This window comes from Liolophura sinensis, chromosome 9 (genome assembly GCF_032854445.1).
Source record: "Liolophura sinensis isolate JHLJ2023 chromosome 9, CUHK_Ljap_v2, whole genome shotgun sequence".
NCBI classification, from domain to species: domain Eukaryota; kingdom Metazoa; phylum Mollusca; class Polyplacophora; order Chitonida; family Chitonidae; genus Liolophura; species Liolophura sinensis.
Window position 1 is genome coordinate 16686206 of NC_088303.1, and position 116126 is coordinate 16802331.

The window sequence follows — 116126 nt, forward strand, 5'->3', positions numbered from 1 at the left end:
ATTGTGGCTATCTATACATATCCGTCTATATATCTTAATCCCAGTTCTATCTGATTCTTTATGTGGGATCTTAAAAAAACACACAGGAAATATTCTTATTTGTTAATTAACAATACACCTGAAAGTATAAAGTAAGTTTCCATCAATGTACATGTATTAATTAGTGCAATGTAACACTCACATTTTCCGACAGAATAACAGGTAAGTCAGTCCATTCTTATAGTGTTTGAAAGCATCTCTTAATTGGCCATTCCTATCATTCTTCAAACCTGCAGATAACTCATCAATGCCTTTCTGTAAACAAATAAAATCTGGGAGATAATTTACACATGCACACTACTGTTTTTCTGGGTCATCATCACCAGCTAAATATATGATCCCACAAGTTTCCCAGGAAGAGGACAGTACATTTTAAGATACAAATGATTTTTGTCTCCATAAAAAAAAAAAAATATTAATTAAACAGGGATAAAAATATAGCCTATCAATTAATGAGCAGAGGTAACGCATCGATTATACCTCCATGATTTTACCGGTACTATAGCAGTGTAGGCCTACTTCATCGGCAGAGCTTTTTCATTTAAACCTGGGACTATTATACAGTTACAGTTTGATTTATTTACTTATTTGATTGGTGTTTTATACCGTACTCAATAATATTTCACTTATACGACGGTGCCCAGCATTATTGTGGGAGGAGACCGGGGCAGAGCCGGGGGGAATCTTACGACCATCAGCAGGTTGCTGGAAGGCCTTCCCACATATAGACAGAGAGGAAGCCAGCATGAGCTGGACTTGAACTCCCAGTGACCGCATTGGTGAAAGGCTCCTGGGTCATTACACTGTGCTAGCAAGCTAACCACATGAGCCACGGAGGCCCCTTAGTTACAGTTTGATTTATTCATTTATTTGATTGGTGTTTTATGCCGTACTCAAGAATATTTCACTTATACGACGACGGCCAGCATTATGGTGGATGGAAACTGGGCACAGCCCAGCGGCAACTCACGACCATCCCCAGGTTGCTGACAGACCTTCCCAAGTATGACCGAAAAGGAAATGGAGCAATATGGACTGTAGTCTTAGCTCTAAATAAGTAACCCTGCACTGTTACAGTAAGTCGTAAAACAAAGACAATAAAGATTTCTTTAGGCGTACATTCAGTGCTTCCGATATTTTGGCGTCAATCTTTGGTTGACTGGTGCCTTGTGCTATTGGCTGGGGTCCATTTTCCGAGTAACCAGAATCCTCGTTATCTTTGTTAACAAACGTGCAGTTGTTCAGCTCAGTACATAACGCGGTTAGCTCCTCTGGATCTGGAAGATGAGAATCTGCCTCAGAAGTCAACTTATCGTTTGTAATCGCAGCTTCATCTGCCGATAAACCATCCATTTTTTTTTTCGTTGTGGTTGCTGTTGTTGCGGTTGACGTTCGAATACCTCAACACTTCTGGTACCTGCTAATTTAACACTTTTGGGAGCACAGAGCTCTCCGAGAAGACGTTGTTTTCTGTTTTTCAGATCATGCCAGTATGTCAGATCCCTTTGTACAGTCATCCGATCTACGAGCCTTTACACTGACTGCACAAACTAGTACAAAATAAGATGAATTGACCAAACCTCGCGTGCTCTTTGACAAGCACGTGGAATGTTATGCTCGTTCTAAAAATAGCAGTCATAGATGTAGGTCACATGACCACGTGCTGACTTCTACTGTTTGGTTTGTTTCTATCTGCTTTCCATGACACCAAAGCAAATGAAACGAATCAACGTTTACCCGTGTTGGATAATTTCATAAATATTAGACAAATTTAAATGCAAGTCGACAAAAATTTCAAAATAAAGACATTTAGAATTTTGATCCAAGACTAGCCTATATATATATATATATATATATATATATATATATATATATATATATATATATATATATATATATATATATATATATAAGCCTTTTAATGTGTAGCCCAAAGCCAATCTGGTCGTTCCTACCGTAACGCCCAGCTTCGATCATATAGAATTCCACGCAGAGAATTTCAAAAAAAAAAACGGCTCGCACCCTACATTATTATTAGATTTCGCCCCAAATGTAATATGTCCAAGCCAGCATTGGTAAACCATCTTTCAACGTTAATCCAGTCCTCTAAACTTTCGAAACGGACAACTCAACATTCTCTGTAAGTACATGCCTGTAAACAGAATGTTGGGTGGGATACAATTTTTGCGGCCCATCACCCTGAAGGGAAAAATTCTTGAGTATATAGATTAAACAACAAGTAAATGTATAATATTACTTTATCATATGTTCATTTGGTTTTGTGCATATGTGGAGACTTTTTGTGCATAAGTGCATATGATATATTTATTTATGGATGCTCTTGTTTTCTTTCCCTGCCAATTGATAAGGAAAGAAAGGAAGAACGTCCATAAATAAAATGTCTCATCACGATTTACCTCCCTTCGACTGCAATAACCGATTCCAAGGTACATCCGGGTACTTCGTATGATTTTCGCGCTGAGATCCACACGTGAGTACAACAACAGCAGTAGAGATGCGCGGTTGACAGAAGATGCAGTGTAGGCTTCGTGACTTCAATCTTCATTTTACTCTCCGGTAATGTTTCATCAGCAGCAAATATTATATTTGATAAAAAAGCTGGATTGCAACAGCTGACTTGGCAGGCTGGCACAGATTTGCAAGAGTTTAAGAACTGAAGAAGTGTGGGACGTGAGCATTATGGTTTCCAGTACATGTCATATACCCCATTACATGTATCTTCTATCATATGCAGTTGTTGTAGCATGGCGATGTCGTTCCTTCAGTTTCAAACAGACCAATTTCTTTTTTTTGTGAAAATTTCTTTTTGTCCTTTAGTAACATGGAAACTGGAATCCAAACAGACATTAATTCACAAAATTCACTAACTGACGTCCAGGGGCCAGTTTCATGAAGCATACTTAGTGTCAAGTTGCCCTGAGCTAAGTGCATTTTATATCTCAACAACACATGTCATCATGGTAGTTAAGGGCAAACTTATCTAAATTAGCCTTATAAAACCAGCCCAAGACCTCCAACTTAAAAGATATATTCACGATTCACCTGCAAATTTTGAAGTAGTGGAGTATGACATGTATAACCCTAGTGAGTACCACAGCATCCTATATTTCCTGAGGCCTGGTCATGTTTGATAAGGTGTACTTCCTATATATAAGTTAAAAGCCCCACCAATTTCAAAAATAAAGCATTTCTTCATTGGTTTTACACTGATCTGTACTTGGTGGTGTCCTGCGAGTTTCACCGGTACAATTGTTTGTCAGATATATTAACAGTTTGGACTTACAAGTATTTCTATCACATGGACAGCTCATAGACTGGTTGATCCACTGGACACAGTGCCAGTATTCTGTTTTGGCTATTCTATCCCATATAACACGGCCTATGTCATGTTATGGGATAGAATAGGACACCACAAAGTAAAGAGCAGAGTACAGTGAACAGAGAAATGGTTTAATTATTTCTAAAATTTGTGGCACTTTATCTGACATTGTCCTTCACATGTGTGACCATCATAGTTAGGTCATATATACAGTCTGTGTTTACATGTATATACTTTCAGGATAGTTTAAGAACATGAAAATTCGTGTGAGTCTAGAGGAATGATGAAGGAACAGTCTAAGCCAAATTCTAAGACAAACAGTTAACTTTTTGGCACCAACTTTCAAATGCCTGTATTCCCGAAATTTAATTTCATTCAAAGTGAAAAGTTGAAATGGATTTGTTGCGGCTGAACTCCTTCATATATTATATATATGTACATGTATATCAGAGATTGACTACAAGGACACGGGGGCCACCGATGTATAAGTGAATTATTCTTGAATACGGAATAAAATGCTGATCAGATAAGGGAAAGAATCAAGACGAATCAAGTCCCATGCAAACCTTACGTATGTACAGTTTATTGGCAGGTGAGGGTGCTTACAAACATCCATTCCTGTATCAGTATATTGTGAAGGAGGGTAACAATATTTGTTCTAGGAGGACATGATTCATTTTATATCTATTTTAGAGGTCTGCTAACACGGAAGAAGTAGAACTGAAATGTGTTAATTTCAGGGAATTTGAATCTCTCTTTTACCATCAAAGTTCTGGGTATTTCGATAGTGCAGGAATGATGAACAAACTTTTGAATATAGATCCGTATTTAAATGGACTGAGTTGGGCACGGTGTAGAGACCAGGGCCCACTTTTGAAAAACTTTGTAAATCAATTTTTCTTACCTTTTCTCTTAACTTTTATCACCTTATGGTACAATAATTCAGACAACATCTTTAATGAAAAAAAATTAGCAGAAATATGAGTTATGAAGTTGTTTGTACCGTATTTTACCTTTATTACAGACCATCGGTGTAGGTACTGATGAGCAGCTCCTGGTGTACTATGGATGTGGGAGAACTCTGGATGTAGATCTATATCTTCAGTTTTTGTACGTCCGGCAGTGTTTTTCATAGCTTCATCACTCAAGAAGAAGGTAGGCTTGACCTGGGTTTTGTTTTATGTTTATTTGTCCATATATATATATATGTCACAGATGTAAAACTTTGTATGCATATGGTTAAACAGTTGCTTACCTACTGACAGGTGAAATTGAAAATGAGTTCCTTTTGGACTGCCTTAAATTTCAGCACTGTTCACAGAGGAGGGATTGATGCTGTTCGGAGGATACCCTCTTTCTGACCACTTGCATATAAAATGTTCAGCAAACATGTTGCCTGGCAGCTATTCAGTTGTAAATTTTCTGTCAGTTTGGGTGGTAGGGTATTGTTATCATGTCCACTAGCATTTATAGAGGTCCAGATGTTACAAATCAAAATTAATTTCACAACTTCACTAGATAACAGTTGGCTAATCGTAATAAGATTAAATGTACATGTTCAGTGATTGTAACTCTAATTTTGAGAAGAAAAAAACATTGCTACTTATTGCAATGAAAATATAAAGAATATAAATATGTGTTACATTTGCCACAGGTTTGTGTCCTTTCATAAAGCTTTGTGAAGTAGTTCATCTAATTGAGAGTAAGACAGACATTGAAAACTAAATGTAGCTTACATGTACTTAGTGTCCACCTTATTTCCCTCTCCTCCACAAAGGAAGGAAGTGGGAAGGCCTGGCAGCAAGCGGCGGATGGTCGTGGGTTTCCCCCAGGCTCTGCCTGGATTCCTCCCCCCATAATGCTGCCCGCTGTTCTATAAGTACAATATATTTTTGAGTTACACTAATCAAATAAATAAAACAAAGGAAGGAGGAAATCTCCCACGTTTATTGTCCTATGTTCATGTCACCCTTTTCACCTTGACAACACATAATCTTGTAAACTGCATTGAAACCGTATATGTGGAATCTTCCAGTGTGTTCCTAATTTGCATATTGTACATAAACATGCTTAGTATGCCCATTTTTATAATGCGATTTATCAGTGGCCATTACTAAGTAGGATACCAATTAAGGTTTCTTACATAACAATAATGTCTGTGGTGTTCATGGTGGAGTCTCAACAGCAACCTCAGTTGTAAACCTTTGATGATTTAATGGCTGTAATGATACACAGGCTGCCCAGGTCACCACTGTGGCACTACAAGCACTACAAATCAGAAATCATTTCCAACTACAGATTAACATATCCTGGAAATACCTGTCGATTACCTGTAGGACAGTCATTACCTCTGCTTTAAGAGTAGGTACACTAATGGCCTAGCAGCACTCTAAAAACCAATTTAGATCTATGTGTAAATGTGCAAAGATGCTTGTGACAGGTATGATTGGTGTGGCAGATGCTGATTACTACACTCTGGATTTACCAGTATCTGTCATGTCCATCAGTTGTAGATGTATAAGTGAGACACCATTGTATGGAGTGAGGTGTATTTCCTTACCATTATCACTTAGGTCCGGTAGAAATTTAATGTACATTTTCATTTCAGCTTCACCATTTAAAGTTTCACCATTTAAACCCAACATGAAAGCAAACATCAAAAGTCAGGAACATCAAAACTCTGCTGCTGACTGAGATGCTTTTTAATTGATGACTCAGTGGAATTTCATATTTGTAGAATTGATTGACTGATGGATTGGTATTCAGAGTAACATCTGTTTGTAAAACAACGGTCAGTGCGTGGAGTAACCACCAGCCTTTAGCAACTGACAAACTTTCCTATGTGTATATATGTGTTAGTGACAGACAATCTGTCTTGCCAGGTCAGACGTATTTCATACATGCACATGTAGAAAAATCTTGTTTTGAGCCTGTAACATACAAGGTTCCAGGTATGACTTAATTGACCGATGTACATGCAGTTGATGCAGTGTGATGCTAAGAGTAAATTATAACTGACTTTTTATGACAAAGTGTGAATAAAACTTTAATTGCATCTTTAGTTGAGTGAACAGTATCCTCAGATATTACTGTCCGCTCCGGAAGCGGTAGATCCAGGGTCAATCCTGGATTGAGTCACACCTAAGACCTTAAAAGAGGAAGTTGTAACTTCGTCGCTCGGCGGTCAGCATGAAGCAGATAGTGCAACAACTGGTTGACCTGTATCAGTATAATGGCTTGGGTGGGGCGGTTAACTTGCCTTTGGTAAGGCGTCTCAGTGAAGCAGCACTAGATAAAACAACGGTGGAAATCCGTCCTGCATCAAGGAGGCACATTACATGCACTCTAAGCATTCCTTCGTCATCATATGACTGAAAAATTGTTAAGCATGAGGCTCAGATATTACTGTAGTTCATTATTTTGTTAGGAGTTGTTTAATTCCTCACAAAGGTATTGATCATCAGAAAGTTTATCTTCACGTATATTCATGTTTTAAAGGAGCTATACCTGAGATTTTGGACAAAAAATCAATATTAGGTAATCAAAGCAAATTTTTGCAAATTATTGCCTTTTAAAAAAAATTTAAAAGTTGTTCTATTGATAGTGTTATATAATAATTCTAAACTTTCAAAAAGCGGCCACTCAAGTGATGAATTTTAAGAACTTCAATATAGGAACACATGCACAGACAACGCTGGTATTTTATTCAAGGTTATTATTTGGGCTTTTCTAAAACAGTAGCAAAACGTCGATTGGATTTGCGCTGATCCATTTTTTGACTGAAATCTCCGATATTGCCTCTTTGAATTTTTGAAACCTAATGCCCTATGAAAGTTATAACAATTAAACTTGAAGATCATGTACATGCATCTCATCCAAAGTGTGATCTTTTAAGCTATTTGTTGACCACAACTATTAACGAATATGTAATTTCCCTACTGTTTTCATCTTTCATGACCCAAGAGTATGGACAAGATGTCCTTACCCTTACTGTTGAGGTGTTTTCCCCTTTAGCTGGGTGCTCATGTAGTGATTGTGAGACTAGACTTACCATGATGTAGGTATTCACTCAGAGGGACTCTTGTGGACTAGGGCTGTATAAATATGACTGTATTCTCACAACATGTCAGGAGAACTAGAAACAATCTTGTCTACATGTGGACCAGCAGCTAGTCTGTATAATGTTGTTCATCCCACTGTTTGTCTGCCTGTATTATATTGTGGAGCTGACCCATTCTACTGTCAGATTTAATGTTGTCAAATGGTGATATAAATCAATGTTAATGCAAGTTACAGTTTTAAGCAAGTTATAGTGTATAACTGTAATTACTGTCATTCACTTTGGTGTACACAGAAATTAAGATAGAGCATCCATTTGCAGCTGGATAAATCTATACTCTACTGGGCCACTATTAAAAATACGTTTATTTGGGGGTAACTCAACCTACTCTCTAGAAATGGGCTCTACTCTAAAGCTTATTTTTTTATATAAATAGGTTACCCTACTGACTGACCCCAATTTTTTTTTTTTTTTTTGATAAGATTGGGTTACCCCCTACAAAGAATTTTTTAATGATGACCCAGCTCCTGTTAAATTACATGCCGTCATGAGCTCTGGCACAGAAGACTAAAATATGCGGAAATTTTCATTGACATCAACTTAGATAAGACATCCACTTAGATCAGATATTGATGAATCCATTTGATTCTGATTTATACATTGTCTTATGTACCTCCATGGCCAAGTGGCTAGCGTGCTAGTTCAAAACATGATCAAGAATCTTTGATCAGTGTGGTCGCCACAAGTTCACGTTTAGGTGGCATCTACATGGGTCGAGAGGTTTTTTTCGGGTTTCCCCAGTTTTCTTTTATTATAATGCTGCTCACCGTTGTATAAGTGAAATAATTTTGACTACAGCGTAAAACACAAATGAAATAAAAGTGTACAAGCTCTTTAGTATCGAGCAGTTTTCTCAGCAATAGTAATTATGTAGTGGACTGGCTGGATCAGATAGATAATTAGCTGTATTTATCAGACGATTAAGTCATGATGGAGCCTGTACATACCTGACGAAGTGCAGCAGTTTGCGCTGGCCGCTCCAGTTGCAGAACCTAATGTTGTCATGGAAGTTAAAACTTTTAGAATAAGCCTTTAAACATCAATCACAACAAAAAATATAAACATATAATAGTGTAAATAATTATATTGTTACAAATGCTGCAGAGTGAAGTAACATGTGCATTAGTGTACAGGTTTATGATGAAATGTCAACCAATATGTGATCTGTTTGTGTCTTGTAGTTTTCTTAGTTATTCAGAGTGCATAAATTGTGTAAATATTGTCAGAAAAGACAGAGGTAAACCATTTATCTGTGATACAGTTTTATTATTGATTTTTATTTATATTTACACTCACATGAGAGCCGCCAGCAATATGATAGGAGGAAACTGGGCCGAGGCTGGGCCGGGAGAGTAGTGCTTTTTAACATGCAGGTAGTCATAATCATGTAATAATTTTGTTACATAATGATTAATTGTGTAACAAAATCCAGAAGTATACAGCATAGTTTTAATAACTGAAAGATGCATGTAGTTATGTATATACATGTAGTAATACTGTAGTTATAGGTCTTTGATGGAATCAGTAGCTGTACTGTTTTCTTTCAAAACCTTCCATGGGAAAGAAGGCTGTTGAATTAATCAAGCTCGTGGAACCGCTAATGCTGATGCACCAAACAGTCAGATAGATATTAGCAGCAATTTCCCCTACTGCTACTCTTTCCACTCGTCAGTTGTCAAGTGCCACTTTACCTTACAGAGAGGTGTTGAGAAGCCATGTTTATCCACTGGCCCAATGCCATTTGTCAGCCTGACAGCCAGAGAGTGAACCGCTGATACAGGGCTGCTGATAGGTCCACCCAGTTGTCACAAGACATACATTACCATTGGTCAGAAAATCAGCATTTTTTTGTTTTTGTTTTTTTTGTTTTTTGGACCAGCTCCCTTTCATTGTATCAATTCACAGCAAATACCCGAAAAAAACCATGAACTTCATCAATAACTTGCCTAGTTTTCTTATTTCTGAGAGTTCTTTTACATTTAGAAAGGTGTTTTTTGAGGTTGGCTTTGATGATATTCTGCTGCAAAATTGTAAGTTTCATCACCAAAAATAATATTTTGCAACATTTAATTGCCTCTAAAAATGAACTATTGTGGGCAAAATTTTAGGTCTTTTAGGGTAGTTTTGGTGAAACTTAGATGGTATTTGTAAAGCAATAGTCACATTAAACCTCAGATAAAAAAAAACGTGTAAAACTCATATCTCTATGTCCCTGACTGTATTATTATAAATCCAAGAAGAAGACAAATAAAACTTTGCTGTGGAAAAGAGAGTAGCTTGATTTTGTAAAGAAGGAGAAAGCTGTGATGCATGTATCTATTTTCCCATACACTGGCATCAGTGCGTTCTTTTAAGTCTTCTAGTATCGATGTTAAGAGTATGATCCAAATTTATTTCCCATTGTTTGCGCGAGTCACATGCATCCGATCACAAGGCTTTCTCGGATCTTCTAGTGATTTTTGATATTAGTGGACATATTATTTGTAACAGTAGTAAAAACTGTTTTAGTCCCTGCACCTAATTGTGGGTGTATATCTATGCACTTTCAGGCTTGGAGACAGATTGTTATATTGGCATAGAGAAGGAACTAAATAAAAATCAGTTGATTGACACCTACTGATATTTTAATGGTGGCACCACAGTTCTTTATTTTCGGCTTGCCAGGGTGTTTTTGCTGCAATAATGATGAGAGCAGAGAAAAAACACCTGTGATTTGGTTCATTAAATGGAATTCACAAGATGAGACATTTGGCAATCCTCTTTTGTTTTCTCAGACTGGTGATTAAGGAGCAGTGCAATGTCAAGCTCTGTCAACAGACATGGTTATACAGATGTATTGGCGATGTCTGAAAAACTGTTGATATATGTCTGAAAATTTGCTTTCTTAAACCTAGTTTTACTATTGTATTCTTATAATTCTAGTCAAATAATGATTTTTCAAGATTATGCATCGGCTCCACTCGAAGCATTGATGCTTGTTTCAATTGGTCTTGCGTGGAGGTTGAAGCTACAAGAGACCAATCAGTCAACCTCTAAATCTTTTAATCTTACAATGAAATCGGGCGTCATGGAAAGTCGCAATGGACCTGTTTATGCAGCTGTATCAGAATATAGTTGGATTCTTCAGTGGTCTGGAATTAATTTATTTATTTGATTGGTGTTTTATGATGGCGGCCAGTATTATGGGAGAGCCCAGGGGAAGCCTACGAAATCTGCAGTTGCTGGCAGACCTTCCCACATACGGCCGGAGAGGAAGACAGCATAAGCTGGACTTGAACTCACCGGGAATGCATGTGTGAGAAGTTCTTGGGTCATTACGGCGCACTGGCACGCTAAGCATGGAGGCCACGAAGGCCCTAGCTCTGGAATAAATGAAAGATTTATTATTGGCAATATTGTGCTGTTGGTAGCAAATATTTTAGTGTTAAGAAGAGATCAAGCCTGTTAGGGAGAAAGATCAAGCCTGTGTTAAGGAGAGATCAGGCCTGTGTTCAGGAGAGAGATCAAGCCTGTGTTAAGGAGAGATCAAGCTGGTGTTAAGGAGAGATCCAGCCTGTGTTCGGGAGAAAGATCAAGCCTGTGTTAAGGAGAGATCAAGCCTGTGTTCAGGAAAGAGATCAGGCCTGTGTTAAGGAGAGATCAAGCCTGTGTTCAGGAAAGAAATCAGGCCTGTGTTAAGGAGAGATCAAGCCTGTGTTAAGGAGAGATCAGGCCTGTGTTCAGGAGAGAGATCAAGCCTGTGTTAAGGAGAGATCAAGCCTGTGTTCAGGAGAGAGATCAAACCTGTGTTAACGAGAGATCAAGCCTTTGTTCAGGAGAGATCAAGCCAGTATTAAGGAGAGATCAAGCCTGTGTTCAGGAGAGATCAAGCCTGTGTTAAGGAGAGAGATCAAGCCTGTGTTAAGGAGAGATCAAGCCTGTGTTAAGGAGAGATCAAGCCTGTGTTAAGGAGAGATCAAACCTGTGTTAAGGAGAGAGATCAAGCCTGTGTTAAGGAGAGATCAACCTGTGCTAAGGAGAGAGATCAAGCCTGTGTTAAGGAGAGATCAAACCTGTGCTTAAGATTTGCCAACCTCCTGTAATATGGCATTGAAAATCTCAAGATTTCTAAAATCAGCAAACCAAGTTTTTAGTTATTCAGTATTCAGAAGTCTCTATTGATTCCCAGTACTTGCATTTGCTAAATGATCACCAACTTCAATTGTACTGTGTTTTGCACCTCGTCAGGATATGCAGATACAATATTTGTAAGGGATACATAAGACATAATTGAGGTCTGGTGGCGTGTTAGGGCACCACATTGACCCAGGAGCGTCTCACCAATGCCGTCTAAGGATGATCGAGGATTTCCACTGAGCTCTGCCCGGTTTTCTCCCACCATAAGTGTAATTGAAATATTCTTGAATACAGCATAAAACACCAGTCAATCTCCAGATGTTTTCACAGGGGCGTAATAAGCACACACCTGTTAAAAAAAGTATTGGCATCAGTGTTGTAACATTTTATAAATTAAGCAGTTTTGTACACTACATGTACAAACCTGCCATGGTAATTGAAAATTTTATAATTTTTAACTGTAAACAAGTCAGATAGTATCTATTTAATATCTGTATGTTTACAAAACCTGAAGTAATCGGGCATATCATACGAAAAGAGCATTTATAACATCTCCTTATGTTTACACTGGAAGTTCTGTTCTAGACAGATAAAAGCAATGAGAGGATACTACTGATTGGATGTGTTAACCAATGACCTGTATGAGATGCCTGGAGCACCTAATAAGGCAGCAGTAGTGGGTGATGGGCCTGTGGGAGTAGTGAAGGAGGATCTTTATGGGAGGGGGTGGGGTCGGAGAGGAAGTGGTGGCAGAGATAAAGCAGGGATGGGACCATGTGTCCACACACACACACTATCCTTGACCATATCAGACAGAGACTATCATGGGGGCAGTATCCCAGGGGATCAGGGGAAATCACCCAGGGGATTAGTGCAGGTGTAATTACTGCTCCTAGATAGGTTAAGTCACCCAAGCCTTCTTATCTTTGGCAGGATGAGTGGGCCAAGGCTAGGTGGAGGAAAGGAGTGTTCAGGCGCTAACATAGCATGACACATCTTTCTGTACATGTAGACTATTTTATAGACCTGTGGATTGGTGTAGGAAAACAACAAAAGTATACATATGTGTGCGAGTGTTATTGCTAATTTTGAACAAGTAATTATGCTTAGAAATTTGGGAGAGATCCTCTGACAGTCCCGAAGAAGATAGAAATTCCTCTGCTGGAAAGGACTTGACTTTGAATGGACACTGAAGTTGTCTTTTAAATTTTTTTCCTTAATCCATTATCCATATAAACCCAGCTTTAGAAATCCGTCAACTAAATGAGCGAAGACAGCTTAGAGATCTAAAATTTTTAAACAGGGAAGTCTTGCATGCCAGATTCTCTGTCGAAATGCATTCTGTTTCTGATTGTCAAACACTACATAACTATACCGTGACTAAGCTAAGGGGAATAATATAACTGGTATATTCCATGAGTTTATGTTTGATGAAGTGAGAAATTAGGAGAATAATACACAATTATTTTCCAATTACTCTGTATTCATGTGTGTGTCAAAAATACATGTAATTGTTCTAGCAATTGGAAACATCACATAACATGTAATTAAGATAGCACAGGCATGTCTACACTACAGTGGATTGGTTTTCCCCATGGTTCACTTGGATGCTGTGTGGGTGTATATGCTGGGATTTAAATTACTGCTATTCCCTCTGTATTGTGTACCAGATTTGTCACTTCTTGGAATAACATTATGTGTGGTTTGGCGGGAGGGGGGGGGGGGAGTCGGCTGAAATGAAAGGATTGGACATACTTTACATGGGCTGATCTTTAGTGATCTTTAGACAGAGTGTGGGACATTTTGGCAAACAAATCAAAACTAAAAATTCTTTGTTTGAAGCTGTTCGATTGGAGTTCATTTCTGAAGGAGATGAAGATGTTACAAAATTCTGGGAAGTGTGTAAATGGATGATTGTAGTGTAAAAGTGATCTATCTAAACATTTTTAAGCATCTGTAAGTTTTAACCTCATACAGGGGTTTACAGTAGTCTTACCATAAACCCCAAAGTAAGTGGGAAGGTCTGCCAGCAACCTGCGGATGGTTGTGGGTTTCCACCGGGCTCTGCCAGGTTTCCTCCCACCATAATGCTGGCCGCCGTCGTATAAGTGAAATATTCTTGAGTATGGCATAAAACACCAATCAAATGAATAAATAAATAAATCAAATAAATAAATAAACGCCAAATATTTAGTAGTTTACAGTCCTTGAGTGTATCCAGCCATGTTACCTTCCCTGAGTATTTTTAATAATATCATGGGATACCCCTCAAATTACTGTGACCTGTGTAATATATTATATAAGGTGATTTATCTTACTAATCATTTATTGAAATTAACTCAAGAATTATTGAAAATGTTGTATCCCATGACTAAATTTTTAGCAATCTTTTTATCATGATGGTAAGAAATAATAAACCTTATATTTGTGTTTATTCTCATGCAGCATGCAAAGGATTGGTCTTTTTTTAAATGTTAGACCACACAAATTGAACCTTTTGGTTTACAAGCAGAACAGACCTCAATGTCATAAGATGATATAAATATAAAACTGAAAAATTATTGTGGAAAAGGTAGACTATGCCAGCAGTTGTTTCCCCTTGAGGACATATTTATGTAATAGGAAAGTCCTTAAAAACAGGAGTCAGCAGCCTGCAGATGGTCTTGGGTTTCCCCCGGGTTCTGTTGGTTTCCTCCCACTACAATGCTGGCCATCGTCGTGTAAGTGAAATATTCTTGAGTACGGCATAAAATACCAATGAAATAAATAAATAAATATATCGAAAATAGGAAAATCATAAAAAGCTTAAAGAGAAGATACAGTAAAAAGATGGATTTTCAGTTATATTTTTATTCCATTCTTGGATTGTTTAGTGTGAACTTGCCTGTAGAAAGCAATAAAATTGGTATCGATAAATATGGTAAAGCATGTGCTTTCTCTGGTCAGTGAGCCCAATTATCTTCATTGTAATCTTTAATTGTTAGTAGTCGCTTTCCAGAAAACACTTGTAATACCTATTTATGAGATGTTATGTCAAAGTGTCTTGCTCATTTGGGATCCCAAACTCTTTTCTCAGAAAGCTGTTTGAAGTTTTCCAAATTTGGTGTAGATCAGCCCAAATAATCAATATCTGGTTTGATGATGATGACATGTACTTAGCTCTCTGCCATACTTTCAGATAGATGGATGCTTGCAGATTCACCAGGGGCCAGTTTCATAAAGCGGCGGCACACAACATTTTTTATTGTACATTTGTCATATGATATTTTGTGCATTATTATTACCATACTATTGCCCTATACAGTATGCGCGATTATCGTTCATGTGTGACATCTTTATGAAACTGGGCCCAGAGGCTTTAGCCTGGATTCAAGCATGCCAATGTTAATGGTCAAGCGCCCAGTAGTGTGAATTTAGTGTGCTCCTTATAGCACTTGGCCATGTCACAATACATGTTATGTGCACATGTAGACAATATTTGAGAGACAATGGGTGTTTAGAATCGTGTCACATTGGTTATGAATGTTTGGACGAGGTCCGTGAGAAAAGGGTCACTCATGACAATACTGTTGATGTAACATTTATCATGATGTGTTCATCTCTGCAAAATCCTGGGTCAATAAACACTTCTCCAGAGCAGATGGCTCATGACATGACGATTTGGAAATATAATTAAAAACGAAAAGGTGCTTTGGTACAAGAAATGCACTATTCAAACCAACATCTCAGTAATATCTATGGTTATCGATATATAAGGTTCTTTTCCCTATCATTTCATCTGTTGGGTGTCACATTTGAATGATAAGTTTCAATTGTCTTTTCAGATAGTGATTTGTCTTCTTGATTTACATATCTGCATGATATTTCAACAGCTTTTTGAGCTTTTAAACATATTAAGCTTGATGATTATTCTGTACAATCAGGTAGTTTTTGTATAGATTGAGACCTGGAAACTTGCTTATCAAGTTCAATGATGTTCCATTGATACACAAACTGATTTTTCTTACATTTTCTTGTGTATATTTATGATGTGAACTCAGTTCCTTAAATGGAAATCGCAAATTTAAATATTTATTGAGAATCTGTTGAGAAGTTTATGGGAGTTCAACTAGTCATTATGTTGCATGATATGATGAAAACTTCCTGTCTGGGTGTGAATATATGTCAAGTATTGTTAATTCTTAACTTTGTATTTTGTAATGAAACTTATTAGGAACCTGGCCCTGGGATTACGAAGCAGTCTTAGATCTAAGTCAAAATTTTAATCATTAAATTTAGTATCTTTCTTTCCGTTATTTTATTGGAAATTTGTTGTACAATAATTTACCCCGAATTTACAATGTCAAGCAATATTTTGACGTTGTTACATCAGAAATAACAATTTTAAAGTGATTTGAAATTTTAAGTAGTATTGTTACAGACCTCTAGCAGTCAGTTTGTATCGATTAGAAGTAGAGAAGTCTAATTAATTGCCATTGGAAAATTTACCATTGTGTGTGGCATTAATTGTTCATTCATTCTTGTATCTATATTACAACCAAAATGTCATCTGAAAACAATTGTTGAATTCATAACTATGTTGTTTATACAATCCTTTCAGATTTTCAGACTCATTTACTTTAAGTTTCAGGTGCAAATCATTGATGTTATTGTAACAGTTGAATAGTGTTTATGTTGTTGCATGGTAACCCCCCTATGGAGCCTATGAGGTTAATGAGAGAAGCAGACCATCTGACGATAATTGATAGACTCTTTTAGTCCGCTACCACTGGGTTTTTTTTTTTCTCACGCAGATATTATCAGTCTATTTGGCCAATTTTTATTTGTTGCTGCACATTTTCCAGTTGGTTGTAGCTGTGCAGACATATTTTTACAGTTGTCAAAACAATTGCTAATGGTGAATGTGAGCTTGCAGCAAACTGAAATGGGCACTGTGTGCAGATGCTACCTGGGGTTATTCTGAGGATGTAACCAGATAGCATCCTCATAGTCTCTCAGAGAAGAATCACATTTATTAAATTGCGTAAATTTAGCCGATAAAAAGTCAAATTCATAATATCTTCTTTTTGCTGGCTGAAATTTTTGTTGATTTGTCATGTCACACTTAAACCTGATGGAAGTAATTTCACCAAACGTTCTTCATGCCCAGATTCCATGATTACTTCTGTAAATTGAGATCTGAATTCATTTATGGATACAGTCTTGTTTAAATTATTGGGACCACCAATATCTTCATGCCATTTGAGTTCACAAAAAATTCGACTCAAAAATTAACAAATCCGTGTTTTTTATTCAATTTCAATGCAAAATTATATAATGTTTACATCAACTTAAATTATTATTAATTTATGCATGCAAGGCAACTTATTGTTGAAGTTAATGAAATCTAGGATGAATGGATTTTGTAAATAAAGTTAAATTTTAAGTCCTCTTTCATCAAGATGTTAGCATGTTAGCGTGCATTTTGTATGTAAAGTATTGTTAAGGTTTTATATCATAGTTTTCATAAGGGTGTCAATGAGAATTGAAACATATCACAGTCATTTGCTGTGTTCATCTCTTCTCTAATTTCAGAATGATGGAATTTTGGTGGAGTGAATTAGGAATATGTTTAAAAAAAAAGGGCTGGTGCCATCATGTATGAGTGAGTAGAATACATACATACATGTACCCTTCTCAAACTAAACGAGACTGATATTAGTTTACTTTTCATGAGTTAGCCCTGGCTATCAGTTACGCGCACATATCTGCTATCATCCTTTCTCTTTGACAGTATGATATATGGCTGGTGGTAATGCTTGTTGCTTTAGTGGATATTCTTGCTAGGGTTTTATCAGTTATGAATATATACCTAGTGCTAAGTCACCAGCCTTTTGACAGTCAGCCTAGTAAGACGAGGGATATATACATCATGATGTATTAGTGATGGATATGTGTGGAGGTAGCTATCTCTCCAACCCTATGTGTCTGTGGCACCTCTCCCTGTTCACGCTCTGTGGGGGGTAAGCTCTAGATAGGCTAACTCACCAGGCTCGCATGTACTAAATTTTGTAGCTTCCTGATCTTTAAATGATACATACACTTATACATGTACACATATGTATTAAAAGTATTAGCTTTCCATCTGTGAGTTCAAGTCCAGCTCATGCTGGTTTCCTCCCTCCATAATGTTGGCAACTGTTGTATAAGTGAAATATACTTGAGTACAGCATAAAACACCTGTCAGAAAAATAAAAAAAATTGTAGCTTTCTAGATTTTACCATGTTTTAGGCATAGAAGCCTTTGAACATTACATCTACTAGAACATCTATAAAACTGGTACTTTCCTTGATTTTCAACCAGTCATTTTTACACAAAAATTTGTCACAGATACAAAAGCCCAAAAGTCTTCCATGTACACAATTTTCTGACTGTCTACTATGTACATATGTTCTGTATTTTCCAACTTACCACTTAGGTCCATCGTACTTTTTATCTCCAGTATCTTATCTCGGATATGTTATAACCTTCAGCATAATTTGTGGCAGGGGAACTTCTATAAACGTATGATTATTTATGATCAGCTGAGATCAACCTCACGGATATTTTGCTAGATGGCCATTAATGATCCATACTGATTATTACTGGCCTTGTATTAAATTTATGATGTATTAGTGACCACGTGCATTCTGCCATTATGCTGCCCTATGCCACTAGTCAAAGAGGTTCAATTAATGGGCTGTTGAGGTGTACCAAGTGTGTGCATGTGTAACTAATGTCCACCTCTATTAGGTATGTTTGTTGAGCTGAGAGCACATGTAGCTAACATGGTAGTGCAGACAGCCGGCACTTGAGCTTCATTCATGGGCCAGCAGACCTGAGCTGTGCTGAGCGGCTGTCAGTCTCCCTGGCAATTGCAAGGTGAAATGTTTCCAGGATCCCACAGTTTGGCCTAGAATCGTTGGGGAGAGACCATAACACTGGAGCTCCTGGTCGCAGGAAAGTCTCTGAGCAGTGTCCTTGTTCCCATATGTTGAGACATTCAGAGAGGATCTACCAGGAGAGTGACAAGAGGATAAGAGTTTAGCAGCCACCGCCTCTGGAACGGTAGTGAGTCTGTATATTAGTGCAGACCGTCACCTATCTTTGTACAGTTGTTTCAAGGCACAGAGATAAGAGGTTGTGCTGTCTGCTTCCCCTCCAGTTGAGATCAATAGATCTGTGTCCATGGATAGGCCGGTCAGCTCCCCCGAACCATCACACGCCGCCGCCGCAGTATTGACAAATAATGGCATGTAAAGATACGTATGATCACAGTCCGTGGGGCCAGCTGAATTCAAATGAGCAGCTAAAAAGCGTTTGATTTTTGTCGCAGTGTGTTTGGCATTGAATAATGCAAATGGTGGACGGTGTGTTGTATCATGGACAGACAGGAGTGTAATCTCAGTGGTAGACAGGAGATTTGGTACTATATCTAGCAGCCTTGCTGCTTGGAGTGTTTAGTGTGGTGAGAGAGTCTGGGTGCCCATGGTAGCAGAACTGTGAACACAGGAGCTACTGTCTGCAAAGCCACAACATCCTCATCCAGTACTGCTGATGTATCCACTACACCCTCTATAGTCTGCGAATTCCTCCCTGCTTCCTGGTAAGTGTCTGTGGCCTGAGGCATAGTTTGGTGAGAACACTGTTGTTTTGCCCCTGTCTTCATTGTGTATACTCTATGGAAGTGGGAGCCATATACACTGATGTTGGGTAAGACGTAAACCCTATCACCCCTCAGCACAGCTACTCACTGTAACCCAGGCACTAATGAAACTGCTACTCTCGGTCTATAATGTACCTAGTACATGCCTTTTCTCTGTTTACGCTGCTGTGTGCTGAATTTTTAATATCGTATTTTCGGTGCATGTAGTCTATGCTGCACCTACTCCATGGAGGCTTGACGAGGTTGAGAATCACATACAAACTGTACACAGGTGAGCTTGTCACGAAAATACCAAAATTTCTGTATGTGAGGCTTATATATAAGGCTTATAGTTAAGATTTCCAGTTCGTCCAAGATTTAGTGGTCAGGTTTCATGTGTACCTGTCTTGCCAGCATCTTAAGGGTGCTGTCTCTAGACATTGATGCCAGCATTACATCAGTCTGGGATAGGGATAATTTCTGCTCGCAACATGGACAATCCAGATATATTGGTGATTGTTCAGAATTAAGCCATGCTCTGATGTCGGTAGGCAGGAGAGCCCGTTAATGATTTATTACATAAACCTTATGTGTCTGGGCTAGACATTTATTTAAATCACTGTGTTTGGGTAAATTTTGGTCGTAAATTTATTTTCAGCCACAGGGTAGGGAAGAAAAATTTGAAATGGATTGACATACATATAGCTATTGCAAGCCTTTGCGCTTCTTTTATCTTAAGTCTGTTCTGGTAATTGGTGAACTAAGTTGCACAATTGTAAAATTGTTTAAACTCTCCCATTTTTTCTTTCGTTCTTTTCATTAGGAGGACTGTATACTGTATTAATTATTCATCTACTAAAAAGGTAAAAAGGAAAAGCAACTTTAGCTAGTGTTCTGTAATGATCATGCACAGTATATGTATATACACACACTGTTCTGCAGATTGCGAATCTGGTACAAATCCAAATATTATACACATCATGTATGGTGTACATGGAGAAAATATTTTTCGTCTGTCGATTGTTTAGTGGGTGTTCATCTGGACATGTAAACGATTCCTTTTGCAAGGTACATGTTTAAATCATATTTAAAAATCGGTCATGGCATATATATGTATGTATGTACTTGTTTTTACTCTTTGGCAACTTCAGGAACCAAACCTGTGGTACAAATCCAAATATTAGGTACATCATGTAACATGTAGGCAATGCTTTTTATGTGTTTTTATTTTATGTGTGTTCATCTTGGCATATACAGTGTAGATGCATGTCAGTAGTACTTATATAACTGGGTGGCTGGATGGTGTAGCATGGGTGGCTGGATGGTGTAACGTGGTGGCTGGATGGTATAGGCAGGTGGCTGGCTGATGTAACATGGGTGACTGGATGGTATAACTGGGTGGATGGCTGTGGTAACATCGGTGGTTGAATGGTGTAGCATGGGTGGCTAGATGGTATGAGTGGATGGCTGGATTTGATAACTGGGTGGCTGGATGGTATAAGTTAGATGACTGCATGGTATAACTTGGTGGCTGGATGGTATAAGCAGGTGGCTGGTTGATGTAACATGGGTGACTGGATGGTGTAACTCGATGGCTGGATGATATAATTTGGTGTATGGATGGTATAACTCTGTGGCTGGGTGGTGTAACATGGTGGATGGGTGGTATAGGATGGGTGTTGGTACATTGTAATATACAAGGAGACAACACTTACACTATCTGGATGTGACGTCATTGAAATTGAAGTGATTCTTTACAAATGGTCCTAAAAGAACAGCAAACATTATGCCTTTGGGGCAAAGATTTTCTGTTACAGAAAGTAACCTCAGCATAACTGGAAGTGAAAATGAATTGTATGCAGATTAGCGTAAGAAACTGTAAGATACATTATCCAACAGTTCAGTAATCACCGAAACCCCGGCAGCACTACTTGTAGTATTTCAATTTAGGATTCTTTCTTTACATTTTACAGTTGTGTATTTAACATTATTACAGTATTAAACACGAATGAAATTAAAATAAATTTAAGATAACTAGTAAATATTTAACAGGACACAAATTGGCGTTTGTATATAGGCTCATTTGATTTAGATTTCAATTGGTTAAGTCTCCTCCCACCACAACCCTGGCTGATGGCGTTTAAGTGAAATATTCTTGAGTACAGCGTAAAACATCAATCAAATTAATAAATCGATCAGTTGGTAACAATATAAGTAATACCGCTAAGTTTTATCTGTGTGGTAAGTGCATGAATTCCTCATTGAATCAATCAATCGAGCAATCAATCAGTCAATAATAATTGGAGAAAACTGATTTGTGAGAGGTAGAGTGGTCGTTTGGCCTTGCACTGGCCGCCACTTGTTATTAACCTCTGATGGAAATCTGCTGCAGTCCATTTAACTAAGTGCCGGAACATTATAGAGACAATCAATTAATCAATACATCAATTTCTATTCTGAGGGAAACATCAAAGTTTTAATGTTGTACTAGCTTTGATGTGGAGATGTGAGGAGTGAATCAACGTAATTCCGGTTCTCCAGAAATGTTTATGATCTCACCTATTTGTAAAACAGCTACATTTCTTCCTGCTTCAACCTTAGTGGAAGGTTGAACTCCAAATAACTTATAAATACATGAAGTTAACAACATCCATGCAGTATTTGGGTACATGTATAATGTTCATCCTGACGCAATCTTACAAAATGGCCAATGTTTTTGGATGGCAGTTTCAAATTCAACAGAATCTCATGTATACATGTATTTGTATTATTTAGGAAAAACTTTAAATTCATGGCAGTTGACACATATAGGGGAAACTTTCTTTAAATAGCAGTTGACACATATAGGGGGAACTTTCTTTAAATAGCAGTTGACACATATAGGGGGAACTTTCTTTAAACAGCAGTTGACACATATAGGGGGAACTTTCTTTAAACAACCATGACATTGCCTCAGTTTGTCCCAGATGTGATTCTTCATATGATTGAATGATTCCCTGCATGTATATCATCTTTTCTTGTTAAATAAAACTTCAGATCATACAGTATTGGTCAAAAAGCACCAACTTTGTGTGTTTTAGGACTACTTCAGATGTTTCTGTTATGAATTAGCATGCCTTTATTTTATGATCATTGTCACATTTTCTCTTTTTTTCCCATCCTAGTTTTTTGAAGTTTGTTTTTCAGTTGCTACACTGGTAAACATTTGCTCAAAGTACATTGACACGTTTTAATAAACTTTTTAGTCAATATGAGCAATTTTGCAGATTTATTTTTAAGTGCAGCATGTTTTGAAAGCATGTCTGACTTTCCATTGGTAAAATGTAACTTAACTACAAACACTGAAGTTATGCGAAAGAAGAGATAGGTATTTTCATGTATCTTTATGATAATTTGAGGGTGCTAAAATTTGTATCCAAAAATGTAAGACTGCAGGTGATAACATTTATGATAAAATGCAATGCTCTCTTTCTACATCAGTCTTAACCTAACATATTCTATGTGAATTCTACATCCCCTCAGGCCAGAGATGTTGCAACTTTCTTCACAGATATTACAACACTTACGATAACGTATATCTTGTTATATCTCTGAATATTCCATTGCTTATGTTTTTGTGGCTCAACTGTGACCACAAGTGTGTTTATGGTCATGTTTGACCTTCTATCTTTAACTTGTGCCATTTACTTATCAAGGGGCTTGAGTGCAAGTCGACATTGACTTCTAGCTGGATGTGGCAGCTATTGTGAATTTCCGCTTGTTTTCTACCAGCTTTTGTGGAAAACATTATTATGTTGCCATGGTGATGCCTTGCAAATTTTGTGTACGCAGTGGTAAGTACATTGGTGAGAAAAGTGGTAATTATTTCTATTAGAAGAGAGGTGAACAAAGGCTTATGGATGAATTGTTGGCAGTTGTAACCGTTACTCTGTCATTACTTCAAGAAGGTTTCAATTTATTCATCAAGCTGCATTCTACCTGAAAAGCGTTTTGTCTATATTGGACTTGGCTGACAGCCATTACGAAAGCAGCATTTGTACCTTCAGGACAGAAGAGCTCCTCCGTCCGTAGCCATTACATCACTCAGATTACTCTTTTGTTCCCGAGCACAAAGCCAATATTGGTATCAGCCCGAGTTAATAGATTTCAACGGTGCACTGACTCGAGTGTTAAACTGTGGCCTACCTAGATGAGGAGCCAGGGCTTTTGTGTCACAGTTCATTTGTATCGACGTTTTCCTCTACTTTTATTCTAAAGGCCCTTTTGCCTCAGCAAGTCGTTAACTCCATTCAAGAGATTCGCTCGATATAAAACAAGCACACTGGTTGAACTTTCTGTTTCCAATATTTTAACTCGACTCGACGTCTGCGTCTAAATACTAATTGGCTTGTTCTCATGTACAGCTGAGGAGTTAGGAGGATGCAACCTGTTCTCTGAAATATTGACAATCAGACGATGGCTTGATAATCTGAATACTTGATTCTGAAGTCTGGCTAAAGATCTGCTGACCTTAGCTACCTTAACAACATGTCTACAAAGGGCTCTTACTGGCCATGATAGCACTGTAGTTAGTCCGCTTCGGAGGCGGTAGATCCAGGGTCAGTAGACTCTGTTGGTATGAGGTTTTGCCACTGGAGTGCCCAGCTTGCATAGAAAACTATTTCTTGTTTGTACATTGAAACTCCCTTTGACTTCCTGACTGAATAATGCATGTAGCTTGCATTTTATGCCCTAATGATTTTATGGAAGAGTTTGTGGATGACACATTTCTGTTTTGACAATAGATTTTTGACATTTCATCCCCTGATCCCCTGGTCCTGACAGGTTGTGTAAGTGTGAAGGGTCGAGTGTAGGGCAAGCACAGGCCAGCCCTATTCTGCTACAGAATCAACAGATTTCTCAGTGTCACTCAACCCTAATGATGCATGATTGACATATGTTTGTTTTGCAGATTTCCTGAGGTGGACAGCCTTTTAAAAAAAAGGAGAAAGTTTTCACTGAATTTCCATACTGAGTCTGACATCACACAGTGACAGATGCTGTATAAAGATTTAATGTTCTTTATTTGCATATTGCTAGAGATTGGGTGCATTGATGTATCACTGAACAAACAGCCAATGACAGCTTTCTGTAAGCCTCAGATCAATTTTATTGGCTTAAGGTTTATGAATATGTATGCAGTGATATGAATATCGGTTTAAGGTTTTTAGAAATTGCCATAGTTATACTGTTTCTGAGCATTGGATAAAACTACCAGTTTGATATGCAAATTGGTAATACTAAAGTTCATTGTCTCATTCAGAATGTCTGTTAAAAATTATGGTGCAAACTTTTCCCAGGTTGTGTGTACACATAGAGAGCAGAATTTGGAATCATGGTATCAGTTTATTTCACGCACTCTGGTTCCTCCAGCCATAAACCAGCCACCATCCTACTTTCACACAAAGTAAAGACTTGGGCATGGCATTCATAAGGACCAATCAAATTAATATTTTAATCTTTTGAACTGAAGCTAATTAGGCAAAACTTAACATTTTTCTATGTGACAATGTACCTACCTGTGTGCATTGTACATGTTTGAATAATTTGAAAATGTAAAGAAAAAAATAAAATGAAAAACAACCACAAAATACACATTGGGTACTGCACTGTACAGCCCAGAGATAACTTGGCATCCAGCGCACATAAAATCAAGCAAAGTTACAGCCGTTTTTGTCCTTATCGAAAATGATAGCAATCAACGCTGAATGCACAGTAAAAATTGTTCACAGGTTCAGGACTGACCCTGCACAGAGCTCATCCATTCTCTAGCAATTTTTGGAAAATGGCGTCATGTGATCAAGCATGTGGTCTGATTGGTAGATAAATAAAGTTGCATTGCGCAACGATAAGATATTATTGATGTGATGATACATGCACCTTTACAGCATGTGCGTCTCATTGTATCACGTCAAAGAGCAGCTCGACAATGTTTGAACTGCAACTGAAATACGCTTTATTTTTTTCTTTATTGCATCGCATATATGCTGAAAAAAGTGATGTGCATTTGGCTTGCACTTTACTTGCATATTTTGTAAGGTTATTTCTGGGCTGTGCTACATATGTACACTGTACATCGCATGGACAGCACATAACAAATGACATTTTTACAACACAAACAAGACAAAGTATGTGTATGTCTGAAGGCTGCAGTCAGTTACCTACATGTATACATATACAGTGTACAGGTATTAGAGTGAATAGAGAAGTTGTTTTGTGGAAGCTGCACTGAGCATATATGGCTGAAATGAAAACGAAATTTGTTCTGATGGAGCAGAAATTTCGGGGAATTTAGAGGGGAGGGGGTTGATGCAAAAATAGACTATTTTCAAGTGGCACTCGATGACATTTGTTATCAGCTAAACTCATTACAAGTGATTCCGTCTGTCAGAGCTGAAGTTGAAAATTACTGACACATGTAGGCAGACAAATATTGTAATTATATAGACTTTAGTGCTTTTTGTGCTCATACTATATGATTATTAGGTACTCAGGTGCTTAGTCATATCCGGGTATTTTAAATCACGGGGACAAAGTTATCTTTTTTCTTCCTTCTTCCAGTTGCCATTACATACATGTACATGGTCCTAAATGAACAAATTTGGTAGAAATTGAATGAGGATGGGTGTGGTAAGTATCAGTAAGTGTTTGCCATATGTACGTTTCTTGTTTGGTGATTTCCTTGATTCCCAAACACAGTCTTCATTCAGCACCCACCAAATACATGCATGGAAAATATCTTCTGAGAACAATAGTGTGATTCATTGAAAATTTCAGGAAGCATGATGACTACATTTCCAAGACTCTTTCAGTACTGTGGGTGAGATCAACACTATATTTGTCGGCTTTACAGTTTGGTCATAATTGATATTGTGTACTTGTTCATGTGGGATAAATTATTGCACGTCAGCTTTCTAGTTCCATGATGCCTTTAGTATAACTGATCTGATGTCTGTCTCTGCAGACACCCCAGGGTTAGTTCATATCAGGTGATGTAGATGTTAAAAATGAGGGTATCAATTTGACTTCACACTTCTTGGCATCTCAGACATGGCTTCCAGGCCTTCCCTGTTTGTTCTGTGGAAACCAAATAACTAACATGATTCAAACCCCAAACAGGATGGCTGACAAATGGATGACTTTTGCCCCTCCAGAATCAAGAGAGGTTCGTTTTGTAAATCATTCTCTAAGGAGGTGTTGAGAGGCTGCTGATAGATAAGACTAGATAGGCTATAAGTTCTGGTCAGTGGTCAGCTGGGTCAGTGGTCAGCTGGGTCAGTGACTTGGCTTCAGTTTGCCTGCTTCATCTGGCTAGGACTGATCACCTTTCATGTTTAGTGGCACAGATCAAATTGATTTACCAGGGAAGATTGTAGCTTAACTTTTAGATGGGATGCTAAAAGGAAAGAAGGAAAGGGGTCTGGGGTCCTGAAGGGGAGGCCTTTAATTAAAACAAGGTTGACATCAAGCATAAGTTTGTAAGGCAAAGATTTAGATGAGATACACCTGGAAATAGTTATTGGGTTATCCAGGTGACTTTGTATTAACTCCTTGTATCATTTCCTATTGGGACACCATAAATTTTGTTCATTTAAAACCAGGTAGAAAAAATAGTGTATTTTGTACATAAATGCAAGGACGGTAAATCAGTAGCCAAATTTGGTACATGCTAGTACATACAAATTGTAGTAAACCAAAATATGTGTCCTGGTTGCTCTTTGATTGCAACTGCTCGTATACCCAAATGACAATCTTAACACAAAATAAAAATTAGACACAATATGAAACTGAGCACCAGAGACACTTTGTGTTACCTACACATGTAAAAACATGTACATGTTTCACATGTATGAAAACATTAGGGTAAAGACTTGACGTTATTCCAGCATATCTGTATATTGGTTTCCCGATGCATTTTGTGCTGGGTGGAAGTGGGTTTGCTGACTTAAACAAACTGTAAAATATACCATGTAATTGATCTGATCCTATGGTTTCTGTCATGAGAAAATTCAATTCTTTACTAAGAAGAATCCTTTAAAGGATTCTAAAAATTGGCGTTTAGCCTTAGTCAGTGTAGCATAACACAACCGAGGTTTGAATAGCTGTAAGAGTTTGTTACATGCATGAAGACGTTCATGATGGCTGCTTGAAGGCAGGAATTTTGCCTTGTTGTTTCAGTTATACAGGAAAGTAAACCTGGTGTGGTGAAAGTTGACTAACAAGATGCTCATTTAGGCCAGTGTGGGTACTGTGGGAGTAATGGAACCCTATAAAAAAAAAACACAGCCAAATTGTTTTTTCCTTTGGTAGTAACATGTACATTGTGTAAACGAACCTAGTTTGTGTGTTACATACCTATAATATAGCCTTATAGCCTGCCTGCCTCTATTACTCTGACTCCCTCACCATTCTGATACATTTATTGTATGATTACTCAAGTCTGGCACAGCTATAAGGTCCGCATGTGTGAGCCATCTGTGTTCAGTTCAACGCATGCCACTTTATTACATGGTTGTATCCCATTATGATAGGTGGATGCTGAAGGCAAACTGTACCAAGAGATTCACTGGTTTAAATTCTGGGTCATTACTTATATATCCCGTTAGTACCTGTATATAGAATTGGCCTGGTCTACCTGAGTAACGAGGGCCTAGTATATTGTAACAGTCCTAGAGAGGTGCAGTGTTACTTACTTCATTCTGTAAAAGTGTAAGTAATAAGTGACTTTACTGTGAACAAATAAATCAACAGCAGTGTAGTTCTTTTATTATTAATAATTAATTCATGTACATAGTTTCATTGTGAATAAATGAGTTAAGGAGGAGACCTCCTTTAAATAAAGCATGAAACATCCTGAACACAAGTTCATACAGATTCCTAATCCATAGAAGACTTTGAAGATTTATTTTTTACCATTGTAGGCGACACCTATTTTATTTTGTGTTGACAACAAATAATCTAAAAATGGATGAGTTCCCTGTTTTCTTTATTTTTTTTTTTTTTTTTTTTTCAAGGCTTTCCGATGAGGAACAATTGTTGAAAAAGTACACATTTCCAGCAAATTAGATGATATTTCAGTTTAATTTTTATTTTATAACCTCTTGTAGGTTTGAAAACCTACAGGAACCTTCACCACATTGAGCAAAAATTGATGTGGCCTTAATAGTGAGTAAAATACAATAAAAATATTGAGACTCTGTGTTTTCTTTTATGGTGTACTGCAGAAACTCAGTCTTCATTCGCATTTTTTATTCACTGCAGAAAAAAAAAATGTAAATAAATTAGTAGTGTCCTTCTTTACACTGTTGGTAGACTTTCTCTCAGTGACAGTATTTTTAATGCTGGCTCAACCGCAGCTATTCATCTGTGCACATCAGAATAGCAATACTATAATGATGCGCACTGAGAAGTTAGCATGATGAATCTTGCTGGCCAGTCAAACAGACCCTTTGCAAAGTTGAAGTTTGTCGCCCCCAAATACAAGACCCGCTAGAAGGTTGTGCCTCCATAGGAGCCGAATCAATGCTTTCTAGGATTGTGCTTGATCACCCTACTTTTTCTCGTCTGTCTGCGCTAACAGAAGGATTCTACTCAGCTTAATTTGAAGACAAGATAAAAAAAAAAAATTTGATGCTTCCTGCAGTCTATTGACATTAAAAAAAAAACCCACACCACCTGAGCATGTTGTATCCAGTAATTTGATACATGATGAATTATGCTTTTGTAACAGCAGTCATCTCCCATGTTCCCAAAGAAACCTGATTGATTTCAGAGATACTGGCACTACTGGAAAAGTGGACCGTGGTTTTATCATTTTGGTTGATTGCATTTGGCCTAAAAACTCCTCCTTGAAAACGGATTCCAGTGTCATTTAGGGAATTCTAGAAAACCAAATGTAGTTTGGCCTGAAGCAAATTCAGGCATGTCAGAAGTGATATATTTTCTTTATTAATCTTTGAGGATTTTATGCTGTAGATGTTTGTTGGGTTTTTTTGGAATGTGCATTGTTTTGGTGGATAAGGAGGTAGTCTTAAGAATCTAAAAAGGGGTTGGTACTGTTTTGTCATTTGATTGTCCATTAAGTTGTTCATAACATTGGAAGGCTTTTCTGTCAGCAATTACTGTCACAATTTTAGGCCAATCATGCAGAAATGTAGTATTCATGAATTAAATTGAGGTTTTAAACTATGTGTAATTAACTTGCGGAATGGGATCATTTGTGTAATGTTATAAAGTTTGCAATTTGTCTGTCAAATATGTTTTGATAAATGTGAACGTAATTACATTCAGCTTATTCTCTCATTTATGTTCTACATCAGATTTCCATTATGTTACATAGTTTTTAAAAGAAAGATCAAAGGACTATGATCAGACATGTTTTGGGTTGTAAAAAAGGGGGCGTATTATCAAGTGATAAAATGTTTTCTGATCAAACTGTGCATTCTGTGCAAATCAGAGAAAAGATGTTTTTGGCATTGCAAGGTGAAACACTGCAAGAGAATTTTTTTGTAAGATATTTTTCACAACAAATCTGAGATTATTGTTGTTCAGTTTTCAAGAATACCCTGACAAAGAATTTCTTTTGTATTCATTGGTGTTTTAACGCTCTCTGTTGACATTTTATGGCATTTCAATTTACAGTTCCATGATTTGAAAAGTAAAACACTATCAATGTTATGAAGATGTGTAAGATAAATGAAGCATTTAGTTTAAGTACTAAAAATTAGCAAAAAATATAATGCCAGATGCTCCAAAAGATATTTATGTACATTTGTGTGTAAATAACATACTGTCATGTACACATTGGATTAAATAGTTATATGTTGGTGAGAGAGGATTCATTGGGACGGCTGATACATTGCTGGCCACCAGGAATCTGCTACATTTACAGTTCACCTGGGAGTCATAGAGAGTACTATCTTCTGCAGATTGAGGTAATGATGACCAGGTGTTGGAGTAAGGAAAATAACCAACACTAAGCGTGTTTATACAAATAGCTACGTGTACTCTGACATTTTGTCTGTAAGTAATAGCGGTAACACGCTATAAGATACCTGTAAGCATATGTCACCCATCACAACATACCTGTCATGTGCAGATACCAGGGAAGCATATGTCACCCATCATAGCGTACGTGTTGTGATACCTAAGAGAGTGTATATACCTGTGAGCATATGTCACCCATCACAAAGTGCCTGTTGTGTGTGATACCTGTGAGCTTATGTCACCCATCACAATGTACCTGTTGTATGTGATACCTGAGAACTTATGTCACCCATCACTATGTACCTGTTGTGTGTGATACCTGTGAGCATGTCACCCATCACAAAGTGCCTGTTGTGTGTGATACCTGTGAGCTTATGTCACCAATCACAATGTACCTGTTGTGTGTGATACCTGTGAGCTTATGTCACCAATCACAATGTACCTGTTGTATGTGATACCTGAGAGAGTTGTATGTATTTATGTTATCAATTACAGCATACCTGTTGTGTAAGATACCAGTGACAAATCACACTGTACCTGTTGTGTGTGATACCTGCGAGAGTATATATATTTATGTTACTGATCACAACGTATCTTACCTGTGAGCATGTCACCCATCACAATGTACCTATTGTATGTGATACCTGTGAGCACATGTCACCTTTCAGTGTACCTGTTGTGTGTGATACCTGTGAGCACATATCACCCATCACTATGTACCTGTTGTATGTTATACCTGTGAGCACATGTCACCTTTCAGTGTACCTGTTGTGTGTGATACCTGTGAGCATATGTCACCCATCACTATGTACCTGTTGTGTGTGATACCTGTGAGCATATGTCACCCATCACAATGTACCTGTTGTGTGTGATACCTGTGAGCATGTCGCCCATCACAATGTTCCTGTTGTGTGTGATACCTGTGAGCATATGTCACCCATCACTATGTACCTGTTGTGTGTGATACCTGTGAGCATGTCGCCCATCACAATGTTCCTGTTGTGTGTGATACCTGTGAGCAAATGTCACCCATCACAATGTACCTGTAAGCATATGTCACATATCACAATATACTAGTTATGTATTGAATGGTATAATGAGTTTCTATTTAAACATCAATGTGGAAGGTAAGTTCTTTCAGCATACAAAACTGGAGATGATGCAACATTAGCTGTAATTGAATGACTATTTGCATAATTCTCCCCATAAAAAGATGACATTTCATTAGACTGTAGGCCTTCAAAATATTGAAGTAAACATGCACTGATGAAGCACACAGCTAAGCTTAAAAGTAACAGTGTGAACTAATACTTTGATGTTTTGCGCCCTTACATGCAGCAGGCTGTGGCTAAATTCATTTTTGCTGTTTATGTGTACAAGTTTATGTATGTGCATATTTTATTTGTGTGTAAAACTTCAGATCTTGTGGCCATCAGCATTGGTAAGCTTGTATACGCTTGCAGCCATTCTTTGTGGCCTTGTTAACATTAGACTGATAATAGTGGGATTGATATGGGCTATTGGGCTGTGTGGCTGTACATAACCCACACATTCCTTGTCCGCATCCAGGCTAAGATAATTCTCCCCAGTGGGGGGACATGTATGGATAGATATTAACCCTGCTCCCTGTCTGGGGCTTTTTGATCCAGGCTCTTGAGAGGACTAATCTAATTCTCCCCCACCCCAGGGGCCTTGTAAGGCTTCACCTTGCCAGTGTCTGATAGCCAGCATATGTTTACCCCCATATCTTGCCCATGCTTTCTCTATGTTCCACTCTGCTATGAACTCGCCTATGATACAGTACATGACAGTCTGCACCTAAGCCAGAGTAATATATTGCCTGAAAGCTTAAACCTGCACAGCATTAACACCAGATTTACTTAGAAGATGCCAATTTACATGTAATTTTATGTAATTTTACCCGAGTATGTATTAAGTAAAAAAAGCCTTTTTAATTGCCACATATACAGAGTTTTGTGTATCATTTTTGTGGATTCCAGTTTCTGCAGACCTTTGAATGTATAGGAATCAGTTATGATTTTAGTTAAACAATTTGATTCTCTAAAACATGTATGTAATTTGCCTATATGAATATCAGAAATTACTATTGAACGGCATCATTAGTTGATTACTGACTGCAGAGACATGTAACTGACCGGTCATTTGCATTTTGGTTACACATGGCGAAATTGTGTACTTCATTTTATAGATTCGGGTAAAAATTTTACACATTTTAATTTCCATTGGTTACTATTATTAATTTAGAATACCGGAAATGATAACGTGCCGCAAATTATGAGCCTTGTCTGTGCACTTGTTACCATCCAGAAGTGGTTATTATGTACCTAAAGGTTATAAAGCTTGTCAAACTATGATGTTTTCAAACTGTAGAATCCATTTATCGCTATACATACATGTTGTACAGGTGCAGGTCTGATATTTAGAGAAAGACAGTAATAAGAGCTATTTTTGGTAAATGCAGAACATTTGATTTGATTTGTGAATATGGATTCTTTGCCAAAAATCTCTGGTGTAGCCTCTTTAACTCTACCTTGCCACAAAGAAACCATTACATGTCAGAAAGGGATGTAACTCTGCTGTTTTAAATCAGAAGCTTCGTTTTAGATGTAGCCTCTAGCTCCCTGCCAGTACGAACATATCAGCTGCCATGGGTGTAAGTGCAAGAAATAAATCAATTATCTTTGTGACTTTATCTTCATTTGTAGCAAATTGGTCCATGTTTTTTCTGTAACCTAATGCTAATTCCATCATCCAGTTTTGCCCTTAAGCAAGCCAGTGTCGTTAAATCTGATAGCTCCCCAAAACTGCAGGCAATTTTGCAGGAAGAATAGAAAAAAAATTTCTGTGTAAATTGATAAATAAAACACGTGCACCTCTTTCAGAATATTAAATTATGAATTAATACAACACAGGAGAATCGCAAATTAATTTAATGGAATTCTTTGTTCTGCGCTGTCTTAGAGTCTGACATTTGGTAGTACTCGAGAGCCAAGAAGTGTCCTATTTCGCATCAAATCAAATGTTGCCTATGTCATAATATCTCCCCTGTAATATCACCTCATAATGCACTGGGATGTAAGATGTCGTATCTAATCTACTTCCTGCCGCAAAGGGTACTCCCCCAGGCCTGTTAGATAAAGCCAAAATTACATGGAATACTGGACTGTTGCAATTTTGCAAATATCAGACTGTAAATAAGACCGCATTCATTTTTTCTATTTTTTTTCCACGGCGCAGGAAGTGAAAATTATAATAGATATGATCGAAAGTACAGTGATGGAATACATATGTACAGGGTACATGCATTGCTGTGGCTTCATCGGACATTCTGAAACAACATTCATTCCAAGTCATAAACATTTTATCTGGTGGTAATAATCATTAGTGTGATTGTTCTAACTTTTCCCTGTTGCCTCGGGGGAGTTTGGTTGAGTGTGTAATTATTGACCGATAACATTTGTTTGTGTCGCTCCTAGCCGGGCTGTGCCTCACACACTTTTAGCTGTTAGCAGATCTCATCGCTTTTTGCATCTGAAACATCTCCAACATTTGCATCATAGATTGACAGTATATGTTGTCTCACAGCTCACTGCTCATCAAATCTTATTCCAGAATCATCTGTAGTTTCTTGTTCAGTCAGGAACTTTTATTTCCATCAAAAATACAATCTTAAGTTGAGCCCCTTTTGTTGATGTGTGTCGCACATGTGTCACACTTTTTTGTTTGTACCTTGTACATGTAGTTGGTACATTTTTCTGCAGTAAAGAATCAATGTACAAATTTAAAACTCCCTTGAGCAGAACATTTTAACTGTGGCTTTGTTTGAATTTTTGACTTCAAATCCAACATGTTCAGATGTTGGATAAAAGTGGCCCAATCAGCCTGACTACTCTTACTCTGACAGACTGGTCGCTTCCTGAAACCCATCAGGCCAGCTGACCATAAGATGAACCTCTCTGTTAGCAGTCATCCACCAGGAAATCCTTGTGTTTTCTTAACCTCTGAATTATTTACCCAGAGATTGATAAAGTGGTGAAGAGCACTGTAAGGGAAGGGCTAGTGTAGACATGGTACAGTTAACACTAGTGAAGACTTTACCTGAACTCTCCCAGAGAGTGGTAGGATCTATCTGTCTGACAGACTGAACCAGCCAGTCAGCTGTCCAAGCTGGCAGTGCTGTAGCCCCTTTTAGTCTGACCAACACTGCCTACTCCTTCGCTTCTCTTCGAGTTGGTTGGTCAGTTAAAATGTTTCCATTAGAGTTCCTGCAAAAGCTTTGGTCGTGGTATTTACATATGTCTGGCAAGAGATGTGAGAAAACATTGGAGATTGTTCCTGCATATTCCCTGGTTGTGGTAGTTTGTGTTGCTATGAGTTCTTTCCACTAATTTCAGGAAGTTTTATTCTGCCATTGTTCTGCCCGTGGATGGAAAGTTTCATATTCTACCTGTCCATCTACAGTAAAAATTAGTTAAATGACTTTAAATTCAGCTGTGGATGGTGATATATTATCCATGTGCTTTTTATTTGTATTTTGTTGTTTTTTTTTTTTGGTTTTTTGGAGTGGAAGGGTGCAAGAGGGGGAAAGGTGCTCAGAAAAACATGTTAAATGATGAGAGGTTATCATTATGGGTTTTATTGTGTACGTGTAGTTAATGTCCATAACTAACTTCTACATGTTTTAGAGCAAGATATTCCAAAACTCAAATGTCCCAGTATTGCGCATGAACTACCATCTTCTGGAACCTTGAGTATGATTGAGCAGAGCATCAGATCTGTATTACTTGGGTGGAGAAGATGGTGAACTGCAGTTCTAAATGCTAAGTATTCTCACTGACAAAGGCTTCCAAAGCACTATATGAAAAGCTGTTTATGTGCGTTCTGTGCATTAATCTGATTGCTATCTAGCATATGACACCTATCAAATAAATGCACATTTAAAGGACATAATTAAACATTTATGTTCACAAGCCTTTCCATATTTTCCAGTATGATCTGTGATGTCATTATCCATTCACTACATAAAACATGTACATGTCTTAACTTTTGAGCATGCAAGAAAGTAAAATAACGTTAAGACAGGAAAAAAATGAAAAAATACATTTATTTCCTCACAGATACTGAAGCGGTGTGGCAGCTGTTCATTACTGGGTATTCACTAGGGCCATTATTATAGAGACAAACAGCAATTAAGGCAACCATAAAGATACATGTGTCTCTAAATTGTTATCAGTCAGCTGAGATCAGTGAATAGATATGTCTTTTGCAGGACTTTTTGTTTGATATATGGTCCATTTGTTTGGGTTTTTTGTTTCTGTTTTTATTTGAGGGGAGAGAGGGAGAAGTGTGTGTTATCTTGCGGAAACTTTGCTCATACTGAAAGCCTTTATTGATAATACGCAAGGTTGTCATGGGGTCCTTTGTTATATTGGGATTTAAATTGCTGTTAAACACCACATAAATCATATCTTTTACAGATACATCAATATCTTTATGCTCATACTACTACCTTTATATGACCTCTATATAAAAGGTATGACTTGTACTCTTTTGTCAAAATACTTAAAAGCTTTAACTTTTGAAGGTTTGCTAGTATAATTAATAATGGAGAAAAATGTACTTTGAAAGCTTGTAAATATATTTATTGTCCTTCAGTCACGATGTGAAAATGCACTTTCAAAGGTAAATAAAGATCTTAAAAATGATACTGATGATGCCAACACTCGAGTTTTTCTCAAAAGCAATTAATCAGACGTGACAAAAAACTAATAAGTTCCACAATAAGGTGGATCAATCATTCAGAATCAAGGAAATGTGTTATTTTAAAAATGCTGTAAGAGTATGTTACTAGAGTACTGAACCCAAGCAGTAGCACTAATTTTGTCACTAGTTGTACTGTTTTGGGTGGCTTTCACCTCTCAAACACACAGGGAAACCAACAAATAGCTTGTTTACATATCCACATATTTAATTTGTTAAACAGACAAATGTACATTCCTCTCTCTTTGTAGTAAAGAGCACATGTATTTCTTTTGTTGTTGTAGAATGTTGATGGGAGAAGTTTTACATCTGTGGACCATTGTATCTCTGGAGACTTCATTCAGAATAATAAAACAGTATAGAAACAGGTGAGTCTTTTGCTAATTTGGAAATTACACTTATTGAACGCTTGGCACGACTATTGCTGGTTTTGGTGCTGTACATTATTATAATTATTGTCATTGACAGAATTATTGTTTGTTTTAATATGCACAGTGTATGTTGTCTCACAGGATCAGTCTGTTTAGTAAGGCACTCTAAAATATCAGGCAGGATCAGTATTTGTATGAGCACTGTGCTTTATGATAGAGTTGCAGAATTGTTGCTGGTTCAGGCATTGTGCATAACCCTACATCTAGAATGGATACGGGTGAAATGACTATTGGTATTAGTAAGGGCTGTGTATTGAAGTTGCTAGCAGGTTTATGGCTTGTCTGAGTGGTATGCAGTCACAACACAGATTGCCTTATGTCTTTGAAACATGCAAACGTTGTTTGACAACTTACTTTACTCGATGTGTGGCTATCATCAAAGTCAAACCGTGTTAATTTCCCGATCTTCAGATGATCGTGTCTATATCAGATTCTAGCTTAAATGAAAACTTTGTTGACAAAGAACAGGGCAAATGGTATGCTAAGACCAGATCATATCCTGCTCAGTGGCCATTATTTGTTGAAGAAACTCCAAAGAAAGTTGTGGTATTTTGGCAGAAGTTTCCAGGCTGATCAGCTGTAATGGCCGATGGAATGAGATGTCTGCCAGTATTCCACTCATACAGCTGCTTGTCTGGATAATGCCGACAGCTCTACCCCACCATCTGCCTAAAAGAAACCGCTTCCGTTAAAACTTTTGGGCACATATAGACCAGAAAATGTGTTGAGCAACTTGTACTTGATTACTTTAAAAGATGTTAGGAAACAAGCTTCAATTCTTTGGGGGGCCTCCATGGCTCAGTCGGTTAGCACGCTAGCGCAGTGTAATGACCCAGGAGCCTTTCACCAATGTGGTCGCTGTGAGTTCAAGTCCAGCTCATGCTGGCTTCCACTCCGGCCGTAAGTGGGAAGGTCTGCCAGCAACCTGCGGATGGTTGTGGGTTTCCCCCGGGCTGTGCCCGGTTTTCACCCACCATAATGCTGGCCGCCATCGCATAAGTGAAATATTCTTGAGTATGGCGTAAAACACCAATCAAATAAATAAATAAAATCAATTCTTTGGTGGAAACCACATGTAAGTTTATCTGAGTAAGTGTAAATTTGAAAAAGGGAAGATTCAGTTTTTGTGTCTTCATAGGTGTGTCACCTTATATTAGTTTAGCTACCGGTACCTTAAATTACCTTTTTGAGTTACATCCTATTAATGTGAAATTGTATTGAAGAGTTGCACAGGCATCCATCCAGGTGTGAGATCTACACTATCTCACCATAATGTGATTATCTGTCCAAGTGTACTGAGGTGTCCAGTTGAATTGTAAGCTTCACACGGTTCATCCGTCAGTATGCACTATGTATCAGTAGTCCGTTTATAGTGTAGATTTGCACAGGTGTATGGTCAGTTCCATACAGTTCATCCATCATGTGTTACTTCCACACCTGAGTCTTACCTCAGTGAAATGTGTGTATATGCCACCAATACCGGCATCGTTTCCACATGACTAATGTTCAGAGTGGATCTCTATCAGGGATATCAGGAACAAAGCTGATAACATATTACCACTGAGATCAGAGTGTATAAATATTGCCTTCTCATATCTATAAAGACACGTGTTTTCTGTTCTGTTCTGACAGGCTGCCTGTTTATGTTCTGCCTGGGTAAAGGTTTCCAATCTCTCTATCTTCCACCCCTACCCTCATTTCTCTCTCTCTTTCTAAGACCAGGTGATATCTGCAGGCTGTAGACCTGAGCCAAGACTCCCTGTGGAACTATAGATAGGTTTATCAGCCACACTTACGAGTGTGTCGTGTAATTTTACTCTGACAGGAAATCAGAGCCACCAGTATCTAGCAAAAGGAGTGACTATCCCTATAGGTACCAGCTTCCTGATCAAGTGCCTGGATGGGCACTACAGGTACTGGCCTATCTCATACCTCATTTTGGCTGAGGCCACTTCATCACTTTTTCTCAATGTTTATACATGTACTGGACTATGTTCACTTTTTGTCTGTAGGCCTGCAGTTCAAAACCAGCCTTGGAAAGAGAATTTGTAGTTACCACTTTTCGTGATGCCGTGGTCACTATAAGCGGTCGATAACACTCATGTGGTCATTTGAACAGTCTAACGTTACATGAAGATCACTCGTCTTCCACCAATGTGGTGCTCATAATTGTGCATCTTGTGTTTGGAAGTTTGTCTGTGGGAACTCCAGTGTCCTCCCTCCATAAAACTGTTTGGCATGGTATGAGCAGAAAGTTTGTGAGTGTGGCATTAAACAACAATTAAATAAGAAAAAACCAAAATGTCTCTACATGGATAAAACGTCAGTATGCATCGGGTTTCTATAGTCTTTAAGAATTACGTTTCATAGTACATGTTGACACTGCATGAAGTCAATTAGAGAATGGACTCACTTTTATTTCTCATCAGCTTTTGCAAGAACTGAGGACTTTTTAATGTTGGGAATGCATGATCCTGTCCATGTGACTTTTATTAGAAGGTGATAGCCTTCTGTTTAACGTGAGATTTTTTTTTGACCTGGTACATATGTATTCATGTTAGTGGATTGTCCAAGAAGTTGTCTACCTGATGTCAGTGTACACTGTGCATTGCTTGGGTGTCTTGTTTAGGGTCCTCTACATTAGCTTTAGGACCAACATGCTATAGGGAGACACTAGCAAGATAAAGCCAAAACAACGTGGTTAAGCCAATAAACAAATATTGTACAGCTGGCTTCCTCTACCGCTATACCTGGGAAGAGCTGTAATAAGAGCTGTAGAATGTAACTTACACTCAATCTAAGTATTAATGTGAAAACTGAAAAGCAGAGCAGCAAGAACTCTGACTTCTATGAGTCATGATAAGTTATAGGAAGAAAGCAATGGCATACTATATGTATGTGATCAGGAGGCTTCCCTACCCCTCCTGCATATAACTAAGCCCCCCTCTCTGCCATACGTAACCCCTCCTTACTGGAAAGCTGACTGGAGTTACCAGGTGGGTTACTCCTCCATTCACTACTCTACTTATGATGAATGAGAATTACCATAAATATCCTGATTTATAGTAAGTTCTAAAAGTCCAGCAAAAAAATGGTCTTGTACGACAAAATGTATCAGGTTGAATATTTGGCGATGAGACTTTGCACACACATGAAATTTTGCTACTTTCAACAGTTTCCCAAACTGGCGTTTGTGTGGATTCATGGAGACACCTAATTATACAGTGCATTTAATCATATGTCGGCCAGCTTTACTTGTAATTTCTATCGCTGCATGTATATTTTGTTCAACTCTTGTTTTTCATCTTATTTGTCCATGGTAAAGCTGTTTTAAGCTTGGATAGTTTTTATTTTATAACGTTGAATATTTATCAGATACATATGTAGTTACATACATGTGGATGATTGTGACAGGATGCATGTAGAAAATAAATTGCAAAGTTTGCAGGTGATTCCATTCTTAAAATAAACTCCAGATGCCTCAGTGGCTCAGTTGGTTAGAGCACTAGCACAGCGTAATGACCCAGGAGCCTCTCACCAATGCGGTCACTCTGAGTTCAAGTCCAGCTCATGCTGGCTTCCTCTCCGACCGTATGTGGGAAAGTCTGTCAGCCACCTGTGGATGGTTGTGGGTTTCTTTCGGGCTCTGCCCGGTTTCCACCCACCAATATGCTGGCCGCCGTCGTATAAGTGAAATATTCTTGAGAACGCCATAAAATAATACCAATCAAGTAAATAAACAAAATGAACTCTGATTTTAACAGAAATTCAAACATTTGTCTCCATGTACATCAGAATCCGATATCACCATATAGATGTAGTTGTAATATTACAGATGTATAATGCCCATCCTAATTAATGTGTACTGACTTTACAACATTATGGTACTTACACACTACCCTGATGCTGACAGACTTCGGACTGACCACCTGTTGTGTGTTTACATTGATTTACTGTAGAATTACAGGTAAGTTCCTGCTCATGCACAGACTCATCATTATCTGTCATTTTATGCCTGCTTGGCTGCAACACCCGAGTGTAACCAGCCCAGAGCATGGCAGGGATTGTGGTGAGGCCATTGATATCGTAGTGTTCCTGTTGGTTAGGCCGTTGGAGAAGAATGCTCTGATGAAATTAACATACGCTTAAGTGTGACTGTATGTTGTGTCACAGCCTTCCACTGTATGTTGTGTCACAGCCTTCTACTGTATGTTGTGTCACAGCCTTCCACTCTATGTTGTGTCACAGCCTTCTTCTATATTTTGTGTCACAGCCTCCACTGTATGTTGTGTCACAGCCTTCCTCTGTATATTGTGTGACAGCCTTCCACTATGATGTGATTTAAGGATCAATAAATAAAAACGAAAGAAGCATGTATAAAAAGGAAGAAAAGAGACATTCATAAAGAGTATTGAGCTTTAGAAGTACATACTTATTTACATGTTCTACAAATGTTACCATACTTCCAGTATTTGTTTGTCACGCCCTTGACACCACTTCTGAAGTGTAGAACAAGAGAGTATTGGAATAGGTTTTCTTGGAAAAGGATCCTACTTTATCTGAGCAAAGGTGTGTCTGAATAGAGAGGTAAGCGAGCAATGCCTTTTGAGTAAGGCTCACAAGCTTATATTTTCCATAAATATAACTTTATAAGAATTTTCGATTGAAAAGCATAATGTTTATGAAAGCTCAAAACACATGGGTGTCTTGACGTTTATCCTGAATTACAGGAACCAAAAGCAGCTAGTGCCTATTTGAACCAAAAAAAAAAAATCTGTTTAAATACACACACAGAACATATTAAGTAATATATTGGGAATTTTTGTAAAGAAATAGTGGATTGAAATTAAGCGTTCTACAGTTAAACATTAAAACATTGTGTCAGTTGTAATCGAAAAGAGAAGTATCAGCACTCAACTTTACCCCAAATGGCAGTGTTTCTAACCTTGAATTGGAGTGAGCCAGAATGTGCAATTCCAGTTGCAGAAATGTGTCTCAACTCAAAAAACTATAAGTAAATTAACCTTGAGTTCTTCATCCTGGCCGTCATGCCTGCAGTTCACTGCAGTAACGATGTGCCAGGTATACTTAGTTAATGGGAAAGTAACATGTCTGGAAGTGTGATGCTGAGAGGTGTTACTGGGTGTCCACACCATGGGAGTCCATTAATTCTAGGAAGTGTAGGGTATTGTGGGTGTTTGTGTGGTGATGGTGGGGGGGGGGGGGGGGGGAATGGAGGGGTGTTGAGTGTGAACAGGGAAGGTGTAGCTGGCTCAGCAATCAGTGTTGTACTGTTTGTCACTCTAGAGAGATTGACATGCAGGCTGTAGATGTAGTGTAATGGTCTGCTACATTGATTGTGGTTTAATGATGACAGATTCTTGTTTGTTTTATATTGTAATCCAGCTATTGTCACAGACTCCAGCTACTTTATAATCACAGACTCCAGTAATCGCATGTAATCACAAACCCTCAGTTATGATGTAACAGTGTCGGACCCTCAGTTATGGTGTAACAGTGTCGGACCCTCAGTTATGGTGTAACAGTGTCGGACCCTCAGTTATGGTGTAACAGTGTCGGACCCTCAGTTATGGTGTAACAGTGTCAGACCCTCAGTTATGTTATAACAGTGTAAAATATGAAGTGTAAGCTGTTGCACAGCTACATCTAGCATGACAGTTAAGGGTTTTTCATAAAATTCTTTGAATTTTTATTCTTGTGTTGTTACAAAAAATGTAAAAATACCCGTGGGCATACATGTACATTCTGGGATTAAATCGTTGGAGATTGTCACGTAAATGTATGTTATCAGAAAGCTGGTACTCTGACATTTTGTATCAGTTGAGTTCTAGAAGATCACAGTTGTACCGTTATTCAGACTGTGAACTCTTGCTGATTCAAAATGTCAGAACACCACTGACCAAGGTCTGTTAATAACAGCTTTATCATACAATGTTCAAACCACTTGATTTTGTTCTGTTATTTGTCTCTATTAATTACTTAGGCATTCTTCCAGAGTCGCATTTGTCAGATGCATCCCGACATGGGCAGATGGGGTAGTCTCAAAGTTTATTTTGTGGTTTAGTTTCTTGTAAAATACAAAAGTTGCATTCCTTCTTTTTTTTTCCTCTTTTTTGTGATCAAATGTAAAATATGCTAAAGCTTCCACTAAATTTGTCTAATTGTTTTGTCAATAAATCAGCACAAGTCACTGAATGTCACATGACTTGCCTAATAGAAACTTGTGGATCGTGAATAATTGCAAAGTCCATAATTAAATAAACTGATCACGTGCCCTGGATATTTGTAAGAACTTGATTGGCTTAGAGACAGCTCAGATAACTGAACGGTTAGTCACTTGTTACTTGTGTTTTGTCTCATTGTCACCATGACAGGTGGTAATTCATTAGCCTTCACACCATATGAATGTCAAATCACAAGAGTGCTACTGAATACTGCAAAAATCACTATTATATTAGCGGAATCGGTAAGTTTATCCTGGGGCAATGGGGAAAGATCAAAGTATATGTTGCCAAGATGTAGCACAACTGGCATAGATAACCTTACATGTACTTATAAATGAGAAGCTGAAGTACACCTAGCTCCACATTATTAGTGTATGATTGAAGCTAGAGGTTTGATTGTATGTTTGCTTCAAGTTTAATGTGACTTCAAGTATTGTTATGGTGATATACGAAAACAGCGTTTTCTTTTAGCAGGAACTTCAGTGCTTTGTAGAAGTACTGACATGTTTATGATGCTATATGAGTATTAATTTTTATACCTTTTGAAATAAACTAGATCTATCCAGTGCTGAAACCAGGGGTCTCCTTCATGAAACTTCTATAGGCACCGAAGGTCTGATGGACGGCTAAGTGTTTTTTAGTCGTCTACAGCAAAAAAAATTGACCAGGCCGTTTCACAAATGTGTAACTGTGTGAAGCTTTGCAGGCTTACCATGGTCACAATGTTGCCGCTCTATATCTGTCTGATTCATTGAGTCAATGCTGATGATTATGAAGTTGTATCAAATTACAAATATATTAAATTACTATGTATGAATAACAGAAAAAGGTGATAATTTCTCCTTCAGTTTTGTTTTGACATAGTTTGTTAACAAAGGGCAAGAACTATTACAACAGCTGGTCGAAGCAAAACAACAACGTATGCGTTTCAATGGTTTATAAGCTTCCAAAACACTCTGTGTGCTATAAGAAAGTGATTTATTCCCATTTTTTTTTATTAGAATCAAAAAATAAACTTTAAAAATGGGACACCCAACAGAATTATAAACAACAAGGAAGTACATGTATCAAGATTTTTATCATTGAATTAGCTGAGCTGACACAACACCCAAAAGTTCAAAACAAAATTGAAAACCTACCTTTTTATTGTATGTAATCTTGAATTTTTTTTTTAATGAATTTTCTGTTTTCTGAATCAGCAAGGTTGGTACTTGCCATATGGTTCGTAATGATTGTTGCTTTAGTGTACGTATAAAATTCTTCAGAAACCTACTCTTTCGACAGCCAGTGGCATTGCGGCCCGCTACTTACACCAGGGCATTTTCAGCCAATCATTGATCATCCCTTATAAGTGTTTATTTCCTTGTTTCGAAGCAAGAACATGTACATTTGGATCCGATTTATTCCTTGGCACAAGATAATACAACAGCAATAACCATTGCTATGAATGGTGATTGATGTGCTTTTATTGAAAGGAACAGGCAGCAGAAGGTCATTGTGATATCAAGCAATACTGGTGATAGCTGGCAAAGGGGGTTGAACAGCCGATCGATGTAGCTTATGTTGTTGTTGTTTCGGCACTCTTTCTATAAACTCTGTTTTGCCTCAAAATGACCGTCCCCCTCGATAACCTTTAACACACCGACGTACAGGGAGTTATTTTTTACGCAAGCACTTCTACTTCTGGAGTCAAATAAATTTAATCCATACTCAGCATACTTCTCACTACATCCACATCCCATGTTGTTGTTTTGAACTTCTGTCAGTGTCAATAACTGAGGTGCCTGATTGTGGTGCCTGGAGGTGTCTCAACCTGATTGGGTGGTGAATCATGCATATTTATGAGGGAAAGTTCAGGTTATGTCTCAGTAAATCAAGGTAGATGATGTCGTACATCGTTAGCGTTATTAAATGAAGATGGTATTTTAAGGTTTTCCAATCACATAAATAAGTCTTCAACTGCAAAAGTGCTGGGATGGTCCAAATTTTCCACAAATTAGATGATTTCAAGATGCGGTCAAATTAAACAGCTGGCTGTTCTACAAGGCCGTTAGTAAAAGTACCTGAAAATAGATACATTGATGACACATACCAGTATGATAAATTCCATTTTTCAGATCTGAAGAAAGTCTGTGATACATTGTTTATATAAACATCAGCAGCAATCTTTGAGAATCAAAAGTTATATACATGTATAGTGTCTGTAGTGTGGGGGACTGTAGGACATACATACACCTGGCAGGGAACTGTGTGTTAATGAAGTTTGATGTGGTATCTGAATTACCTGTAGGTTGTATGTGATCGTTTCCAGGGTGATGATGTGATGATGTTGTTGGTTTAGTTTCAGGCTTGTGTAAGCTCCATCCCCTGCTCTAGTGTGGGACTGCTGGGTGTATGCATACACCTGGCAGTTAAGTGGTGTTAACGAAGTTTGATGAGAAATGCACTTAGCTCCTACTTACCCTTAAGCTGATAATCAAATTATGTCAAAGTAATTAGTGGCGGAGAAGGGTGCGTGGCAGGCATTGCAAGAGATTGGGAACGGGATAGACATGTCGCAGCCCTGAACCTTGGCACTACATGTGGCATTTCATTGCTGTGCATGTATGTAAGTAAGTACCCCTTGCCTGGTACTAATCTGTCCATGATGACAATCAGAACATCTCAGGTCAGTGTGAGAAATAGAATCTAGAAACTGTTTATGTTCATTCAGTTTTCTTCAAAATTTAAACTGAATTTTTTTTTGTACGTGACCAAATTTCTGTCCCCTGTTTGCTTACCATTGTTCAGGGAGTTCCATGTTGACGGTATAACTGACAGTCCTTATATCAGCAATTCTAACATTGGGCTACTCCTTATCCCTGGTGGATAGTACATGCAGTTACTTCATATCTTAAATCAAGGCTCTTGAGCTCAAACCCAGTTTGCGGGTTTGTTGTCCCCTCACCAGCCATAGTTGGTGGAGAGGATATAGCTTCTTTCTGTGGTTTGTTTCTTTCAGTCAGTTTGCATACATTGCAGGCAGAGAAAAGGGTTTTTTTTTTTTTCATTTTTTTTTTCATTTTAAAAATCTTATCAAACATATGCAGGGCAAAATTAACATACGCCATAATGTCATTCTTCTCTCTTTAATTTTGATTTGTGTTTTGGTAGACCTTTGTTCTGACATACATTTTTTGTAGGAGCCAAAAATGTTCTTGTGCAGACTGGAGCTTCATATCAGAACGACCAAATCTTGATCTTCAAGCTGGTTGAAGCTTTGCATGTGTGTATCTGCAGTTTTGGTGATATGGGAGCCGACTAAGTGGCAGCATCTTCCGGCTTTTCCTGGCTGTCTCTCTTTGTTTATAAAACCAGCTTTGTTGACACACATCTCTCAACTCACAGACAATGGTATGTAAAGCCTCTTGCTGGCCTATCTGTGTGCCGGATTCAGAGAAAGAGGGAATCCATATCCTTGTGTAATGTTTCTAATCTTTCGTTAGACTTAAAGTAATGGAAAGTAACATGTAGATGAAATGGAAATAATTTTAATGGTCTTGATAATTAATGATAATGTATAGATTTTATTATTATTATTATTTTTTAACGAGGCTGAAGAATCCATAATTGCTAATGAAATAAAATTTTGTCTTCCAAGAGCACTAAGAGTACTTCAAATTAATGGCTTTCAGAAAATTTCAAAAAGTGACCCACTTTATAAATTTTATGAACTAAGTTACCAATTTTGAATGGTAACATACACAGACATTTTGTGAAAGGTAATAATTAATTATGTGGGCTGTGCTAAAATAATAGCAAAAACTTGATTGGATTTGCATCAGTCTTTTTGTGTCTGGTTTTTTCAGGCTTTGTTGTCAAAGTTGTGTCATGTGGTCTGTGACATAAATATGTTCTAAAACTCGTCTAAATCAGAGAAAACCTGGCCTCTGAGCGAACTACAGTAAAAGTGTTCAATTTCTTTCCCTTCACTTTTGTTCAGTATATTTTTTATGTGCATGTACATGTGTACCTTGTGGCTGATCACATTTCCCTCCCTTCAAGATAAGCTAGAAAGCAGCAATTTACGCCAAGGAATGGTTTATAAATTTTACCCAGGTACCCATTATTTCACCCTAACCACTTGAGTGATGCTCAGAAATGGCTGATATCATCTGTATAACTGTAACTCCGGTATCACCCATTAAAGGCCATTTCCCCAGTATATGTGACGGCGATGTGAAAATGCTGTTAAAACACCTGTGTTTTGAGATGGAATAGTTAGGAACTGTAGCCTGCGTACGTGTAGATAAATGCTGTAAACATTGTCTGTGAAGGCCTTGGATTCTCCATCATTGTCCTCAGTGACTGTTTCGGCTGAAGCATCTCCTTGTAGCCAACATTCCTTAAACACTGTGGTAGCAGGATCAGATGCAGTTTGCTGGTTTGGCCAAAGTCTTCAACTTAGACGGTTTTGTCAGATATCTGGCTTTGGGCAGTAGTTTACTGCACCTGTAGACCTGACTTCTGCCAGGTGAAAACTTCTTGAATACGGCGTTAAACACCATTCAGATATGTAAAACATTCACTGACTGTTGACATCCAAAGCAGTATCTGTTGCAATGTTTCCATGAAACTGAAGCGATGGCATAATCACTGAACGTGTGCTGTTTCCAGTTTTGTTTGCTTTGTATTGAAGACTGCATTGTTTACCATTCTGGTGTGTCCAAGCTTACCTCTCCAAAAGGCCCTGTGTGACCTATGTGGCCATGTCTTTTGTTCAGTATTATTCGTTCACTTCCTTTGATTCTTGCTTTTGGGAAACTGTCCATTAGAAGGCAGGACAAAAGTCTGGGGAAAGCACATGCTGTACACTGCCACTAAGCAGGAGCCTCTTGGTTGGCTGTGTGTTTGTTTACCTAGCTCTCACACCATCGCAGCCTGGAGTTGTCTTGTATAACAGAGCTCTCTCAGCAAGGAGGTATAAAAGGGTCCTGTAAACATGTACATTCCAATGTTAGCCTACCGCTTCCTAGTGTATGGACGCTGTAGCTTCATTTGATCAGCCCGCACCATGTGGATATGTATTAGGAGAAAATATATTTACGATTATTTGTTTTTTATTGACCCTACTGTTAAACTTCATAATACCATTTATTGTGTCAGTTAATGATCATCTTGGGAAACATGTTGTATCTTAATTATTAGATAACAGTTCTTAACGATATACTCAGCGAGTATGCAACATTCTTGAAGAATACCCTTCGTTTATACTTTTAAAAAAGATGCATATATTTTCCTTAAATGTCTTGTATAATCTTACTTTGGTAACTTGTGGATTCTGTTAATACAGGGAGTTCACATGTAAATATGGCACATTTTTGCAGTGTCATGTTAAAAGCTATGAAACATGTACATGTGTACACAGAGAACATGGTGGCACTCGAAGGGTGATTCGATTAGCCCAAATTGAAGCACCTATAATTAAGCCACGAAAATCTTGTACGTCCCAATTTACTGTTATCGCTGACCCCTTCATTTGAGTCTAATTTGACTCAAATTCGGTCAGACCGGAAATGTCGCAAAGCCAATTACATGTGCTCGTAAGTGTGATAGGCATGCACATGTTGGCAGATCTCAGCATCACGAGCAACAATCATACCTAATCCATCTCACAACCTGGCCAACATCAAATTAATTTAAGACATTTTTTTTATAAGACAAACGGTTGCACAGATTTGAAACTTGGTCAGATTTCAGGAAAAGCAAAATTTTAAGATAAATTGCTTTTTTTTATTATTATAATTATTTCAAAATTGCTAAAGTGGCTTGTTATATCAAAAATGCTAAAACTTTACCACAAATTTAATAAATTCACGATGCACAAGTAGCGGTAGATTAATTAACTATTTCCTGGTATCTGGAAATAGGTGTTAATTTTACAATAGAAATAAGGGTGAAGTTGTCTTCTTTGCGAGTATTGTGTAACGAGACTGCAGTCAGGTGAAAACCTCATCATTATAAACAGGAACATGTTAAAGCAGGTGGTTGTTTTGTTCATTAAACATTAGCATATTGAAGTGAATATTTAGTTATGTTAGGTTTTCATCTCCCTCTTCACACCTTGTCTGTCAGTTGGCTCCGCGTCATAAGTTTGTGTTTTGGATCTGTCAGAGGTCTTTAAAATCATCTCATGAGACTATAGAGGATGGTTTCAGAGAGGTATTAATTCACAAATGTATATCCTCATCTTAAATGAAGCTGTGTTGTCTTCTTTATTCAACATGTATACTCCCTCTTGCCTTGGTTTGGATTAAGAAATATTCAAATGATGTAATCCTATGGGGCCATGTTCACAGATATTGGAAAGATAGCTTGTCTTGATAATTTTTTTCTCTTATGATTGATTTGATCAAATGTGTTTTTTTTTGTGTGTGACTAGAATATCTCCTAGGCACTTCATTTAAGTGCTAAAATGAAGGAATAAATTTGTTTAGGGTATGAAATATGCAGAAAAATGGGTGAGGGATAGATTTTATGCACACAGTTACACATTCTCCCATAAAAATGAGAGAATTGCCTTAATTGTGTCAGGGATCAGGGTATGGGTAATCGAGCACAGAAATATCCCAGAAATGTAGATTTAATGGACTGAATCTGTAAGTGATTGAGTTTAGATTGAGTCTGAGGCTTTGTTTGTCAACAGCAAGTCTGGGCAGAACTTTCTTCATGGGCAATAGCTACTGTAAAATGTCAGGGTCATGTTATCACCCAAGAGCGGCCATTGTTGTGGAACGCTTGTGTACACAATAAAAGCACAGCACGACATAGACTGCACGAGTCTTTTAACAAGTTAAATCGTTCCCTTTTAATAACGAATGTTCCTTTGTGAGATTTGGAAGGGCTTGGAAACAGTCCAAATGTTTTGGCCAAACTGAAAACTTGTTTATTCCCAAAGGTAAATGAAGGTTCATGCCCAACCATCAGGCAGCCATCTTAACACCCAATCTGGTGCATGGTTTGGTGACTGTGCTGGAGATGTTATTGCTTTCTGGTCAGACTGTGTATGGACAAGTATAATTAAAATGGGCTGACCAAACACCAAATACATCCATTAACCACCACCAACAGTATTTACTTATATCAGTCTTGCTGATTAATTTTATTTTCTTGAACAAACGTCCAGTAACTTAAGTCGTGCCGTGGTGAAGCATACCAGGATATTTATGGTAGAATAGAAATCTTAATTTGATCAGCTCTGCTGGTCTCCACTTGTCTGCCAATATTTAACAGCATTCACCCATTATGTGTTTGCACACAAATATACATGTAAAAATCAAATGATCAAATTAGACACCTTTTACATATACCGGTAAGTATTTACAGAATTTATTCCCATCAGTGAAGTTTGGATTTACATATGCAGCCAAGTAAAGAAAAAAAAATATGTATCCTATCTCGTATACATTTACATACTTTTTTTTGGTGGGGTGGGGGGGCTTCAAATTATACTCAATTATCAGATTGTGTTTCTTTATTTTTATGTTGGGTGAAAGCTAGAAACACACTTGAGTGTGACACACTTAGTCACCTGATCTTGCCAGATTTGCCGAATTACAGCCTATCTACATATACAGACCGTGTATAGAAATGAACCAATCAGAGCATGTGTCTGTGAAGTTCCCCTTTGGTCTGAGGGTCCAGCTCTATGAGTAGCCATGCAGTGACCAATTCAACACAACATTGTCTGGTTGTAGATTTATGTTGCCATCCATTGTTTAGACAGTTCATCTGGTCAGTACCGCTCAGATCTCAAACACCTTGTTCTGCGGTTTTCACGCGGCTGTAGTGTGTGTTGGGAGGAATTAGCCATGCTATTGGTGGTCACAGCGTACAGACTGACGAGTAGGATGCTGTCAGTGGCAAGGCTAAAGTTGACTAGCATGTAGAGTGAGGATATTGTCTCGGTCTGTATGCCTAGGCGTGGGTATTGATCTAGTCTATTGTACCATGGCTGTCCCGTCCAGTCAGAGCTGTCATTATCTCGCTTGCGGAGTCGACCGCTGTACATCGCAGATCAACGCTGCTGATTGATTGGTTATCACAGGTTACGCACATGTTCACAGGTAAGGCGACTTGCTAATTGCTTTTCGATATTCCACCCCCTTATTAAGGAGTCCATCAAAGGTTTCACTCAAGATATCTTCTGTGCATTTTTCTTACCTTTTTGTTAGGCAACGATTGTCGAGGGGCTGCTGTCTTTGTGCTTGGCATGCCAGAAATCATTGATCTTTGCTATTTTATACTGATTTGTCTTTTCTTCCTAAGAATGCTGGAGAAAAACAAGAAACAAAAGAAGATATTTGTAGACGAGAGTTGTTGCATTGATTAACCATTTGTCTTGAAACTTCTGCAGTCTGAAAATCCCTGAGAACACATCTGAAGTTCTGACTGCCTCATGTTAAGACTTGTTGTTTATATGTAGAGAAAAGCTGTTTATCATTCTGTTTAGTTATTTATTTGATTGATGTTTTGTACCAAGCTAGCATTACAGCTGGTGATTAAAGATGTATATTCAAATTGAGAAAACCTTGTTTAGCTTCAGAGAAACTACAACACTTTGCTGCCAAAAGTATTTGTTAAACCTATTGAGTTTTCAGCACAGATGGAAGGAGTCAGAAGTAAAATACTTTACATATAAACCATCAAGTGCTTCCTTTTTTGTGCATTTCAAATCTAATGAGACGCAGTGCATCAAATCACGTGTATAGTTAAATACATTATTATTGATGATGACCGGATTCATTTTGGAACTTTTTACAATTTCCTTGGACACGTTTGTTCAACTACAGTTTTCACATAAATTATGGACTGAAGTATTTTGTTTTCACACAGGAGCTAATGCTCTTTCGATATCTTTGACTCTTTGGGATATGCAAATGAGTAGGAATCCCAATTTTTTTACCTTACACAGCACATGATCATTTGGCATTTTTACAAAAATAGATGTACATACATCTGTATTTCACTTTAATTAAGTTTAACATATTACAAGTTACACGGTTTGTTTGATTCAGATTGATACTTCCAGTTTCTAGGGCCATTTAGGGTTTTGTTGGTGAAGTTTGATTAATTTCATGTCGGAAACGCTTTAGTGTTGGCTTTAAAATTATTATATTAAGGCCTTGTACTTGTGAATGTGCATTTTTGCAGAAACTTTAGGAGAAATGCAATACATAAGATATGCCATTCAGATGAATCTGTGAAAGAGTTGGTAAAATATTGCCACATGATTGAAAGGTATGTTACTTATACTGTTAACCCATGGATTTGGTTGAAAACAGGGAAGTCATGTATCCTATGAATACTAGAAAGAGACTATGGTTTGATTGATGGTTAAAGAGCGGTGTCACTTCACCACTAAAAGCATTTAGGGAAAAAGCGTGATAAATTGAAGCGTAAATATATGTTCTTGTCATTTTGATGTCAGAGTGGGGTGTAAAATGAGGACCTCGCTTAATTCATTTGTGTTTGGAGGATCAGTAAAATCTAATGTGCATTTTGGTTAGCGTCCCTGATTGGCATATGACATCATCTCCGCCAGCCTTACTTATTAAAGTTGTCTTGATTTTAAGGTCATCACAGAGTTTGATTGAATTCATGTTTTATTTATCGAAATATTAAGCATCAACATTTATGCTATACAGTTGGCACGGACCTATCCATCAAGTGTAAAGATCAAGTTTGGCTCATCAGTGCAGGAGACAACAACAGGATGTGGAATTATAATCTCTTGTAACTTACTGTATTCATAAAATGTTACTGGTGCACTTTTTTGCAAAGTTTTTCAAGCTCTAGAAAACCCTACATCCGTTTATGGGTACATGAATCCTCCATCAAGTTTCTGAACTGTGAACGACGGACTGCTGATCTGTAGGCCCTATGAAAGTTCAGACAGCCATTAGGGATCTTTGTGAAGCAACAAAAAAAATGGTTTTCCTTACAGATAATGTTTTGACATAACAAAAGGAAGACACGACTCAATATGAATTCAAAGACAAAAGCCAGGCAATCCAGATAATTTGTCAAAGGAAACAATACACAGATGAACCAGCAGCAGGTTGTTTTATTCCTAGATTTCCCCCACTTTCTCTGATGTGTGATTATAAGGGTTTCACACCTCAGATGCAAATCACACCGGGTGTCCGCTCTGGTGATAACCAGCTGGGCATTAGGAGCCAAGTCCTCCAAATCACTCTCAATTTATGAGACTTTAAGGCTTTTTTTTTCCCTGAAATTTATATCATTATTTATCGGTGCCACTTACATGAATGTGCCAGTTACATGTGAATATGGTATAACTGGCGAGAAAAAATAGGGTTGATTGCATGCTGTTTTTCTTTATTTTGGCTAATAAAAAAGAGAGTGATTATAAAGGGATAGGGTACATTAAGAAAAATAAAATGAAGAAATTTTATCAAAACCTCAATAAAAAATTTAGAGATCGTCCTGTTTTGGCAGGTAAATTGGTTCGGTTACTCCCAACGAACAGGTATTTAATGATGACCTGAGGAATGATATTTTGAGTTAAATCATTGTCTTGTATTACAGATAAAATAAACAGAAGCTTATTTTTTTACCTGGTGCTTGTGCACCTATCTGGTATCTGCATATCTCATCAGCTTTTGTGGGTGTTAAAATAATAAGGTGATTTCCCATACCCAAGAGATGCCACAGTCTAATCATATATATACCAAGTGGAAAAAAATTGTGTACTCAGACGATTAGGGAAAACAAGTTCTCTCGTTCAAGAAGATATAGTCTGGATCAGAAGGCTATTGCGGGAATAAAATCTAATCAGCCGAGGAATTTGTTTTTTTTTTAATGCTGAACATCAAAGGATTGCGTCTAGCCCTCTGAAGCGTTTCACCCCACTTTCTGTACCATACATGTACAGTGGAAACATTCAGCAACACTACAACTATCTTTGGAGGGTCATATTTTTAAATTATCAGGATGTGTAAAAGCTTAATGTCAGACAAGACAGATATTATGTGAAAATTTGTCAGTGGTAATGTTTCTGTTTCGTAAGCTAGTGCCTCATTTCAGGCAATAAAAAAGGTCACAGTTTCTTTGAAGTCATTCAGTCCAGGAAGTTTTTGTTTTGTTACAGTGGAAAGATAAGATGTGTTCTTATCCTTACCTTCTCATACGTACGCGATTTGATGCACTGCGTCTCTATTGTGTTTGGGACCTGATGTCCACTTATTTATTTCTGTAGGCAAACCCGGATACCATTCTTCAAGAGTTCATAGAAGTCATTTTTTCATGTACTGACCCCAACTCTCGGGAGGAAATTGAGTTTTTGTTTCAGTTGAAATTGATGTTTTATTTGTTTTGACCAACTGTTTGAGGTACCAAAATTGAATATTTTTGTACTTTATGATACATGAATTGAAGTATTTTTCACTGCCATTATGAACTCAATTAAAGGTGACCTCCTATAATATAATGTTACAAGCTGCTAATTCCTGCAAATTGTAGTTAAATGTATTTACGACTGCTTGACAGAAACTGCGTCCATTAAAGTCTGAAAGACCTACCCTGAAATCTTACAACCAAGAGCATCATGTACACTGGCTGAAACTCAAATCCTGTACAGTTGATCTTGACGTCACTTCTAAACTAAATATTTCAGTCTTGAATCAAGATACAATGGTCATGTGTTAATGGCTTAGGGAATATATGGCTGTCACTCTCAGCCTCTGTAAAAGGACATGTTGAAAATGTTGTAGGTTGAAAGGTAACGAAAAAAAAAAAAAAAGAAAACACTTGAAATACTTTAATTTTTAAAATCAGTAAACACCTTACATGTAGGCTATACTAGAAGTTAATAGTGCATCGAGATGAATGTTCTGTGCCTTACCTAAATTCTGTTGAAATATTGTCCTTACAAGTGAAAAAAAAGAAAAAAACCATCGCTCTAAAAACAGTTTGGTTAGTGTTATCAGACCAATGGCTAAAGTACCAGTCACACAAAATTTACTGCCAAAAAATAAGCTAATAGGAAAATGAAGAGACCATCAAAAGGTGAATTATCTGGTGAAATATTAACTATAATGATTTTCAAGTGGAGAGGCAACATATTTATAGAGGTAAAGTATGCCGCTTAGCACTACCTTATATATGTTAAGGTCTTGTGACTTGTTCCATGATAATTATGGCTGGAGTGTAACAGCCTGAAGTCCTGTCTGGCACAAATCTCTAAGTTTTGTCTTTGAACGAAAGTAACACACTTTCATAGCGATCAATGTTGCAAGTAAATGGTCAGATCTAGCCAAGAAGGTTTTAATTTTGTTCTTGAAAGCCAATTACCAGACTGTATATGAAGCCTGGTTCGCTGACATATTCTATTTGCCCTTAAAGGGCAACGTCAGAGGGAGGGAGCCAGCCCGCATGTGCTCATAGTCACTCACAATAACCTAATGTCAAAAACAATCTAAAGCCTCAAAAGTAGGTCAGATTTATTTGCAAGGATTGGCCTAAGAATGACCTAAGATGTTTACCGGGTGCCATGCTTGATTTCATACGCATATGCCACTCTGCTCCCAGAAACTGGTCATGAAGATTTTCGTACAAGGACTCGCAATGCAAACAGGTTGCTTTACGGAACTTTGGATATGTTCAAATTGAGTAAAAATTTTGAATATTTCTTCTCTGAAAAACAACCTAAATTGAATTAATATGATCTGATATTGAGTTTTTATTCAATCGACAGACCAAATTCAGACGACTTCTATAAAGCCATGTCGGTTATCAACATATGGCCTTATTATTTATTTATATTTTGTCAGACATTTATTCCTCACACTGTAAGCTGGACAGATGTCTCAGGTGACGGAGTGAATATTGATAATTTACACTAACACGTGCAGAAATAATAACTTGCTACCTAATCAGGATGTAATCACTATGGTAGTGTCTCGTGGTTAGAACATCGGCAAGATGCTTAATCTAAGTTCAATTCCTACTTGTGTAAATGTAAAATGTTAGTTTTGAAAAAATATAGGATGTATTTTACAGCTTTTTCATTTTCAGTACATGTCTCAGCCTCGACATATGTTACGTAAAAGTAAATGTATTTGATCGATTGATACAGTTTGTGTGAGAATCATATGTGTCCAAGAAAAATAATTGGAAGGTGAAAAATTTAATTAGTTATTACTCCATTAATAATTTGCAGTTCTCTGCCTGAAAATTAATCCAAAACATGTCCACGACGACCATGGACTCTGCAGCTCGGGAACACTCGTCTGAAATAGTGGGAATGGTAGCCTCCGCCAATTGGAAAATGCTTCTGCTGTGCCTGAAAGACACTGCATATTAACTACCAGTATGTTTGTTTTTTGTATACGATTGCTCAGGAAGATGATTGTCAGTAGTCTGTTGACAGGACAGGTGCATGGTCTGTTTAGCTCCTGTGATAAGCTGGCATGGTGCCGGTGAGCTTGTAGTAATCTGTTTGTTGTCTGAGAGAGGGTTTCTGCTCTGGGACTTGATTCACATTCTTGAACATTATAATTGTTGTACCTGTGTGAACCAGTTGCTATTCTCATCAGATCTACTTGTGTGTTTGTATGGCTTATCTACCTGGCTTGTGTGGCAGGTAAATCAGTCAGTGGTGTCCAGAGTTGTAGAGCTGTTAGTTCTGACAGGTGTAGGTCAGGTGAATGGACAGAGGTCAGGCTGGACTGGTCTCTTGAGTGGATGACATAACAGCTGTGCTCATGAACACCTCCCCATAACCCCCCACCCCCACCCCCACCCCACCCTTGCCTATTCTCCCTTTCCCTGTCTCTGTTGCTTGCTGAATGGTCAGTCTGTCATCTGGTGTATAACTCTGGTCAGTTTGATGGTTACACTAGTCTGGCACATCACCTGTGATCTCTGTTGCTGACATTTCGGATTTACCTGTTATTTTCACAGGTAGGCTTGGGCTTTCAGCAGTCTTAACTTTTGAGTTCATATAATCTATGCATAATTCACCTATTCTACTTGTTTTTTAACATATGTTTACTGAATTTAGAGTTTGACCCATTTATTTTGACAGCCTTAATGTGAGGAGCATTTCATCTGAAAAGTTGATATTTTTTTGTCATCTACATGTAGTAAATTAAACCTTTGTTGCTCAGTGTTTGATATCAAAACTTAAACACCATAGGGTAGTATGTGTTTTCAGGGAAATTTGTATTAAAGTGTTGCAAAAAGTACTAAATGAAAAATATGAGAACTACAGAAGCCATGCAGCATCTGTATACATGTCACCCTGACTGCACTGTAGAGACATTGTTCACCAGGCTCAAGGCACTTCAGGGTTTTCACCGGTCCCGAGCAAGATCAACGATGACGTAATTTCTATAAAAAAAAATTGACCGTTGATAGAAAATATGCATAATATAGAGGGGTAATTAACAGGTATAAAAATCCCCCCAATAGTTCCTTTTCATGTAGCCTTTAAAGAGTACCACATAATATAACACATATGTCCTTGTAACTTTTGCCCTAATGAAAGGCTTTTCACACACACGCATGTAAAGGTGACTGGCACATGTGCATGTATATTTATGTTTAACCCTAGGACCACAGGTTCTGTACTTGTGTATAACAACAAGATTTACATGTCTGTTAGCATAGCACAAACAGATGTAGGTATTCATTTTGCCATACTTCAAATTTGTTGCCATGGAAATGGGAAAGGCTCATGTTGTATTTAGCAGATGGTATGAACTAATATTTGTTCTGGCAATGCGTTGATAAAAGAGTGATCCTTTGGGTAAATTGGCCCTAAGCAATGTATAGGTGGAATTTTCACCTGTAATTAGGAGTTAATGATTATTGATCTAAGGACAGACAGAATGTACTGGGTCACTTTGGTATTGATGTGAGTTTGATTCCGTGTGCCTGGTGTGTTGCATGGGCAGCGTTTGTTCTGATGTTCTCTATGTCAAGTGAATCAGCTTTTCACAGCATAAAGGTGTATCACTTATTTGGATATCATTTATGTACTAAGTTTTCTGACAGCGAGGACATGCAGATGTCTGCAGGTAGGTGCAATTTGGCTTCACCAATACAGATGTCTGCAGGTAGGTGCAATTTGGCTTCACCGTTACTGAAGCTGTGAAGTATTCTGTTTGTTGGCAGCTATGTTACAGTTTTGGTCACAGAGTAGTTTTAGAAATTGTAGTTCAGCAGAGTAAATATGTACTAATTATAAAATATAATTGATTAGTAATGTTCATTTGATATGCATTGAGGTATATTATTACCATAAGTTTTGCTATATGATTCATTGCCTTTGTCACAGTCTTTTATATGTTCATAATACTCTTAACAAGGTAGTGTTGAAAAATTTCACATAAAATTCCTTTTTGTGTTATGCATAATTTTGGAGAATGGAATAATTGAGAGAATTTTGTTGCTTTCAATTGATGAATGCTATTGACTAAGACATTTTGTTTTTAGTTTTCAAGTTTAACACACTAACACAATATTATTTGCATTACTTGGAGATAACACATATTTTCCTGTTCCATTACATGGCTATTGGGTGTAACGTATTCATTTTGAGTCTATTGGCTGAATTAAGAATTGACTAGCGCTGCCGAATATAGCGTAAATGTAATGCTGACTTGCATTTCATCCTGGTCACTTCTCCTGAGCATATTGATTTATGGATACGCATTGGAGATTTATTAATATGTCTTGTGAGGGTTGAATGTCAGGCGGCAGTGGACTTACTGATGAGCATGTTCAAAAGGGAAGTAACCCTGTCGAACAATAGCTTCTTCAGGAGCTAAGCTGATTACGCTAATACTGGATTAAATGAGCCGAACGCGAGTCGTCTGAGATGACCAATGAGCCAATCAATGAGAACGACTTTCACTTCATAACACTCACTTAACACACCGTTTAAGCTTCACTATCTTTTTCTGCTAGAAATGAAAATTTATGAAGCTCAATTTGATCTTTATCTGATTCTTGATTTTTTTTTGTCGTGATAAAATTCAAGTGTTAAAGATTCATTGAACCAAAGAAAAGTTAGTGAAGAGCTTTCAGTTGGACACATATTGCATTTTTCCTTGACAATGTAAAATCTCCTTTGTCTGTAGTTTTTAACTGAATCTTGAATTAATTTGAGATGAAATTATTTTTATATCTGCTGAGGATATCATATGGAAGTGTGATTGAGTCATATGACTAGCAAAACATTGTGGCTTGGAGGCATACATGGTTTTACTTGCTGTGTGTTTGTGTGAAGAGAGAAGTTGTTAAAACATTCCAAGAGATGCACTGGAAAAGTAAAATTAATGGTACATAACACCAATGAAATAAGTGAACTTAAGCATGACCCTGCATGGGATTGAATCTGATCTATACCCAATCAGCTATTGTACAAATTACTTCTAGTTAACAACAGTTACAGTCAGATTTTAAACATTATCAGCTCCGCGTTCCGGGCAAGTAGTTTGATTGTACAATGTGAAGGATTTTGATAAGTCTGTGGAATGCTTGCAGACTGGTCATAGAAGATTATAGCTGACGTTTTAGAATATTTTTATACAAACTACTGTAGTAACTTATCTCTGCACTCTCAATAGCTACACTCTCATCAAATGAAGGTTTGAGGAATGGGAGTACAACACTTGAAGCTTGCTAGAGGTGTGCTAATGGTGAGCTTGCGACAGGCCACCTTCAGTCTGTTCAGTCTGTGTCAAAGTTAGTGTAGGTAGTATTGCAGCATGTCTCATGTTATTGTTGGGTGATATGGCAGATTATAGGGTTTTACACAGATGACACCAGCTTATGCTCTGTGCTCATTTCAGCTCCGCTATGAATGAAACTTCTACATTGTGATACTGGTGGTAACTCTGCCATTTGTACCTGTACTACAAGACCTTGTGGTGGTACATCTATGTACATGTAACTGTAGGATATTCAAACTACCTAACAGGTAGGTAATTGTATGATTCGAAACATATATCTTTTGGTAAGAGTGTATGTACAAATATTTTAGTATATATCAATGCAACATGCAGCTTTTAAACAGTAGACAAAGAATGAACCAGTGAAGTCCAGCAACCTGCAGATGGTTGTGGCTGTCCCTGAGCCTGGTTTTTCCCCACCACAGTAATATAAGTGAAATGCCCTTCAGCACAGCAAAGACTAATCAAATAAATAGATAAAACCAGTAAACATAAAACAGCCACAAAAAATTCTTCTGTAATATCTGATTCAATAGCTTTAGTTAGAGACCTTCTGAATATGCGAACATTTGATTTCCGCAGGCTAAAATTTGTGACATTGAGCTAGAAAAGATGCAGAAAAAAAAACCGGGTATATGGACTAGTGGAAATCTCCAATACACACAGCAAGTTTACAGTGTTGCCTTATACGGTCACAAGTTTGTCACTCTTCTGAACGTTAGCAGGCCGAAAAGAGCTAAACTTGCTTATTGAATGGTCGCATGGGTCCAGCCTTACCAAGACTTCATAACGGATGATCTTGGTTTGGTTTTCAGTATAATGAGACATCCTCAGACTAAGTTAAGTAGTAAAATGTAAGTGACTCCACTAAGGGTCACGCCCAGCTGGAGTATGTAGTGGATGTTGGGGATCTGAACGAAGCAGACTGTGTAGACAGACTCATCTCCAGTGGTTCCTGGTGCCTTGTCCTTACAGCAAGTCTGAGCACAGTTTAATTATCAACCATTTGAATGACTGTAAATAATCCGTAGTCTTGTGTTATAGCTGTCATGCCTGCAAGAATTAATTAACTTGCTCAGGTGTGAATTGCCTGATTTAACTAGAGTGGTAATTGTGTCAATTGTGAGCTCATGAGTGAACGGGACTGGTAAGCATTAATTATGAATGTTTGAGCCTTATTGAACAGACTTGCGAGGCATAATAAATAGACAGGTAACTTTGAATAATCACGTCTGATTTATACTTTGGTGCCCAGTGGTATCATTACATGGCTTGAACAGGCTCAAATCAAAGCTTATACGAACATGAAATTACAAAACAATCATTTTCAGGTGAGAAATAAAATAACAAATGATGGTTGCAAAATTATATCGAAAGTACCAAACTGTGAGGAGTTTTTTTGAGACATTTGCTTTTTTTTCTCTTGATTTATATATATATATATATTCCCTATTTTATATTGTAATTGTGATTTGTAGTGTGACTGAGCCTCATTGAACAGACTTGCGAGGCATATCGAATAGACAGGTAGCTTTAAACAACCACTTCTGATATATGTTGTCGTTCTCTGTATCATTACATGGCTTGAACAGACTGAAATAAAAGCTTATATGTACCCTAAATAGCTAAATTTTGATGTTTCCTAATTAACACCCATGCACCTGTAGCATAACTCATTTGGAACAGTCATGACAAGGTTAACTGGGATTCTGCATTGGTGTTTTTTCCTTGTATGTCATTCTACAGGTAACATTTTTGGAAGCCCTGTGGTCTTGACGTGTGTAAACATGAAGGTAACGTCTGTGTAGATTTTAATATGCTGTATTTGTGTGTTTATTCCATGGGTATTTTATGGCAGAGTTAATATTTTTAATACGTAGGATATGAACAAGGTGGGAAAGTTCTAGTGGCTTTGGGGGTAACAGATGTCAGTGTAAGACAGCAGTGATGTTATGATTTCATGGTATTTATTGGTGACGCTGCTTAGTTGGGTCGGGGAGCGGAGATCTACCTGAGACTGAGAATGCCTCTTTGTACAGGTGGTAATACTCCGATACCGACCCTGACCTTTGTGCTGTGTTTCATGATTATACTGTAGATGGGTCAACAGGAAATGGTGCAAGTCTGTGCTTAAGTATTGCCACAGAGTTAAGTTAATGATGCAAGACAGGAAACTGTTTTTATTTATGGTACACTTGAATATTATTTCGAAATTTATTTCTTTCCTTTTCTTTTTTTTTCTTTCTTTTGAATTTCTTTTCTCTACTGGGTCAATTAATTTTAGCTGGCTGTTTATTGGCAAAGGAGGACAATAAAGTACTGCTTGCAGTTCCACTGCATCAGATATGAAAAACAGAAAATTATAATGGATGTTTCTTAAATACATGATAATGCTTGGTCATATTAATACAGTGCTTGGCTGCCATTTACTGTAGTACTGCTTAACTTAAGAATTATAATAATGTGTCTTTGTGAAAATGTAATATTTTTGCTATACCTGTATTTATTAAAAAGGTATACAAAATAGATATCATTAGGAGATCAGAAAGCAGCCAGCTCTACAGGTAGAAATACACCTGTGGATTGTATTGAACATTGCCTGTGTTGTTTATAGCCTTCCTATGATGTGTAGGGTGACAGGTGTGTCTAATGGACGTGTCGTCAGTTACTGATCAATTCTCTCCTGTATACATAGCTGTGTGTGTGTGTTTACTTACTGAAGTAAAATGGTTATACGAGTCTCCACACCTGACAGGTAAGAGGCCTTTTAGTCGGGTGTCTGACATCCCTGATCAATAGATAGCACTTGGTTGCTGGTGGACTGTTCCTGGGACAGTGAAGACGTGTTGGCGGAAGGAAACTCATGTGGACTGATAGCACTTGACTGTTTGTGGACTGGTCTCGCGACAGTGAAAATGTGGTGATGGAATATCTACCTGAGTGTCATTGTTCACATCAACTTGATACAGTTATATGTCACCATTGTACTCATCAGTGTAAGTCCTCATACTTCATACTCCACGTGTAAATTACTATTATCCATAGCAATGGTCATTTTGTGGTAGTTAGATATTTCTGATATGGTTTCTGACTAAGAGGAAGTAAGGCATTTAGAAGAGTTACATGTTAATAATGTTGATATTCTGCACTGACACATGTATAACTCTTAGAAATTCATAAACAGAAATTATACTTTACCCTAATTCTTTTAAAATTTGTGACTGATGTTACTGGTATTGAAAGTAGAATATTGCATTTCTTTACCAGCCTTTTGGTAAAGTAAAGATACAGTTATGTTGTTCAGTAGATGGTCTAACCATGTGAGAAAAAAAAAACTCAATAATCCTTCTAGAATTACATATATATTGGACAAAATGAGCAGACCAAGTGTATTACAAAAAGCCTAAACTTTTGAGAAAATTGAAGTGTTAAAGCAAATTTGAATAATACGCAGAAGAAATATTATTGCAATGAGCTACATGTACGTATTTTGAACAACGTGAATGGCAGGAACCTCTTACATGTATAAAACTAGTGTCAGAATTTTTCATGTGAAATGGTTAGCCGCAAGTTAAAACATATAAATCAGAGTTTTGTTGTATTTGTTAAAACGGATCAATATTACAAGTTACACATTGGGTAGATTATGGCATAATGAGGTGGCATATTAATGTTTAAGTTTGATCAAATTTTTCTCTCAAACACAAGCCCAAAGGTATACCTACGTAGATAATCTATCAAAATGATCAATGACATCAATCTGAGCCATAATGCCATGATCTTTATATATCAGAATCAGTGAGATGTTTTAAGTGACCTAAGTTTTTTTGCACCTGCTTTTTTTGCACCGTCAAACCCCACCTTTAGCCCTGATCTCGGTCTTTTCGGCTTAATTTGCCATTTAACTGTAGGTGTCAAAGATAAGAGTGTTTGCATTCTCAGCCATTGCTATATACCGTCTTAGAGCCTGGTTGATAACACCTGTGATTTCACCGTGCAAGTTGTGGAGGGAGTGAAATGCCATGCTCTGTATAGGCAGGCAGGTGTGGTGATGCTCAGCTGCATTTCTGGACTAGTATTAATATGTGAATTTACCTGTGACTTTGGACAGGTATATAAGTATAATTTATGTAACCAGTAAACATTTGGTTTGTCTACAAGTACTTAGTTGCCACCTGAATTTGGCTACACATGAAGTGTAATTGCATGTAACTTTATTCATATACATGTAATCAAGCTGCTTTTGCAATATCCACACTGCTCAGTTGGTTAGCACGCTAGCGCAGCGTAATGACTCAGGAGCCTTTCACAAATGGGGTCACTGTGAGTTCACAGGTCTGCTAGCAGCCTGCAGATGGTCGTGGGTTTCCACCGGGCTGTGCCCGGTTTCCTCCCACCATAATGCTGGCTGCCGTTGTATAAGTGAAATATTCTTGAGTACAGCGTAAAACATCAATCCAATAAATATATATAAAAAAAATATCCACACTTTACAGATAGTGGAGGTTTGTAAGGTTTAGTGGCAGTAATACTGCAGCTTCAGGTGCACATGGAATTTGTGACTAAATTTACATCTATAAGGCAAGTACCTGCATTGGGTCTGTTGTAAACTGTGACCATCTGTTGGCAAAATCAAGACTGGTAAATACATGTACATGCAGGCTAATTTGGTCTTATTACTTCAATACTCCCTGTGAATTTAATTCCTGTTGGTTGTGAATTAAAATGTGCACATGTAAATGCAGACCTTAAGCTGTCTATTGCTGATGGTGGCAAATAGCCTTACTCTGGATTGAACTGTGTTAATGAATGCAAAACAAAATTGATAGCAAAAATCGGCAAACAGCTTAGCACAACGCCTGTGTGTACATTTCATAAAAGTTTGCAAACCCTATACCAATTTGTGTCTTCAATATAAAACTAACAATGCAGTCCATCTTACTGTGAAACTAGCTAATACATTTATATCCCTGCTATATAAGATTCTGTGTCTTACTGTGAAACTAGCTAATACATTTATATCTCTGCTATATAAGATTCTGTATCTTACTGTGAAACTAGCTAATACATTTATATCCCTGCTATATAAGATTCTGTGTCTTACTGTGAAACTAGCTAATACATTTATATCCCTGCTATATAAGATTCTGTGTCTTACTGTGAAACTAGCTAATACATTTATATCCCTGCTATATAAGATTCTGTATCATACTGTGAAACTAGCTAATACATTTATATCCCTGCTATATAAGATTCTGTATCTTACTGTGAAACTAGCTAATACATTTATATCCCTGCTATATAAGATTCTTTTTTGTCCTGTTAGTCTGTATTTGCAATTTGTTAACATCTATTTTAGCTGTTTTTCATTTGATGTTTTAGTTAGATCAAATGACTAACATATGGGTTTTCAACCTGGATGTATGCTAGTTGGAGATTTGATGACGTAAATTGCATCACCTAAAAGTTTCTCACATTACGTGGATTTTAGTTCATCTTGATAATGAAGGAATGGCTGTGATAATTTTAGCTGCTTTTTCCATCTTGGGTACTTTCCATGTATTGCACCGACAAGTTGGGGGTCAGTAGTGCATGTGTGTAATGCTGGATCAAGGCCTCCATGGTGTGTCCATCATGTCAAGCGTTGATAATCATGGCGTAAATTAAGTGCTTTGACCATACACGCGCTCAGAATATACTGTGTTTATATTTATGAAATGTCAGTCCATCTAGATCAAAAGGGTGTGTAGTGGGATGAGTGTATGAAGGATGCATGTGTGGGTGTGGTATTAGATGCCCTTCAGTGAGGTACGCTGCTGTGTTTATGTTTCTTTGAACAGATTAATCACACATATCTGAAATGTCAAGCAGACAATGGTTTTTGTATAATCTTATCATTATAATAATAAAAATTATATAAAGTACGTCAAACTGCTACAAATAGTTTTACCTGGATTACTTTTTTTGACTTGTGGGATATTTATGATTTCTTTAATTCTCACTGTTCATATTCAGTAAGAGCTGGCTATGGTGTTACAGACATTATAAGTCTGAAAAAATGCCCACGACAGAAACCAAGGGATTCATCAGAACTTCTTTTCTTTATTATTTCATGTACTTTTGTGTCTGCACTAGATGTTAATTAAACTCTTCATATTCCTCACCTTTGATGTATTTGCAGAAAAGACAGCGTGAGAGTCGCTTGTTAAGCGGGGAACGTAGCTGAGGGGGCTGTATCAGCACAATGGATCTGACAGGAGACTACAACCTCCCCTATGCTTTCTCTATATGTTTTATTGTGATGCTGCTATTCTTCGTGGCAGAGGGATCAGAATCTCAGAACCAGAAACGATGCACACAAATTGTCAAGTAAGTGATGAAACTTTATCAGTCTCTAGTAAATGTGTACTCCAGGCTATGGTCAAGTCATAATAGGTTTTAATAAAATTCATTAAATTTGGTTTGTTGAGTTCACGTTGTTATTTTGAGACGTGGCAAGGTACATAAATAAAGTTGATTTTGATAGTCTTTAACCTTAGACCTTGGTTAAGTTAAGTTTGACTTACATTTCTAGATTAGTATCTGATTTATCAGTATATTGCTCAGGGACAGAATTTTGTTTTCTTGGAAAGTGTCCGTCGCCAGGATTCTGCTTAATTGTTTAATGATGGATCGCTTATCCTGAGCATCTCTTGCTCTTGCATATGTTGTCATTACTGATATACTTATGGGAAGATGTTGATGTGGACGCTGAGTGAGTGGCAGGAATCGAGGATAATGTTAGCAGGGTCTTTTGTTCCTCAACAAGATGGTCAGTCAGGAGTATGGTATTGCCCTCAGTGTTGTCAGGCAGAGAATTGCCTACAGGCCTGGGTTTCACTTGACTCCACTTTGTGCAGTAGGTCCAAGTTTTGGCTATCATTCTTCAGTCCGAATTACTCGGTCACTTTATCAAAGATTTAGGTAGCAAGCGTCCTTAGTATGTAAGATAATTGGAAATGTAAATAATCAATCAGGTTAACGGTCAGTGCAGTGGTCATGGTTCCAATGCTCTACCCACAATTCTGGTCCGCAGGAAGTGGGGGGGGGGAGTGAATTACAGCTGTGATTTGTCGTCCTGGTTACCCATGGCTGCACAATAATTGATTGCACTCGTTAGGATGTGTTTGCTGGCTGTACTTAACCAGGAGCGAGAGCTCATCGACAAACCTGAGAGGCCATTTAAAGTTACTGACCCTCATAAGCCCAGTGCTGCTCCTGTTCCGTCTGATATCATTCCCCAGGACTGATCCTCACCACCATCATACCCGGGGACCTTAAGCTCTGGTACATTTGCTCACTCTCACCCAGATCAGCTGATATATTTCCCCTATCAGTTGTAGAACCATCAAATACTGCAGATTCACCGGATGAACCTGGCAACTTTCCTGAGCTTGTTCAGGTTTAACTAATCTGCGTATCTTCAGGTGTAATTTGATCACTTTTGCAAGGGAAGATTATATCTGGTGAATTATTCCATGTTCATTAGATGAGCAGAGATCTCAAAGATTTTCAGTCAAGAAAAGTTACATCTGCTGTGGGCTTCTTTTGAATAAAATATTAGTGAATTTGTATGTAAAGAACCTAAGCAGCTACAAAATGTAGCAAATTTTTTCCAACAATTTGTACATGTGTAAAACATGTGTAAAACACCAGGGGTTTTGTATGTAATACTTGTCTGTTACACAGTTCAGTGAAATCTTAATTTATTTGAATCGGGCAGCTCTGTCAAATTTAATTACTGGCTCTTTAATTCATTAACACACATGTAAGTGTGTAAGAATGTATGATGAGTATGTGTGCCTAAGTTATGTCCACATTTCACTCCGTGCAGCAGTTAAGATTCTTACCAGATACCTGAATAAAAATGGGAACCTGTATATAGACGTGGGGTAGTTTCTTGAGTATGATATCTGACAACATGAATGTACATGTCACTGAATTAGGGACCAAAGCAGCGTAGAGAAAAGTTAATTTACTGTTTTCTTTTATGTATACAGTTGTTAAGCTTCTTGCTGAAGCCATTTCGCTTGAATCGGGATGTCCACAGCATTAAGGGATGTAATTAATCATACGCAGAGATGGAGACCAACCCATGTCTTGCCATGACAGCTGGCTTTATTCTGCCTGGGTTTTTTGACTGCAAACTATTTGACTTTACATCCTTTACCAAACTGTTCAGGAGAGAAGAAAAAGGTTGAAAGCTTCTGAAATGTTTATCCGTTATACACATGGATATAATCAATCAGTGTAATGAAATTTGCTTGTGTCTTTAAGACTTTGTCCTAAAAACTCTTCAAGGTTAAGTTGGAGAAGAAGTGAAAAAAAAAAAAAACAGAAAAAGCAGAACGGAATATGTATTACTTGCCACTTTCCTTGATTTAGCTGAAAGTCTTACACGGTTTTACTTAATTGAATTTGGAACCTGATAATGGTCTGCGGGTAAAGAATGGATTTTGGCGTCGAATCATAGTAGCAGACGTGTCTGTAACAAAACGTCCAGTTAAGACTCTTGTGAAAGCCCGTATTTTCCTTGGCTACTAAATGACAGCCTGACTCTCGCAATAATCTTGCGACTGAATAATTTGATATTTGCCTCCGGTTGCTGTCCCTTGGAGCACGGGTAGGACCGTGTTACAGCCCTCCGTCTGCTGGAAGTCAGGAAGCTGGAAGTAAAGCCACCATTTAAAACATGGTCATATATAAATGTCTAAAAGCCAACCAATCAATGCACATGCCAAGGAGTAGTTATGAGAGTGTCGTTTTCAATTCTGGATACCTTTAAACCTGGCTCAGCGATCCCTCGCGGGATTTGGACGATCTAACAAATGGATTGGAGCTTTGGCAAGTCTCAGTTACAGGAGTTGTGATGCTAAATCCACAAATGGAATGATTGCTCTGGTTTTTGTATCTATTTGAGTCTTGCATAATGGACAGGAAATGTAGGCTGGGATTGCGAGGAATACAGCCAACCTTTAGGAGATCAATAGTGGAGAAAGCATGTACATTGATGCTGCTGAGTACCCTGTTTGTGATGCCATAGCCATTGCAACAAACATTTTTATTAGATTAGATGCGTTAAGCATAAAAAAGATTTAGAACAGAATACTGTGTGAAGTTGAAATGCTGACTTTGTCAGTGGAAGCCAGCAGTACACCTTTCACTCATGCTGTGTGTTTTGATGGTGTTTATTTAAGCATATGTTAAGGGAGTTGTTTGGTCTAGACTCATTAAATTACATTTTTTGTGAACCCCTGAAATTGGCCTAACTTATTCAATATATTTTAACTGTGTAAAGTTCTTTAATTTGTGATCAAAGCTTCCCACTTTTATGTGAAAAGGTTTTGGACTTAATGAGTGTAGGGAAATAACGATTGCACTTGTGAAAATAAATTCAGACATCAGTCGAATGTTATTTAGTCAGAAGAAATATACATAGTTATTTGAGGGCATAAATATATATGATTTATTGTTTAAAAATTTCAGTAATTTGAGTTGTAATAAATTGTTATTGAAAGAAAAATTAAATAGTCACATTTATCCTCCATTCGGATGTCAGCAGAAAAGAAATATTTGTCAAAAAAAACCGAGTGGAAGTCCTGTTTACTCACAGATATTAAAAGTGTGCAACAGGAGACCCTTTATTTGTGTAAAGTTACCAATATTTTGTTTGCCAAACAAGTTGCCATCTCATACCGATAACACCATTTATGGTCTCATGGGAAAGCCATTAGAAAATTCTGATGATGCTAATAAAGTGCTAACAAGAATGTCAGTGCCAAGTTTTGTGCACTTCTGTATGTCCTTGTCTTCAGAGAATGGTGTACTTAACACTGTCGATGTGTGGGTGTGACAGCCCGTCCTATCCCAGGGCTGCTTAATGTCACTGCACCCCAAGGAGATTGGTAAACAGTTCAGGCACAGGATTCATGTGAGGTGTTGACTTCCTGTCAGTAATGATGGTTCAAAGAGAAGTGTCCTGTTGCTAAGTACAGGGTTAGAGCTTCAGCCTTTGTACCAATGTGTTTGTCGATTCAAATCCAGTTGGGGCCTACTTTACCTGACTGAAATTTTGTGTTTGTATTTGTTTTTCTTCCCAGGTTTTACCTTAAACCCAGTCTCATATAAAGCTATAATTTATTTCATGGCCAAGTTAATGTATTAATGTGTAATCAGGATATTTATTCTTGATTTTGACTGGTGTGTAAAGTTTTTGACTGGTGTGCACATTGTACACACAGCCTGAGGCCAAACTATGACAACCAATATATTTAACTGTGGAGAAATGTCGATACATTTATCGCAATATATGTGAAACCTCATTTGTCACTTATGTATGTCTTGAAATCAGAAACAGTGGATTTTTATGACAGTTCGTGGGCAAATAATTTTAAGGTAATGACTGTAGAACCGCCTTACGTAAGACTAAGACCCTGAGTGAGAGAGAAGTCTTTTGCATGTCCCATAACCACAACTATAATGCATCAGCAACACCATACTGCCAGTTGCCACGCAAAATGATTCAAAGTGTTAAGCTAGCGATTTTCAGAGATTGCCTACACAGTTCTACTTCAGGTAAAACGAAGATCTTGAGTAACATTTTCATGCGTCCTGTTTTTCAGAGAGGAGCGTGTGCGATATGTTCTCAAGAAGATTTCAGTAACAAGGAAGATTCCAGCCAGGTGTTCGAGCTGGGACAGAGACTGGGCGTGGTTAACAAACAAAGATTGCTCAGACAAGTACAGGTGAGTCAGATTTTAAAGTTGAAACTAAAACTGAAAAACTGCTAGTAAAAGTTGTTGGACCACGACTCTCAACTAGACAACTTAACCATTTCGTAAGTATATGTAGATTTTTTTATTTTTTGGGGGTCAGGAGTTCATGGAAATGCAGAAAAAGTTTTGACATGGCATAGTCACTATCACAAACTATGCCCCTTTCAACAGAGACAAAGAAAAAATTTAAAAACCTATCTCTATAACATCCTTGTCTATAAGAAGCTATATATTCTTCTAGAGATAGACTGAAACAAAAATGAAATTTCAAAAAATTCATTTTGAAAAAATATCAGTTAAATGTAGCTACTCATTTGGCAAGTATTTCTTTAACAGTCACAACTCTCTGCTCCACTATATAATCATTGGCAAACAATTTTTTTACAAACAATTCCCGGCCAATAGCTTTTGTTGTTGGTTTTTTTTTATCGTTTCATGAAACTGTTGATAGGTGAGTTTATAATGTTACCTAGAGACCAACTTTTATTGGCTGGTAGTGTGATCTTGAATACCCACACTTGCACACGTGCAAAGAGAATGATTCTGCATATTCCGAAGTCAAACTGGAAGTGTTGAGTTTCGGTAGTTTGTGGTGCTATAAATCAAGCATATTTGGGCAGCCTAGCTTACTCATGATACAGAGTTTTATTATGAAAATTCATTGATTGGTCAAACCAGTAATTTAATTTAGACAGTTACGTTTTTTGGGGTCAGGACTTTACCGTCCTCAAGACTAATCCTTTGGTGGTCATGGTGGATGTGTCTATCCATTGCTGGCTCAGTAATTTAATGGAGTGCTCGCAAGAGACCATCAACCAATTAAATTGCCTGTTTGAGCCAGCTTTCCTGGGCTTGCCAATGGCTTTACCAGGAAGGGTTGTTAGTTATCTGGCTGGGATTGGCATTCCTGTTTCTTCAGCCAAAAGTAATAACAAACAAGAAATATTTCAGGCTTAAAAAAAAGTTCAGTGAAATGAAAATGAGGTATTCAACAAGTTATGAAGAGAAAGTGCAAGTGCTGTGTATTTAAGTAAAAGTGGATGAAGAGATTCGTAGATTAGATTTGCCGGACATTACGAAGGTCAGATCAGTTTTCTCTTACCAGACTTCTGTGTATGATGTTTGTGGTAATATATGTGTACATACATGTAGATGTTCGTGTTAGCACAAAAAACTGGACAAGTAGGAGTGTGAGAGGAAACAGATTTACCAGAGTATGTGTCTAGTTTCATTACATGGTGTGCAGCAGGAGCTAGGCCTGGTGTTTTGTCAATTAATATGCTGGTGTTGAATGTACGTCACTCACCTGTCTTGTTTCATTCTCGGCTACGCCAAGGTGGCATTTGTCTGCTTTCTTAAGCTGTTCTATCAGAGCACAGACAGAGATTTTATGAAAAACCATGTCAACAGTAAGAGGATCCTCTTCCCCCAGGGAGAATTATATAGTATCTGGCAAGAAGGGGTTTTTACTGACGTCCCTGAAATTGACTTGTCAGTTCCTGTTCCACAAAACAGCTGTAGGATAGAAAAATTGTCCTATTAATGTATTATGAGATAGACAAACAGATATTTTTCCATGAATTATTGATATCCACTGCCTGAGCAAAGATGCTCTTTGATCTAACAGATACGACTTCTCTAAATCTGGCGCAATAAAAGGTATGCACATGGCATGACATGATAATATCCATGTAGAACAATCGGCTAGATTTCCATTTTTAATTCTTTCCCCTAGATTGTGTCGTCTTTGCATGTCGTGTGTGGGAAGAAATAGCATGCAGTGAGACCTCAAGCTGTGTCTCCATGAAACCAGCCATAAATTCTTATAAACGAGTTGTTCCTACCAGATTTAGTCACGCACAGATTCCTTTTTACATTTAAGCCCATAAATATATTGCTAACATTATGGTGTCAGTTTTGCTTGGCAAACTGTTTCAGGCTTCGTTCAGAAAACTAATTCAGCCATATAAGTTATTTAGCCATTATCTGATGTTTGTGTATAGGGCTGGTCTATCTCTTGTTCTGCAGCCAGTACAAAGCCAGATTGTGTTATCCTTGTGGCTCTAAGCCTTAGTGACAGGAGACTATACTTACCTCTCTTGAAAGACTAATATGATTGATTCTCGGCAAAATGTGTTTGTTTTCTGTTGTTGTTGTTTCTTATTTATTTTTTTAACCTCGTTAATGTTTTAAATCATGCCTTGAGCAATAATGGTCATGTATTCAAACGATGAAACATTCATCGTCAGTAAAAGCATTTTTTTTCCAGCTTTAAATCACCATTACATGCTGTTGTCTAGGCAGCTGACGCTTGTCTGGAACATTCATTTTTTATGAGAGTTCTTATTTCCCTAGAGAAAGTTCTGCTCTATTTTGTTCATGAGTAAATACTTTACACCATGAAATATGTTTTTTTCTTTTCACTTGTACAAAACAACTGTGTCTAATATTGATTGTGATTGTAAAAATGTTTTCCTTATCTTCATTGGCATTGTACAATTATGTTATGAAGATTTGGTGTTGGAATACACTTGAGTATATTTCATCATATTTCAGTTAATATTTCCTTCATAATAAACCCTTAAATTGGTAAAAATAAAAGTTGTCAAGAATTTGTAAACCTTTAAGAATTTTAATCTAAAATGAGGAATTTTTATTTCAGAACAGTATTGTTTTTTAGCCTAAGAAATTTTTAACAATGAACATTTTTTTTTCATTGAATGGAAAGCACATATGTACTACTTGAGGAATTTTTTTGCCTTCTTAGAAAAAAAATGGCCACTGACTCAGTATCATGTCTCTGCATGTTTCTTGAGAAATATATCTAAAGACCATTTCCCCTGTGGAGTTAAGAAGCATGAAGTGAAGGCCCCTTAACCCCCTGTGTTTACTCCCCAGTTAGGTAGGTTAACCAACACAAAGGCGCTCCTCACACTTCACACAGGTAGACCTACAGTTATATTGCAGACGCCACATGTTAACAGTAGTTTAATGAACTCGCTGGTTCATTCTCAAGTGTTTAACAGAGCCATTGTCCTTGTACTTAATAGAGTCTTGTCATATTTGGGTCTTCCAGTTCAATGCGTGTAGAAGCTTATCAGAGACATAGGAGCTATGCTGGGTTGATGAACTTTCTCTGAATGGGTGTTTAATGGTGCGAGATCTCTTTGAAACGACTCTGTTATTGAGGATTAAGTTCTTGTATGTCTCGTAAACGAATCCCTGAGATCACCAGGTAACTTTGGATCCAAACATTGAAAGCTAGTTGTAATAAAAAGCAGAGCTGGTCATGTGTGGGAATATATTAATGGACTTTAATACAAATAATTCATTGTTCACATCTATGGATAGGGTGATATCACATAGCATCTGTATGGATATACATGTATAAAACACCATAGACAAGGATAACAATTTTCCCATGTTAAATTAATGCATAAAATGGCCTATTCCCATCTAACCCAAGTACAGGTATATTGGAAAAAGTTTCCCGAGCTTTGCCTCTGATAGTAGCTAGTTGTCTCAATTTAGATATGGGTATAATGTTATGTACACACTCACTTCATAAATGTTTGAAGATGTACATTTGAAGAGAGTCAAAAAAAGATTTTCAAAAATGTCTTCCTGAATGTATACAAGTGACATAAACAGTTCATCAAGTACTGATAGCCTTGCGTGCATTTTGAAGCCTAAGTTGTCTGTACATGGTAGATAATGTGCTGCCCAAGTCCTTCTGCCATATGTATGCAAATGTCTTGTTTACAAAATCCCAGGAAAAAGAAAAAAAATATCATCTCTAAGCTCAGATGAACGATGATAGTTTGGCTGGTGTAAGCATACAAACAAACCTGAGCTCTGTGTATTTTGTTACCGACTGTTTAGGCAATGCACAAGAGATAGGGGAAATGAGAAAGGACAGAGTTTGCTTGTATAGACCATGTGTGTATGGTGATAAGATAGAGGGTGTACCCAGAGTAGTCTGCCCCTTGTTCCTCATATAACCACCCCTCTCAAGAACACAGTCTCTAAATGATGACACTTTCAGTAAACACCCTGTGGTTTATAGGTGGCTACTGGGAAGATTAGATACTATCTTGTTTACCTGTGCAGACTCCCTGAAGTTTACTCTCCTCCACTGATCTAATAACAACCGTGTTTATGAGAAAGATGGAATTGACCTCTCCAATTTGGACAGCTGATACACATGTATTCGTCATGAAGCAATATTCAGAACTTAATGTGAAATATATCCAGGGAAAAAGGAAACCAGAATGGAGTAGAAAGACATGAATATGATGAAGATAGCCAACTTTCATACATCAAAGAACGAAATCTGCTGGTTTTTATATTTGCGTTTAGACGGCTTTTTTTTATGCTGTGGCATCCCAGATTTATTCAGTTGCATAAAATTGACATTTTCAAATATTTTGTCTTGTTACATATAATATTTGCGTGTCATTTTAAGTTTTACAATCCTCAAGGGGTGGATGGGCTTGGGTGTGTGTTAAGGTTTGTCATGATCCTGAGAAAAGATAAAGGTTACCCTCAAGTTTTGGCTGGTTCCCTCCACCCATAAGTGTTAAGGTTTGTCATGATCCTGAGAAAAGATAAAGGTTACCTTTAAGTTTTGGCTGGTTCCCTCCACCCATAAGTGTTAAGGTATGTCATGATCCTGAGAAAAGATAAAGGTTACCTTTAAGTTTTGGCTGGTTCCCTCCACCCATAAGTGTTAAGGTATGTCATGATCCTGAGAAAAGGTAAAGGTTACCTTTAAGTTTTGGCTGGTTCCCTCCACCCATAAGTGTTAAGGTATGTCATGATCCTGAGAAAAGGCAAAGGTTACCTTTAAGTTTTGGCTGGTTCCCTCCACCCATAAGTGTTAAGGTATGTCATGATCCTGAGAAAAGGTAAAGGTTACCTTTAAGTTTTGGCTGGTTCCCTCCACCCATAAGTGTTAAGGTTTGTCATGATCCTGAGAAAAGGTAAAGGTTACCTTTAAGTTTTGGCTGTTTCCCTCCACCCATAAGTGTTAAGGTTTGTCATGATCCTGAGAAAAGGCAAAGGTTACCTTTAAGTTTTGGCTGGTTCCCTCCACCCATAAGTGTTAAGGTATGTCATGATCCTGAGAAAAGGCAAAGGTTACCTTTAAGTTTTGGCTGGTTCCCTCCACCCATAAGTGTTAAGGTTTGTCATGATCCTGAGAAAAGGTAAAGGCTACCTTTAAGTTTTGGCTGGTTCCCTCCACCCATAAGTGTTAAGGTTTGTCATGATCCTGAGAAAAAGTAAAGGTTACCCTCAGGTTTTGGCTGTTTCCCTCCACCCGTAAGTGTTGAGGTTTGTCATGATCCTGAGATAAGGCAAAGGTTACCCTCAAGTTTTGGCTGGTTCCCTCCACCCATGAACCAGACACAAAGTCACATGGTGAAATATAGTGGAGAATGGCATGACTACCAAGCAAATTAATAAGTAAATAAATTCAGGTTTGAAAACTATCAAATTATTTGTATGATGTTTGTCTAATCTGTTGTTGGACACACATGTGTTTACAGAGTGGAGTATATGAATGATAAGAGACAGGTGAAGTTTACCACTTACCGAACTGAACAGGTGTGCTGCCCAAACGAGAATGGAAGCTGGTGTAATATATGTAAGTATTTTGATTGCTTCTCAGTTCAGATTGAGCCGTTCAACTTAAATCTTGGTCTAAACTTAGTACAACTTGGTTTTCACTTCTTGGAAAACATGCTGTGTGTCTAACAATTGTTACTCAGTTTATTGTTTATGCGACCAGTCTTTATTGTCTAACTGTAATAATTGTATCTCTGTAAACTAGGGCTAAGTCAAAGCTTGGTGTGACTCAGACATTAAGGCAGATATTTCACACCTATTTCTTTTCTTCTTTTTGGTGTGGGAAGGTCTGTCAGCACCATGCGGATGGTCATGGGTTTCCAGTGGGCTTCCTCCCACCATAAAGCTGCCATTGTATAAGTGAAATATTCTTGAGTACAGCATAAAACATGATTGAAGTAAAAAATAAATAAGTCTTTGTGGTGTTTGGAAAAATTGTCAGAACAAGAACAAAAGTTGATGCCATAGCTTTGTATAATGTAAGATCAATAAATGCAAAGCGTATAATCTTGCCAAAGAGGTCTTCCAAACATATACAGATATATATTTCTTCTTTCTCCCTGATAAAGTCACCAATTTGTCTCTTTTTAAAGAAACCAGTTGGTTTTAGAGATATTGCCTTTTGTTAACTTTATTATTTATTTGATAAATGTTAACATTGTATTTAAGACATTGCAATAACAATGTAAGCGATGACATTTAGGCTGATAGGGCGAGGAGTCTTGCCTCTTACAAGCCTGAATGATCACACACGGAGACTTACAGATTATTGCATATTCTAACTATTTCTGTTATATCATCAATATGTATCTTGTATGAAATTACAGCACAAAAAAGAAGTCTCTTTCGAATGATATAAATCCCCTTATCTGACATCAGACAGAAACAGATTTTCATCCACTTAGCAGCAGCTTTCAAGTTTGGCAACCATGGTAACTTAGGAGTGTATCTTGGAAACAAATATAATTGGATAGATTTTGTGATCAAAATCATTTATGAGCACTTAATGTGGACTGCTCAGGGATAGTAATGCCTATGTGTACATTTTTTTTCTTTCCATGTATGGGCAGTTGTCATCGGTTGCTATGGTAATCAGAGCTGAGAGACTCTCAAGAAGTTATTGGATAAAAAGCCATGTATTACATTTTTATCTGGAGCCAGATGATACAGTGGAATCTGTTTTCTAATTATTTGAAACATAACTTTGTCATAGCTCACCTTTAAGAGAACTATTTCTGGAGTCAGTTGGATAGGGCAAGAAAGAAATGCAGATGTCATCAAGTAAAAAGTGTCTGACATTTAGGACCTTGAACAATTAAAAGTTGGAATGAAAATACCATAGAAACATTATCAACAGGGAAACAACTTGGTATGTAAGGTACAGAGGAATTTAAATGAGAAATGTATGAACAACTGGCACCAACTGTGAATATAAAGCATCATGGCCCATCCAATATATCACAGGTTTTTATTGATAACTAATGTTCTCAGTTCAAAATATCCACATAACTTTGCGGTATGTATAGTATGTGGCTGTTTTTCTGGGTGAGATGTTGTTTGTTACACTGATTGTGTGTGGGGCCTAGGCTGTTCCAAGGAAGGCAGTAGGAAGTCACTCAGAAACACACAGTATTGTGTGAGCTGCAAAAGGTCTGACTGTTCCACAAAATCGGATAAAAGGAGTAATACAGTTCTGACTGTGTTGTTGAACTGCCGATCACTGTGTTTGTAGATGAGGCTTGGAAGGAAAGCCCTGTAAATCACAAAATTGCGTCCAGCATGCTGTCATAACAGATCACTGTTAATTAGACCCGCCTTTTAGCCATCTGATTGACAGCCATGAGGCGCCCTTAGAAACTGTCAATGGTGGACAATTTAGGGGAACAAGACATTGATTTTCCTATTCTCCTGAATCAATGAGGCTTGCTCGTGTTTAGAAGGATTGTGCCAGCATCGTTTAACTCGAGTCCACATCAGACCTTAATTAGTTTTCACGTCGGGACAGCCCATTTTCAGTGTCGAAAAAGCGTGTACTGAATACCATAATATAACCTACACACATGATTCCAAGTAAATTTGAGGCTAAAATGACCATTAGTGAAAGAATCTGGTCATAAATACACCCTGCTAGTACCTTCCCTCAAGCCATGACCAAAAGTTATCTAGTTGCGTGTAGACGAAAGGAAACGTGCTGTGGTGCTGTAAATTAGCACTACCAGGTTTTTTTTCTCTGAACCTTGATCTCTTATAGTGTAAGACTGATCTCCATGTTTTCATTCATAAGCATAATGTGTATACTATTTTCCTTAAACACTACACTTTGGTCAAGGTGTGTAAGCACATGACTATGCTTTGACATTTAAGATGTTTACATGCAGAGCAGTTAGGATTACAAAGTTAAACACATTTTAATATAATGAATGAGACATCAGATCATATCTAAAGCAGTATTTTAATAAAGCTGTGTTTTGGGATGAGACATAGGATTTGTAACATCCTTGATGTGCCATGTGTTCAGTGTCTGGACCCCCCTGACAGGATGCTCAGATAAATCTCCAGAAGTTTTAGTATAAACCATTCTAGGAGATGTTTAAACGGCCACGTGTGGACCATATACAACTGTATTTATAATGCTGATATACTCACTATTTTCATAAAGGCAATGTCAGACTGTCAGCAGGTTCTTTCCCGCTGTTATGATAAGGCCATATGGCCGAGTTATACCCCTTGAATGTTTTGTAATATGTTAGGAAACCAAAGTGCTGGCTTCAGGAATTCTAGCAAGATCTGGGTGTTGTACTGAAGTCAGGAAACCTAGTAATGCCAGACTGTGGTTCTGCTATGAGGAAACCTGGTAATGTCAGGCTGTGGTGCTGCTATGAGGAATTCTGGCTTGTTGGGCTGTTGTACAGGCACAAGGAAACCTGGCTTGTTGGGCTGTACTGGCACAAGGAAACCTGGCATGTTGGACTGTTGTACTGGCACAAGCAAACCTGGCTTGCTGGGCTGTTGTACTGGCACAAGGAAACCTGGCATGTTGGACTGTTGTACTGGCACAAGCAAACCTGGCTTGCTGGGCTGTTGTACAGGCACAAGGAAACCTGGCATGTTGGACTGTTGTACTGGCACAAGCAAACCTGGCATGCTGGGCTGTTGTACTGGCACAAGGAAACCTGGCATGTTGGACTGTTGTACTGGCACGTTGGACTGTTGTACTGGCACAAGCAAACCTGGCATGCTGGGCTGTTGTACTGGCACAAGGAAACCTGGCATGTTGGACTGTTGTACTGGCACAAGCAAACCTGGCTTGCTGGGCTGTTGTACTGGCACAAGGAAACCTGGCTTGCTGGGCTGTTGTACTGGCACAAGGAAACCTGGCATGTTGGACTGTTGTACTGGCACAAGGAAACCTGGCATGCTGGGCTGTTGTACTTGCACAAGCAAACCTGGCATGTGGGACTGCTGTACTGGCACAAGGAAACCTGGCATGTTGGACTGTTGTACTGGCACAAGCAAACCTGGCATGCTGGGCTGTTGTACTGGCACAAGGAAACCTGGCATGTTGGACTGTTGTACTGGCACGTTGGACTGTTGTACTGGCACAAGGAAACCTGGCTTGCTGGGCTGTTGTACTGGCACAAGGAAACCTGGCATGTTGGACTGTTGTACTGGCACAAGCAAACCTGGCATGCTGGGCTGTTGTACTGGCACAAGGAAACCTGGCTTGCTGGGCTGTTGTACTGGCACAAGGAAACCTGGCATGTTGGACTGTTGTACTGGCACAAGGAAACCTGGCATGCTGGGCTGTTGTGCTGGCACAAGGAAACCTGGCATGCTGGGCTGTTGTACTTGCACAAGCAAACCTGGCATGTGGGACTGCTGTACTGGCACAAGGAAACCTGGCATGTTGGACTGTTGTACTGGCACAAGCAAACCTGGCATGCTGGGCTGTTGTACTGGCACAAGGAAACCTGGCATGTTGGACTGTTGTACTGGCACAAGCAAACCTGGCTTGCTGGGCTGTTGTACTGGCACAAGGAAACCTGGCATGTTGGACTGTTGTACTGGCACAAGCAAACCTGGCATGCTGGGCTGTTGTACTGGCACAAGGAAACCTGGCTTGCTGGGCTGTTGTACTGGCACAAGGAAACCTGGCATGTTGGACTGTTGTACTGGCACAAGGAAACCTGGCATGCTGGGCTGTTGTACTTGCACAAGGAAACCTGGCATGTGGGACTGCTGTACTGGCACAAGGAAACCTGGCATGTTGGACTGTTCTACTGGCACAAGGAAACCTGGCTTTTGTTGGGCTGTTGTACTGGCACAAGGAAACCTGGCATGTTGGGCTGTTGTACTGGCATATGGAAACCTGGCATGTTGGGCTGTTGTACTAGCACAAGAAAACCTGGCTAGTTGGGATGTTGTACCGCCACAAGGAAGCCTGGCTTGTTGGGCTGTTGTACTGGCACAAGGAAACCTCTCAATGTTAAACCGTTTGTCCTGGCATTTAGAAACCAGGTGATGTCAGTAAACTTGGTAATATTCTGGCATCAGGAAACCAATCAAAAGTCTTAGAATCCGTCAATCTGGGTACTTTCTTGCTTTAGAGGTCAGCATAGCCAGATAGGCCAAGTACTTCTTGACATGGTGTTCATTACATCTTGAATAAAGAAACAAATTTGACAGATCAACAAATTACTGGGCAGCTTTTGAATTGATCTCTGTGATTTAGTCAAACAGTGTATGAAAACTATAGAGAAATTTCAAATATGTTTGCAAGATGATTGATATCTAACATTAATTAGTAAAGCAAATCATATCAGTGAATATTACATCACTTTTACGACCACCATTTACTGGTGTCGTAAATTTGTTAAAGTACTGTTTGATTGAAATTCGTTTCTGTAAGGTACACGTAAAGTAACTTGTATTTATCCTGTCTATACTTTAGATACATGATCTAAAACATGTACTCCGGTAAAAACTGCTCAAAATAGGCTGGAAATTTGCTGGTATGAAAGATGAAATCAACAAATTGATGAGGTCAAACTTGAGGGAAATATTCTGTGTAAATACTGCCGCTGAAAACCTGACTTTGGCTCAGTCCCACAAGTCCCTGGCTCGAATTGATCCAGAGGTTAATCGTCTGTCGATTAACTCTCTACCCTGGAGCAAAACTTTGTCTGTGCTTTTCAGCCGTCCTTGTGATTCGTGAAATTAAGTTACATTAGTCAATCCATATATGCCTAGGGTAAACATATCCACTGAATCACTCCATAATTTGATTGCATTGCTGTTTTTCTTGCGTGCCCTTTGCCACCCGAGAAACATCGCCCTGCAGTGTTAATTTAGTGCTTATTAACTTAAGGAAGCTTCCCTTTCTTTGACAAGCCTAAGTTTAGCTGAGTTATTCCTCGTCAAATTTCTTCGTAATTTCTAATTATGAGCGAAAAGATTGACTGGCTTGTTGGACTGAAATATTATAAATACCATTTCATTTTCTGATGTGTTCACATGATAGTGGTATATCAATGGTCGGCAGCCAGGAGCTATGCAGTAACCTTGGAACAAGATTGTCAGGGCACACTCGAAATGTAATAATGCAGTGAAACTTTTAATTAGCTTTAAATCTTACAAAAAAACTCACTTAATATGTTAGTTTCACAAAAGAATTGCTTATGAATCATGACATTTATTTGTAAAATGTCACTGATGTTGTGGCTGTTAATTAATGAAGCTAATGTTTCATTTCTGTTTTTAATTTCTTTTCATGACTTTAATTAAGACAGAAATTATGGTGGTTTTATTAGTCATTAAAAAATAATTAATGAACATTTTATGTAACAAAATTGACACTTAAAAAAGATCAGAAATGGATATCTTGCACTTGTTTTTTTTTATATCACAGTTTGCAAAAATCATTGAACAGGTAGAGCAACAGATACAGCGATGTTGCGAATACATTGTCAGATTCTACCCATCTACTTAGAGGTCTGTTAATAAATCAAAAACCAACCTAAAACCTTCTTACGGTTTGCCTGAAGTTTTAAAAGTACAATACTGTACAGAAACAACTGGGAATGTCGTCTAATTAATCTGATTGTCAAGATAACGGTTTCAGCAATGAAGCTTTGGCATTGTTTACTTGTCTGATAACTGTTTTCTTAAAGAAGATGAGAAAGTGTCTGGAATGAAGTATCAAACTGAGTAGGTATCAAATCAGTGGAAAGATGTTGTCTGTACAAACACCATGCACAAACGCTATGGTAATGAGACTGGCACGTAACCTACATTAATTGGAGCTGCTTTGAAATTTGATTGGATGAAGCTTGTTCTGAAGGCTCAAGAGGGGATGTAGATGATGCTGATGTATTGATAAAATTATCGTCTTCGGCACGAAATCTTGGCAGAGCATCCCTGTGTTGCATGTTAATTGGTTAGAGTTTTTCCTGATGGGACTTTAGGAAATCCAGCTAGTTTGGAGACATTGATTGTGAGTTTTTAACTTAGCTCATAACTTAAGAGAGCAGCCACTGTACAAAGACTAGTCTAGCTGTTACCAGTAAGATTTCTCTGTTCATTGTAAATATTTACCCAAGTTCCTGCCTTCGACTTCTAAGGTACATGTACATGTAGTTGAGTGTTTTATATATACATGAGTAATAATAGCACAGAGGATGTATTTGGTGTATGCACTATTATTTAGGTCAAAGAAAAATTAAAATTTTGACTTAAACTATAACTAATCATTGAAAGCCTTTCAGAAAATACAGTTAATTTTTTTTTCCCTTTTTAGTTAAAAGTACACTCAGATGTTTTGAGCTGGGTTTTGTGGTCATGGTTATAGGATTATTTGAGCCTGTGATTCAGAAGTTTTTGTTGTTTTCTATTTTTTGCATTTTGTTCATCATCAGTCAATTACCCCTTATTGTATGTTTTATATGAGACATTTTTGGTGTCTCTCTATACTTACCTTGTGTAGAGAAACTTTGGAAGTTTGTAACATCTACAGTTAGTGTAGGCTGCAGTCCAGCTGTAACCCAGGATCTTAGCAACACTAGTCCCCAATTTCCTTTCTCCAAGTTCAGATAACTGCTGAAAGCAAGATTGGTAATTAAAGATAAACACACCTGTTGGTACCTGATAATGTTTGGGGGAAGTCAGAGGTACATTGCTCAATGATGGACAGTGACATGGTTTTGGTATCAATTGCATGTGAATAGCTAACCATGATTGACTTCCTAGATCGATTGTAACTCAGTTTGGCCATTTGCTGGCTAAGTGACTGAGGGGTGCAGTGTTTGAGACTACTGAGTCTTGTACAGTGATAGTGTATGTGTGAATCCAGTTTTTGATGGTGATGTAAGTTGAAAAGTGTCGTGCAACAGAAATGAGATCAATAAATCTAAATGTTTGTTCTCCTGTTACCCACAGCTGTAGCTGACTCTCGCCGACCAGGGGAACCGGGATATACTACAGAGACGCACACCCTTCTGACGGTGCTGCTCCCAGTTGTCGCCACACTGGCCTTCATCTTCATTGTTTCCATCTCCATCATCGCTTACGTCATCATCCGACAGAAACGCAGAAGGTAAGAGCTAGAGCATAAACCACTGTGCCTGTCTAGACAGCTAAGTCAAATGAAGGAAAAGAAAGAACCCATAAATAGATGACTGGTTAATGGATGCTTATCCCAATGGGAAGGAGGTATTGGTAGATCCCATGTACAATTGTTGTCCTCTGTCTGTTGTTTTTCTGATGGTCTGCTTTACAAAGACGCTTTGTTTTGTTTTTGGTGCATTCTCCATGGTGATGCGAATTAAAGACACTAGCTGTACATCCCTTCAACGTTTTTTTTATGTGTTTTTATGTCCATAGCAACCTGAACCTTTTAATTAAGTGCATGATAAATCTACACATTATGCTTAAATGAGTCTGCAACTCAGGACCTATTATCTGTCTTTTGCCAGTGAATAAAGTTTAAACTACTAAATCTGCAAAGCTTTGAGGTCTTTGTGCAATTAAATACTTGTTTCTGCAATGAAATATTTATGCTGAAGTAATTTCAGTGGTCTTGCTATTTTTGTTTAATCATTTAATTTTTTGGGAGTGTTTTCTGATATTTTGAAGCAAGATATCTGTGTGCATCATAAGAGACGTGTATCAAAACTCATTACCATTTGCCTTATCAATGCCTATTGTTTGTCACATCTTATTGACCATGTAAAAGGAAAGCAAAATACGCCGGAGGAAGTGCATCAGTTGACCTTATTATGGCCAGGCACGTCTGGTGGCATGGCCGCTAAGTGGCTCTAAAGTGTTCCTTTTCATTAGAGATTTCTGCTTTCTTTCTGTGAGTTCATTTGTCAGATTGATTTGTGTGGCTGTTGACTATTAGAAAATCAAGAGAGTCAGGGTCAGACGGAAGGGAAAATTCTACAGTCGTCTTTAGTCACTGGGTTAAGCCCCCATTCCAAGACCCCTCTGTAAGCGGGCGGGTGGGTAGATGGTTTATGAAACTGCCCACAGGACAGACTAGACAGCAAGAAGTGGAAAAAGTCAAGGGTAGACTGTGTGATGAAAATGTAGCGCTATTACAGGCGAGTCTGAATTGTGTCCGCTGACTGTGTAATTTTGGAATGGTCGATTTAATGGTGACAGTGACGTTGTGAACTAATGCCTCCGCCAGAGCTTCAATCAGGATATAATGGCTACTGCGGAATGAGCTGCTATCTGAGGGGATCTCTGTCTCAAATGTTTATTGAAGGCAGGATGGATGTGGACCTCCTCTTCCCAACACAAGACTCTACTTAATCTTATCTCCCTTTTCCCTGCCATCACTCCAATTCTTGTATATAGCTCCTTCTCCATGAATAAAACACAGAGACCGGTTCTCTGACTTCAGACACCATGATCAAAACTTCACTCTACAATCAGATTACACTTTTTTTTCCTGTTTTAGAACAAAACTGCTGACAGAATGGACTTCTCTAAGGGACATGAACACGTACATTTATGGCACTGTTATGTCAGTGTATATAGATACATTTGTCTATTCAGCATTGAACAAAATTTAAATTGTGTGCATCTCTTACCATAAACCTGTGGCTTGTACCATGGATAATTTCAAAAAATGTATTTTTACCTCAAAGTAGAGCAGCTTAGTTTGTCAGGGTCTTTGTTTTGTAGATCATTATGTGAGACATTTTTTCTTTTTGCTTAGTTTTTGTCTCGTTAGTCTGTTTTTAAAGCACCATGTTTCCACCTTCAGACCTACATGTACTGGAAGATGGTGTGATTTTGTGTTTTCATACATGCACCTATACGCAAACACATTTCTCAAGACCTGTGATGTGTGCACCCCAAGTTAGGTTCTTCCTGTGGTTTCCCATTTGTTTGAACAGTTTTATTTTCTACTTTTTCTATCCAATTGACCCTTCCTGACCTTAAAAACAATTGGTTTGTCTGGAGCCCAGACAATTGCAAATTCGTGCAAAAAAAGATATATGGCGCGTGTCATTCGCCACGTCCCTAGACAGAAGGCTATCCGTACAGATAGATGCAGGAGTTGGATTTCAAAATGGAATATGCGGAGTGAGGAGAACGATAAACACTGCTTTCTTTTTCTCTTTTTATTGATTATATGTCGTTTTTGCGCTCAAGCTTTCCGGAAACTGCAAAAACATTATTCTGGTGCAGGATGAGTGTAAAAAAGGTGTGACGAAAAAACCTTTTTTAGCCACAAGGCCAGACAAACACGTATAGATCAACTTGTTGAGATGGGAAGTGGGCAGCAGAGGACCAAATGAAAAGAAACATTACACATGAGAAGGTGGTGGCCTCTTGGCGTAACACATTTAACATTTTTGACCTGATTAGCAAATTACAGTTTTCTTAAAATTACTATGTTCTTATGAATATGCAAAGCACACACATTACTTATGTGGCATTAGCTGTGGGCTGTGTGGTGGTGTTTTCCGCATGTTAATTATGTGAAGGCTTTCGGCAAACCAACTCCCATCAAGATTAGGGAGAAATTGGCTTTGTCTGTTAGATCATTAGACACAGTAAAATGAATTACAGTTTTCTGTGGTGTCTACTGTATTTTTTGTCTCCCTGAAGCTGGATAATGTAATACAGCCTCCACACTGGCTGAGTGTCTTGTCATCCTGTCTCCAGTCTGGTCAAAGAACTGTGAAAACATGGCTAAGCAATAATGCTCTTATCTCAGATCTTTCGTGAGTTTAATTTAAGCTTGTCTCAGACTTTGCATTCACGGTAGTACCGTAGTACCGCACATGTATTTGATCTCAGGAGAACCTGTAAGCACTTTGAGGTCCAGGATGACATGCACTTATATAAATTAATTCATAAGAACAGCATGTAAGTATAGCTTGGGCAAGGCGGTTTTTATCAACATGCCATTTTGTTCATGTTAAAATGGAAGGCTTGAACATGCTTGGTGCTTTATGCAGACATGCAGACTTGTAACCGGAAGTTAGTCCAAACCTGAAGATAAAAGTAGCAAACCAGTGGAATCTTGTTCAAAATGCAACCAGAATTAATATGTTTGATCTTGTTTATGTCACCTCATTTTTACTGGAATATTAAAGTGAAACAGAACACTACAAACATGACAGAAGGTTTTAAGTCCCCACCACTCTTCTGTTAGCCCTTTGCTGAGGGAGTGTTTCTGTAGTCTCTAGGGATATGATCACCAGCAAATTGAAATTTTCTTTTCAGTGGTTCAATTGGTTGGCTCTGATTTCAAGGACATGTATGTTGATGAGGCTGTGGATGTGATTGGCAACTGACCATCATTTTCTTTTATTATTTCACAATCATTCAAAAGTCAGACCCCTAGCAGGCTAATAGCTGGCAACATTGTTGCATTAAGAGAACCCCAAGCCTGGATTTTACTGTAGCACAATGTAGACAATTTCTTGAGGTATGTTAACTAGCCATGTATGTTACATAACCTAGAGATAAGGGTTCAGGTACAAGCAGCTACTCTGTAATTACCGCCTGGTATAGAGTTGTATGGAGAGGAGAGAAATCAGATAGAGAGGGGTGGGGATATGAGATGTGTACCTCTGACAGGAAGCAGCAGAATCTCTGTGGGATGGCAGATAAGATCAGCAGCACGCTGGGACTGCCAGCAAACAGCCATCTTGATGACATTCAATCCCCAACCGTAGTAATTTGTACTAATGCTTGTAGATTGGATATTAACATCAAAATCTTTCCTCCTTTATGTCTTTCAGAGCCGGAAACGGAACGACGGCTGGCAAGCATTCCTACGAGTCGGTAAAGGGTAAGTGCTTCTCTGCTTCTCTTCTTTGTTATCGATGTCGCTCACGCAATCGCAGGATCCTGCTGGGACAGAAGCCCATCTCTAGAGATAGCCAGGGACTCGCAGAGACTGATGACACCCATTTTGCCATTGCTTCAATAGAAGTGATTAACAGATATTTGTTATGGCTGTTTTCTGTTGCATCCGCCAGATAAATTGAGGTAGTTAAGGGGTAGTAACATATCCTAAAGTCTCCAGTAAGCTGGACTGGGGAAGACGAGGGTCTGGCATAAGAATGGAGGTTAATTGTTGAAAGTGTTGGGTCTGAGCTTGTGGAAGACGGTAATTGAGATCGTAAGGAAGGTGTCTGGGGGTATGATGCTGGCTTGTGAGCATTGTGGCGCTAAGTAGGGGAAAATTGGGCTGATTTACAGTGCAAAGCTTTCACACGGCTAATTCCCTGTCTGATGAAGTCTGAGAAGTCAATGGCATGAGAAAGCCGGATCAGTGGAGGTCAACCATGGATATACACAATGTCTCTTAAGTTCTGATAGTGCCTACATGTAGTTCCTGATGACTCTGATTTATGTTTGTGGAGGGTATATAGCAGACCATATACTTGTAAAACACACACAGTATAGCAGTCCATTTGTTACAGATGTAACAGCAGAGGATACATGTACATCACACGCAGTGCAGTGGTCTGTATTTGTTACAGTTGTAACAGCAGATTATATACATGCACAATGCACACAGTTCAGCATTCTGTATTTGTTACAGATGTAACAGCAGAGGATACATGTACATCACATGCATTACAGTAGTCTGTATTTGTTACAGTTGTAACAGCTGAGGATATACATGTACAATGCACACAGTATAGCAGTCTGTATTTGTTACAGATTTATCAGCAAAGGATACATGTACAACACACACAGTATATAGCAGTCTGTACTTGTTACAGTTGTACCAGCAGATGTTGTACATGTACGACGCTCACAGTATAGCAGGCTGTACTTGTTACAGATGTCACAGCAAAGGATACATGTACAACACGCACAATATAGTATTCTGTATTTGTAACAGCAGATGATAATTTGTACTGGTTGATTACATTAGCAACATGTTCTTCTACATACATATAAGCTCATTGTGCATTCTGGACAATCCATTACCAGAGAGTTGTTGCTTGTTTTGAAATTAGTAACATTTTAGGACTGAGATTCAAAGTTCATGATTTTTGATGGGTTGATTTTATTTGAAGAAATTCTATACCAGAAGGCATACGCCATAAGCTTAGACTATACCTCAGTTGTGCTCAGATTGATTTTGTAGGGTTCGCACAGTCCTGGAAACTCCTTGGAAAAAGGAAGGATTGATCCTGGATCTACCGGTCCCGAGAATTCTTTTGAAGCAAATTTTATTATACATCTCTACTATTTTGTTATACATCTCTACTATTTTGTGTGTTAAATAGACAACCCCATTTTGAAGGTACATGCAGCCAAATGTAAAGATCCCTCTCAAAATTGGGCAAGAAATAAACACAGAACTCAGAAGGTTAAACTAATCTGACTACCTCTCAAATTGGGCAAAAAATAAATATAGGAACTCAGAAGGTAGACCTTTTCTCATGGAAAATAAAGCAGAAAAAAAAAAACATTTAAAAGAAAACTGCAGTATTAAATAAACAAAGCTAAAGCTAAAAAGGAAACCTCCAAAATGAATTTATGTATAACGCCATTAAAAAATTTTAAACATTTGAACAGGCCATAGCTGAGATTTTTGCCAAAAAATCAAATCAGATTTTCAAATTTAATTATCAAGAATGGCTCAAATTATTGCCTTTCAGTAAATATCAGATTCATACATAAACAATTAAAATTATAGTATTGAAATTTTAAAAAGTTATAATGCGACTCGCTTGATAACATTTTATAAACTTTATTACTGGATTTGAACAGTAACATGTACACAGCCAAGGCTGGTATTTTGTGTAAGGCTATTACTTATGGTATGCAACAGTTTTGACTGGATTGGTGCTGATCAATGTATTGTAGAAAATCTCTCCAATAACCTCTTTAAAAACTACATAAAATCTTTCCTTGAAAATTGCAGTTTGGTCCTGGAAAACTCCCGGAATTTCATTTGTATTTCTCTGTACAAACCAGTTTTTCAGAATTAAGAGATGTCCACTTGTTGCACGTTATGATGTTACAAATGTAACCTGGGATAGAGTCACACATGTGGCCATAATGGTCTGCTTTTTACATACAGTCATCCCTGTTTCTTCCCACCATAATGCTCTTGAGTGCAGTGTAAAGCACCAAGTAAATGAGTAAAAATAAATAAAAAAATTTGCAGAAGAGCTTTTTGGTAGTGGTGCCATGCAAAATGTATATTGTTTACAAAAACAGTTCAGATTATTTGGTTCTTTGAAACAGAATTATTCTTATGGAATGCAAACCCTCGGAAATCAATTGTAGCTATTGGAAGAGTTGCCGTGATGCCTACAACAGTGAACTTTTGGGATTATCGCAGTACGTTCATTAAGACTGTCATGGAGGCCACAGAACACAACACTGATACAATAGTCTGTGAAAATAGCAAGGATTCTTAGCAAAAATTTATATGAAAAATGTTGGGTGTAAAGTTTACCCTGTCTTAACGAGACAGACAAATAGAAACCGAGTTCTCTTGGGCACATCTGTTTTAAAAGAGTACTAATAACAAATAAGCTCCTTTTTCAGCCAGTGTACAATCATTAACCCAAGTGAACTGGGGCAGACTTTATGTGCAGCCATGTATTCTGATACTCCACGTCTTTAAAAACCTAAATTAACTCATGTGTATCCTCAACATTTTTGAGTCTGGAAAATGAATCAAACTTTGCCAAAGTGTCAAAAGTTTTATCATGTAATGCTCTCACATTACAAATATATTCTGCTTTCTCTCTTCACAATGAAGTAGACTTTCTTGAAATGCACTACATGTATGTAATTCTTCTTGAAAAGAAGAAACAAACAGGTTTAGTGCAGATGTGTATTGTGGTACTTGTATGACCCATAGTACATGTTATAATTGTAAATTTGATGAAAGGTGAAAACTGTTTTCTTACTGAAATTGCCATGTCATCATGTATATACGTGTAAGTCTGCTTTGATTCCAAATACGTAAAGTTTAAACCATGTCCACTCCAATTCCTAGTGCCCATAGTTGTTTTTCTACCAGTGTTTTTTTTCTGCACTGTGCTTCTTACCTACCCCCCCCCCCCCCCCACTTTTTCCCCCCTCCCTGCCCCTATTAACAGGAAAGACTAATGTGATCTTGGTTCCATCATCATGTTCTTGTTCGAGCCAGTCGGCACAGTGAATTCCGACGTGTTAGGGCCCTTCATCACGTTATATCTTGCCCAATAAATAGTCAGCACCTCTTCAGAAGATGAAGGAAATAAACTCACCAGCACACTCTCTGACCAACTTTCATCAGAAAAACGGAGGGGGAACAGGAAAGCGAAGATAATGATTTCCTTTGACAAATGGGGAAATAAATGAGAGTTTTCTGACAGGCATATAACGGAAATTATTTTCCTAATTTGTTTTGGTTACTTGCCTTTTCCGTATTGATCTTCCATTGATCTCTCCACAAATCAGGTTAGAGTTTGCAAAAGCACAAAAGATTACGATAAAACGAGTAATGAAGCGCTTGGTGTTATTGGATCTAGATAATGAAATGAACATTTCTGTCATTTGGTGGCATTTTTTTAACTCTGCTTTGCCAGAAAAATGCGACCTTAAGATGATAGATGAATGCTGACACGTCAGACTGCCTGCCTTATCTAATGATGTAAGAGTGGGTCTGTGATGAAGTATAGCTATATGCCCAGTATGTGGGGGAGATAATCAAAATCTGCTGAAATCTATCCTCTTCTTCATGAACTTCCCTCTCTTCGCTGATGCTATTTTATTGTCAAACCCAGGAGCAAATCACATGTTTTTGTATGATTTAGTAATAATTTTCTTTAAAATATTACGTGTATGAAAGAATATGGAACGAAGATTCCTTCTTTGATTGGCAAAAGAAATATGTGGCAGAAAGTGTTTTGTACAAGTATGTAGTCTGTAGGAATTAGTCCTTGGAGCAACAAAAGCATAATGCGCACATATTGATGGCCTCCATGTAACACCACATGGAAATGTGGCTGCTCAATATCCTACCTACCATCCACTTTATTAGCATTAATACTCTGAGGTGATTGTAAGCCACTTGCTACAATCTGTATTATAAAGCTAGGTATCTGTTTTGAGTGCACATTACAGGGATTTCTGTGCTGTTTTTAGGATTTCTGAAACTTTACATGGCATAGGGCAGCCATTAAAAATCATGAGGTTCTATTTAGTTTCAAGTTAAAAACATAAAAAACACTGAAAAACTAGACTTGAGCTGAATCACGGGCAGTTCTGTTTAGTGTTATGTGTTAGCAGAACCATAAGTGACAATGTGTGTTTCTATATCCACCATATAACCCGAGCCATTCTGAGCATGTGAACTGATGCATGTACAAAACCACTATCTGGCTTATTGACCAGGCAGGGCCTGTCATGGGTTAGAGCCAGCATGTTGGGATTACTACACCACTGTCATCAGTCGCACCAGGTGAGCGCTGGCCGCTGATCAGAGAAACCTGTCGGGATAAGCTTGTTGCCTCAGCTAATTAGCTGCGGATAATGACCTAGGCTGATCAAGATTTGATCAGGAAAGTTCTAGCTACCCTACAGGGCCCTGATGGTACAGCCATCATACAGCTTCCTGCTGGAATGGTGGGGGTTTCTACGGGGTGTCTGTAAATTCACATCAGAATTCCGGGTAAAACTCCTTTCATACACATGAATTTGTACCTGAATGAAGACGTGCCAATCAGAATCTAGATTTGATTGTAATGCTGGTGGGTGTAATTCTTGGATCTTCCTTACTTGCTCAGTTCTTATTATTTTCAGAGAACAGTTTTCTTTAGACTGGATTGATTTGTAAAATTAATTTCTTCATGTCTTCAAACTGTGTCTGAGGTGGGAGTTGACATTATTGTTTTGAGTGAAATTAGAAGACTTGCGAAAAATAACGTTGTTATCTATTTATTGTTATCTATTGGTTTTGTGTTTAATGTCAAAGTAGAAGAAATGTACTGATGCAGTGAAGCGATATGTTTTCTCAGAAACTTGCAGAGGGGCGTGGATGGAAAGGGTCAAAGTTGAACCATTATTTATTCTGGAAACAAATGCGTAGCTGATGTCTATCTGATGTGTTGTCATGGCTTACCTGTTAACCTTTTCCAAACCGCAGAGGAGAACTTGTTGATACTATGTACATGTTGAAAAATTCCTCTCAAGCTGTGGCCGCAATCTGCAGGTGATTAGCGTAGTATATGAGCAAGTGGGATGGGGTAGGGCAGTGTCGGGTGGTATACATTCTGTAGGTTAGGCCATATTCCATTAATCGTTATCTCTTGTACGCCACTGTTATCTAAAGACATCCATGCGGCCGACATTCCGGAGGTGTTATCTGCTCAGTACTAGTTTACAGGACTGGTTATTTTCTAATACTGCCGACGACAAATTGGCAGAGGATCATCGGCTTTCCCATTGTACACGATGATTTGTTTGTTTTGCTTCAGACGCCATATGCAGTTAATAGGAAAACAGATGTTGTGGGGGATACAGAAGTAACATAATTTGGAGGGTTGATCTTTTTTCCTTGGGGAACAATATCTTTGAGTGGATACTGTTTATTTTGTTTAACTTTTCCACTCTCAGCATCCATTTTTCTTGTCTCCGAACTTTTTACCAGTGAACCACCTCAAGTTTGTTCGGCAGCTATGTCGGTTACGGCAGTGATAATGCTGGGTGACCTTCTGAGATGGAAATATCAAATAAAAGCCATTTTCTAGCCAGGTTGTTTTCTTCCTCATTGCCACCAACTTGTGACATGTATGATACCCGCAAATGGCAGTTGTGGATGGCCAGGGTGATAACCCCAGATCTGGTAACCATAGATCTTGTCCATTTCGTCTTAACTAAGCATTAGCTTTTGTCTACTTTTCAAGGTTTTCTCTGGAATGATCAGATACACGTATGTGTCTTTGTCTTGAGCATGTAGTGTGTGTCTGATACATGCTTTATATAGATTTATCAAGACACTTTAATTGTGTTCTGGTTTAGTATTAGTTTCCACTGGTCTCTCTCAGCAGTAGACCACCCCTTGACCAGTCAGGTTGTGTAGTCAGGTCAGGCATAAGTAAATTATTCTAAAGGTTGGCATTAACTGCAATTCAATAACCAAATAAAGCTGTAACTGCTGTGTATGTTCAGTTGAAATTGAAGTAAATTTAGTAAACGTTTAGGTGACTGGTGCATGATGTGGAAATTACAATATGATACCGCCTGACTAGGGTGTTATGAGTGCATGACTAAAACAGCCATTTTGATGACCAAGAATTAGTGCCCACAGATGTCTTGGAGAAATAAGCAATTAAAACGGAAAGCTCCTGCACACTTCATATTGTGCAGGGAGAGAATCTACCAAACATTAACTGTATACTTTTCATGGAACTGAATACAGAACTTCCTCCTGCATATCAGGAAGTCAAGAACTGTCTTATAATCTTTGTTGGAATGTTAATGTGTGCTTTTTCATTTACAGGAAACGACTCCAAGAAAGGTAACGCCAAGTCTGGCCAGTCTGGGAAGGAGAAGCTGGGATATGAGGCTGTCAGTGGACAGGAGAAAGGGGAAGGCTGTGCCCATGGGGAGATTCCGTACTCAGTGGAAGTGGTGGATGGGGGCCCTGAGCGCCTGGCCCTGACCACAGAACTTCTGGGACTACCCCACCCACAGCCTGTGGATCTCGGTGACACTCCAGTCACTGCAGTGGAGTGTACAGACAATACTACTGCACTGGACAGGTTCAAAGATATTGACAAAGAGACGGCTATAGACAATGCCCTTCTCTACGATATACTAATCGAGGGCCAGAATAACTCTGGTTCTCAGCCCACTGCCCCAAGCTTAGACCAGTTCGCCACGTGATGTTGGCATATACCTTGGGGAGGTGACAGTTCCATGCATACGTGGCTCAATGTTGTCTACAGGAGGTAGTGGTGCCAACGGGTAAATCTTGGAGAGTCATGGCAGTTGTACTCAGCCAAACTTCACCACAGTCTCAGCCCTGACTACAACAACAATAATGGTGCTGACATTCTTGATTCAGGATGTTAACTCTGAAGATTCACTACACAATGGTAACTGGATGCTGTTTGATGGAAGCGGCTTCCACAAGAATCTTGCCATTTCCAGCAGATCATGCCTAATTGATCCTGCATGTACATAGTTATGTCACATGATGTCCAGATTTAACTGTGATTGGTTGGAAGAGAAACTGAGCATATGATTGGTTAACAGGTACATGTACACATACTAATCTGATTGAACAGCCAGGCTGTTTAATTTTAATTGATTGGCTGATACATCGAAAAAAATGTGAACTTTACTTAATGAGATGATGTACTTTGTGAAGTAGATAAGTGTAGATGTATCTGAGATGCTGAATTTGGTATGCAAGTGTTAAATGTCTCACAGGGTGAACTCACATGTGCTTGTGTCACCCATCACAGTGGATGCCCTCAGTTACTGTGTGAACAATATATTTGTATGAATAAATGGGAGAAAACCAAAATGGGAGATGTGCATGCAGGTCAACATTTGGAATATTCCTCATAAGTTTCTGTGGTGCATTCAACTTTATACGAGGACCCCCATGGTGATTTAACGTTTTAGCACTGCTTTTCTGTTCACTTGAATCAGGTGACTTCAACATACTAAAAGTGACTGTGCGGGAGTGTAAAAGAGAGAAAGATAATTGACCAATCAAAGTTGAGAATGGAGAACGTGCATGCTCATTCCATCCATAACTTCAGATGAAATTCATTAAAAATTACTCATTTTTCTGCTCTCAATGCACAAGAATACATGTTCACAAAATCGTGTCACATTGGCAAGATGTTAACTGAATATAATTTTCCTCGTCTATACTCTGTTACTCACGTGTATGTTAATAGCTAGGAGCTGTAAATGCCTGGTCTTAGAGATTTGTTTTTCATATGTTCCCTACGTGTAAAGATTTGAACTGTTCCATCCAACTCAAAAACATCAATATATAAATATTATGTTCACTTTAGGTATTGTTTATCAACATGTGAATATTATCCAGACACAATTGTGCTGAGAAGTGGCTATAGGTCCAGCAGAGAAGAGGTTTGAGTTGTTACTTCAGCCTGTCTGTGTCCACACGAGATGTCAGTGCTAACCAGGACCATTGTCTCTCCACAGAAATACCACAGATCTCTATGTGTTTACTGCAATCACCTGTTCTGTTCATCTCATCTATTGGTCATTGTTGGCAGTGTTCTGTTTTGTTGAATCTCTGGGTTGTGTTCTGTTAACCATATGCATTGTTTTCATTTCCTGCTGTGATTGTTTTCAGTTTTGAAATGTATTTTATGCTTTTGGAGATATTTGATTTTTATTCACAATAGTTGTACAGGTAAATGTATTTGGAGAGCATAAAGATTTTTTTCATGGAGGAAAAATAAATTGTTTTCTATGTACATTAATACATTAATTTACTAAATGCTGTTTTTGCCAAAGTCTATAGATGAAATACTTCTAAAACCTTTTTTTAAAATCACTAAGTTTTAAGCTTAGTTATTATGACAAAAGAAAATGTTAAACTATTCTGGATTTGATTGTTTCTTGATTCTGTGATATCAAATAGATTGAATAAGAGTATGACATTTTACACAACATAAATATCTTTTCTTAACAAAAAACTCAGTGGTTTAATAGCTGCTGTGATAGGAAATGAGACTAGAACTTGAGGCTTTAAACAGTCCTATTTTTAGCATATCTACTACTTGCATTTAATTCTCCTCAGATTATATTGGGCATACCCACTCTTAACTTTCACCGATACAAGTTTGGGCATATCAGATATTCCCATTTACATCCATACAATATTTGTACACCAAATAATGTTTGGATGACATCAAAATTATCAGGTAGAACAAGTTGCATTGGTAAATTTCTTTGTTACTTCAGTTTTTTTGTTTACACTGTACACATTCATTTCGTTCATGCATTTGCTGATCCATTTTGCTCCCATTATATTTTAGAAACATTCTTTTCTTCAACCACAAAGGGCTACCAGCATATTTAAAACTCGACTGTGTTGCAACTCCAGTTGCCAAACCATTGAACTGCCAATCTAAATTAAATATGGACGCACTTACTTTGTTTTATAAACTGTAGCATTTTTCTTTATTCAGCAGGATACTAGCCTGTCAGAGAAAGCAGATAACCAGATTTTATTTGCTTCTTTTTTATTTTTCATTTTGTTACTCCATTTTAGCATGCATTTTATTTCCACACCAAAACTATATTTGAACTGTGTTTTAGTGTACTAAAGGGTAATTCATGAGTGCAATTACCCAATTTGAAAGATTTAGCCATTGATCAAGTTCATGGCTTAATGTTCTCCAAAAGTAAACATAAGTTTCATGTCAAAGGAACTCCATTTTATTTGTTGTGTAGATATTCAACTTTCCGATTTCAGATATGATATTGATCTTTTGGACAGAAGGTAAACTCAAAGCTGAATGTGATCTCAGCGTGTGAAATGTTTCATCTAAATATTTGAACAAAACTTAAATGAGCAAGTTTTCTCAAGATCAAAACATGACTTGAATCTGTGTAAAAATGAAGTTCTGTGTAAATAACGGACATAAAAAACTAACTGACAGAATACCAGAAATTGTTCTGGATAAACCTGTAAAGTCAGTCGTCTTAAATTGTGTTTTACAGCTTTCCCTCCATTCATTTCCTGTGTAAAATGGAATGATCTGGAGGAGGGAGAAAACACCAGTAAATATTTTATTGCACTATTTGTACTTGTTGAATTGAAAAAAGTGAATTATTTGGATGTTCATGTTAGAATTGGTTTGTTTTTCATTTTTCAATGGCTGTGAATGAAATAATCTGTCCTGTGGACCATCTGTTTCACCAAAGTAACATCAAGAAACTGCACCATGTAAGAAAGCTATGTGGTTTCAGTTAGATCTCGAAATTCTTGTCAAGAATATTTGTCTCACAACATACATGTATGTTTTTCATTTATTTAAAAATCTCCCAATTGTTTTTTTTTTTATGTAGTATTTACTTCATTTGTATCCATGCTCCGTGCTGCTTTTGTCCATTTTATGACATTTACCCTCCCTAACAAGTCCCGTTCTTTGTGTTTTATACTTTTTGTTTATTTCACAATCAGATTACTCTGATTTTACTCATTGTAATATTTTGTGAACAGTTTTGTATTCAAGTGCCTTTGTCAGTGTTATGGCATGGTTTCTGTGCTTTTAGTTGCACCATGATTTATGGGTGATGTCATTGGTCAAAAGTGAAATGCTGAATATTCAAACCATTCTATGCTAATTGTGATTCGGGCATTTCCGGGAAAACTGTTACGTTTTCTGGTATATGAGGTGTTCTGTTTCATTTGTTTGTTTCTGCATTTCCTTTCCTTTTTGTTAATATATATAATTGTTAATATATTGTTTAGATTGAAGATATCGAGCATTTTGTGTGTTTCATGATGCTTCCAATAAATGTACAGATTTGTTTCTATGAACTGCATAGGTGTGTTGTTTTCTTTAATTACAAATTTATTGGTTTCCATTACCTGTGTGCACTGTACTGATATAACGTACCATTGTAATAGATCTATAAGTAAGATCTATAAGAATCAGTGACTCCATAGCATTGTTTTATTTCTATATTTAAGTCCTATATGCAATGTAGAAGAATATTTTCCATACACGACGGTTGTAAAATCTGAAACCCACCGCCTGTTTTAAGTTGTAGCCATGTACACTTGACAAGCGTCCTAAAATAAAGCGCAGGCAAACCCATTTCTTAATACTTTAAATATGCAAATTTTCAGTGGATTACAGATTGTACAAATCCATATGTCGAATCGCAAGGCCAATTCCCAAAACCACATATAACACAAGCCAGAAAAGAAATAAGAAAATGTATAAAGTGCGAAAATAGGACGGAAAAAGGCCTGTCCAAGTAGCGCAACGTAACTTTTGATACAGAACAGTTTCGAAACGGAAGGAATGGAATAGGGAAAAGCGAAACTGTAGGGATGCTTATTTGTTATTAATTCAGTGGAAGTGACGTTAGGAGATTCTGTGAGTTGGTGTGGGGGGGGGGGGGGGTGCATGGTTGTATCAAATAATGGACAAAAATATCCGCTTTCTTTCACTCTTTATCCACAATATCTTATCTAGGAAGAAAATCAAGCATAATTCCAGATAGGCGGAATTACTTAGAAACCGTTGTAGCGACAAACGTACGCAAATGGTATTGGATCCACCATATTTTTCCGAGTGATCTGCACATTTGTGGGTACCACCAGAAATTGGCGAGGGCATTTACATGTGCGCGCATGTCACAAGGTGGGAAGATGCTAAAAATGTCGATTGTTATAATATGGACCAATGAGCCAATATCTTAAGAGGAAAATATAAGTTTAGAATTTTCATATCGAAATATTAACAAAGGTGTTATAGTTTTTTCTCCAGGGCAACTGGACAGTCGTCATTTGGAAGGCTCTTCCGCCACAATGTGTCGTCATTCCCTTCACTATAAAACTGATAAATCAGCAAATTATACGATTCTATTAGGGCTTTTCTGAGTATGAACACATGGTGTAATGACGAATACTTTAATTGCTACGACATCTCTGTGTTTAGGTGGACAGTCTTTACCAGCATCCAGTGTTTTGTATGCTTTTCTGTATTCTATGTATTTAGATGGCCAGTATTTTCCAGCACCTGTTGCTCCGCATCATAGAAAAAATGTTGAGTATGGCGTTAATCAACAGTCAAATACATTTTGATGAAATCCAAAAACTGTTGTATCATTGTGGCATGGTGAACAGATATATCGTGACCTCAATCAGGAAGTTCCAGATCGCTTTACCATTAGTTTGCCTATGCGTGCTCTTAGATCTGTACGTGACAATGGAGGTGATAAGTGAATTTGTTGCTTCTGGGAGTTTTGCGGTGTGCCTTTCCTGGAAGTCGATACGACAGACGATCATGGCAGTGACAGTATATGGGCTGGACAAGACGTCTTAACACGGCAGGGTAAGTCGGCTTATTCTTCTTGTCCCCACGGACCGGAGCGTTGGGCAGAAAAGCTTCCTCCAGGAGACCGTCGGGCAGTCTGGCTGCCATTACCAGCCTTTATGTGAAGGGTAATGATCACGGTAAAGTCACATCACGGCTGTATGACTTCGCAGCTAACTTTAAACGCCCATTAGCGATACGCCAGATTCACCAGGACATTAGATACCGGTAGACGCGCCATTACGGTTAGGTTCCATTCTCCGTGTACACGTTCCGGTGTTTAAATCTGAACACAAGAACCCCCGAGTGTCACGACCTCCATCAGCCGATCGATTCCTCAATTCATTTACTGGAACACTTGGCTTTTCTGCTTCGATAGAGAGAGTGGCTAATGCGGACTCACGAGCTGTAAGCTCCAAATGTTACTCTTAAACGACGACCTGTAATGTAAAACTTACACAGTCTCAACGAGAAATCACGTATGACTGGCACATAAAATAAATGGACTTTCCCGGCAATGCTTAAACTAACAGGGTGATATCGGATTTGTTTTTTGTCTTTATCGAATGGTATATGTCAAAAAATAAGTTGTGTATCCAAGATGTATTCTGTGAACATAATAAATGAATCAGGCGATCGGTAAGAAACGTATGGAAGATAAATTTGAATACTGCAGGCGTTTCCTCGCATAGTAGTCAATAAAGAGTCAAGACTAAATATGCACGTTTATAGCCAAGAAATCTTGGCTGTGATGATTTTGATATTTGAACCTGTCGTCAGTTGTCAGTAAAGAAACACCAATCCATACAAAGTGTTTGTTTTGGTTTGTCTGTGTAGATTTTGGTTTGATAATACCATATTCGGCAGTCAAGAGACTGTCAGTATTAATGATGTTTAGGTTACGAGGTTATGTATAATGGAGGTTTGTCTGGGTTAACTGGCTATGCCAGAAGGGATACGGAAAGGTCATACGTAGTTTCATTTAAATACCAAAACAACGGAAACAGTATTTATAGCAGTTTAGTATTTCACAAGTTTCAAAATGACAAATTTGTTCAGGCTGTTGACTCTTGCTCAGTTCGAAAACTAACCGCTGTCAATGGATATTTTAACTCAGTTGTCCCGTAATGTCACCTGTTCGAATTCAGCTTAATTCGGTTGGTCGCCAGTTTGAAATCAGCTTAATTCGGTTGGTTGAGCTGTGAATTTAAAAGTCCTCGAGTACATAGGTGACATAGGTCAACGAAAAGACAAATTAGAAACAGAAGGAAAAAAGACAAGAACATTTAGTGCTGATTGAAAGAGATCATCTGAGTGTAAGGTGGTTGGCTTTAGAGAAGATTTTGATTGGTCCTACAAAAGACAAACGACTAGCGACTGAGTTTTGTTTCCTATTTTCCACAGCCCATGAACGATGTGTTTTTAGGTTACATTTTAATTAGTCACCAGTATATTAAATAACGTTATATTTTTTATTTATTTATTTGGTGTTAAACAAATATAAAGTCCCCAGTTATACGGCGACGGTCAGTTAGATGGAGTGCTCTAGTAAACCGTAGATCTTCTGCAAACTACTTGCGAATATCCTCATGTGAGATTTACAGATATGCTCACCTGCTTGGTGGAAGGCACGGGGTCGTGGTCCGCTTATATTCGCCAAGTCCCTACAAACAGAGAAAAGGGTTCCCGGTGGAATTCACGGTCACCACATTTTCAAGATTGTTTATCATTATAAAGTAACTTGAAAATAACCACATGAGCATATCCTGAGATTTTGTTGGTGGATGTGTGGCGAAGATTTCTCACCACAAAACTGACCAGGGAAATTAAGTAAGGCTTGCATGGTAATTTAGTTACGGTTTGTCACGCGACTTTCATATTATGAAGTTTAACGTGCGGTTACAACTTATTTATTTGACTGGTGTTTCACGCCGTACTCAAGAATATTTCACTTAAACGACGGCGGTCAGCATTATGATGGAATAAAAAGCTGGCACAGTCTTACGTTCCTGGAAGTTTATTTGCCAATGGTCGACGGTTTTACCCTCTATTCTGGTTTCCTCCCAACCTGTTTCGGTTGACCGGAATCAGCGTTTTTGCCACATTTGTGTGGTGTTTGTTGGTGCCTTGGGAGTAAATTCTTCGTTCAAGCAGCGGTGTAAATTTACCTTCAATCAAGACAAAGATTGGTGTACATAGCTTTCCCTACCACAGCGTCACGCCGACATACGCCGATTGGAGTACATGTCTTTTCCGACAGCCACGTCACGCCGACCCACTGATTGGTGTACGTGCCTCCTCCAATTAGAGCGTCACGCTGATTCACTGATTTATGTTCATGCCTCTGCAGACTAGCGCGTCACGTGGATCCATCCCCTAACGCGTCACGCTGATCCACCCTCTAAAGCGTCACGAGGATCCACTGATCGATGTATACCTTTCTCGCGCGTCACGCCGATCCACCGATTGATGTATACTTTCCCCGCGCGTCACGCCGATCCACTGATTGATGTATACCTTTCTCGCTCGTCACGCCGATCCAATGATTGATGTATACCTCTCTCGCGTGTCACGCCGATCCACTGATTGATGTGTACTTCTCTCGCGTGTCACGCCGATCCACTGATTGATGTGTACTTCTCTCGCGTGTCAAGCCGATCCACTGATTGATGTGTACTTCTCTCGCGTGTCACACCCATCCACTAATTAATGTATGCCTCTTTCGACTATAGCGCCTTACGTCTCTTTGTGTGATGAGTAAAGATTTAATTATTGGTGATAAAAACTGATAAACAGGGCAAAAGTTCTGTAGCTTGCCACCAGAACTAATCTAGTCTCTATGTCTAGTCAGTGGTCGTCACTAATGGCCAGTTCTCTTATTCCTTTGTTCTACACATAGCACGAGTCGGATTGATCTTACCCTCTCACACTCTTTCTTGGGCAAACTCTTTCACTCTTTCTTCTTATAATCTGTTGTCTCGAAGACGCGGAGTTTTAGATCTTATAAAGAAGAGAAAACCGGTGTTATTATATATATATATATATATATAGCCTGTCTGGTCTGAAGATATTGTCTGAGAGAAGATTTTTGTCACCAGAGCTTTAACAGTTCAAGGAAACGTCAAAGCCTACTAACACAGACGGGCTTCCACGGAAAAACCTGACCATATGTGTACGTGTCTATTGGTTATAAGAGACGACCTGACACGCACATGACAAGTTATAAACTATTTCCATCTTATAGGCATATAAAACAATTAACCTGATAATCATTTCAAACGTAAATGTACATACGGTATATATGCATATATGGCACAACTGAACATGCGTCATGCTAACCATTTCAAACCTTGATTAGTATAACCGATGCATGTGCGACGTAGCTTGTGACACCATGGTATCTACACCATACGCATACAGACATTTATAACGTATACATGAGATAACCTGGCAAGCATTTGGCATTTTAATCATTTTAAACTTATAACCGTGGTAATTAAATTGATAATATGACAAATACCTGCCATAGTAAAGTTCTGATGTTAGATAGCTGCAAATTTGTTTTCTTGTTTTATACATAGATTAACCTAATCATGTTCTAAGACAATGGCAAGTAGTAATGACATTTTGATTAAAAGATGAATTAAACGTTTTATTCCAAAGTACTATATACACTGAATGGGCTTACCGTTCAATAGCCATTAATCCAAGAAAGCTTTCTCAAGATTACCTTAAATCATTTCAATTGTCAAGTGCTGTATGTTGTATGAGGAAGTGCCGTCGCCAAAACAGAGTTGTCTTTTCTTTGCCAATTCATATTTTTTAGATATTCATATATATAAACTCAAATTGTACCGGCCTTTAGATACACGGAGAATACACACAGATGGCTATGTACACTACTTAATCCTGAACAACGGGGCACTTTTTATTTCGTGCGGCGCCAATAACCTAGGACGCCGACAACTAGACGAGCTTTGGTCATGGACTTTTTCTGGATATTTAAAGCTATACATCAGTTTTATTCCCGATAGCTTTCTCGTTCGCTAACAGATAGGAAAGACAAACTGATTAAATGAGATTGACCACATTCTATGGGAAGCCTACAGGCATTATATATCTAGTGGATAAACTGGCACGTTTAATTGGTTGCGCGAGCACAAAGGAATCGCTGGGCTAAAAACGATGGATGGAAATTTGTGAGAAAAAAAAATTATAAAATAAAAACATTTCAGGAAATGTTTTTCAATACAGAAGCCTACTGAGTCCGTGCATGACGAAGAAACGGTCATATAGCTTTGTTTATTTAGAGCACATGCACATCACGTTTACACACTAATCCAGCGGTTGATGTATACTCTATGTAAGGGATATCTCAGGTTCCGTTGCGGCTTCAAGGCAGTAGTTTTGTCAGGTGTATATACCTGGTGAAAGACGGTGGTATATATAGCGATCTGTGCAATCCAGGTTTCAAATCAGTATCCTGATTACTGTTGTATAAATCTAATTAAAATATACAACACAAATAAAAAAAACATAACTAAATATTTAAAGGGGCTAATGAACCAAATAAATAATGCAATTACAAAGAATAGCTCAAGATAGTGCCTTTCAGCAAATACATGTATGTGACTCTTACCTTTATGATTTATAGTGTTAACATCATTCTAATGTTGGAAAAAATTACAATGCGACCCACGTTAAAAATTTTAGGAACTTTATTATCCAATTTGAACGGTAACACGTGCAGAGACGAGGCTAATATTTTGTGAAAGGCAATTATTTGGGCAATTTTAAAATTACTGCAAAAATGCGATTTGATTTGGGCTAATCGATTTTGTTTTGTTTTGTTTTTTTGGCAAAAAATCTCCAAATCACGAATCCAAATCTCACTTGGTTCTCCTGCATGTGTCTTAACTGAACATCAGGAAGACTGTCACGTATAGGTAAGGCGAGGTGCATTGGTTTCCCTCATTTTTATTTCATAAACAAATAAACTGTTTGGATATATTGTTGAGTCAGACTTAGGCCTGATGATAATCGACTTGGATGTCCTTTCCTATTTTGGCTATATAGTTATACTAGCAGCGTAATCCATGCTGACGTTACCGTACTGAGAGTCGAGAGGACGTAAAAGGTGTTCTAATGAACGGGTCAGTGCCCTACACTACTTGTTTGTAAACCGCGAGTGTCCTTACGGTTTATGTGTTTTTCTTTTATTGTCGGAAAGTGATCGTTTGTTTAAATTACACTGGCTAGTTTAATGGATGCAAGTGCCAGGCCGTAGATTTTAATATAACGAAATAGTTGTGGAAATGATCGGATGTGATAATAGGGTCTAGAGAGACTCCAAAATCATCCACATTGTTACCTCCACTACAGGTTAGACTCGTTAACAGCACGCTTCGGAAACATGATCTTTGGGGACGGCTGAAATGAGGAAAACCAACAAAAAACAATCAACGTTTATTACGCTTTACAAAGTTCTTGTGGTTTTGTGACTATCTGGTATTAATATAGCAGCAATTTATTTGCACTTTATTTGCAAACGCATGCAACATTCCGAAATAATTGGCGATGAATAACGTCACTAAAGAGTGTTTATGTACTATAATAAGGCCTATACCGGTTTATATTTTTTGTACCTGTCCTTAGAAATATTTTAAGAACCAAGTTTCAAGTAGCATTGTTTTGTGTGTGGAAATAGTTTGAAACAATGAAAGATTGATTGGGTATATAAGATATATTATTTGTTCTTGGTTTTCAACAATCGATGGGGTTTTCTTAAAAAGGGTTTATGTAGGGTTTTCCTATAGCTACAGATGTGCATACAGCTTTCTATTATCGAATGATTCATTTATTCATTTATTTATTTATTTATTTTTTATTTATTTATTGCTTCATTTATTTATTTATTTTCAGGCTAGCTGGCGGCTGTTTAACGCCCTGCCTGTCATGCGTGGCGATGGCGTGAAAAGGTGGAGCATATCACTAGGCTGTGAGAATGTACAATATATGGTGTTCGATTCATCATAAGTCAGGTACTCCTGTGCTCTTTTATTGTCCCTTGTCCAATAAACCAATAAAATAATCGTATCTTTGGATTAATTAAGTGACCGGTACATGACCGCACGGGTCAGACGTGAGGGTTGAGATAAGCCGGTGGGTCCAGTAATGTGTTTGCCGGTGGACAGGTCTCCGCTGGCCAAGTCGACACATATGATTGATGGAGGCTGGATAGCGGTAATTACTCGCTCTCAGTCAGTATTTTCCTGGACTTGTACACAAGAACGGGTTAATCCTCATCTTCTCAGTCTTCCTTATCTAGACCTCAAAGTGGACGGATCAGTCGGATAGCTGTCTCTCGCTGTCACCTACCCTCCGCCTCTACTGGCCTGCAGACGTATTTAGGACGATGGGACAGGAAAAGTTCTTAGCGTGTCTTCGGTCTTAGCGCTTGGCAGATAACATTCCTTTTGCGTGAGGCCTACAAATAGTTCTTTTATCATATTTTGCCTGTCTGAAGTGCGACAACCCTTAATCCAATCGCTGTCTCACAAGGTCCAATCCTATCCTTGGACAGAGAATTTTCAAGATTCATCTGTTATATTGTTCTCGAAGCCGTTGTGGCAACAATAGATCAACAGTGTTATTGTACGTGTGGTCTTACAGGAAGTAGCCCTACATATGACATGTCCCTTCAACCAATATGACATGTCAGACGTGGAAAAGATCGCGAACAACTTGCTAAAGGTTCTTAGTTTATCCCGGGCAGTCTGGTTTCCTCCGCTCCTAAACTGGCCGCTATCGCAGCAGTGAAAAATTCTCGAGAAAGGTTTTTATGATTTTATGATCGTAAGGCCCATTCGAGAATATCATTATTGTTTTGTTTTGTTTACAACGTGCAAGATGATCCGTATACAGGCATACACTTTAGAAACATTCGCTAATGAAACAGTAGTATAATTAGTATATCATAGCCCGACCACCCACCTGGGCCAACCACAACTTCCACCCCTACTGCCACCTGAACCCACCATAACCTCCACCCCTACTCCCACCTGGGCCCACCAAAATCTCCAACTCTACTCACACCTGAGCCTACCATAATCTCCACCCCTACCTGGGCCCACCATAACCTCCACATAAACCCGATCATCCACCCTCACTCACTATAACCTCCACCCCTACCCACACCTGGGCCCACCATAACCTCCACCTCTACTCCCACCAGGGCCCTCCATAATCTCCACCCCTACCACACCTAGACCCACCACAACCTCCACCCCTATCCCATCTCCCATCTAGACCCATCATAACGTGGACCCTTACCCGACCGCACACCTCGACCGACCATGACTCCACCCTTACCCAGTCTCCCATATCGACTCATCATAACTTCGACCCTTACACGACCCCACATCTGGGCCCCTCATAACTCCACACTTACCCAATCTCCCACCTCGACCCGTCATAGCTTCACCCTTATATGATTCACAACTTCAACCGATCAACCTGATCCCCCAACTGGACACACCTTAATTAGTGCCTCAAACTTTAATTTGATTTGAAAACAAACATATGTCGCGGAGATTAATCTGTAAATGCTTGAAATTATTAATCATAAAGAAATAATTTTTTCACAGCTGATATTGCTGGTATCGTACACATAGACCCGCATACAGAGTGCTGGTATATTGATAAGCTTTTCATGTTTGTACGACGAAATGAATCGTCTACTTAAGACTCGCTTGGCGTTAAAACTTCTGTAAATATATGTACGGTATAGAGAAGATAATGAGTCTGGTATTGATGAAAGCTGAATCGAACTGACCTAGACGCCATACTGACTGCCACTTTCACATAAGGCTCTCTTTTTGCCGTTTTTGAAATGCCAACCTCGGAGATTTAGAATCAGCACCAACAAACGGTCATACAGTAACGTATGGGAATTACAGATCTACCGGCGAGCGGCTTTTTTGACAGGTTGCCTTCCTATAGATACTGTTAAAGCTTTTATGAGGTGAACCTTTCTGCGCTGGCTGAAAAGCTCGCCATCTTTAAGGGAGAAATCTGTTAAGACTAGCCCGGCTATGGTATAGTGACCGTGGCCGACAGATTGTTCGTTTCTGACTATGTAACTCTTATTCTCTCTCAGCAGACACTCCGCCTATGAGCGAAACCAAAATATTTAAGAAAGCACAGGCGAAGTCTTATAAAAATTTATCAACAAAGGTTGGAAAAGTTGGAAAATTTGAATGATCACCTTGGCAACGAGGTGTTTCACACGTGACGCTGGGGCTATATCAAGGTTCTAGCGACATTATATATTGGATCTGCTGATAAATTTGATCACGGGTGTCCTACACAGCCTGGAGTAAACAGTTTATTAACGGGGGATGTTATTGACGTCTGGTGGCCGAGGGACTCCCGTCAAATGTTTCCCGGACCATTTGGCAGGCTTGTGTTAATATATACGGCTGTATCAAGGGACCACTAAACCTTGGCCTTCACTCAGCCTTCGACCCACAAATCCTACCCACGCTGATTTAACGTCACATAAAATATATAATATTGCCGATTAAAAGAGTCTGGAAAAATCTGGAATATGCTCAGGGAACAGACGAGTCCATATTGATCTGGTGTGTTCGAAACTCAAGACAAATTCTGTTTCTCGAAGTCGAGAGACCAGGGATCAAACCCGATTCGCGACATGCAAACGACTTTAAAACTGGTACTTGTTGCTGCATCGCTTGGCTCTCATCACTGAGAGGTTAGAGCAAGGAAACAGGAATGGTTGGCTCGGTGGTTGTATAATGTGACTGGGTGGGGTGTCATATCTGCTGTCTTCGGCATGATACTTCACTCGCGACATCACTGTGCCACACAAGAACATGTGCACTCACCTAACAACTCTTCGTCGTTATATGACAGAACAGTTGTTAAGTACAAGGTTAAACCCCAAGCATACATACATCCATAAATCCTATATAGGTTGCACGTGCGCACTGATTTTCCTAACTACTTATTTAGTAAATTTATTTATCCCTAGAAATGTATATATTCCATAACTTTACCAAGCCATGTCACCAAATGTAACTTTTTTCTACGACGTATAAAAAAATTGAAAGCTTGCTTGAGCATCCAATTTTGAGCTGTTGTTACTGGAAGTGAAGTCATAGCATTCTGTCACATTGGTAATTTACGGGGTGGGAGGGAGCTCAGTAACACTGGGCAAAAGTTTTTTTCCAAAGGAAACAAAATTCTGATATAGTTTAACAAGGTGCAAAATAACAATGCAGAATCTATAGTGTGTCAGCAACCTATATACATGCAGATAACCTACAAGTCTATACGTATAAGAATGAACATTCACTTGAGGTATGCATGACTTTATTGCGTCCATGTTTTCATACGTGCAAGCTTATATGTAAATGTACCTGTCTTCTGCCTTGGAGCTGTCTGGAATATAGGGGTAACTCTTTGGACAACACATTTATCATGGGAAATGTACGCCTTTTACATGTATTTGTATATCTACAAGCGCTACATACTCTAACAATGATCTAACAATTTCATTGCTCATTCGAGGTCCCTGAAGCTTTTGTAACGACTGTGTGTGTTACCCTCACTGGTTCACCATTTCTGCTGTGCAGTCATAGGCAGACATATTGATCACTATTTCTGCTTAGGATCTCATCTGATTTAGTGATATTTCCTTTTTGTGTTCATGAATCCTATTTAATATGATCGAACGAAGGTTCTGTTGGCTCTGGTGGGCTGTTCTTTTATAGTTTGTTACTGTGAAAGAACACGCCACAAGAGCTGTGTGGCTGCTCCGGTCGTTTGAATCTCACATTATGATTTGCTCTGTACAAGATCAGCATGAAATGCTATATATTCCGATTGCTTGTAGTTTAAACATGTTATTCTTTCCTTATGTTCTTTCGCTTGGTTTTAAACATCATTTCAGTTATACATGTATCGCGATGGAAGGTGTCTATTGGAATCAAGTCTCTATGTCTCACACTAACGCCATGCTGTAGACACCAGGCAAATATAATGACTCGTCGAATCATACTACACTTGACAACGGGTATACTTTTGCCAATCTGTGTGCTAAGCGAGAGGCGATGAGCATATAACAGCACATAAAAAGAGCGTCAAGCAAATGTACGACCTGACCTTACCGAACTCGTGTAACCACGAAGACAATGCGGATAACTTTTTTCCGCTTAACGGCAGCTCGGGCGCGTGTATCCTAGATTCATCATTACTCTCTTATATTCCTCTTATTCAAGCTGGAGTATTGGGATGTTGTCATTGTGTACTAAAACTGCATTGTATCAATTCATATATTGCTACAGATGTGAAAGCTCGATTCCCATTGAATTGCTCGTTGACAGATCCGATCTTAAATAATTGTTTGAATAATATTGCTTTCTGTTTGATGAGCCGGATTGCCAGTGCTTCCGGGAGTCACCTATACTGCTTCAGGCTAAAAGGCTATACATTCCTTGATTCATTGAATCCAAATATTTCATTGACTCGATGCCCATTAGTTACTGGATGCAAACATCGTTTTAGACACGACTGGCAAAGTCTCCATTGGTTCACTGGAACTGAATTATCACAAGCTTGTAATTAAGATTCGGTAAATCCAAATACTGCTATAGACATGGTGAAATCCCCATTGGTTCACTGGACCTAAATTTGGTTATAGGTAGGCTCCGTTATGACAGATATTATGCCGGTTTAATATAAAATATAATACAAAAGCCTCCATAGCCATTCGTTCACAAAACCCAAAAATTGATTCAGTTTCGAAAAACTCGATGTCTATCGCCTCTCCTAAGAGTCTGTACTGGATCATCGGCGTTAATGCTCTCGTCACGGCATGAAACTTTTAGTTCTGTCCGAGCTGTTAGGAATTTTGCCAAGATGGAATGTGTCAAAGTGTCTCAAGAAAATGTCTAACTATTCACTTGCTGGAATACTTCATGAAATCATAAAGCCAGCAACACATTCAAGGGTCAGTGTCGAGTTTCATTCGAATTCATCATGCGCACGCCTTAGACGATATATCACGGAGCCATGAGGACACAGGCATTTATTCTAGAAACTAATACAAAGAGCAGACAACATTGCGATTTGAAGAGATCCAGGGACTGAAGATACCATGCACTGTACACGATGACCCAAAAGTTCACTCTCGATGATGGCCAGCTCGGCTCCTCGGGATCCCGGTAAGAGAGATAGTATGAGAGCAGCCAATACCTTAGAGCTTTTCTTAATTTACGGTTCCTTCGCAAATTAAAGAAGCTGACACCTTTCAAGCTCTTCCATACAGTCATACATCACCTCAGCAGACAAATTTATCAATGATATTACATTGCAACAGCCAGAGTGTCAATGTAGCCTAACCACGGTCAGCTAAGATAAGGGCTGAAATCGGCAAGGATATGACGGAACGTCGACGTCCGTATAACACGTCGTCTCTTATCTTAAGTTGAGGCCCGTAGGCAATAAGAATACAATGTCGATTTCCCTGAGCAAAACAAAACAATCTTTCTTCATTTACGGTACTGCGTAATGAGAGGCCCTCTCTTGGCACTTTTGTCCTTGATTCCGACTAACGTAACTCACTAGTTGAGGTCGTTATATCTATATCCGGTTGCCGCACCATTCCTCTTTAATATCAGATTTGCTCTCTCCATTTTCCTTTCCCGGTTTTACATTAAATTCTCCCAAAACTAGTAACTGTCACCAAGTTACCAATCAACCGAGTAAGCCATTGAATGCATGGCCGAGTACCTCAGTGTTATGGGCATTCGCACATAAAGTGCTGCCCGTAGAAAAGAAGTCAGTCAGTTGTCTGCTGACAAGTTCTATTGTGGTGCAAACCCAAGTTTGTCACAATAAACTACGAGGTGCTTTCTTAGCCTAGAGATTGTTCATAGCTTATTGACTGACCGTTGTTTGATCACAACCCATGTCCCCTCACGTCTGTCTGGTCAGCTAAACGCAATATCCGCATTCACAACTTCAATCTCCAACATTATTAAAGCCTAAGATCTCGTTTGATTGGTCACCGTCTGGAGAGCTAATTTGGCATCGAATATTTGTGATGGTTGTGTTTGTGAAGACCTATATTATTCCGAATCAGAGAACCTTGAAGTAGGTGGGAACTGATTGTATAAAATTACATCCAATAACTGGAACCATCGTCTGAAGAATCCCAACAGCTATATGGCAAATTCATCTCCGATTTTGAAAATGTCGTATTTTCTTTAACAGCATTATTTGGGTTTGGAACTGCAAACTTGATATCCTGAAGTTTGAATACAGTAACAAGATGCAAGGGTAATTGACAGTTGTAGCAAGCTTTTGGGTTCAAACAAGCAAAATCTGCTGATAAGTAGGTCTAATTGGCTTACTTAGGACCAGTATTGCCGCTACTTTAGCGATCCTTCATGTCGAATGCTTAAATTGCCCAGTGACAACGAGGCACTAGAGTCACTTCAGGAATAATTAATAATAATAAATTATAATAGAATATAACTTTAAACGATAAACAAGAATAAAGCTCAGCTCATAAAGTCCACTAGGAGGCTAACACTCTCGAGTTATCTGTAGTTGATTGAACTATGTTTTCTTCCATTTACAACAGCCAAGATTATCAACATATACACATAGACGTTTGTGAATCACACCATATAATATAGTGTAGTCTCTTAATAATATCCATTACCACTCGATCCTCCGTCTCATCCCACACTGATGCATCACGTATGTGGTTTACTTAACAGTTGTGGCACCTTTATGTGTCATTACTGTGACACCCTGTATTTGTCAATCAGAGATAGAAGAGCATCAAGATGAGGAAGGGCTTTGAGCCAAAATAATTTCGAAATATCGGACATAATTAATCCAAATTTTCTCTGGCTAATATATTCCTGCTATTACATACATCCAACACCACTTCAGGATTGTTGGTACCGGTATACTTTGATAATTTGATGATATTTCTGCGACTCTGTGTAGAACAAAAATATGTACCCAAGACTCAGAGTTTGGTGTTTAAACTTTTGTAATACATGACTTTTATGTACATGTATACAGAAGACAGTAACTGTGGTACACGGAAGCTGAATCTAACCGACCCAGACGCCATTCTGGCTGCCACCTTCACACAACACTATCTTTTTGCCGCATTCCGAAGGCCAACTTTGGAGAGTTGGAATCATCCGCGACAGGCTATAGAGTAACACATGGGAATTACTGATTTACCGGCGAATGACTTTTTGACAGATTGCCTTTCTATAGATACTGTTAAGGCTTTTATTTGGTGATCCTTTTTTTTGCGCTGGCAAAAAAGCTCGCTTATCTTTAAGTTAGAAATCTGCCTAGATTGTCTGGCTCGGGCTATAAGTCAGCCACCATGGCCGACAGAGTTCTCGTTTCTGACTACATAACTCTCATTCTCTCGCAGCAGGCACACCGTATATGGGCGAAATCTAAAAAACACAGTCGAAGGCTTATAAAAATTTAACAACAAAGGTTGGAGAATATTTTATCCCTTTTTTCTTTCAAAGAAGGCAAAGTTGAATTGTCACCATGGCAACTCGCAGAATTTCAGACGTGACGCTGGGGCTATATCAAGATTCTAGCGACATTATATATTGGATCTGCTGATAAATTTGATCACGGGTGTCCTACACAGCCTGGAGTAAACAGTTTATTAACGGGGATGTTATTGACGTCTGGTGGCCAAAGGACTTCCCACAAATGTTTTCCAGACCATTTGGCAGGCTTGTGTTAATATATACGGCTGTATCAAAGAACTACTAAGCCTATACCTTGGCCTTCACTCACTCTCCGATCCACAAATCCTACCCAGGCTGATTTAACCTCACACAAAATGTATAAAATAGCCGTTTGAATAAGTCTGGAAAAATCCGGAATGTGATCAGGAAACAGAAGACTCCAATTTGATGTAGTGCGTTTCAAACCCAACACGTGAACTCTGTGCACCGATATGTAATATCTTATTCTACCTTATACAGGTATAAATCTTCACTTCGGTTTTAGACACCAATGCCATAGCTGTGAGTTCAAGTCCAGCTTCTGCTGGCTTCCTCTCCGATGGTACGCGGAAAGCACGATTTCCTTCCATCATAATGTTGGCCGCGGTCGTATATATAAGTGGGATATTCTTGGGTAAGGTGTAAAACTCCAATTAAATATATACATAAATAAATGAGTTTTAGAAATCATGCAGGTGTGCCTATTTGATATACGATATAACTGGGCTTTTTTGTTTGCGTGTTTGAAACAAATAATAATGTAAAAATGCGACGTGAATCAAGAGAAAAGTTACGAAAAATATACGTGCGAAAGACCTGAAAACGAGCCCTTAATGGACCTAGAGCTAGCGATATTCTTACCCATCTGACTATAACACTTGCGCACAAACATACCAACACTGGACGAAGGCTCAGAAGCCTTTATGAATGAGACAGAGAAATAAAAATAAACAACTTTCCTACTCTGATCGTAAACAAAATAATTCTCAGGGAGAAAAATGATCGCTTTAGCGAAGGTAAATTGACCAGTTTGATTAATGCGGGGACATTTCTGACGGGTTGCAAACCATGCAGCAAATGCGCATATTGTACCGATGTTTTCTTGTCATTCGGGACAAGACTCTAACCGGTCAGAAGTAAATAAGAACAGCTGCATCTATATATACTTGGTGTACATAAACACTTTCTCTCATGCTGGAACTGATTGGTGCAGGAACAAGACGATGTAACTCCTTGAAGTTGTATGTGCGGGCGTTCAGGTTTCCGGGCTGTGAGAGCAGTGTGCCTCGCCGGCCAACACTCGAAAAAATAGTGTGTTAAATTTAACCAAAAATTGTTTTGCATTCTATTATTACAACGTAATACTGTGATCACATTCAAAAAAATATTTTGTTAGTCTGATTCAAAAGTTAGGACGAATTGATAGAATATTAGATGTGCTCTATCTTTGACAAAATAATGTACTGCAATGACAGAATATGCATTTTACAAGTAGCATGACTGAGACAGCACAATTTCTCCTAAACAGACTGTTTTATTTATTTAACCGGTGATTAACCGTTTGACACAACACCGTAGTGGTGCATGGCTGCTAGTTATTTCATTTTATTTATTGTTTTTTGTTGATGTTGTTTTTGGATTGATGACTATCGACGCAATCACAAGTTGTTCGCCTCTATGACTGTGTCTGCTATATGCTCAAGCCGTCTGGATTAGTTGTAAATCTTTGGACTACCTACATTGCATGTATCATCAGCATGTATAGGCCTTTTACAAGGGTGTTGCCTATATACACATGCGTGCCATAAGCCCTATAAATGCCCGGGCCTCCAGTTCCACTGCTACAATCTTCTACCATCCAAAATAAGGCCCTAGGTTCAAATCCAAAGTTGATGAAGCCTTTGTAAACGATCTTGCGCGTTATGCCTCACAGTCACTGGTTTAACGGTTTCCTATAGTCAGGTATTTTCATCAAATGCACCATATATTGATCACTGCTTATTTAGGTTTCGCTTGGCGTTCAGTGTAATATTCAAGTATATTCCAGCTATGCATGTATCGCAATGGAAGGTGACCCCTGGAATCAAGTCTTCTTTGAATGGGTACTGCCTCACTGTATCGCCATGCCAATGACACCAGTTGTAATCATGACTCACCTCATCACAGTACATTTACACACCACGGGCTGCCTTGAGTATTGCAAATCTATTTGCTCGGCGGAAAGTGAAATGGTACAATATTACCTGTTACAATGGCTAACCAATGTAAAAATGTGCACTTATAACAGATGAAAAGGCTATCAAGCAATTCTACGGCTTGACCATACATATATATGACTCGAGTCTCCTCCACACCACGTGTCAACTCTGATGATATAAATACTCTGCAATTGGGTATTTATAAACGATATTCCATTGCCGAGCCACTGAACAGTTCATCTGTACTTCACCACAATTCGACGGATTCGAGACTAGACTTCAGTATTGTCTCCTGCGATATAACTATGGTTAACAGATGTGAAAAGTTTTCCGGTGTATTGCTAAGTCATAATGATAGCTTCAATAAATTTTTAAATGGACCTAGGTATTGCTTTCTGTTTTATAGATTCGATATCCACATGCTTCCAGGTTTGGGATATGGCTCCAGACTTTGGTTCAATGGATCCAAATATGTTTTCGGCATGAAAGGTGAAATTCCGTTGGGAACCTAAATTCACTGAACCTACATTTTGTTATATGCAGATTCAGTGTAAATATATTACTTGCACCTTTCGGAGTGGGGAGGGGGGGGGGGGGGGTGCGAGTGCTTAGCGTGCTACCGGAGCACGATGTCACTGGAGCCTCAACAATGTGCTCGATCGTTGTTAGTTTCAGTGAAGGGCCCATATTTATCAACCAACTTAAGTCATAAATTGCAAGTCCATAAAAAGTCAAACTCAGAATGGGTAAGAGCCCAGGTTGTGGTTCGTACATTGTTCTATAGTAAAGAATCAGTGAGCAAATTTTAAGCTTTCTAGAGCAAAATATTTTATTTGTAGCTGTGTTTGAGTATTTCACTTAAG

General features: G+C 38.3%; 1 protein-coding gene across 4 annotated transcripts; it reads left to right on the forward strand.

Annotated features, from left to right (window-relative positions):
- Positions 1–2538: 2538 nt before the first annotated feature.
- LOC135474849 (uncharacterized) lies at positions 2539–97970 on the forward strand. 4 transcript variants are annotated; one of them, XM_064754466.1, is made up of 9 exons: positions 2539–2616; positions 4404–4534; positions 36370–36453; positions 65685–65872; positions 70165–70287; positions 75867–75964; positions 83380–83536; positions 87210–87259; positions 93935–97970. In XM_064754466.1, the coding sequence occupies exons 4-9, from the start codon at positions 65748–65750 to the stop codon at positions 94318–94320; spliced, it is 939 nt and encodes a 312-aa protein (XP_064610536.1). In that variant the 5' UTR covers positions 2539–2616; positions 4404–4534; positions 36370–36453; positions 65685–65747; the 3' UTR covers positions 94321–97970. The 4 variants fall into 4 exon arrangements, with proteins under 4 accessions (XP_064610536.1, XP_064610537.1, XP_064610538.1 ...); XM_064754467.1 differs by having other exon boundaries at positions 2607–2730; XM_064754468.1 differs by lacking the exons at positions 2539–2616; positions 4404–4534 and adding an exon at positions 18622–19240.
- Positions 97971–116126: the final 18156 nt, after the last annotated feature.

Excerpts from the sequence above, each read along its gene's own strand:
- LOC135474849 (XM_064754466.1), top strand. The coding sequence starts at position 65,748 with ATGGATCTGACAGGAGACTACAACCTCCCCTATGCTTTCTCTATATGT. Across the intron at positions 83,537-87,209 it reads ATCCGACAGAAACGCAGAAG|AGCCGGAAACGGAACGACGG; the intron begins GTAAGAGCTAGA and ends TATGTCTTTCAG. Across the intron at positions 87,260-93,934 it reads TTCCTACGAGTCGGTAAAGG|GAAACGACTCCAAGAAAGGT; the intron begins GTAAGTGCTTCT and ends TTTCATTTACAG.